Raw genomic sequence first — 144,179 nt, forward strand, 5'->3', positions numbered from 1 at the left:
TATTTTTCGAATCGGCATTAAGACGGAAATCGATTTTATTGTACGAACATCATATTTCAGTTTGCGCTTACATTCTGATTTCCATCATAACTGCAAACTGCCTTTATATCTTTGCTTTAACTGCATCTCGCTTGATAACAAGTTAAAGTGATTTATGAATCGGCTTTCATACCGAAATCGCTTTTATCGTACGAACGTCATATTCCAGTTTGCTATTACATTCTGTAGTCTATCTTAACTGCAAACTGCCTCTATATATTTGCTTTAACTGTATCTCGCTTGATCAAAAGTTAAAGTGATTTATGAATCGGCTTTCTTACCAAAATTACTTTTATCGTACGAATGCAGTTTTAATCATCGAAAGTTTTTCGTTGCACTAATTCACACCCCCCCCCCTCTTAGTGCTCTTGATCCTAACAATTGGTATCAAAGCGGGGTTAACTCTCAAACAGATTAAAACCCAAGAGAGATGGCATACGTCGGAATCTAAGAGGGCCACTCTATTATACGTCCACCCATGTTCAATGGGACGTACTACACCTATTGGAAGACCCGAATGAGGATCTTCCTTATTTCAATGGATTTTAAACTTTGGAATCTTGTCAAAAATGGATTTTCGAAGTCTTCTCTTCCAATGATCGATTGGAATGAATTGGAGAAGAAGACTTTCGCTCTTAATGCAAAGGTTATGAATGCCTTATTTTGTGCGCTTGATAAAAATGAGTTCAATCGTGTTTTAGTTTATGAAACTGCGTTTGATATTTGGCATATACTCGAAGTGACTCATGAAGGCACAAGTAGAGTGAAAGAGTCAAAAATCAATCTTTTGATATATTATTTTAAACTTTTCCGAATGAAAGTGAGTGAGACTATTGGTGACATGTACACCTGTTTCACGGATGTCGTCAATGGTCTAAAAGGACTCGGCAAAAGTTTTTTGGATTTTGAGCTCGTAAATAAGATTATAAGATCCCTTCCTAAGAGTTGGGACCCTAAAGTCACTGCTATTCAAGAAGCTAAAGATTTAAACAACTTCCCTCTTGAAGAACTAATCGGATCATTAATGACCTATGAAATGACTTGCAAGGCTCATGAAGAGCAAGAAGACATCCTTCCAAAGAATAGGAAGGATATAGCACTTAGAACTTTAGATGACCACTTGAGAGAAAACTCAAGTGATGAGGATTGTGACAATGACTTGCACTTCTAACAAGGAAATTCAAAAAATTTATTAAGAGAAACAAGTTTAAAAGTGACACAAAAAATAAACTTGAATCCAAAAAGGATCATGTTATTTGCTACGAGTGCAAAAAGTCGGGACACTACAAATGTGATTGTCCCCAAGCCAAGAAGAGAACATCAAAGAAGAAGGTACTGAAAGCAACGTCGGATGACTCGAGCGTATCCGAAGAAGAGGAGTCCAACACTGAGCAAGTTGTTCATTACACCTTAATGGCCATCGGAGAAGAGGTAACAAATTTAATTGATGCAGATTTATCCTTTGATGAATTATTAAATGCCTTCCATGACTTATTTGATGAATGCAAAACAATTAGTAGAAAATATAAATTACTGAAAAATAAGCATGATAGTCTTATTAGCAATTTTGATAAATTAAAAACTGAATATCATGATAGTTTAGCTCAATGTGAAAAATGCCATGATTTAGAAACTCTCCAAAAGGAAAACTTGCTACTTAAGGACACCTTGAAGAAATTCAATGTTGGTAGCAAGTCTTTGAACATGATCCTTGCAAACAAGGGTCATGTTCCCAAAAGAAGTGGAATCGGATTTGTGAGAAGTCCTCACCAAAATCCAACCACCTTCATAAAATGCCCTATCTTACATGTTCGACACCAAGGCAAATGCAACTTTTGTTGCAAACATGGACACAAAACGCATCAGTGTCCATTCAAGAAAATTAGTCCGAACAAATTAATTTGGGTTCCTAAAGGAACCATGATAAACTCTATGCACTATGATAAACAATGTAGATCAATTTTTGAGGCACCCAAAAGCTAATGGGTACCTAAAAATTATCCTGTCTTGTAGAGATGTAAACCATCACAAGTTGGAAGCAAGAAATAATATCCTACTCTTTGGATACTCGATATTCATGACCCGAGATCCAAAAAGAACACGCGATGCTTCCTAGCCTAAATAACAAAAAGAGGATTAGAAAATTAAAATTATAAGAGCGATACAGATATAATCTTATTTGATCCCTCAAAATTGGAAACCCATTATTCTCCCTTTACATATCCTCTGGATTTCTGAACCCATCAAATTGATTTGTTCGTTACTTTTGAATCCAACTATATCATGAACTTATGTCTTGTAAGCAAAGTTTGTCATGAACTTGCAAAGCTTACCAACTTGGATAATCTATCATAAACATGTGTACAACATTTGAAGTAGAGTATGCGCGTCATAAGATCTATCTTGATCGTGCAAAATTTCTCATCTTAAAATGAAAATTCTTACGTAATTACATAAGTAAAGTTGATTGCTCCACAAATAAAAACTCTTCTCAAGTCAAAAACATTCAAATCAAACCACACAGCCGTCAGAACAAGTGCTCACCGACTGCAAGCGGTGGCACCGCCCAGTTGGTGGTAGCACCGCCGGCTGTCACGTGTTGCAAGCAGTTGCACCGCCTAGCCAGCGGTGCAATGGCCCATAATCTTGCCCCCTTTTAAACCGAACTAGGGCCGGTAGTGGAACCGACCCCAACTTACTCCCTTCCCCTCTTTACACCTCTAAAGCTTCTCCACCTCTATTTCTCCCCTCTTAGCATCCCAAATACTCCTCATTTCGAAGCAAAAGATCAACAATCTCTCCTTCTCTTGAAGATCTCATTTAAGGTATTCTCTAAGAAGCCTTTAAATTCTATTTTTGAGTCATTTACTCTTGCTTATTACTATCTTCTTAAATAGCAGTAGTTATGGGCTCTAGAAGATCCTCTAGGGACAAAGGGAAGAGGAGATTAGAAGAAGACTTTGATCTTGCCCTTTTCGATTCAAAATATCATGCTGAAAATTTTTCTTCCTTCGAATTTAGAAGTGTCAATAAGGGAAAATATGTAAATCTAGATGAACTAAGAGACTTAGAGACAATCCAATGGTTTGCAAACTTAGATCTACTCCCAATTTTATAAATTAGTGAACTCATCTATCCAAGACTTGTTAGATTGTTTTATAACAATCTACAAGTAGATAAAGAAGAAAGAGTGTCTACCTATCTCTTAGGACAACACATCTCCATTACGGATAGATTCATTTGCGACATGATAGGTATTCCCGTAAAAAATAGAGGTCTTTATTTTAGAGAATCGTGGGATAATGAAACAGTTGGGATAATATATGTTGAAGCTTTAGGAATAATTTTCGGTAATCCCAACTTAGTGATAGTTCCTAAAAGCTGTGAACACCTACTACTACTAAACATTAAGGTACTTCATCATATCCTAACTAGCATCATTCTCCCTAAACAATACCATCATGATGAAGTAAGTCAAATGGAATTAGGAACCATGTATTGGATCATGAAAGAACATAACATCTGTTTTGGTTACCTTATCCAACAAAACATGATAGAACTATCTAAGAAAGACATGATGCTTTCATATGGTAGTATAATCACTAGAATACTTAAAGCCTATGATATTCCAATACCACCCGATGAAGAAGTGATGAAAGTAGATAGGTTTAGCATAATAAACAAAAATCTTCTTCACCGATTGAGATGTTTTTATAGAAACGGTAATTGGGTTAGAATGCCTAGAAGAACCGATCCCCCTCAACCTGAACTAGAACCCGAAACACCAGTCTTTAGGGGTACTTAATCTCCTATGATCTGTCCCTTTGAGGAAACACATCCATTTGAGCAAGCTCCTGCCTCATCTATCGAAGACATTGAGATTCGGATGGACCGATTTGAACAAAGACGAGATCGGCTTGAACATCGACAAGATCAAATCCTATCCGAGCTGCAGCAAATTCATCAACAATTTGACTCCTTGTTTAGGCATTTTAATTTTTCACCTCCTGAATAAGCTTGTATATGTATATGTGGACACAATCATCTCTTGTTGTAACAATTACGTTGTTGTAAACTCTTTATGTTACTCACCTTGATCACAATGCCTTGATGACTACTAATATTTGATATGGTTACTTGATGTATTAATTGGTGAGCATATGCAAGGTTACGTTATTTAATCTCGTTACTCATTGTCGGATTTCACGTTGAAATTAAATATTTCTATAATGCCTACTTTGAAAACCTTGTATCTTGGTTTCCATGATAAATATGATTTGAGAAAGTAATATAGCCATGAAATTGATGTGTAATTACCATGATGTTAATATGTCATGATATTACCATGATGTTGATGTATTGCCATGATGTTAATTGCCATAATACTAAACATCAACTAACTGATATTTTTACAAAACCTGAAAGTGAAGAACAATTTGATTTCATAAGAAGAGAATTAGGAATGTTGATGTGTCCGAATGCATAAACTTGTTAAAATTATTTTTCGGACTTTATTGATTGAATGATCAAATCACTTAATTACCATTACATGCCTAAAATAACATTTTGGAAATTAATACAAAAATTTCCATAATAATGAGCATGTTTTGTTTTCATGATTGTATTCGAAAATCTATAGTATAGTCTTGTCCGAATGTATGAAAGTGTTAATTTCATTTTCGGATTCTCTTAACTAGTGGTATCCTAACAATCGGATTCTCTCGATACATTATCCTCTTCCGAACTTAATAAGCATATCGAGTTTGATTCTCATCATTGATTTTTGACATATGGAATCAACTGGCAAATACATCTCTCATACATTTATCATGTGAAAAATATTTTTTTTAAGAAATAGATTTGATGAAATGATTCCTGCTTGTAAATTCCTTCTTGAAATATGGATGATAGTATTTTTACTTGCAAGGATTTATTTCACATACATATCTTGATCCTTGTAAAAATGAAATATGATTTAATCTCTCATCGATTTTAACTTCATTCAAAGTAAACTCACAAATAGCTGGTATCACAAATAGTCTTCCTCCTTTATGCAAAAAGATAATAACAAATAAAAAAGGAAGAAGTATTCAAAGCTATCTCCATGTCATGTTTTCCTTGAGATGTTTGTATAATTGGTATCCTATCACTCATTATTGAAAAATGACATAAACCTAGTAAAAATTTGCTAATATCGTTCTCCTTTTTGTTGATGACAAAGGGGGAGAGATATATGAATTGAGGCTATGAGTATTGATGCTATGATTATGCCATGCTTGTATTATCGAAAATATATGAATTGATGATAGCTATGATTGTCATATTTGCACTATGTTATTGCCATATCATGATAAGATATCAAGAACTTGTATAGCAACTTTACTTGTTGATATCTTGCCATGTGATGCTACGATTGCTAAACACTTGAAATGTTTGATTTACGTTAAGATATCAAAAGCTTAAATTATAAATTTACATGTTGATATCTTACGTTGAACTACTACCATCATTCATATTTGAAATGTAAAACTTGAGAATGGATGTCAAGTCTTGACATCATTTTCAGTAAGATACATCGTGATAGGAATCATGATGGGAGTAATTGATAAGGTTAAGAGTTCTTAACTTATCAATAAGTCAATTGAATTCAAAGGCCTTGAATTCAAGAACGACTTATCTCAAGTATGACATATAAATAGGGGGAGTTAAGGTTAACTCTGTTATCAATTGATTGTCATCATCAAAAAGGGGGAGATTGTTGAATCTCGGATTTTAATGATGAAATCAATTGTCATTTGTTATCTAATCCATATGTTGAGATAAGTGTGTAGGATTAACTATGATGGAAGAAAGACATGCAGCAGGAGTTGCGCCGGAGACTATGATCACGTTGGGAGTTCGAGAGTTCGACGGAAGTCCGGACGGTCATCGGAAGTTCTGCGGGAATAGATCCAAGAAGTCCAGGAGCTTGCCAAAGAAGCTCGTCGGAACTCACCAAGTGGATCGTTGCAAGTCCAGGAGTTTGTCGGAAGTTCGCCGGAGCATCGTCGAAGGTTCGTCGGATGTTCGCCGGAAGCTCGCTGGAAGAAGTGATTGACACACCAGAGCAAGTTGCAGTAAAAGTCTTAAGAAATATCGTAGTTAGCATGTAAATTAAGTTAGGAATGGGAGGTAATCTCATTAACTTAATCTGGGGGCAATTGGGCCCTTGATAGACCCAAATTGGGCCAAATGGATCAACCCATTCGGACCAGAATTCCTGCCAAGCGGTGGCACCGCCAGGGTCGGTGGTGGCACCGCCCAGAAGTTGGTCACCCAGGAAAGCTGGGCGGTGGCACCGCCTGGGCTCAGTCTCCGAGCGAGACTGGGCGGTGCAACTACCCCAATCAGGCGGTGGCACCACTTGGGCTCAATCTCCGAGCGAGACTGGGCGGTGCAACCACCCTAGTCAGGCAGTGGCACCGCCTGGGCTTAGTCTCCGAGTGAGATTGGGCGGTGCAACCATCCCTGTCAGGTAGTGGCACCGCCAAAGCTCGGTCTCCGAGCTCTGTCAAGCGGTTGTACCGCCCCAGTCAGGAGGTAGTACCGCCAGGACCCCAGAAATCTAGGAAAAGATATTTTTGAGCTCCAAATTCAAACCAGTTTGGGGCCTATATATACCCCACCCTTTCTTGCATGAAAGGGCACCGAAAATCCAATCTTACTCTGTGATTTTTAGAGCTCAAAAGTATTGTAAAGGCTAGAAGTTCTCCTCCCTCTTTTCTTCCAAGTTTTGATCTTTCAAGAGAGGAGAGAAAAGTTTGTAAGGGTTGTCTCCTAAACCCGTCAAAAGGAGTGAAACTGTAAAAGGGTGGTTGGCCTTCGCCTATTGAAGGAAGGCCTCTAGTGGATGTCGGTGACCTCGTCGGTGGAGGAAGCCAAAAGTGGATATAGGTCAAGATTGACTGAACCACTCTAAATCTTGGTTTGTATTTACTTTGAGCATCTTATCTTTACTGCAAACCTCCTAAGTAGCTTACTGCCTTCTGCTCATTTACGAATGTGTTTCATAGTTAAGTATTTTTCGAATCGGCATTAAGACATAAATCGATTTTATCGTACGAACATCATATTTCAGTTTGCGCTTACAGTCTAATTTTCATCATAACTGCAAACTGCCTTTATATCTTTGCTTTAACTGCATCTCGCTTGATCACAAGTTAAAGTGATTTACGAATCGACTTTCATATCGAAATCGCTTTTATCGTACGAACGTCGTATTCCAGTTTGCTATTACATTATGTTGTCTATCTTAACTGCAAATTGCCTCTATATATTTGCTTTAACTGCATCTCGCTTGATCACAAGTTAAAGTGATTTACAAATTGGCTTTCTTACCAAAATTGCTTTTATTGTACGAATGCAGTTTTAATCGTCGAAAGTTTTTCGCTGCACTAATTCACCCCCCCCCCCCCCCCCCCCCTTTTAGTGCTCTTGATCCTAACAATCATTACTAGGTAGATTGGGCTCTAAGTGTCAAACTACAATCGGTTGGAAATAATAATCATAGCATTTGCTCCCCCATTATGTTTCAAGATAAGGGCTTTTCGTTTCGGAGTATAATATTCGTTTTGGAGTATCCAACCTATAAAAAGATGATTAGGAGCTGTAGCAATGCTTTCTCTTGGGTGATTGCATCAAGCACAAATAAGATACCTTAATCATGTTGAATGCTTGGTATGCTTCTTTGTCTTGGACAAATGTATTATACATAGGGAATGTTTTAGTCATGCTAGGCACTTCATATACATTTTTATTCTCATGAGTATATCATGTATAAAAGGGACACTTTGCTCATGTTAAGTGCTTTAAATAATTTTTATTTTGTCTTAAGCGAACCTATCATATACAAAGGGAATATATTGGTCATATTATTGAATCTCGTATTTTGATGATGAAATAAATTGATAAGTGTTTATGATTTGATCTGCGTTTTGAGTGACGTAGAATACTTCAATCAAGGAGAGACATTTAAAGTATAAAAAATCATGTTGGGCTGGAGAAATATGTCAGAAGATTGGACGTCGTGTTGAAAGAACGATCGACGTATCGACAGAAGGCTTCAGGCCATGGTTTTGGACATCGGGCCAAGAAGAGTGAATATTGTGCCAAGGATATCGGAGTTGTGGAGGTCAATTGGCCGATTGGACAATAGGCCACAAGAAAGGACGATGCGCCAAAGAATTGGATGATGCATCGATGGACCAATGATATGCCGGACAACATGATTCATGCTTAGTAATAATTGTCTAGATCGAAGTATGTTTTACGTGTGCAGGATTAACTATGATAGCAAGATATAAAGAAAAATGAAGTCCTAGAGTCAAGAACATGATTTTGTTGGGAGTTCGAGAGTTCGTTGGAAGTCCAGACGTTCATCGGAAGTTCTGTCGGAATTGACCAAGAAGTCCAGGAGCTTGTCGGAAGTCCACATGAACATTGCCGAGAGATCATCGGAAGTTTGTCGAAAGATTGCCGGAAAAAACTAGACTTATGGATTTGTTTAGCTTAGTAAATATCTTAGAATTCGTAGTTAGCATATAATTGAGATTGGAATTGGGCTAACCCAATTAGGGGCCAGTTGAGCCCATGTATGAACTGTGTTGGGCCCAATGAAAATGCCCAAACAATGACCCAAGAGGTGACACCATCGTGGCATAGTTTCTGAGATTGTGTCAGGCGGTGGTACCGCCTAGACACAGTATCTGAGAGGCTGCAGGCGATGGTACCGCCTAGTGGCAGGGTGCCAAGTGGCGGCACCACCCCTATCAGGTGATGGTACCACCTAGTGTCAGACTGACACTGGTGGTGGTACCACTCAGCACAAGGGAAACCCAGTTTGAGATCTTTTTAGGCTCTAAGTTTGAATTAACTTGAAGCCTATAAATATCCCTCTCATCGTTGGTTAAAAAACACACAACTAAGAGCAAGAAAAAAAGAAAACTTTGTTGTAATTGTGTGAAACTCCTCTAAAAGTTCTAAGTGTTAGAATAATTTGAGAGATGAGTAAGTACGGGTTTAAGGGTTATCTCCTAAACCCGATAAAAGAAGAATCCAGTTGTAAAAGGTGGTTGGTCTTCGCCTATTGAAGGAAGATCGATAGTGGATACCGGTGGCCTCGACGGAAGAGGAATCGGCGGAGTGGATGTAGGTCACGATGATCGAACCACTATAAAAATCCGGTTTGTGTTTCCTTCTTGTAATTTACTTTTATAGCAAACTGTCTTTCCTCCTTACTGTACTTTTACTATGCCTAGCTTACGAATAAGCATTGAATTTTAAGTTATCTTCTGAGTTTAGAATATTTTTAGAACCGACATTTTTATCGCTATACTAATTTACCCCCCTTCTTAGTACCAACTCGTTCCTAACACATATCAAGTATTTTTAATGCCTTTTTATCCAAGGTAGATGCATCATATGCAATAGGGACATGATGGTTAAGTCAAGTGCTTCAGAGATATATATATATATATATATATTCTCATGTGGATGTCTTTGTAGCATCAGGGTGCTTAGAATGTCATTTTATCATTGGCGAACACATTAAGTGCAAAAGATGTTTAAAGATTGGTTGTTCATGTTGGGCTGACAGCCCAAAGTGGGTTCAGCCCATGGTTGGCTTTATCAGCCCACAACCCACACCCCTTTAACCTAATCCTAGATCAATATAAGGGGGGTGTGGGGGCTGCGTTTTAGACACAGAAAAGAGGCAGAAAAGAGGCAGAAAAAGGCAGCAACGTGGGCAGCAACGTTGACATCCTCGTAGCAACAAAGAGAGAAGAACAAGGTAGAAAAACAAGAGAAAGAAAGGGAAGAAGACAAGGAACGCAGAGAGACTGTTCTCAATCATCTAACAGTGTTCTTATCTCAGGTTAGATCAAATCTACAGTAGACTCTTGCTGTGATTACTTGGGGAGGTTTTAGATATTGTGGGTAGTGACGTGATCCTTGTATCCCAGTTATTCTCTTGTGGTTGTTGCTAGGGTTTTGGGCAAGAGATTGAGATTTGTATATTCATTATTCTCATAGTGGATTATCTCTAGTTTGCCCCGTGGTTTTTACCCTTCACATTGAAGGGGTTTTCCATGTATATCTTGGTGTTCTGTTTGATTGTGTTTCCATTTTATTCCGCTGCGTATTATGGTCCTCTAGTATTTGTTCATATACAAAGGTTATTCCTCTTTATATCCCCATCAACTAGTATCAGAGCGGGATTTTGGTGATTTAATTTTTGTATTTGAACATGGAGGCCAGTAATATTTCTCGCATGATTAGTTTGAATGGAAACAATTGGATGATATGGAAACCAAGAATGGAAGATCTCTTGTATTGCAAATATTTGTATGGACCTTTGCAAGGGGATAGTGCAAAACCTACAACTATGACAGATGATGAGTGGAAGAGGTTAGATCGAAAAACAATTGGGTTTATTAAACAGTGGCTTGATGATAGTGTCTTTCAACATGTTTCTACTAAAATTTCTGCATATTCTCTTTCGAAAAAATTGGAAAGCCTCTATGAAAGAAAAACAGCTGGCAACAAAGCTTTTTTTATCAGAAAACTTGTGAACCTAAAATATAGAGAGGGTGCTTTTATTGCTGAACATTTGAATGAAATGCAAAGTATTACTAACCAGTTATCCTTTATGAAAATGTCTCTTGATGATGAGTTGCAGGCATTGTTACTTCTCAGTTCATTACCAGAAAGTTGAGAGACACTGGTGGTTTCCCTTAGTAATTCTGTGCCAGATGGTATTGTCACTATGAGTCAAGTAACAAGCAGTTTGTTGAATGAGGAGTTGAGAAGAAAGAGTTCGGCAACATCTCAGAATGATTCACAGGCATTTATCTCAGAGAACAAAGGAAGGTCAAAGTCTAGAAGCAGTTCACGTATGGGTAGGAGCAAGTCAAGATCAAGAAAAGATATTGTTTCCTATAACTGTGGTGAGAAAGGACATTACAAGAACCAATGTAAGCAACCTAAGAAGAACAAGAAAAAGGGAAAAGAAGTGGAGTCTACAGAGTCAAAGGATAATACTATAGCTACAGTGCAGGGTGGTGATTATTTGATTTTGTCTCCTTCTGATGATATTTTTTCTTGTGTGTGTCAGGATCTTGAGTGGGTGATTGACACAGGTGCTTCTTATCATGCTACATCACGGAGGGAGTTTTTTGCTACATACAGGCCTGGAAACTTTGGTGTTGTCAAGATGGGCAACTATGGCACAACAGACATCATTGGCATGGGTGATATCCATTTAAAGACCAACCTTGGCTGCAAGTTGGTACTTAAGGATGTGAGGCATGTGGTTGACTTGAGGCTGAATTTAATTTTAGTTGGAAGACTAGATGATGAAGAGTATGAAAGCAGATTTCACAAAGGGCAATGGAAGCTCAGTAAGGGTTCTCTTGTTATAGCTAGTGGAAAGAAATGTCATACTTTGTACAGGTTACAGGCTAAAGCTTATGGTGAGCAGTTAAATGCTACAGAGAAAGACTTTAGTATGGAGTTGTGGCATAGGCGATTGGGACACATGAGCAAGAAGGGGCTGCAAGCTCTTTCCAAGAGAGAGCTATTGCCAGATCTCAGAGGTATACATCTGAACCCTTGTATTGATTGTTTGGCTGGTAAACAACATAGAGTTTCATTTGCTAGTGCTGCTTTGTCTAGAAAAATGCATGCCTTAGACCATGTTTATACAGATGTATGTGGTCCTTTGAGGACAAAAACTCCTGGTGGATCTGTTGATGTTCTTAGTATAAGTGGTGCACTTTATTTTGTCACTTTTATAGATGATTTTTCCAGGAAAGTTTGGGCTTATGCTTTGAAGACCAAAGATCAGGTTATTAATGTCTTCAAAGAGTTTCATGCCAGGGTTGAAAGGGAGACAGAAAGGAAATTGAAATGCATAAGATCAGATAATGGTGGTGAGTATACAGGATTATTTAATGACTATTGCAGGTCACATGGGATCCAACATGAGATGACAGTTCCTGGTACACCTCAGCATAATGCAATTGCAGAGAGGATGAACCACAACATCATGGAAAAGATCAGATGTATGCTTTCATAGGCCAAGCTACCCAAAAGGTTTTAGGATGAGGCTTTGAGGACTGCAGTTGATGTGATCAACTTATCACCATGTACAACCCTAGATGGTGATGTTGCAGAGCATGTATGGTCAGGGAAAGATGTTTCATACAGGCATTTGAGAATGTTTGGTTATCGTGCATTTGCACATGTTCCAGATAATGAGAGGTCCAAGCTGGATGGTAAGTCTAAAGAATGTATTTTTCTTGGTTACTCACATTATCAGTTTGGTTACAGGCTTTGGGTTCCAAAAAAGCAGAAGGTGTTCAGGAGCAGAGATTTGGTCTTCTTTGAGGATCAAACCTTTGAGGATTTGAAGAAGAAGGCACCAGCCAAGACTTCTACAGAAGGATTAGCAGATTGTGACCCAGTTATTCCTCCAGTATATCAGGGTGATGGGGGAGATGTGTAGGAAAATAGTGTAGAGCCTGATGTTGATCTACCTGCAGGACATGTTGAGCAAGAAGAAGTAGGAGAGCAAGTTCCAACAGAACCTCAATTGAGAAGATCTTCTAGACAACGTCAACCTTCCAGAAGATACTCTACAGATGAGTATGTGATGCTTACTAATGCAGGTGAACTAGAGAGTTACCAGGAAGTAGTTGAGAGTGAGCAGAAAGAGAAGTGGTTAGTTGCTGTGCAGGAAGAGATGGATGCTCTTCAGAAGAACCACACTTATGATTTGGTGCTGCTACCAAATGGAATGAAGGCCTTGAAGAACAAGTGAGTTTTTAGGTTGAAGACTCAAGAATATTGTTCTCAACCAAAGTACAAGGGTAGATTGGTTGTGAAAGGCTTTGGTCAAAAGAAAGGTATTAACTTTGAAGAGATATTTTCTCCTATTGTTAAAATGTCTTCTATTCGTATTGCTCTTGGTATTGCTGCTAGCCAGGACTTGGAGGTTGAGCAGTTATATGTGAAGACAGCTTTCCTTCATGGTGATTTGGAGGAGGAAATTTATATGGAGCAACCAGAAGGCTTCAAAGTCAAAGGTAAAGATAATTTTGTCTGCAAGTTGAAGAAGAGCTTGTATGGGCTAAAGCAAGCTCCAAGACAGTGGTACAGAAAGTTTGATTCATTTATGACGGAAAATGGATACAAAAGAACGGCTTCAGATCATTGTGTGTACATCAAATGGTTTGGTGAGGATTTTATTATTCTCTTACTTTATGTTGATGACATGCTTATTCTTGGGAAAGATATGTCTAAAATTGACAGGTTGAAGAAGGAACTGAGTGAGTCTTTTGCAATGAAGGACATGGGGCCAGCAAAGCAAATACTAGGTATGCAGATTTCTCGTGATAGGAAAAACAAGAAGATTTGGTTGTCACAAAAGAAATACATCGAGAAGGTATTGGAAAGATTCAGTATGAGCTACGCAAAACCAGTTGGTTCTCCTCTTGCAGGTCACTTCAAGTTGTGCTCAGAACAGAGTCCGTCAAGTGATGAGGAGAAGGAGAAAATACAAAAGGTTCCTTATGCTTCAACAGTTGGAAGTTTAATGTATGCAATGATATGTACGAGGCCAGACATCGCATATGCAGTGGGTGTTACTAGCAGATTTCTTGCAAATCCAAGCAAAGAGCACTGGGCAGCAGTGAAGTGGATTTTTAGATATCTCAGAGGGAGCTCTAAGGTTTGTTTAAGCTTTGGAGGTGGACCACCTATGTTGACAGGTTACACAGATGCAGATATGGCAAGAGATATAGATACGAGGAAGTCCACTTCAGGTTATGTACTTACTTTTGTAGGGGGAGCTGTGTCATGGCAATCCAGGTTACAAAGGTGTATTGCTCTCTCCACCACAGAAGCAGAATATATTGCTGCTACAGAGGTATGCAAAGAAATGTTATGGATGAAAGAATTCTTACAAGAATTGGGGCTGAAATAGAAAAATTATGTGGTGCATTGTGACAGCCAAAGTGCCATCCATTTGTGTAAGAACCCAATGTTTCATTCCAAGTCAAAGCATATAGATGTCAGGTACCACTGGATTCGAAATGTATTTGAAGAGAAGCAATTGCAGCTTCAGAAAATTCATACAGATGACAACGGAGCAGACATGTTAACGAAGACCTTACCAAAAGAAAGACAGGAGATATGCCGGCAGTTGGTCGGCATGGCTTCACATTGAGGAGTCATGGGACAACCTCCCTTATGGGCTGAAGGGGGAGGTTGTTGGGCTGATAGCCCAAAGTGGGTTCAGCCCATGGTGGGCTTTATCAGCCCACAACCCACACCCCTTTGACCTAACCCTAGATCAATATAAGGGGGGTGTGGGGGCTATGTTTTAGACACAGAAAAGAGGCAGAAAAGAGGCAGAAAAAGGCAGCAATGTGGGTAGCAACGTTGATATCCTCGTAGCAACAAAGAGAGAAGAACAAGGCAGAAAAACAAGAGAAAGAAAGGGAAGAAGACAAGGAACGCAGAGATACTGTTCTCAATCATCTAGCAGTGTTCTCATCTCAGGTTAGATCAAATCTACAGTAGACTCTTGCTGTGATTACTTGGGGAGGTTTTAGATATTATGGGCAGTGACGTGATCCTTGTATCCCAGTTATTCTCTTGTGGTTGTTGCTAGGGTTTTGGGCAAGAGATTGAGATTTGTATATTCATTATTCTCATAGTGGATTATCTTTAGTTTGCCCTGTGGTTTTTACCCTTCACATTGAAGGGGTTTTCCATGTATATCTTGGTGTTCTGTTTGATTGTGTTTCCATTTTATTCCGCTGCGTATTATGGTCTTCTAGTATTTGTTCATATACAAAGGTTATTCCTTTTTATATCCCCATCAGTTCATGTTGGATGCTTCAGATACTTTTATGCTCTCAGTTGACACATTCCATAGTTTTTTTGTGAACTTTTTAGTCTTTTTGGTCTTAGATGGAGGCATTAGATATACAATGGACATATTGGTTATGTTAAGATACTTCAAATTTTTTTGTCTTGGATAAATGCATCACACACAAATAGGAGACTATGGAATGTGTTGGGTACTTTGAATTTTTTATTTTGTACTGGGTGGAAGTATCATCTATAAATTAAAAATTCACACATACACACAGTGTAGTTTGGTGGTAATGACTTTCACATATCAACGATAGATGCCAAAAAAAATCACTTATGATTTCTAAGGAATGGGGGAAGACAGGCTTGGGCCTAGGTTTAGGCTTAAGCATAGCTTAGGCTTAGCTTACTCGAGCGGATTTGATTCACGTATAGTGTAAAATGATGATTTTTTTGCATCATAAAACGACTAGGAGGAGACATGTTGAATGATACTCCTGCTAGCTAACTCACTGAAGTTGGGATTGAGGATCCAAACTTGGGCCCTACTTGGCATAAGAGGATCCTTTTGAATCTCAATTTAGGAACTATCCCTATAATTTGCTAAGTGATATGGGTACACTTAAACTAAGGATGTGAATTTTTAAAAAATTGAATATTATGCTAAAGTATCAAAAGTCATATTGTTCGAACATTATAATGGAAGATCGAATGTCATATTCAACGATTGAATATCATGCCTAAGGATCCAATGTTGTATTACTAGATGATAAATTGATATGTTAGAAGATAGGATGATATACCTGAAGATTGGATGATGTGTTGGCAGAAGGAGGACTTGCTACCTGGTGATATATCGGAAGAGCAATTGATGCCTTGGTCAAGTCATTGATACTTTGGTTGAGTCCTTCGGGTTTTTGTTGAGTCATTGGGCACACGTTTTATTGGGTTGCATAAGATGCTTTTGGGCTTAAAATGGGCTTTTATAGAGCTAAGTTTCTTGAATTAGTTTCTAGGCTATTTTGGATCCTTACTACTAGTGTTGGCCACCTAGCCTAAGTGATGGTACCACTTGACATATTTGGGATGGTCCAAGGCAACATTGCTTCGATGGTTTAATGGTAGTACCGCATGGAGTGATAGTATTACCATGAGTATCCCTATTTTAAGATATTTGTCCTTAATTTGCTCTATATTTTGGAGTTTATGGGGCTTTTATTAATTATTAGGATCTTAATAATACTAAGAGAAGGAATAAATTAGTACTTGTGCAAATATGTAACCAATTTTGGATTTTAATTAGGAGAAACAAGTATCAAAATTGATAATAAGCAAGCTATATAATTTAAACCAAAAATAAAAATATATATAATTTATAGTTGTTTGATCTTATTAATCTACGTCCACTCTAGATTCGTATATTCTCAAGATTACTAACTTTTGCTAATAATCCTCCTTCCAATGAGTGAAGATCAATTACCATTTTACAACATTATTCTTTTTAAGACTCACACGAAAGAATCCTATACTTAATCTATCGTAGAGAACAATTACCTTCTATTACTTAGAATGATATCTTAATTCTAGTGTGAGGAGACTCAAACGAGGCTCAAAGAGAGAGTTATAATACTTTACAAACTCAAAGATAAATTCTCACCAGCTAAGCCCAAATGAGATATTTATAGTCCTAAAAGACCTCAAAAGTTAAGCCAAAACAATCAAGTTCATATGATTTTAAGATACAGATAGATATTACTTTTTCAAATTCACCAATTGATATCATTATCAAGATCTAACATAGATACCTCACCAGTAAATTGAGGTAAGTGTTCCTAAGATATATTGAGCTTAAAGTGTGAAACTCACATTGTGAAAAGTACTCTCTTGTAATGTAAAGGTTGTTTTTTATGGGGAGAGGAGTATTTCAAGTGCAAGATTTACTCGTAAGGTTTGAAAAAGAGGAAGTTGTGAAGGATAATTGATATTTAATCATTATAATTAAGATTGATAATGAAAGTCAATGACCTCAGGAGAAGAGGAATCAGGTGTGGATATAGGTTGATCTTTACTCATCCGGGTTTCTGGGGTACTAACAATACCATCGTCTACCAGATTGAAACTGACACTAGATAGTGCCACCGCTCATTCTAACGGTACCACCACCTGACATAGTCTGGGAGACTATGTTTGGGTGGTACCATCGATTGACATAATCTGGGAGAGTATGTCTAGGCAATACCACCGCCCAATCTAACGATGCCCCGCATGACCCTTCTATGAGTAACCGAATGTGCTTTCTACTTGGCTTAAAACAATCACAACTCAGGCTCAATGGACTCTTAATTGAGTTGGTATGGTTACACCTCAAAACTGACTCAATTAGACTCTAAACTTTGACCAATACTTAATTACAATCATAAAGCCTACGTTGTCTGACATGTTATTGGTACATTTAGCACTTTGATCGATCCTTCGGCACATCATCCTCTCATTCGACGTATTATCCAATTGGTATGTTGACTTCCAACAACACCCGATTATCTTTGCACAATGCCCGATTCTTCTAGCCCAATGCTCGAACTCATAGCATGAAGTATATCCTCCAATACGTCGACCAATCATTAAACATGATGCTTTCTAGCCCAACATTAGATTCTGTGTCCATGATTCAAGTCCACAATCAAAATTTTTCTTGCATCACTTATCTTAAATGCATATTAGTTTATAACTTCATCAATTGATTTCAACATCAAAATCCAAGATTCAATAATCTCTCTATTTTTTATGATGGCAACTAATTGATGGTGAATTTTAAACTAAACTCCCCCTATCAATATGCCATATTGAAATAAAGTATCATTCAAATAAATAATAACCTTCTAATCCAAGTTTAAATGATTTTAATCATGAATCACATCATATGCAATGCATCATATCCATCATCGTAATAAAATCATGAGTATTATATATATAATCATAATTTCAAAACATCAAAGTGCATCATACCATGCATGACTCAAATTTCAAATCATCATAACTTCTTCCCCTTTGTCATCAACAAAAAGGAGAAATGTGCAACAATCAAGTTTTGTAAGATAGTAAATTAGCAAGTTTTACATCATTTTAGAACATGCAAGCTAGCAAGTTTTAGAGATGTGCAAGTTTAGAAATTTTATTTCTCTTGAGAAGTGCAACCTAGCAGTTCTTTCTTCTCTTTTGAGATGTGCAAGCTAATAATTTTTTGCTTCTCTTGAGATGTACAAGCTTAGCAATTTTGTTTTTCTTTGCAATGTGCAAGCTAGCAAGTTTTTCTCCTTGAAATGTGTAAGCTAGTAATACTTTTTCTCACTTTGTTATTATCAAAAAGAAGGGAAGAATACAATATTGTAATTTTTTTCCCTTTACATCAATTTTCAAATCATAACAAAGATAAATTTATACCAATATTTCAATCATAAAAAATGAAAGATCAAGTTATGAATAATAAAAGACCATGTGTCATTTTTGACAAATCTCTTCTTTTGTAAATAGAAGGAATGATAGAAAACGATCTTGATTCAAAAATAAAACTCAACTTATAAAAATCGAGAAATCAAGATCATGATCCAAAAAATGTATAAGAAGAATTTATGCATTTGGGAGATTTAACATGTCTAAGTTTAACATTCAAGTTAGTACTTTTTGCTTCTCTTTTGTAATGTGCAAGCTAACAATTTTTCTCTCCCTCTTTTAATGTTCAAATCATAAATACAAATGAGTCATATGAAAATCATGATATAAAAGATGTTAATATGAAAGATCAAGTCATGAATACCAAAAGATATGATTTATTTTGACAAATCTCCTCTTAAATAAAAAGAAATCTTAGGAGATCAAATAGTGAAAGATCTTCAAAAGAAATTTTAAGTCATGAATTTTGAGAAATCAAGAGAAAAATCATGATTCATTTGGATAAATAATTTTTTTAATAAAATATAAGAATCATATGAGAATAAAAAGTAAGGGATCTTGATTTATATAAAGAGAATCTCAAGTTATAATTTCGAGAATTCAAGATCATGATTTCGATAAAACTCATTCAATTTCAAATCATCAAATCATCAAAATAACTTTTAAGAGTTTCAAAATGACATAAATAGATTTATCAATCTTTTATTAAAAAATCGATAAGATAGAGATAGAGAAAATTTCAAGAAAAATGCATCCCATTTTTATATGTTTCAATGTATGTGATTTATTTCATACAAGCATGTCTTTATCTTTATGGCAAATGAAAACATGCATCGTCATTTAAAACGAAAAAGCAAATTACATCTAGATCAATAGTATAACACATTAAAAAATAAAACATCTTCAATCAAAAGATTTATTAATAATTCTAATTATAATGATCTTTTCTTTATTATTTCGATAGTGAGTTTTGAAATGTGTGTTGTATCTCCAATCATAAGTCTTGAGCATCCACTATCAAGATATCATTTTTGCTCATAGCTTTCGATTGTAGATATTTCTATAAGAAGGGTGGGTTTGTTCTATGTATCCATTTAGCTTTGGGTCCTCATGGTTAGATATATCTATCTTGATTTTTGGCATAAGGTCATTTATGGTTCCTTTAGAAACCCAAACCAAATTATGTGAGTCATACTTTTTAAATAAATATTTAAAAGCAAAATGACTACATCTACTATAAAAATTATACTTAACCTTAGGGGTAACATGTAATATGGGTCCTTTAATAAAAGTAGTTAGCTTTTGTTGAGTGTAGTTACTCATAAAGTCGATTCTTTCCTTTCTACGAACATGACCTTTATTGGCAAGAATCATGTTTAATGATTTGCTACCAATTTTAAAATTTTCTAATATTTATTATATTAATATTTTTTTCTTTTTGCATGAATCTAATTCTTCACACTGAGTGCAAAAGGTTAACATGCAATTATCATACTCATTTTTTAATTTTTTAAATTCACTAGAAAGAGAAGCATGATTTTTTTTTAATAATTTATAATTTTTACTAACTAATTTAAATTCATCAAATAAATCATGAAAAGTATCAAGCAATTCATTGTAAGGTAAAGAAGTTCCGTTTGAGTCATTAAGGCGTAGTTCGCCACCTCGCCTTTGTTGGCTTGCTCCTCGTCTTCGGATGTACTTGATTCATCCTAAGTTACCTTAAGTACTTTTTTCTTCTTTAGCAGCTTCTTCTTTTTAAGTTTGTTTTTGTTTTTAGTTATAAATTTTTTAAATTTTCTTGTGAGGAGTTCAAGGTCATCATCACTTGAGTTTTCGCTCGAGTGGAATTCTTTTGTTCTAAGTGTCAAATCCTTTCTGTTCTTTGGAATATTGTTCTCATATTCATCATGTGTCATACATGTCATTTCATAGGTCATTAAAGACCCGATAAATTCTTTACTTCTTGTATTGACGTTACTTTTGGATCCCAATTTTTTGGAAGGGATCTTAGAATCTTATTTACAAGTTCAAGATTAGAAATATATTTGCCAAGAGCTTTCAAACTATTAATGACATCTGTAAAATCGGTGTACATGTCAATAATAATTTTGCTTGATGTCATTCGAAACAATTTAAAACTATACATCAAAAGGGGTGAATTTATACTTTCGTAAAAACATCGGTTTGAAAATCTCATTTAATGAAATCATATCAGAAAGCATTTAAACTTAAAGAGCATGTTCGTGAGCATAATGAGAGTAGTAATCAAGTAAATCAAATAGCAATATAAATGAAAAGCATGAAAGAAATGTAAATTGATTTTATAGTAATTCGGTCGTCGTGACCTACATCTACTCTCGATTCATCTGCACTCGAGGTCACCGGCTTCCACTACCGATCTTCTTTTCAATGAGCGAAGATTAACTACCCTTACAACTCTTTCTCCTTTTCACAAGCTCAGGAGAGAACCTTTATACCTTTTTGTTTTATACCTCACTTCTCCCTTAGGAACCTTCTAACTCTAGAAGGAAGAGACTTACTCACTTTAGAGATACTACAATACTTTTTCACAAGGATTCTTTCTCCCTTTCTACTATCTTTCTTACTGGTTCAAGGAGGAATAGCTGGGGTATTTATAGACTCCAAGTGGCTTCAAAAATGGAGCCAAAAAGTCTCATCCTGGATTTTCGGGATACTGACGATACCATCGTCTAACAGATTGACAACTGGTGGTACCATTACTTATCAATCTGACACTAAGTGGTACCATCGCCCAGTCTGACATTGACACTGGGTGGTACGACCACTCAGTCTAGTGGTACCATCACCCAATCTAGTGGTGTCATCGCCTGACCCTTTTATGGGTAACCGAATGGGCCTTCCACATGGCCCAAAATAGCCTTAACTCAAGCCTAATGGGCCCCTAATTAAGTTTGCATAGTTACACTCTAAAACTAACTCAATTAGACTCTAAACTTCAACCAAGACTTAATTACAATCATGAAGCCTACGTTGTCCAGCATGTCATTGGTATATTCGTCACTTCGTCTGATCCTTTGGCACATCGTCCTCTCATTCGGTGTATTGCCCAATCAATATATTGACTTCCCACAACACCCGATCATCTTAGCACAATGCTTGATTCTTCTAGCCCGATGCTCGAACTCATGGCACAAAGTCTATCCTCTGGTACATCGACCAATCATCCGATATGATGCTCTTTGGCCTAATGTTAGATTCTACTTCCATGATTCAAGTCCACAATCAAAGTTTTTCTTACGTCACTTATCTTAAATGCATATTAGTTTATAACTTTATTAATTGATTTTATTATCAAAATCTGAAATTCAACAATCTCCCCATTTTTTATGATGACAACCAATTGACGATAGAGTTTAAACTAAACTCCCCCTATCAATATATCATATTGAAATAAAGTATCATTCAAATAAATAATAACCTTCTAATCAAAGTTTAAATGATTTTAATCATAAATCACATCATATGCAATATACATCATAGACATCATTATAATAAAATCATGAGTATTGCATACATAATCATAATTGCAAAATATCAATGTGCATCATATCATACATTATTCAAATTTTAAATTATCATAACTTCTCCTCCTTTGTCATCAACAAAAAGGAGAAAAATACAACTAGCAAGTTTTGCAAGATAGTAAATTATCAAGTTTTACTTCATTTTAGAACATACAAGTTAGCAAGTTTTAGAGATGTGCAAGTTTAACAGTTTTGCTTCTCTTGAGATTGCAACCTACCCGTTCTTGCTTCTCTTTTGAGATATGTAAGCAAGTAATTTTTTGCTTCTCTTGAGATATATAAGCTTGGCAATTTTGCTTTTCTTTACAATGTGCAAGCTAGCAAGTTTTTCTTCTTGAAATGTGCAAGCTAACAATACTTTCTTCCCATTTGTTATTTTCTTTACATCAATTTTCAAATCATAACAAAGATAAATAATAAAGATAAATTTACATCAATATTTCAATCATAAAAAATAAAAGATCAAGTCATAAATAACAAAAAATTATGTGTCATTTTTGACAAATCTCTTCTTTTGTAAATAGAAGGAATGATAAGAAATGATCTTGATTCAAAAGGAAAACTCAAGTTATAAAAATTGAGAAATCAAGATCATTATCCGAAAAATGTATAAGAAGATTTTTTTGCATTTAGGAGATTTAACATGTCTAAGTTTAACATTCAAGCTAGCACTTTTTGCTTCTCTTTTGCAATGTGCAAGCTAACAATTTTTCTCTCCCCCTTTGGTTATAAAAAAGAAGGATAGAATACAATAATATAATTTTTTGTTTTACATCAATGCTCAAATCATAACATAAGATATACAAACATAAATACAAATGAGTCATATTAAAATTATAACATAAAAGATATTAATATGAAAGATCATGAAAGAGCAAGCTGTGAATACCAAAAGACATGATTTATTTTGATAAATCTCCTCTTAAATAAAAAGAAATCTTAGGAAATTAAATAGTAAAAGATCTTTAAAACAAATTTTAAGTCATGAATTTGGAGAAATCAAGAGAAAAGTCATAATTTATTTGGATAAATATTCTCTTTAATAAAATACAAGAATTATATGAGAATAAAGAGTAAGGGATCTTAATTCATATAAAAAGAATCTCAACTGGATTATGTGCTATATTATGGGAGAAGTGAATGATGGTACATGTTATCACAATTAGTGCTTGAACCTATTGGGTAAGGACTGTTAGGAACGAGTCGACGCTAAGACGGGGGAGCTGAATTAGTGCAGTAGATAAAATCACCAATTTGAAAAATTCTTCATTCGATAAAACCAGTTTTGGAATGATAACTTCAAATCTCATTCGAAAGCATAGTGCTTGGTAAGGTAGTTTGTAGTAAAGATAAATTGCAAGAATGAAAATGTAAACCGAGTTTTATAGTGGTTCGATCATTATATCCACTCCGCCGATTCATTTTACATCGAGGCCACTGGCAACTGGCATCCACTAACGATCTTCCTTCAATGGGCGAAGACCAACTACTCTTATAACTCGATTCTCCTTTTGACAGGTTCAGGAGAGAACATTTACAACCCCCTTCACTCATCTCTTAAACAAGCCTAGTACTTAGAGTTTGAGAGGAGTTCACACAAGATTACAATAGCGTTTTCTTTTCTTTTTACTCTCAATTATGTGTATGTTAACCAATGATGAGAGAGATATTTATAGGTTTCAAGTGTATTCAAACTTAGAGCCTAAAAGTGTCTCATCTTGGGTTTCCCGGGTCTTGGTGGTACCACAACCTGTGCTGGGCGATACCACCGCCTGCAGCACTAACACTGGGTGGTACCATCACCTGACACCCTGCCATTAGGCGGTACCACCTCCTGACAGTTGTTTGGAATGAGTCGGCACTAAGGTGTGAGGGTTGAATTAGTGTAGCGGTAAAAACATTGATTTTGAAAGCCTTTATACGATTAAAATCGATCTCGGAAAGATGCTTAACTTTAAAACATTTGTAAGAATGTTATGAGCAAATAAAGTAAGTAAATCATTTTGCAATAAAAGAATTAAAAGTAGAACAAAGATGCAAACCAATGTATAGTAGTTCAGTCATCGTGACCTACATCCACTCCATTGATTTCCCTTCCCTTGAGGCCACCGGCATCCACTAACGATCTTCTTTCAATGGGCAAAGATTAACTACCCTTTTACAACCCTCTTCTCCTTTACACAAGTTTAGGAGATAATCTTTACACCCCCTTCACTCTTCTCTAAGACTATACTAACACTTAGAGCATTTAGAGAGGTTCTCACAAGATTATAATAGAGTTTTTCTACATTTTTTTTTACTCTTTCTTGTGTATGTTAACCAGGGATGAGAGGAGTATTTATAGGCCTCAAGTTGATTCAAACTTAGAGCCTAAAAAGATCTCATCCCGGGTTTCTCGGGTCCTAGTGATACCACCGCCTAAAGCATTGACACTAGGCGATACCACCGCTTGGGAGATTGTGTCTGGGTGGTACCACCGCCTGACAATCTCAGCGACTGAGTCTGGGCGGTACCATTGCCTGACATAGTCTCGGAGACTGTGTCACGATGGTGCCACCTGTTGGGTCATTATTTGGGCCTTCCACTTGGCCCAACACAACCTAATCTTGGGCTCAATTGACCTCTAATTGAGTTGGTCTAATTCCAACCTAATTATGTGTTAACTATAAAATTTAAGACATATACTAAGCTAAACAAGTCCAATAAGTCTAGGTTTCTTCCAGCGAGCTTCCAACGATCTTCTAGTGAACTTCCTACGATCTCTCGGTAATGTTCTAGTGGACTCCTAGCAAGCTCCTTGTAATCACCGATAATTTCTCCCTTAACATAAATTAATTACTATAAATGATGTATTGCTTTATTACTAACTTCTATATCTGTGTACTATAGTTAAGGAAATAATTAAATTTAGTTTCCTTAATCACATGGATAACTTAGAAATTATACTAATTAATTAAATTATTAATTGATTTATTTCCTAATGAGTGATTTGATATTCAGGAAGCACATAGTTTACATTCTATTTTTGTGAGTGAACAATAAGAAATGAATATTATATTACTTTCTTTGTGTGCGAAAGCAAACAAAAAATAAATTAAAAATAAAAATTAAATTATTACTTACCTTTTTGGGAGATCTCATCTTCTCCTATATAAAGAAGCTACTTCTCCCTCATTCTCCACTAAACCTAACATTGGGAGGATTGAGGAGATGACTTTCCGGGGAGATGATATCGAGAAAAGGATAATCAAAGAGAGGTAGGATCCTTTCTTTTTCAATTAGCTTTAATTTATATTTTAAAATCTTAATATTAAGATTATTATTATTTTATGATTATAATGATGTTTTACATTCGAAATTTCATGAGTAGTAAATAATGGTAATTGATTTGAGATGTTATAATGATTATTTGATTTATCTCGATCTCTTGAGCTTAAGTGAATTTTAATATTGATTTAATTATTAAATTTTTATTTTTAGATTAACATAGTAGTTGTAATTTATTTAATTAGATATATCTATGTTTCAATAATTATGTATGAATTTCTATAATGTAATTAGTTTTAAATTTAAGATCATGAATTTAAAGTTTTAATTAATGAATTTGAGTCATTCTAAATGTTGAAATCTAATTTGATAAAAGGAGTCTAATTAGGGTCTGACTTGAGTCAAGTTAATCGATCAGATTGAATCGACTCAACTCATGTGGTCATGTACGACCTAGCTCATGTGACCAAGTATAACCTAGCCCATGTGACTTGGCATGACCCAACCTATGTGGTCAAGTAGAAGCCAACCCATATAGCAAGGTACGATTTAACCCATGTGACAAGGCATGACCCAACCCATGTGGCTAAGTACGATATAGTCTATGTGGTCATGTATGACCCAACCTATATGGTAATGTACGACCCAACCATGTGGCTAGGCATGGGCCAGCTCATGTGGCTAGGTACGATTAAGTCCATGCGGTCATGTATGACCTAACTCATATGGTAAGGTATGACCCAACTATGTGGCTAGGCATCGGCCAGCTCATGCGGTAGGTATGACTCAATCCATGTGGTTAGATACGACCCCAACTCATGTTTTTATGACCAACTCGTGAGCCAAGCAAGGACTAGTTTAATGACAAGGCTCAGCCCAAGCCATAAGTGAGGCTTAGCCTAGTTCATGAAGTTAAGTCTGCCCAGTTACACGATAGACATTAGACATATAGTCACTCCTCTTATATAACATATCGTACTTCAACTCAACTTAGTACTTAGAACATGTATATGTAGCGTATGTGAAATATATATATGCAGTGTATGTGACCCGTCCACGACTCAGGTGGGGTAATTCGATTTGGGTTAGCACTATAAGACATAGTCCAATTTCCTCCCTATCTATTGATTCGAGCTCATTAATTGACTAAATCAAACAGGTTTGATCAGTTAAAGTCAGTTTAGGGTGATTCCATACTAACTTGACTAGTTCAAACCTATTTGACCTAATCGAGATCAATCAAATCTAAATTAGACCAGTCTAGGGTGATTCCAGATCGGTTCTATAAGGATTTGATGTTGATTCTATTAGATCATAATCAAATTGAGTTTGGTTTAAGTCAATTGAGCTATTTCAATTAGAGTTTTGGTTGATTGAGGACTATTGAGATATTGATATTTCTGATAATTTGATGAATTTAAAGGTTTTATCTGAAGATGTCATTTGAAAATAATTATTGGTTTTCTATTTTCTTATGTTTATGATATTGATATGATGAGTATCATGTAGTAGATGTGACTAGACTAGTAGTTCACATTGGAAGTGCAACCTGTGAAAGGAGCTACGGGCCTATCACAGTGCGGAGCCACCAATGAACATAGTCTAACAAATTTACATCTGTCTCTCATAATATTTAATCATATTGATTTCTTGATGTATGCATGAGTGATTGGATGAGTGTAAATGAATGATCATGGATGTTTATGTATCCCTGTCGAGGGCAGGTATGGCGATTCCCTTCAAGGATTAGTGGGCCGTCAGACGTGATGGTTAGACGGTTCCTCCAGTCGTTGTTGGGAGGAATGTGTCCCCACTTGAGTGAGTGAGTGAGGGATATCACTCGATCCGCTGTTGGGAATGTGATATGGATTATCTTCATCCACTGTTGAGAGGAATCCATCCCATGGATGTCTCTCCATCCGCTATTGGGAGAGTGCACCATCGGGTGATGTACGCCTTTGTTATTATGTATATGTTGCATATGGCTGATGTATGATTTTATTTATTATGTAAGAAATTATCAACATTTTTCTTATGCATAAGTTTTATGATGAACAGATATATTTTCTTATTGAATTATTGATACTTGTTTATATTTCATGAAAATTGAAGATTAACTTTATGATTTTTCTGAGGTTCCTACCAGCATGTGTAGTTACTGATATGTTTTTATTTTATATTTATTTTTGAAATAATTTACTACCGTGTAATAGATTTGAAGCTTGGGTGGAAAACACTTATGACCATATTAAGAAGATGTTGTAATTTGTTTTTGTTAATAGAATATTTAGTATTGTAAAGATAAAAATTTGAATTCAAAGATGAATGAAAAGAAAAGGAGGGAGTTTATTATATAAATTATGGATAATAAAATACTGATTTATTATTTTTTTATAAATTTAGATGTGACAAATTTAATGGTATCAGAACAATGATTTTGAGGGCCTGTTGGAATTTGGGATCTTATGGTTAGAATATTAGATTACCTAATTATTTTTTAGATTTAGATTTTGAGAATTAGATTATAATGTTATTAAAATATGAATTTAAGATATTATGATCATTTTTGAGTCAAATATGATTTTTTTATATAAAAAATAATTAATTAAATATGTTGGTCAAATAGAATCTTGTTAAATGACTTGAAATGAGATTGTTGAGTAAAAGGTTAAAATTTTAATTTTTCTCTAAATTAAAATAAGTGTCATATTAGTTTATCTTATAAACTCCCATAAGATTTTAAATTTTGAATATGATTTTTTTTATGATCCTCTTGTCCCTTTTTGAAAAGTAGATTAGGGTTGTTAATTTAATTATAAAAAGTTTATTTTATTTTTGAGATATATATGATAAATAAATAATATCAATTGACTTAGTTATTCATGAAGATTATAGTAAGTTTCAGTTATTCTCTCCAAATGTAAAAGTTTTGATAATTTTAAGTGTAAAAATTTTAAAGGATCTTTTATAAATATAAAGTATTTACCTTTTTAATTTTTGTTATCATATATTATTCTTAAAATTGAGATTAGATTTGATATATGCTATGATGGTTTGTAGAAGTTATTATTGGCATTAATAAAATATGTGCCTTTAAAGTTGAATAAATTTGATTGTGTATTGATATTTAAACTTAATTGTATCAGTAATTAATTTAAATATAGTTTTGATTTAATGTCAAATTAATTATCAAATATTATTTGTTTAATGCAATGGCGAGTCTAATGAGAATTAAATATAATGTTATTTCTTTGACACATGTAATATATAAATCATTTGAAATTACAAAAGAATATATGCTGAATAGTTGCATAAATTTTCATCATTTCAATTGCTTTTGTTTGTTGAGTTATACCTCAACTTATATTTTATGTCAACAATCAATTAATTTTTAAAACTTAAAAATTTTATTGATTTATTAGATATAAAATTTTATATACTTGGGTAATCTAAAACCAAATTTGTTCAATATGTTTTATTAATATATCATATATTTTTTACTTAAAAGTTTTCGAGTAGTACCTTTAATCAAAATATTTTTCAAGCTAATTTAGTTTTATTCTTTGACTTAGTATTTCAAAAGCTAACTATGTTGATTAATGTTATGTTTAATTAAATTTGGGGACCAAATTCCTATTAAGTGGGGTAGAAATGTAATCACCGATAATTTCTCTCTTAACATAAATTAATTACTATATATGATGTATTGCTTTATTACTAACTTCTATATCTGTGTACTATAGTTAAGGAAATAATTAAATTTAGTTTCCTTAATCACATGGATAAGTTAAGAATTCTACTAATCAATTAAATTATTAATTAATTTATTTCCTAATAAATGATTTGATATTCAGGAAGTAAATAGTTTATATTCCATTTTTGTGTGTGAACAATAAGAGATGAATATTATATTATTTTCTTTGTGTGTGAAAGTAAATTAAAAATAAATTTAAAAATAAAATTAAATTATTACTTACCTTTTGAGGAGATCTAATCTTCTCTCTCATTCTCCACTAAGCCTAACAATAGGAGGATTGAGAAGATGATTTCCTAAGGAGATGATATCAAGGAAGGGATAATCGAAGAGAGGTAGGATCCTTTCTTTTTCAATTAGTTTTGATTTATATTTTTAAATCTTGATATTGAGATTATTATTATTTTATGATGCATAATGATGTTTTACTTTCGAAATTTTATGAGTAGTAAATAATAATAATTGATTTGAGATGTTATAATGATTATTTGATTTATCTCGATCTCTTGAGCTTAAGTGATGATTTATGATGCATAATGTTTTTTAATTAGCTTTAATTTATGTTTTGAAATCTTGATATAGAGATTATTATTATTTTATGATGTATAATGATGTTTTACTTTCAAAATTTCATGAGTTGTAAATAATGATAATTGATTTGAGATGATATAATGATTATTTGATTTCTCTCGATCTCTTAAGCTTAAGTGAATTTCAATATTGATTTAATTATTAAAATTCTTATTTTTGGATTAATATAGTAGTTCTAATTTATTTAATTAGATATATCTATGTTTCAAGAATTATGTATAAATTTATATAATGTAATTAGTTTTAAATTTAAGATCATGAATTTAAAGTTTTAATTAATAAATTTGAGTCATTCTAAATGTTGAAATCTAATTTGATAAGAGGAGTCTAATTAGGGTCTAACTTGAGTCAAGTTGATCAATCAAATCGAATCGACTCAACCGATGTGGTCATGTATGACTTAGCTCATGTGACCAAGTACAACCTCACCCATGTGACTTGGCATGACCCAACCTATGTGGCAAGGTAGAAGCCAGCCTATATAGCAAGGTACGACCTAACCCATATGGCCAGGCATGACCCAACCCATGTGACTAAGTACGATATAGTCCATGTGATTATGTATAACCCAACCCATATGGTAAGATACGACCCAACTATATGGCTAGGCATGAGCCAACTCATGTGGCTAGGTACGATCCAATCTATGCGGCCATGTATGACCCAACTCATATGGTAAAATATGACCCAACCATGTAGCTAGGTATGGGCCAGCTCATGCGATAGGTATGACCCAATCCATGTAGTTAGATACGACCCCAACTCATGTGTCTAGGATCAACTCGCGAGCCAAGTAAGGCCTAGTTTAATGGCAAGGCTCAGCCCAACTTATAAGTAAGGCTTAGCCTAGTTCACGAAGTTAAGCCTGCCCAGCTACACGATTGGCATTAGACATATAATCGCTCCTCTTATATAACCCGTCGTATTTCAACTCAACTTAGTACTTGGAACAAGTATATGCAATGCATATAGAATATGTATATGCAGTGTATGTGACCCGTCCAAGACTCAGGTGGGTTGGTTCGGTTTGGGTTAACACTATACGATATAGTCCAATTTCCTCTCTTTATATTGGTTCGAGCTCATTAATTGACTAAATCAAACATGTTTCATCAATTACAGCTGGTTTAGGGTGATTCCACACTAACTTGACTAGTTTAAATCTATTTGATCTAATCGAGATCAATTAAATCTAAATTAGACCAGTTTAGGGTGATTATAGACCGGTTCTATAAGTATTTTATATTGGTTTTATTAGATTATAATCGAATTGAGTTTCGTTTAAGTCAATTGAGCTATTTCAATTAGAGTTTTGGTTGATTGATGGCTATTGAGATATTGATATTTTATGCTTTGATGATTTGATGAATTTAAAGATTTTATCTGAAGATGTCATTTGAAAATAATTATTATTTATGATATTGATATGATGGGTATCATATAGTAGATGTGACTAGACTAGTAGTTTACATTGAAAGTGTAACCTGTGAAAGGAGCTACAGGCCCATCATAGTGCGGAGCCACCAATGAACATAGTCTAGTAGATTTACATCAAGTATGGTCTCTCATAATATTTAATTATATTGATTTCTTGATGTATGCATGAGTGATTGGATGAGTGTAAATGAATGATCATGGATGTTTATGTATCCCTACCGAGGGCAGGTATGATGATTCCCTTCGAGGATTAGCGGGCCATCAGACGTGATGGTTAGATGGTTCCTCTATCCGCTGTTGGGAGGAACGTTTTCCCACTTGGGCCGTTGAGGGATGCCACTCCATCCGCTGTTGGGAGTGCAATATAGATTATCTTTATCCACTATTAGGAGGAATCCATCCCATGAAATATGCTTCTTCATCCGCTGTTGGGAGAGTGCACCATCGGGCAATGTACACCTTTGTTATTATGTATGTGTTGCATGTGGCTGATCTATGATTTTATTTATTATATAAGAAATTATCATCATTTTTCTGATGCATAAGTTTTATGATGAATAGATATATTTTCTTATTGAATTATTGATACTTATTTATATTTCATGAATATTGAAGATTACCTTTATGATTTTTTTGAGGTTCCTACCAGCATGTGTGGTTGCTGATATATTTTTATTTTATATTTATTTTCAGAGTAATTTACTACTGTGTAATAGATCTGAAGCTTGGATGGAAGAGACTTGTGACCCTATTAAGAAGATATTGTCATTTTCTCTGGTTAATAGAATATTTAGTACTATAAAGACAAGGATTTAAATTCAAAGATGAATGAAAAGAAAATGAGGGAGTTTATTATAAAAATTATGGATAATAAAATACTGATTTACTATTCTCTTTATAAATTTATAAATTTAGGATGTCACACTCCTGGACTTTACGACGATCTTCTTGGTGAGTTCTGACGAGCTTCTTTGGCTAGCTCTTGGACTTCTAGGTTAGTTTCGACAGAACTTCCGATGAATGTTCGGACTTCCGACGAACTCTCGAACTCCCAACGAAGTCTCGTTCTTGACTCCGGGACTTCATTTTGCTTTATGCTTTGATCACTATCGTCGTTAATTCTACACAAATAAAATCTACTTCAATCTAGACAATTATTACAAAGCTTGAATCATGTTGTCCGGTATGTCATTGGTTCATTAACTCTTCGTTCGATTCTTCAGCGCATTGTCCTCTCTTGCGGTCGATTGCCCAATCGGGCTAATTGACCTTTACAACTCCGATTTTCTTGGCACAATTTCTGCTCTTCTTGGCACGATGCTTAAACTCATGGCCCTGAGCCGTTTGCCAATACATCGATCGATCCATCGATTTGACGTCCAATCTTCTGACATGTTCCACTCCGGCCCAACATGATTCTTCTTGCTTTTAATTGTCTCTCCCTGATCGAAGCTTCCTGCATCACTTAAAATACAGATTAAATCATAAACACTATCAATTGGTTTTATCATCAAAATCGGAGATTCAACAACAGTCTCTCGGAGACTATGTTTGGGCGGTACCATCACCTAGACCGATGGTACCGCTGCCTGACATAGTCTCAGAGACTGTGCCATGACGGTTCTACCGCCTGACATAGTCTCAAAGACTGTGCCATGACATAGACTCCCGGCAAGCTCCTAGACTTCACGATGATCTTCTTGAGGGGTTTCGACGAGCTTCTTTGGTAAACTCCTGGACTTCTCGGTCAATTCCAACAGAACTTCAGATGAACTTCTGGACTTTTGATGAACTCTCGAACTCCTAACAAAATCTCGTTCTTGACTCTGAGACTTCATTTTACTTTATGCCTTGATCACTATCATAGTTAATCCTATACACTTAAAACCTACTTCGATCTAGATAATTATTGCAAGGCGTAAATCAAATGTTGTTCGGCATGTCATTGGTTCATCGACGCTTCGTCCGATTCATCGACGCTTCGTCCGATTCTTCGACGCATCGTCCTCTCTTATAGCCTATTGCCCAATCGGCCAGTTGACCTCTGTAACTCTGATTTCCTTAGTGCAATTTTCGCTCTTCTTGGCCCGATACCCAAACTCATGGCCCGAAGCCTTTTGTCGATACATCAACCGATCTTCCGACTCGACATCCAATCTTCTAACATTTTCCATTCTGGCCCAACATGATTCTTCCTACCTTAATTATCTCTCCTTGATCGAAGCTTCATATATCACTCAAAATTTAGATCAAATTATAAACACTATCAATTGGTTTTATCATCAAAATATGAGATTCAATAATCTCCCCCTTTTTGATGATGACAACAACCAATTAATGATATAGTTAACTAACTCCCCCTATCAACATGCCATATTGATATAACTTTGAATTCAAGTTGAATTCAAGTCAAAGCAATATTTTATCATGAAATCATTATGAGTCCACGCAATATAAAATCATGCATAATAAAATTTTTAATATATTATTCCATGCATGATTGTCGTCATAAATTCTCCTCCTTTGTCATTAACAAAAAGGAGAAGTACATCTAGCCAATTTTTTTGAGATAAAATTTCAAATACTTACAACATAATCTCAAGTTTTATCATCATGCAAGCTAGTAATTTTCTTTGCAAAATTTTTACACCTTTTGATATATGCAAGATTGTAAGTTTTTTGCATCTACTTGAAACGTGCAAGCTAGCATTTTTATGTTTCTAGCAATTCTTTCTCCATGCAATTTGCAAGCTAGCAAATTTAGTAAGTTTTATATAATTTTGGAACATACAAGCTATCAAATTTTACACATATGAAAGTTGGCAAAATTTTTGCATCTTTTGAGATGAGCAAGCTTTTTGCTTCTCTTTATGATGTGGAAACTAGCAACTTTTTCCTTCTTCATGAAGTATGCAAGCTGGCTAGCAAGCTAGCAAACTCCCATTAAATGTGCAAGATATAATGTTTTTCTCTTTTGAGAAGTATAATTTTTGCTTCCTTTGCAAAGTGCAATCCAGCAAAATTTTACATCATTTTACAACATACAAGCTAGCAATTTGGCAAGTGTTACTTCTCTTTGAAGTACGAAGGCTAGCAAATCTTTCTCTTTTGATATGTGCATAGTAGCAATTCTTTCTCCCCCTTTGTCATTGGCAAAAAGAAGGGAAGAATATAATTTTATAATTCTTTTCCCTTTACATCAATTTCCAAATCATGACAAAGGTGAAGTGTCAATCTTATTTCAATATATTTGTGCATCATTATAGTTTCAAATTAAAACATGCATAATTCCAAAACCTTACATTTCATTCTTACTTCATACTAAAAATAAATCAATCATCACTATAGGCATATCATGCATGATAGTCAAGCATTCATGATATATTATTTTGGGCATAACATTCATGATTCTAAGATATTAAAATTTTTAAGCATTTATCTCTTCATGCATTAAATCAACAATTTTATTATGATATCAAACATTCATCATTTATTTTCTCATGCCTGATACTAAAGCATTCATGATACCAAACATTAAATCAATATTTTTAAGCATTTATCACTTCATAATTGTTGGTACCAAACATTTATCATTTATTTTCTCTCCTTTTGTCATAAAAAAGGATAATCATTCAACAATGAAAGTGTTTGAAAGCATGTCAAGTAAGTTTTACACCAATTTATCCAAGCTAGCAAAAATGAGAAGTTAAGCAAGAACTTTGCATGAAAAATGAGAAGCTAGCATTTCTGCTTAAGAGCTTTTTTGTTCTTCTTAGCAAGTTTCTTTCTTCCTTTATCATAAAAAGATAAGAAGAAGAGGAAGAAGAGTCGGAGAGAAATTCATTCTAAAAAAAAAATCAAGAACCAAATTCATAAAAAGATTTGAACCAAGTTAAATCCATAATAAATGAGTTTCATTGAATCAAGCTTCTATTTTCGCAAAGAGAAATGATTTATTAAAATGATCAAGATGTCCATACAAAATCAAATCCCTATTCTTACAAATAGAAGGAAAAAAGATTCAAAAGAATTAATTAAGTCATTAATCCAAAAATCCATGAATTAAGGCTTTTCTTTTGCAAATAGAAAGATGATCTCGATTTAAAAATAAAATCTAAGTTATGAAGAATCGAGAAATCATACATTTGGAAGATTTAGCCTACCTAATTATCTTCTAATTAAATCAAACTATTCCTCATTCAATTCAAATCGTCAAATCATCAAAACCACTTTTCAAGAGATTCATTAATCTCTTTTTGAAAAATCGATAAAGTAGAGAAAAAAAAATTTCTAGGAGAAAGCTTTCCTCTTTTTTTTTGTTTCAATTCATATGATTGATTTCATATAAGCGTGCTCAAGTTTTTTTCGTATAAAAATGATTCATTATGTTTAAAACCAAAAAAGTAACTTTTATTGTGACAAAGATTAATAAGTCATAAATCACAAAAAAAATTCATCATGTATAACTTTAAAATCTCATGCATAATATAAAATCATTAAGCATGGTACTAAAACTTTTAATATTTTCATTATGCATCATTAAATCATTAAAATTGATTTCATCAAGTATAAAATATTTTCAATCAAAATCATTTTGTCTGTTATAGTTATGTATTTTTCTATTTAGGTGAATCTAACTTTTCATGCTTAGTCTTCCATACAAAAGCCATGCATCATCATTTATAATCGTAAGGCAATATGGAAATCAACATGATATACACTATTACTTCTTAAAAACATACATAAGATTAATCTTATTAGATATATAAGCATTAGATCTAACATTTTGTTTCATTTTCATAAAACATGCAATTGTCATTATCATTTTCAAAATTAGCTAGAAAAAGAAAAGCATGATCCCCTTTTATTTATTTATTTAATAATTTTTTTACTAACTAATTTAAAAATAATATATGAAATATATCAAGTAATTTTAAAATAAACTAAGGGGGTTTCGTTTAAGTTTTTTACCTCATTGTCGAGAGTCATCAAAGCGAAGTTTGTCATTTTATCTTCATCGGTTTGCTCCTCTTCTTCGAATGCACTCATTTCATCTCAAGTCACTTTGAGTGCTTTCTTCTTCTTTGATAACTTCTTTTTAAATTTATTTTTATTCTTTAATTTTTGTTTAATAAACTTTTTAAGTTTTATAGTGAGAAGTTCAAGTTCATAATCACTTGAGCTTTCGTTCGAGTGGTCTTTATTTGTTCTAAGTATCAAATCCTTTCTGTTCTTTGGAAAGTTGTTCTCATGTTCGTTTTGTGTCATACAACTCTTTCATAGGTTATTAAAGACATGTAAGTTCTTCGAGAGAGAAAGTATTCAAATCCTTGGCCTCTTGAATGGCTGTTACTTTAGGATCCCAAGTTTTAGAAAGAGATCGTAAAACTTTATTAACAAGTTTAATATTCGAAAAACATTTGCCAAGAGCTTTTAAACCATTGATGACATCCATAAAATGGGTGTACATGTCAACAATGGTTTCGCTTGGCTTCAATCGAAATAGTTCAAAATCATGCATTGAAAGATTGACTTTGGAATCTTTTACCCTACTTGTGCCTTCATATATGATTTTGAGTGTATGTCAAATATCAAAAGTCATTTCGCAAGTAGAAACCTGACTGTATTCATTTTTGTCTAAGGCATAAAATAAAGCATTCATAGCTCTAGCATTTAAAGAAAAGGTTTTTTTCTCCAAATCATTACATTCATTCATTGGAGTCAAAGATTTTTGAAAACCACTTTCGATAATATTTCATAAATTTAAATCCATTGAAAGTTAGAGAACTCTCATTCGAGTTTTTCAATAAGTGTAATTCGTCCCATTAAATATGGGAGGATGAACAATAGAAAAGCCCTCTTGAAAGCTGAAAAGAGCTATTTCTCTTGGGTGTTAAACCAAGCAAGAAATAACATGACTCTGATACCAACTATTAGGAATGAGTCAGCACTAATTAGGGGGGGGGGGGAGGGGGGGGTGAATTAGTGTAGCAGATAAAATTACCGATTTGAAAAATTCTTCATTCGATAAAACCAATTTCGGAAAGATAACTTCAAATCTCATTCGTAAGCATAGTGAAAGCAGTAAGCAGTTAAGGCAGTTTGTAGTAAAGATAAATTGCAAGAATGAAAATGCAAACCGAATTTTATAGTGGTTCGATTGTCGTGACCTACATCCACTCCGTCGATTTATATTCCATCGAGGCCACTGGCATCCACTAACGATCTTCCTTCAATGGGCGAAGATCAACTACCCTTACAACTCAATTCTCATTTTGACAAGTTCAGGATAGAACCTTTACAACCTCCCTTCACTCCTCTCTTAAACAAGCCTAGCAATTAGTGTTTGAGAGGAGTTCACACAAGAATACAATAGTGTTCTCTTTTCTTTTTGCTCTCAGTTGTGTGTATGTTAACCAGGGATGAGAGGGGTATTTATAAGCTTCAAGTAGATTCAAACTTGGAGCCTAAAAATGTCTCATCTCGGGTTTCTTGGGTCTCAGAAGTACCAGCGCCTATAGCACTAACACTTGGTGGTACCACTGCCTCATACCCTACCATTGGGCGGTACCACCACTTGACAGACTCTCAAATATTGTGTTTGGGCAGCACCACTGTCTAACACAGTCTCGGAGATTGTGCCACAATGGTTCCACTTGTTATGTCATTATTTATGCCTTCCACTTGGCCCAACACAGCCCAAAGTTTGGCCCAACACAGCCCTTAATTGAGTTGGCCCAATTCTAACTCAATTATATGCTAACTACAAATTTGAAGGCATAAACTGAGCTAAATATGTCCGGTAAGTCTAGGTTTCTTCCATCGAGCTTTTGGCGAATTTTCGACGATCTCTCGGCAATGTTCCAACGGACTCCCGGCAAGCTCCTGGACTTCACGACAATCTTCTTGGCGAGTTCTGATAAGTTTTTTTGGCAAGCTCCTAGACTTCTTGGCCAATTCTGGCAGAACTTCTGATAAACATCTGGACTTTCGATAAACTCTCGAACTCCCAACGAAATCTCGTTCTTGACTCTGGGACTTCATTTTGCTTTATACATTGATCGCTATCATAGTTAATCCTGCATACTTAAAACCTACTTCGATCTAGATAATTATTATAAGGCTTAAATCAAATGTTGTCTGGCATGTCATTGGTTCATCGACACTTTGTCCAATTATTCGGCGCATCGTCCTCTCTTATGGCCTATTGTCCAATCGGCCAGTTGACCTCCACAACTCTGTTTTCCTTGGCATAATTTTCACTCTTCTTGGCCCGAAGCCTTCTACCAATATGTCGACCGATTCTTCGGGTCGACATCCAATTTTTTGACATATTCCATTCCAGCCCAACATGATTCTTTCTGCTTTAATTGTCTCTCCCTAATCGAAGCTTCCTACATCACTCAAAATGTAGATCAAATCATAAACACTATCAATTGATTTCATTATCAAAATCTAAGATTTAACAAGGACAAGATTATATTAAATACAATAACTTGAATTATATTTTATACTAGGAGAAGAAACTCTTTGTTTTGAAACCTCGTGGGGATCCAAAATCGACTTGGATGCTATTGTAGAAGAGATTGTAGAGGCCCACATTTCAAAGCCAATTGTTATTGTAAAAATTAAGAGAGGAATACATTCTTCTAAGAAATATCTTAGCACTAATCCGAGGGTCCACCTTCCAACACTAATATAATGTGGTCAATTTTGATTATTAATTTGACTCGGTGAAATTGACTTAACTTAACATATATTTTTGTACTATTTGTAACATCCCCCATTTTTAAAAATTTAGTAAAAGGTTTGTTTGTAAAAATAAGGATTATTTAATAATTATTTTATATTAAATGATATTATATTAAAGGTTTATGGCTAGGGACCTAAGAGTAAATATTAGAAGTTTGATATAATTTATGAAAGATTCAGATTTAAGTTAAAATATATATATATATATATATATATATATAGTGGACATGTGTCACTAACTAACATAAGGTTGGTGCCACTTATCTTTGCTCTAAAGATGACACCTAGCCCCTTTCATGCATGTATGACACCTTGCAACTTTTGTATTAGCCAAAACCTAAATAATTAGATGAAAGGTTAAAGAAAACAAACCTGAAGAGTTGCAGCCAACGTGAGTTTGAGAGAAGAAGAAGAAGAAGAAGAAGAGCTTGAGGTTTTTCATCAATTTTCTCACATTTGGGATTCAAATAATTTGAAGGCAAGTGTTCTAACCCAATCCCACAGTAACCTTAATCTCTGTTTCCATTTTTATTCTGCAAAATTTGAAATATTTCAACTGAGAACCAGACCTTCTTTCGTTTTGATATAAAGCTATGAATCTGTAATTTTTCGGTAATCTGACCTCTATGCAATGTTTTGATCATAACATTTTGTAATAAACTCTGATTTAGACAAAACCTATTCCATTTGAAAGTAGACAAGAAAATCTTTATTTTGATATAAAGATCGAATGATTTGGAGTTTAAATTCCTACTAAAACGTCTGTTTAAATTAACCCTACAGATTCTGCAAAACAGGGACTAAAATTTCTGACCTCTTGTTGCTTAACTACTTATAACTTTCTGTTGTGAACTAAGATTCATACAAAGTATATTTTATTCGAAGCTAGACTCAAAATGCTTTCTGTATATACCTGATTTGAAATTTTTGGAGTACAATTGCTAACTAAAACATCTGCTTTCATCGACCCTTTGGATTCAGTAAAATAGAGCTAATATTTTCAGACCTTTGGCTACGAAATTATCTGTAACTCCCTGTTGTAAATTCCAAATCTTGTAAAGCTTAATTTACCTAAAACTAGATTGACAAAGCTTTCTAATGACACCTATTTTGTATAAATTGGAGTATAATTGGTTATCCAAATAGTTCATACAATGTTCATATCAAATTCTGCCAGAATCGAGCTTTGGTCGATTTTGGCTTTCCTTGTTTATTCTCTTTGGAAATCGATTTTGGCAAAAACTCTTACTTCAGTTAAGCTTTACATTATTACCTTAAATTCTTGTATACTTTTGTCCTCTATTTATTTGTACATCTGCAGCTATCATCTAAAGATCATGTTTGCATCGTAATGATTCGGCACATGCATCCCATTGTTCCACATTTGCTTTCGATATGTGCCTCTTCCAATTTCATTTCTTTGGACATTGAATTTATCTAACTTTCTTATTTCAATTGAGCTATATATGGTTTCTTGAAATCCTTGTATGCTCTTGCTTTTGTTTCCTTTCAAATCTGAATACATTGTGAAAGATTATGTTTGTATCGTATTGACTCGAAAGGCATATGTACATTTTGTTGTTCCGCATGTGCTTCCGATATATGCTAATTTCATCATTCATACTGTCCCTTTGTACTCCAGTGTTTGTGGGATAAATGTGAACCTTTGCCAGAAATGGTAAAGGGAGTTATGCTTAGAGCCCGCGATGCTCTGCCGGCCCCCTATGACTTCACTCAGACGTGGGTGGATGGAGCTCCCAGACGTGGGAGACTTATGTTTGTTGGTCATTCAGAAATGGATGGACCATATTATGTTATGATCCCACTTCACCTTCTATGTGTTTGATATGATATCCAAAGCTTTGGCTATGTTTCTATGTATGCTTTGGATAAGAATGAAATGAATGCATCGTTATGTGACATTTGAGCTTCTATTCATGTTTTGTTCTTTGATATATTTTCGAAATGTTATAAGTCCTTGTTATACCTTGAAAGCTACCATATGTCATCGATATGCTCCTTATGCCAATGATATGCTCCAATTACCTTTTCTCGATTGTATGAATAAAACGTGCTTCGAACGATATGATATTGTAATTCTGCATTCAAACAAAACATGCTACTGTTTCATCTTGTATCTTTGCTTTGTATTTTGATACCTCATTTGTTTGAAAACTGTCCTCTTTGCTATGGATATGTTAGTCATTTGCTGAGCTTTATATGCTCACCCCGTTGCTATATAAATTTTTCAGGATAGCTTATCGCTCACTAAAATGTATAAATTGGGTTGAGGCAGTGGAAGACTAGAAGATTTTGGGGCAAATATTTTGTACTTGATAGGTTGATGTTGTATAAGTTCTTTTTGGGTGTAATGAAATATCAATGACAAATCTAAATTGATGTATCTTGTAAATATTTGAAATGTATCTCTTACGTTAGGATTTTGGAAATGTTAAGTCTAAACTGTGTACTGATATAAACATGTAGTACATGTTGGTTTTGTGATTGCATTAATTACTGCGCTTATGGATTTATGATATAGTTATGGTTTAGTTAAGTTGAGTTTTGGATTTTAAGAATCATCTAGTGACATGATGTATGATTATAAACTGCACAGGTTTTGTGAATTGTGGATTGTAGAGGTGAATGACTTGAATGTTTTTCTTAGTGACCTCAAATGTGTGATTAGATCCTAGATTGTTTGTTGAATTAAATATTATTAATCTTGAATTAGGTTCACACCTCCTAAATGAGAATTATATTCGAGGGGGGGGCGTGGTTGAGTGGTATCAGAGCATGGTTTGAGGTTCACTAAAATATTTGATATGTTTACGTGCAAAATATATTGAGGTCTAGTGAACTATAATGATTGGTGAAAATTTTCTTTGATGCATTTTTGGAATCTAGGATGACGAGGACATTTAGTCCTCCTACTTAATCTGCTTTTAATTAATGAAGTACGATAAAAGTGTTGATCGAGGATATTAAATCAGAGTAGCGCAGTAGAAGCGTGGTGAACCTAATACATTGGTAGCAGAAAAATAGATGATGTGATTGGAGAAGATATTTGATGCACGAAATTATTCTGATGATCAAAAGAATTTCTGGAGATCAAGGACAGGAATAGAAAGGACAAGTTTACCCAAAAAAAAAAGAAAAATTAGAAATGAATCTGAATGTGATAATAAGAGGGTCAAGACATCATCGATTTGAAAAGGGAAGTTACCACAAAAGATTCAATCCTATGTATGATGCAAGTTAAATTATGAAATAAGTTTGTATTTGTAGGTGACTGGAGCCTATTTTGCTTATAAAAATTTGGATCATAAAATGAAAGACTGCCCTTTGGACAGGAAGAAAGAATCATTGCCGCATAAATCATCAGCCCATGTCAGAGTGTATGTTATCACGGAATATGATTCTAAAGCTTATGAATTAGTGGTCGAAGGTACTATTCATGATTCTGAAAGAATGTAAATATTTGTTTGACCATGTGTCTCATCTATGATTTGATTTGCAATATTTTGCTTATCACATGGGCATTCAACCTAAATCACTGTATTATATGCTATATGTAAATACGGCTATTGGGGATTGTTTGATAACAAACTCGATCTGGTTATCTTGTTTGATTTCTATTGGAGAACACGAACTTCTTGCTGATTTGGTTCTCCTAGATATTTGGAGTTTTGATATTATACTAAGTATGAATTGACTATCTTCCAATCATACCAGTATAGATTGTTATACAAAATGATCACTTTTTGCATACTAGATCATCCCATCTTTTATTTTGAGAGTATTGGGCATGATTTACCTCCTTTCCTGATGTATTTCCAAATGACTTGCTAGTTTACCTCCAGATAGAGAGGGTGAATTACTATTGATTTGGTCCCCGGGATAACCCCAATATCTAAGCCTCCTTACGGAATGATACCACTTGAGCTAGAGGAATTAAAAAAGGAACTACAAGAACTATTAGATAAGGATTTCATTCGACTCAGTGTTTCACCGTGGGGTGCTCCGGTGCTATTAGTTAAGAAGAAGGATGGAACATTAAGGCTTTGTATTGATTATAGATAATTGAATCAGGTGACTATAAAAAAAAACAAGTATTCCCTACCTAGAATTGATGATTTGTTTGATCAATTGTAGGGTACACAATTATTCTCCAAGATTGATTTAAGGTCAGGTTACTATCAGTTGAAGATCATGAAGGAGGATATTCCAAAAACAGCTTTTAGAACTCGATATGGTCACTATGAATTCTTAGTGATGCCTTTTGGTTTAACTAATGCCCCTGCAGCTTTTATGGAACTGATGAATAGGATATTTCAGCCATTCTTGGATGATTGCGTAATTGTATTCATCGATGACATATTAGTATATTTAAGGACTAATCAAGAGCATGAGGAACACTTGAGAAATATATTGTCTATACTAGGAGAAAAGAAGTTGTATGCAAAGTTAAGCAAATGTGAATTTTGGTTGAATGAAATTGCTTTCTTAGGCCATGTGATTTCAGGGAAGGGTATATATGTTGATCCAAAGAAAGTGGAAGCTGTTGTTAAGTGGGAAGTCCCAACAAACGTGACAGAAGTTAGAAGCTTCTTGGGCATGACGGGTTATTATAGGAGATTTGTGGAGGGATTTTCTTGAATCACTCAACCTCTCGCCAAAGTCACTCAAAAGAATGTGAAATTTGTATGGGGTAATGATTGTGAGCAAAGTTTTCAAGAGTTAAAAAGGAGATTGACTAGTGCCCCTATTCTCACTATTCCAAGTGGTGATGAGGGATTTATGGTTTACACTGATGCCTCAAGAAAGGGCCCTGGATGTGTTTTGATGCAAGAAAGGAAAGTGATTGCTTATGCTTCTAGACAACTAAAGAGTTATGAACTGAATTATCCAACTCATGATTTGGAATTGGTAGCAATTGTTTTTGCTCTAAAGATTTGGAGGCATTACTTGTATGGACGAACATTTGAAATCTTTACTGATCATAAGAGTTTAAAGTATATTTTTACTCAAAAAGAGTTAAACATGAGACAACGGAGATGGATAGAACTTCTAAAGGATTATGATTGTACCATTCGTTATCACCCGGGTAAAGCTAATGTTGTAGCAGATGCCCTTAGTAGAAAATCTACAAGTTTTATGGCGACTTTGGTTGTGAAGCAATTGAAGTTATTAGAAGAGAATTATGATTCAAATGTTATGAGAAAAAGGCAAGACTCAATGATATTAATGGCCTCCATCCAAGTGCAATCTGATCTCATTCAACAAATTAAAGGAGGACAACTACAAGATCGACGCTTGATTTGCTTAAGGAATGAAGTAAAAAAAAAGGGGTTGAAAGTGAATTTTCGAGTTTCAGAGGATGGCCTATTGAGATTTAAGGATAGAATATGTGTTCCAAATGACTCAGATATCAAAGATCAAATCCTGAGGGATGGTCATAATTCAAAGTACACCATTCATCCTGGTAGCACTAAGATGTATAGAGATCTCTAAAGTCATTATTGGTGGGAAGGCATGAAGAAGGATATTGCAATATATGTTTCAAAGTGTTTGACTTGTTAGCAAATCAAAGCAGAACACCAAAGACCTGGAGGTTTGTTGCAACCTTTAGATATTCCTGAATGGAAATGGGAATGTATTACCATGGACTTTATTTCAGGACTACCCCGAACTTCTAGAAAGCATGATGCTATTTGGGTTATCATTGATAGGTTAACGAAATCTGCACATTTTCTACCGATCAATATGACTTATTCTCTTGATAGGCTTGCAGATTTATATATAAATGAAATAGTAAGACTTCATGGTGTTCCAAAGGAGATAATCTCTGACAGAGACTCCAGATTTCTATCTAGATTTTGGAGAAGGTTACAGGAATCTATTGGCACTAAAGTCAAGTTTAGCACTGCTTATCACCCTCAAACTGATGGTCAATCAGAAAGAACCATTCAAACACTTGAGGATTTGCTTCGAGCCTATGTTATGGATTGGAAAGGTGAATGGGATAAAGATATCTCTCTTATTGAGTTCACTTACAATAATAGTTATCATTCAAGTATTCAGATGGCTCCTTATGAAGCTTTATATAGGCGAAAGTGCAGGACGCCTATATGTTGGGAAGAAATTAGCGACAGAAAGTTATTAGCACCAGAAAAAGTACAAGAGACTACTGAGAAAATTCAACTTATAAGAAAAAGGTTAAAACTGCTCATAGTCGTCAAAAGAGTTATGCTGATAACAGAAGACGAAATATTGAGTTTCAAATCAGGGATTTTGAATTCCTGAAGGTCTCCCCTTCTAAAGGCATTGTAAGATTTGGGAAGAAAGGAAAGTTAAGCCCAAGATTTATTGGACCTTTTGAGATTCTTGAGAGGGTTGGTTCTGTCGCTTACAGGATTGCTTTGCCACCATCATTGTGCCATATCCATGATATATTTCATGTTTCAATGATCAGAAAACATATACCTGATCCCTCTCATATCATTAAGTATGAGTCGATGGTGATTGATAAAGACTTGTCTTATGTGGAAGAGCCCACTCAGATTGTTGATAAAAAAGAAAAGATCTTGAGGAATCGGGTTATCCCTCTAGTTAAAGTGATCTGGAGATATCATTCTGGAGAGGAAACAACTTGGGAGCTTGAGGAAGAAATGATGAAAGCTTATCCTCATCTTTTCGTCGAATGAGGTATGATAAATTTAGAGGACTAAATTTTTTTTAAGGAGGGGAGAGTGTAACATCCCCCATTTTTAAAAATTTAGTAAAAGGTTTGTTTGTAAAAATAAGGATTATTTAATAATTATTTTATATTAAATGATATTATATTAAAGGTTTATGGCTAGGGACCTAAGAGTAAATATTAGAAGTTTGATATAATTTATGAAAGATTCAGATTTAAGTTAAAATATATATATATATATATATAGTGGACATGTGTCACTAACTAACATAAGGTTGGTGCCACTTATCTTTGCTCTAAAGATGACACCTAGCCCCTTTCATGCATGCATGACACCTTGCAACTTTTGTATTAGCCAAAACCTAAATAATTAGATGAAAGGTTAAAGAAAACAAACCTGAAGAGTTGCAGCCAACGTGAGTTTGAGAGAAGAAGAAGAAGAAGAAGAAAAAGAAGAGCTTGAGGTTTTTCATCAATTTTCTCACATTTGGGATTCAAATAATTTGAAGGCAAGTGTTCTAACCCAATCCCACAGTAACCTTAATCTCTGTTTCCATTTTTATTCTACAAAATTTGAAAGATTTCAACTGAGAACCAGACCTTCTTTCGTTTTGATATAAAGCTATGAATCTATAATTTTTCGGTAATCTGACCTCTATGCAATGTTTTGATCATAACATTTTGTAATAAACTCTGATTTAGACAAAACCTATTCCATTTGAAAGTAGACAAGAAAATCTTTATTTTGATATAAAGATCGAATGATTTGGAGTTTAAATTCCTACTAAGACATCTATTTAAATTAACCCTACAGATTCTACAAAACAGGGACTGAAATTTCTGACCTCTTATTGCTTAACTACTTATAACTTTCTGTTGTGAACTCAGATTCATACAAAGTATATTTTATTCGAAGCTAGACTCAAATTCTTTCTGTATATACCTGATTTGAAATTTTTGGAGTACAATTGCTAACTGAAACATCTGCTTTCATTGACCCTATGGATTCAGTAAAACAGAGCTAATATTTTCAGACCTTTTGCTACGAAATTATCTGTAACTCCCTGTTGTAAATTCCAAATCTTGTAAAGCTTAATTTACCTAAAACTAGATTGACAAAGCTTTCTAATGACACCTATTTTGTATAAATTGGAGTATAATTGGTTATCCAAATAGTTCATACAATGTTCCTATCAAATTCTGCCAGAATCGAGCTTTGGTCGATTTTGGCTTTCCTTGTTTATTCTCTTTGGAAATCGATTTTGGCAAAAACTCTTACTTTAGTTAAGCTTTACATTATTACCTTAAATTCTTGTATACTTTTGTCCTCTATTTATTTGTACATCTGCAGCTATCATCTAAAGATCATGTTTGCATCGTAATGATTCGGCACATGCATCCCATTGTTCCACATTTGCTTTCGATATGTGCCTCTTCCAATTTCATTTCTTTGGACATTGAATTTATCTAACTTTCTTATTTCAATTGAGCTATATATGGTTTCTTGAAATCCTTGTATGCTCTTGCTTTTATTTCCTTTCAAATCTGAATACATTGTGAAAGATTATGTTTGTATCGTATTGACTCGAAAGGCATATGTACATTTTGTTGTTCCGCATGTGCTTCCGATATATGCTAATTTCATCATTCATACTGTCCCTTTGTACTCCGGTGTTTGTGGGATAAATGTGAACCTTTGCCAGAAATGGTAAAGGGAGTTATGCTTAGAGCCCGCGATGCTCTACCGGCCCCCTATGACTTCACTCAGACGTGGGTGGATGGAGCTCCCAGACGTGGGAGACTTATGTTTGTTGGTCATTCAGAAATGGATGGACCATATTATGTTATGATCTCACTTCACCTTCTATGTGTTTGATATGATATCCAAAGCTTTGGCTATGTTTCTATGCATGCTTTGGATAAGAATGAAATGAATGCATCGTTATGTGACATTTGAGCTTCTATTCATGTTTTGTTCTTTGATATATTTCCGAAATGTTATAAGTCCTTGTTATACCTTGAAAGCTACCATATGTCATCGATATGCTCCTTATGCCAATGATATGCTCCAATTACCTTTCCTCGATTGTATGAATAAAACGTGCTTCGAACGATATGATATTGTAATTCTGCATTCAAACAAAACATGCTACTGTTTCATCTTGTATCTCTGCTTTGTATTTTGATACCTCATTTGTTTGAAAACTGTCCTCTTTGCTATGGATATGTTAGTCATTTGCTGAGCTTTATATGCTCACCCCGTTGCTATATAAATTTTTCAGGATAGCTTATCGCTCACTAAAATGTATAAATTGGGTTGAGGCAGTGGAAGACTAGAAGATTTTGGGGCAAATATTTTGTACTTGATAGGTTGATGTTGTATAAGTTCTTTTTGGGTGTAATGAAATATCAATGACAAATCTAGATTGATGTATCTTGTAAATATTTGAAATGTATCTCTTACGTTAGGATTTTGGAAATGTTAAGTCTAAACTGTGTACTGATATAAATATGTAGTACATGTTGGTTTTGTGATTGCATTAATTACTGCGCTTATGGATTTATGATATAGTTATGGTTTAGTTAAGTTGAGTTTTGGATTTTAAGAATCATCTAGTGACATGATGTATGATTATAAACTGCATAGGTTTTGTGGATTGTAGAGGTGAATGACTTGAATGTTTTTCTTAGTGACCTCAAATGTGTGATTAGATCCTGGATTGTTTGTTGAATTAAATATTATTAATCTTGAATTAGGTTCACACCTCCTAAATGAGAATTATATTCGAGGGGGGGGGCGTGACACTATTGTACTAGGAAGAGGAAAGATTACTGAGTATTTAAAGGCTGAGGGGAAAATAAAATATTTTTGATAGTGAAAAATCATTTATCCCATTCCTTTTTGTTTTATTTTAGTTCCGTTGAATTTTAGATTTTGATGATGAAATAAATTGATGAAGTTAAGATCTAATATATATTTGAGTGATGAAGGACTAACCTTTATTAAGGAAAGATAATTCAATTAAAGTAGAAAGAATCAGAAGTTGGGTCAGAGTAGAACATATCAAAAGATTGGACGTCGAGCCAGAGGAATGGTCAACGTGCTGAAAGGACTTCATGCCATGAGTTTAGGTATTGGACTAAAGGATCGGATATTATGTCAAGGAGATCGAAAGTTGTGGGAGTCAACATACCGATTAGGCAATACGCTGAATGAGATGATTGTTAGGATCAAGAGCGACACTAAGAGAGGGAGGGGGGGAGGGGGGAGGGGGTAAATTAATGCAATGGAAAAATCATCGATTTTGTAAGATATTCATGCATTGAAAATCAATTTCGAAAAGTGCTTAACTTTAGAGTAAATGAATTAGCAATTAACTTAGAAAGTAATAGCAGTAATAAAAAGCAGAATGGAGATGAGCACACCGGAATTTATAGTGGTTCGGTCGTTGTGACTTACATCCAGTTCTGATTCCTCCTCCGTCGAAGTCATCAGCGTCCACTAATTGTCTTCCTTCAATGGGCAAAGAGAAATCACCCTTTTACAACTCTCTTCTACTTTTCATGGGTTTAGGAGACAACCCTTACAAGCTTCACACCTCTCTTGAATGATCACAAAACTAGAAAGGGAGGAGGACTTTTTACACTTTTATAATATTTTCATACCCCAAGACTTCAATATTTTATTCACACTTTCATGCCCTTTTATGCAGAAAAGGGTAGGGTATTTATAGGCCCAAATGACCTCAAAATTGGAGCAAAAAATTATCACATCCTCAGATTTCAGGGTACTAGTGGTACCATCATTATTATTGGGCGGTACCACCACCTGACACTTTGACATTGGGCGGTACCACCGCTTGACAGAGTCTCGAATACTGAGCTCTAGCAATACCATCGCTTGATAGGGTAGTACCACCACCTGGTAGATAATAACTGTTGGTGGTACCACCGACCAGTCTGGGCTGTACCACCACCTAGACCACTTGGGAGATTAAGTTTGTAGGCGGTGCCACTGTCAACCGTGACTTTAGGTGTTGAATGTGCTGTTCAACCAACCCAATTCAGCCTTGTTAATGGCCCAATTGGCCCCTAACTGAGTTAGTGGGATTACCTCCCAATCCTAACTCGGCTTAAAGTCTAATTATGATAATTAAGATATTTAAACAAGCAATCTCTATCCATATGTCGATTGTTCTCTCGGCGTTCTTCCGGCGAACTTCTCGGTGAACTTTTGGCAAACTTTCGACGAACTCCCAATGAACTCTCAGCGAACTCTAGACAAACTCTTGGCGAACTTCCGATGAACTCTCGGCAAGCTCCCGATGAACTCTCGGTGAGCTTTCAGTAAACTTCCGACACATTGTCCAAATCTTCAATGTATCATCCGATCGTTGACTCCGACCCAACATCTGCTTTGTGCCTTACCGCTATTGTAGTTAATCCTACACACTTATCTCAACATATAGATTAGATCAAATAATTTACCAATTGATTTCATCATCAAAATCTGAGATTCAACTATCTCTCTCTTTTTTATAATGACAATCAATTGATGACGGAGTTTTCCAGAAGTCTGCAGGAGCATCACCGAGGGTTCATCGGATGATCGACGGAAGTTTGCCGGAAGCTTGCCGGAAGAAGCGATTGACGCACTGGAGCAAGTTGCAGTAAATGTCTTAGGAAATATCGTAGTTAGCATAATGATTAAGTTGGAAATGGGAGGTGATCCCATTAACTTAATCTTGGGGCAATTGGGCCCCTGAAAAACCCAAATTGGGTCGAATGGATCAACCCATTTGGACCCTGATTTCTGCTAGGCGGTTGAACCGCCCAAGCTAGGAGGTGGCATCGCCTGGGCTAAGTCTCCGAGTGAGACTGGGCAGTGCAACCGCCCCAGCCAGGAGGTGGCACCGCCTGGGCTCAGTCTCCGAGCGAGATTGGGCGGTGCAACCTCCCCTGACAAGAGGTGGCACCACTTGAGCTCGGTCTTCGAGCTCTAGCAGGAGGTGCAACCGCCTCAGTCAGGAGGTGGCACCGCCTGAGCTCGGTCTTCGAGCTTTGACAGGAGGTGCAACCGCCCCTGACAAGAGGTGGCACCGCCTAGAGGCTTAGTCTTCGAGCTCTGCCAGGCGGTGCAACCGCTCCAGTCAGGAGGTGCAACCGCCAGATCCCGGAATTCCGAGAATTGATAGTTTTGAGCTTCAAATTTGAACTAGGTTGGGGCCTATAAATACCCCACCCATTCAGCACTGAAAGAGCACTGAACATACACCAAAATCTTGATCTTGTTCTATGATTTTTAGAGCTCAAAATTGTTGTAAAGGCCAAAAGTTCTTCTCCCTCTTTTCTTCCAAGTTCTGAGTTTTAAAGAGAGGAGAGAAAAGTCTGTAAGGGTTGTCTCCTAAGCCCGTCAAAAGGAGTGAAACTGTAAAAGGGTGGTTGGCCTTTACCTATTGAAGGAAGGCCTCTAGTTGACGTCGGTGACCTCGTCGGTGGAGGAAGCCAAAAGTGGAGTAGGTCAAGATTGACCGAACCACTCTAAATCTCAGTTTGCATTTACTTTTAGCATCTTATCTTTACTGCAAACCTCCTCAATAGCTTACTACCTTCTGTGCTTTTACGAACGTGTTTCAAAGTTCAGTGCTTTCCGAATCGGCGTTTAGACGTAAATCAGTTTTATCATACGAACGTCGTATTTCAGTTTACGCTTATTTTATGATTTCCATCATAACTGCAAACTACCTTCATAGATTTACTTTAATGTCATCTCGCTTGATCTTAAGTTAAAGTAATCTTAGAATCGACTTTCATACCGAAATCGCTTTTATCGTACGAACGCAGTTTTAATCGTAGAAAGATTTCCGCTGCACTAATTCACCCCCCCCTCTTAGTGCTCTTGATCCTAACAATTAGAACTTGGAAGAAAAGAGGAAGAAGAACTTTCAACTCATACAACACTTTTGAGCTCTAAAAATCACAAAGTAAAATCAGAATTTCGGTGGTTTCTGGGTTACCTTTCAGTGCTGAATGGGTGGGGTATTTATAGGCCCCAACCTAGTTTGAATTTGGAGCTCAAAATTGTCAATTCCCGAAAATCAAAATCTTGGGAAATCTTGGGGGTGACATCATATGCGCAGCGGAAGAACAAGAAAACAAAATCCCCGATTCCCAAAGGTGATCCACACAGCAAGGTTGCGACGACGCTCCTTAAAACACTAGGCCTGCTCTGAGGTGGAGAGGGAGAGGAGAATAGGAAAGGCAAGCAAAGGCTCTAGCCTATGAGGCTATGAATCCCTCCTCTTTATAGAGGTCCCCTATCAAACCCTAATGGGTCCTCCCTTAGTGGGTATTGGATCTGCATCCAATAAGACAAGGGCTCCGTCGGATATCTCATATCCGAACCTCTACTCATCGCAATGCCTACCATATGTGTGTGACCCTCTAAGCCCAATATCGAGCTAGCCGTGAGTCATACCCGTCAGAACTCCTTCTAACTCAGTGAATTATTATCTTTGTAATAATTCACTCGACTCATCGACTACGGACGTACTAGGCCACTACGCCATAGTCCCCAGACGATACAGGGGAATCCAATTCATTGGACCTATCTATACTCAGTTACCGTGTACCTATAGTCCCCCATCCATCTAATATCCCAGAGACCGTATATCGAGCATGGTGCTGTCAGACCCATACGGTTTCTACTCGAGTCTCGCTCTAATCGGATTCTCCCGGAGAACTCTTTCTCTCTCAACCTGAATGACCCTGGCCAAGGATTTGTCTGAGCAAGAACACATGGGATATTCCTCTCATGACGCCGAGAGTGGATGATCCTCTATCGACACTTAATAGCCCTCGTAAGGTCGATTACCACTCCCAATGACCAGCTGTACTAGATCTGGGATAGCCAAACCTATAAGTTTAGTATCAAAGAGTGGAGCACTCATACAGGACATCCTTGGTGTCTCAAATCTAAGGACCAGATATACCACTAGGACTACAAAATCACTGTCTGACAATAAGGCATCATCAACTATCCAGCATTCCGTAAGCGGATCAATCAGTGAACTAATTCTCCAATGAGCACCTATACTATATCCCTAGTATCTCTACACGAGCAGCTATGAGACCAGCTGCATCCATCATATGGATGGGTATATAGCACACCAGTCTGTCTGGTTATCACGATGTCCCTCTCGAGTAACCTATGACCGGGATTATTTAGGATATGTGTTTAAAGGTGAATCGATCTCATTATCGTGATCTCATCACGATCCGATTCCCATTGTACAAATCCAAGGACATCACAATATATATATGCACATATGCAATAGTTATAAAGTGATATACGCCAAAATATAATAAGCAAAAAGATTCTGTATCAAGTCACACGTGCCATCACTCATGTGATTGGCTTGTTGGGTACCTATCACTAGCACTTGGAAGAAAAGAGGAAGAAGAACTTTCAACTCATACAACACTTTTGAGCTCTAAAAATCATAAAGTAAAATCAGAATTTCGGTGGTTTCTGGGTTACCTTTCAGTGCTGAATGGGTGGGGTATTTATAGGCCCCAACCTAGTTTGAATTTGGAGCTCAAAACTGTCAATTCCCGAAATTCCGGGATCTGGCGGTTGCACCGCCTGGCAGAGCTCGAAGACTGAGCCTTTGGGTGGTGCCACCTCTGTTAGGGGCGGTTGCACCTCTTGCCAGAGCTCGAAGACCGAGCTCAGGCGGTGCCACCGCCTGACTAAGGCGGTTGCACCGCTCAGCCAGAGCTCGGAGACCGAGCCCAAGCGGTGCCACCTCTTGGCTGGGGCGGTTGCACCGCCCATCTTGCTCGGAGACTGAGCCCAAGCGGTGCCACCGCCTGGCTTGGGCGGTTCAACCGCCTAGCAGAAATCAGGGTCCGAATGGGTTGATCCATTCGGCCCAATTTGGGTTTTTCAGGGGCCCAATTGCCCCAAGATTAAGTTAATGGGATCACCTCCCATTTCCAACTTAATCATTGTGCTAACTATGATATTTCCTAAAACATTTACTGCAACTTGCTCCGGTGCGTCAATCGCTTCTTTCGGTAAGCTTCCGGCGAACTTCCGTCGATCATCCGATGAACCCTCGGTGATGCTCCTGCGGACTTCCAGCAAACTCCTGGACTTGCGACGATTCACTTGGCGAGTTCCGACGAGCTTCTTTGGCAAGCTCATGGACTTCTCGGATTTGTTCCCGCAGAACCTCCGACGACTGTCCGAACTTCCGTCTAACTCTCGAACTCCCAACGTGATTATTGTCTTGATTCCGGCGCAACTCCTGCTGCATGTCTTTCTTCCATTGTAGTTAATCCTGCACACTTAAAACAAAACTTCAATCGAGACAATTAATCCTAAGTAATTAACCAAGTTGTTTGGCATGTCATTGGTCCCTCGACACTTCGTCCGATTCTTCGGCGCATCGTCCTCTCCTACAGCCTATTGCCCAATCGGCCAGTTGACTCCGCAACTCTGATATCCTTGGCACAATACCCGCTCTTCTTGGCCCGATGCCTGAGTTCACAGCCCGAAGCCTTCTGTCGATACGTCGACCGATCCACCGGCCCGACGTCCAATCTTCTAACATGTTCCTCCGGCATAACATGATTTTCCTGCTTTAATTGTCTCATCCTAATCGAAGCATCCTGCGTCACTCAAAACGTAGATTAAATCATAAATATATATCAAGTAGTTTCATCATCAAAATACGAGATTCAGCAATCTCCCCCTTTTTGATGATGGCAACCACTTGATGACGGAGTTAAACTTAACTCCCGGAGTTTAAACAAACTCCCCCTATCAATATGCCATATTGATAGAACCTTAAATTCAAACTGAATTCAAGTCATTGCAATATTCATCATGAATACTTGCAACACGTCATCATGAACTTATGCATAAACTTATGCATAACATCATACTTCTCCCCCTTTGTCATCAACAAAAAGGAGAAGTCCAACTATTCTTGTGTTTGGAATATTAGTTTAACTTATTGCATGAAAAACATAATATCAAGTTTTATCATCATGCAGTTTTGAAGCCAGAAAATTTAGCAAATGTTACATCATGCTTAGAACATTCAAGCTATCAAGTTTTAGATATGCAAGTTTTACAACATACAAGATAGCACTTTTAGAACATGCAAGCTAGTACTGTTACAACATTTTAGAACTTGCAAGCTAGCAATTTAGAGATGTTCAAGAAGGCAACTCTTGTTTCTTGAAATATGCAAGTTGCAAGCTAGCAAATTTTTGCTTCCTTTGCAATGTTTGAGCTCGCAATTTTGCTTCCATTGCAAGGTGTAAGTTTAGCATGTTTAATTTTCTTGAGATAGCAACTATTTGCTTTTCTTTATACTACAAGCTAGCAATTTTTACGATATGCAAGTTTTACTACATACAAGCTAGCAAAAATTTCGAAAGCAAATGCAAGATAGCTTTCTTGTGTAAGCTTATGATTTTTTGCTTCCTATTGCAATGTGCAAGTTGCAAGTTTTGCTTCTTGAGATAGGAAAGATAGCACTTTTGCAATTTTTGTTTGGCAAGCTTGTGATGTTCAAGATAACAAGCTCTTTCTTTTCTTTTGAAAAGTGTCATTTTTGCTTTCTTTGGAAAGTGCAAGCTAGCAAAATGACAAACTAGCAAGAGATAATGTTTTACATGAGGCAAGCAAACAATTTGGCAAGTGTTACATTTGCATCTTCTCTTTAGAGGAGTGTAATTTTTATTTTCATCTTGAATTGTGTAAGCTAGCTAGTTTACCTCTTTTCATGATGTCCACGCTAGAAATTCTTGCTCCCCCTTTGTCATTGTCAAAAAGAAGGGAAGACCCTTTTTTTAATTTTTAGATTATGACAAAGGTAAGTATCAATTTTATTTGTGCATCATTATATATTCAAATTAAAACATACACAATTTCAAAAACCTTATTTTTCATGCACGATACCGAAAAATAAATCAATCATCATTAATGGGTATATCATACATGATACTCAAACATTAAAATTTTTAAGCATTTATCAACATGTTGATCATGATACCAAACATTCATCATTTAAAGCATTCATGATACATATCATATGCAATACATCATGTACATCATTGTCATAAGTATTGCATGCATCATTTCAAATTCATGAATATTTCATCATTGCATGCATCATGCCAAATCATAAAATATACAATTATCATTAATGCATGATTCCTAATCATCATTTATTTTGCAACATGATGGTACTAAATTTGTCAAATTACATTCTACGATCGAAACTTCTTATTTGTATACATCAAAACAAATTAATGAATCTTTCATGTATTCTTATCATCACATAAGGAATATCAAGAAGAATTATTAGGTGATGAGATATACATTTCATGAATACAAGGAATTGCATAAAAATCATATCATGAAAGATTAGAACATGTGAATACCAAAAGACATGATTTCTTTTTGAAAAACCTACTTCGTAATTAATCAAAAGAAAATCTTAGGAGAACGATTAATGAAAAAAACTTGATTCATAATAAATCTTAATTTGTAAATATCACGGAACCAAGATCATGATTTTGGATAAAACTCATTCAGATTCAAATTACCAAAAATAATTTTTATGGTTCACAAAATTCGTAACATAAGTAGATTCATGATTTCATTGATAATATATTTTCTCTTGTTTTAAGTATTTCATTTTAAGTGATTGATTTCATGTTAGCATGCTTTTTCATTTATGTTAAACATGCATCAACATTTAGGATCAAAAAATGAATTTCATCATAAAACCATCAAGATCAATAGATTCTCAAAAATGAATTATTATGATCAAGAAAATCCGAAAATGAAATTTAACACTTTCATGCATTCGCACAACGCTATAGATTTTCAAGTTCAATCATGAAGATAAAACATGCTCATGATCATAAAAATTTTTGTATCCAAAACATATAATTTCCAATATGTTATTAAGGCATGTAATAGTGTAAAATTATCATGGCAATTAAATGATTTGAACATTGAATCAAGAAAGTCCGAAAAATAATCTTAACAAGTTCATGCATTCGAGCACATTTTTGTCATAGTTTTTCGAATACACTCATGAAAATAACACATGATTATCATCATGTATAGCTTAAAATATCATGCATAAAATTATTAATCAAAATATTTAATATTACATCATTATGCATTTCTTCAAATCAAACATGATTTTTTTTAATCAAAATCGAGAAATAACAATGGAAATCAACGTAATACACATTATTACTTCTTAACCATAATTTCATATTTTCAATCAAAATTATTTTATTTGTTTATCATAAAATATGTAATATTATCATTTTCGAAATTACTTAGCATGACCATAATTTTTTTTTAAACATGTAATTTTTAAGAAAATTAATTCTAAACTAAAAAAGAAAATACATCATGAGAGCATTAAGTAATTTCAAAATAAATTAGGGGGATTTCGATTACCTCATCATTGAAAGTGGTTAAGGCGTAGTTTGCCACCTCGCCTTTCTTGATTTTCTCCTCGTCTTCGGAGGAGCTCGATTCATCCCACTTTGTGTTCTTCTTCTTTGGCCTTTTCCTTCGTTCAAGTTTATTGTTTATTTTAGATTTTTATTTAATAAACTTATTAAGATTTAGTGTTCGAAGTTCAAGTTCATCATTATCCTCATCACTTAAGTCATCGCTCAAGTGGTATTCATTTGTCCGGAGTTTCAAATCCTTCTTGTTCTTTGGAAGGTGATTTTGTTCATCATGTTCATCATGTGCATTGTGCACCATTTCATATGTCATCAACGAACCAATTAGTTCTTCAAGTGGTAAGTTGTTTAGGTTTTTAGCTTCTTGTATTGCAGTTACTTTTGAATCCCACTTCTTAGAAAGAGAACGTAAAATCTTGTTTACGAGTTCAAAATCCGAAAAATAATTTTCAAGAACTCTTAAACTATTGACGACATCCGTGAAACGGGTGTACATGTCGCCTATAGTCTCGCTTGGTTACATTCGAAAAAGCTCAAAATCATGCAATAAAATGTTAACTTTCGAGTCTTTGACTCTACTAGTTCCCTCGTGCATGATTTCAAGTGTTCGCTAAATATCAAAAGTCGTTTCGCACGTAGAAATCCGATTGAACTCATTTTTGTCCAAAGCGCAAAATAAGGCATTCATAGCCTTTGCGTTTAAAGAAAAATACTTCTTCTCCAAATCCAACCATTCGTTCATCGGTTTAGAGGGAAGTTGAAAACCATTTTCAATGATATTCCATAAATCCAAATTCATAGAAATCAAGAAAACTATCATTCGAGTTTTCCAATAAGTGTAGTCCAATCCGTTAAACAACGGTGGACGAAAGACCGATAAGCCCTCTTGAAAGCCATGAAGAGCCATTTCTCTCGGGTGTAAATCCGAAATGAGAAATACCGGGCTATGATACCAATTGTTAGGATTAAGAGCACTAAGAGGGGGGGGTGAATTAGTGCAGCAGAAAACTTTCGACGATTAAAATCGCGTTCGTACGATAAGAGCGATTTCGGTAGAAAATCCGATTCGTAAATCACTTTAACTTGTAACCAAGCAAGATGCAGTTAAAGCAAAGATATAAAGGCAGTTTGCAGTTATGATATAAATCAAAATGTAAACGCAAACTGAAATATGATGTTCGTACGATAAAAACGATTTACGTCTAAACGCCGATTCGGAAAATACAGAGCTTGAAACACGATCGTATATGCGCAGAAGGCAGTAAGCTTTTGAGGAGGTTTGTAGTAAAAATAAGATACTCAAAGTAAATGCAAACCGAGATTTAGAGTGGTTCGGTCAATCTTGACCTACTCCACTTTTGGCTTCCTCCATCGACGAGGTCACCGACGTCAACTAGAGGCCTTCCTTCAATAGGCGAAAGCCAACCACCCTTTTATAGTTTCACTCCTTTTGACGGGCTTAGGAGACAACCCTTACAGAATTTTCTTTCCTCTCTTATCAGATTAGAACTTGGAAGAAAAGAGGAAGAAGAACTTTCAACTCATACAACACTTTTGAGCTCTAAAAATCATAAAGTAAAATCAGAATTTCGGTGGTTTCTGAGTTACCTTTCATTGCTGAATGGGTAGGGTATTTATAGGCCCAACCCAATTTGAATTTGGAGCTCAAAACTGTCAATTCTCGGAATTCCGGGATCTGGCGGTTGCACCGCCTGGCAGAGCTCGAGGACTGAGCCTTTGGGCGGTGCCACCTCTGTCAGGGGCGGTTGCACCTCCTGCCAGAGCTCGAAGACCAAGCTCAGGCAGTGCCACCGCTTGACTGAGGCGGTTGCACCACTCAGCCAGAGCTCGGAGACCGAGCCCAGGCGGTGCCACCTCTTGGCTAGGGCGGTTGCACCGCCCAGTCTCGCTCGGAGACTAAGCCCAGGTGGTGCCACCGCCTGGCAGAAATCAAGGTCCGAATGGGTTGATCCATTCGGCCCAATTTGGGTTTTTCAAGGGCCCAGTTGCCCCAAGATTAAGTTAATGGGATCACCTCCCATTTCCAACTTAATCATTGTGCTAACTACGATATTTCCTAAGACATTTACTGTAACTTGCTCCGGTGCGTCAATCGCTTCTTTCGGCGAGCTTTCGGTGAACTTCCGTCGATCATCCGATGAACCCTCGGTGATGCTCCTGTGGACTTCCGACAAACTCCTGAACTTGTGACGATCCACTTGGCGAGTTCCAATGAGCTTCTTTGGCAAGCTCATGGACTTCTCGGATTTATTCCCGCAGAACCTCCGACGACTGTCCGAACTTCCGTCGAACTCTCGAACTCCCAACGTGATTATTGTCTTGATTCCGATGCAACTTCTGCTGCATATCTTTCTTCCATCGTAGTTAATCCTGTACACTTAAAACAAAACTTCGATCCAGACAATTAATCCTAAGCAATTAACCAAGTTGTCCGGCATGTCATTGGTCCCTCGACGCTTCGTCCGATTCTTCAGCGCATCATCCTCTCCTGCAGCCTGTTGCCCAATCAGCCAGTTGACTCCGCAACTCCGATATCCTTGGCACAATACCCACTCTTCTTGGCCCGATGCCCAAGTCCACGGCCCGAAGCCTTCTGTCGATACGTCGACCGATCCACCGGCCCGACGTCCAATCTTCTGACATGTTCCTCCAGCACAACATTATTTTCCTAGTTTAATTGTCTCATCCTGATCGAAGCATCCTGCGTCACTCAAAACGCAGATTAAATCATAAACATATATCAAGTAGTTTCATCATCAAAATACGAGAGTCAACATAATTTAGAATAAATATAAAGTAAAGTGAACAGCTAAGTAAGCAATAAAATTAAGTAGTAAAGGAAAAGAGCACACTGGATTTATAATGGTTCGGTCGTCGTGACTTACATCCACTCCCGATTCCTCTTTACTTGAGGTCACCGGTTTCCACTATCAATTTTCTTTCCAACGGGCAAAGATCAACTACCCTTATAACTATTTTTTCTTTTCACAAGCTCAATAGAGAACCTTTACATACCTTTCTTTGCAAGTGTTCCCTTACACACGTCCTTAGAACTATCATTATGCTCTAGGAGGAGGGACTCTACACATTAAGAGATTACAACCTTAGAATCACAAAGTTTTTATTCTACTTTCATTTGTTTTTTAAGCAAAATTTTGTGGGGTATTTATAGACTCCAAATTACTTAAAAAATTGGAGCTAAAATTCAAATCGTCGGATTTTTTGGGTACTAGAGGTACCACTACCTGTTAGTCTGACACTAGGTAGTACTACCACCTGATACAATCTGAAAGACTGTGTTTGGGCGGTACCACTACTTGATACAGTCGGGGAGACTATGTTTGGGCGGTACCACCGCTTGACATAATTTGGAAGATTATATCTGGGCGATACCACCACCGAACCCTACTACAAGTCACTAAATGGGCTAAACAACAAGCCCAATTGGCTCCTAATTCAGTTAGCATTGTTTCATCCCAAAATTAACTTAATTAGTCCTAAATTAACTTGATCTAGATACACGATTATAATCATGAAACCTATATTATCTGACATATCATTAGTTCATTCAGCATTTCGTTTAATCCTTCAATGCATCGTCCTCTCCTTCGGTGTATTGCCCAATCGGTATATTGACTCCCGCAACTTCCGATATCCCTAGCGCAATGTCCGATCCTTTAGCCTAATACCCGAACTCATAGCATAAAGTCATTCTACCGGTGCGTCGACTAATCTTTCGACTCAACGTTCAATCTCCTAATATATTTCACTTCGGCCCAATGTCCGATTCCTCCTGCTTTAATCGATTTACCTTTTTTGATCGAAGTTAGTCCTGTGTCACTCAAAACACATATTAGATCATAAACTTATTAATTGATTTCATAATCAAAATTCAAGATTCAATAATCTCCTCCTTTTTTATGATGACAACCAATTGATGATGGAATTTAAACTAAACTTCCCCTATCATATTGAAATAAGATTTAATTTTAGAAAATGATAACCGTTGACTTTCACATCATTACATGCATCATAAAATCATGAGTATTGCATGCATAATTTTATATCATCATCATAACTTCTCCCCTTTTGTCATCAACAAAAAAGAGAAGTGTAACTAGCAAGTTTTTGAAAAAGAATGCAAGCTCGTAAATTAACAAGTTTTACATCATTTTAGAACATGCAAGCTAGCAAGTTTTAAAGATGTGCAAGTTTAGCAATTTTGCTTCTCTTGAGATGTGCAAGTTAACAATTCTTGCTTCTCTTTTGATATGTGTAAGCTAGCAAATTTTTCTCCTTGAAATGTGCAAGCTAGTAAGATTTCTTCTCTTTGAAATGTACAAGCTAGCAATACTTTCTCATTGAAATGTGGAAGCTAGCAATGCTTTCTCCCCCTTCTCCCCCTTTGTTATTGTCAAAAAGAAGGGAAGAATACAATGTTATAATTATTTTCTCTTTACATCAATTTTCAAATCATGATAAAGATAAATAACAAAGATAAATTTACATCAATATTTCAATCATAAAAAAATGAAAAATCAAATCATGAATATCAAAAGACCATATATAATTTTTGACAAATCTCTTCTTTTGTAAATAGAAGTAATGATAGAAAACAATCTTGATTCGAAAAGAAAACTCAAGTCATAAAAATCGAGAAATCAAGATTATGATCTAAAAAATGTATAAGTGTTTATATATTGAGATTTAACAATTTGAGAGATTTAACAATCCAGAAATCTTCTTTTGGGAGATTTAACAATTTGCCTAAATTAAACATTCAAGCTAGTACTTTTGGTTCTCTTGATATGCTAATAATTTTCTTTCTCCCCTTTGTTATTGTAAGAAAGAAGAAGAAGGGAATAATATAGTAGTGTAATTCATTTCCTTCTTACATCAATGCTCTAAGCATCACATAAGATATACAACCATAAATACAAAGGAATGATATAAAAATTTACATCAATGATCATGAAAGATATTAAAGATTATAAAAGATCAATATAAAAGATCATCAGTCTTTTGTATTTATCAAGAAAAACTTCAAAACATAAGAGATCAGTTTGATTATCAATACAAAGGAGTCATAATAAATCTCAAGTTGAGAAATTAAGATTATAATTTGTATAAATCTCTTGATTCATAAAAGATTTCAAGCTATAATTCCGAGGAATCAAGAGAAAAATTATTATTCATTTAGATAATATTTATTTATTAAATAATAAAAATAAATCTTGGAAGATTAAATATCTTGATTTAAAAAGTCTCAAGTATCAAATTCATGACTCAGATAAAACTCATTCAAATTTAATTTGTTAAATCATCAAAATCACTTTCTTAAGAGATTCATAAAAAATATAACATAAATAGATTCATTAATCTCTTTTTGAAATATTCGATAAGCTTTTAGGGATACAGACATTCTCAAGACTAATGCATTCCCCCTTTTTTATTTTAATTTAAACGATTGATTTCATACAAGCATGTTCAATTTTCTTTTATACCAAATCCATGCATTATCGTTTAAAATCAAAAAACAAAAAATTATTACAAAAATCATCACAAATACAAGCATGCCCTTATATAACACATTAAACAATAAAGCATCTTCAATTAAAGGATTTGTTACCAATAATTCTAATTCTAATTGTCTTTCCTTTATTGTTTCGGCTAGTGAGTTTTATGAAGTATTTTGAATCTCTAGTCATGAGCATCCACAATCAAAATTTTATTTTTACTCCTAGCTTTTGATTATAAAGATGTCTACAAGAAGGGTAGCTTTGTTCTAGGTACCCATTTAGCTTTGGATCCCTCATGATTGGATCTACTTATTTTAATTTTTGGTATTAAGACATTCATGGTTCCTTTAAGAACCCAAACCAATTTATGTGAGTCATACATTTTAAATAAATATTTAAAAATAAAATAATCACATCTACTATAAAAATTACACTTAACCTTATGGATAACATGCAATGTGGATCCTTTAATAAAAGTAGTTGGCTTTTGTTGAGTGTAATTACTCACAAAGCCAATTCATTCTTTTCTACGAACATGACTCTTATTGACAAGAATCATGTTTAAAGATTTGCTACCAATTTCAAATTTTTATAACTTTTGTTACAATACTACATTTTCTTTCTTAAGTGAATCTAATTATTCATACTTAATGCAAGGGGTTAACAAGCATTTATCATACTTATTTTTAAAAATTTTAAATTCATTAGAAAGAGAAGTATGGACTTTTTTTAATAATTTATATTTTTTGCCAACTAAATTATATTCATCAAAAAAATCATGAAAGGGATTGAGTAATTTATTGTAAGGTAAATAAGATTCATTTGAGTCACTTATCTCGTCGTTGTGAGCCATTAAGGCATCGTTCGCCATCTTACCTTTGTTGGTTTACTCCTCATATTTGAATATACTCTATTCATTCCATGCCACCTTGAATACTTTCTTCTTCTTTGATTGCTTCTTCAATTTATAGTAAGTTATTATGTCATTTTTAAGTTTATTTTTAGAATTAATCTTTTTTATGAGCTTTTTAAACTTTTTTGTCAAAAGTTTTATGTCATAATCACTTGAGCTTTCGCTCGAGTAATCTTCTATTATTCAAAGTGCTAAATCCTTCTTGTTCTTTGGAAGGTAGTTCTCATATTCATCAGATTCAATATAAGTCATTTTATAGGTCATTAAAGACTTGATAAGTTCTTCAAGTGAAAAATTATTTAGGTCCTTTGTTTCTTGTATTCCCGTTACTTTTGGATCCTAACTTTTTGGAAGAGATCTTAGAATCTTATTTATAAGGTTAAGATTTGAAAAATATTTACTAAGAGCTTTCAAACTATTGATGACATCTGTAAAACGAGTGTACATGTTAATAATAGTTTCACTTGACTTCATTCAAAATAATTCAAAATTTTGCATCAAAAGATTTACTTTAGACTCTTTAACTTTACTTGTGCCTTCATATGTGATTTCGAGTGTACGCCAAATATCATACGCAGTTTCGCATATAGAAACTTGATTAAATTTATTTTTATCTAGAGTACAAAACAAAGCATTCATCGCTTTATCATTCAAAGAAAAAAAAAATTTCTCCAAATCATTTCATTCGTTCATCAGATTAGAAGACTTTTGAAAACCACTTTCGATAATATTCCATAAATTCAAATCTATAGAAAGCAAGAAAACTCTTATTCGAGTTTTTCAATAAGTATAGTCCATTCCATTGAACATAAAAGGATGAATGATCGAGTGACCCTTTAGATTATCGGAAAAAGTCATCTCTCTATGTGTTAAATTAGAGAGAAATGTGGCTCTAATACCAATTGTTAGGATTGAAATCGGTACTTGGGCGGGGGGGTTGAATTAGTACTTACATAAAAATTACGTCGATTTGAAAACTCATTCAAAGTAGAAACATTGTTTCGATAAAGCCCGTATTGAAAAGTATTTAAGATTGACTTAAGAGTAAATATAATCTTCGAGACTATGTCAAGTGGTAGTACAACCCAAGCTGTCGATTTATGAGCCTAAGATGTATCACCCTCCCACCCCCCCCTCCCCCACCCACCCAATTTGTGAGCCTAGGATGTATCATCCTCCAATTTAACTATATGGTTTGCAATGAAATCTCCCATGGGTGACAATTTGTCGATAGCCCCCATGTCGGCATAAGGGAGCCCTTTGTGAGCTTAGACTAATGATTCCAAATATCACACATGAACCTCTCCCAATTGATAAGAGAGAGTTCATATATAAACAAATGAGCTAGGGCACTTTCTTAAACCGAGCAGGGTGTTTGGTATCACTCTGATGGCCCAAGGGTTTTAGGTCATCTTGTTATTACTCCCCTCAAGGACATGAGGAGAGTCTATTTCACCTCACCTTAGGAGCTAGGGTATTTATTATTATCCTCCCTTGCTCTTTTGGGAGAACTTTTAATCAACTAGTCGCTTGTCAAGGGCCAATGTCAAGATGTATCAATTCTTTTTTATGATGAGTGGTGGACAACCTAAGTGCTTGATAATAATACCCTTAGTTGTTTTCACTATTGCTTTTGCTCCCATTATGTTGCTGCTTCTCCACCATTGGAGAGGAGTCTCTTGACTTCTTTTTACCCTTTTAATCAGAGGCATGATAAAGCCTTCTATTAAGATCCATGTCTATCTATAAAATAAAAAAAAAAAAAAAAATCAAGGTTAAAAAATGAATCTGAGGAGCCTCAATTATCGACCTTGAGCATGAGTTTGATATTTATGACACACCATGCACTCATCTTAATGATAGCTCAAGATATTCAAGTGAATTATTCTTTCTCAATCTCGACTAACTTCAAGGGGGAGATATGCGAACTTTCGGGTGGTTCAAGCAAGACTAAATGATTACCCCTTCAAAGAAATATAAAAAAATAATTTCTTTTCGACCATTATTTGTGCTCAAGATGCTCAAGCCATACAACCACTTCAAATTGAAAGGAAATAAGTCATATAGTATATATTATGGCATGTATGAAATATAGCATTAGATAAAGTTGAGATTGTGACACTCCCTAACAAATGTTGTAAGATAGTGTCATGTATTTGATACTATTTGAGAGGGCAATATCCACATTCCGGAAGACCTTACTAAAGAAAGAATAAGGGAAAAACCAAAGTCCTACTCTAACTATATCTATGTAAGTGCAAAAATAGTGATTTGATGTATAAGATTGATCACTTGGTTATGCAACTATAAGCTCAAACTTGAGTGAAATGAGACACTCATACTAAACATGGTTTGAGTCCTCATCAATACCAGAGTCAAAGTCAAAAGAGTCAATTGTAAACTATTGGGCTCAACTATTTGAGGGATTAGTCCCTAAGAGGACAACCTCCCTAGGCATAGCAACTCTGACGATTTTCATCAAAGGAGAAAGAGAGGTTGATGGGTATTGAAGGAGGGGAGAGAACTAGTCCCTAAGTGATTGGCTTGAACCTAAAAAGAATAAAGAGGAAGAACAAGACATCCTATACCTCAAAGAAAGAGGATTCGAAAGTTCATTGAGACATTCTAATGCTCAAAAGTGAAGGCATGAAATGAAGGTTGGGTGCCCCACTTATAAAGGGGTTGAGTAACCCTTGTGTTTTGATATCAATTCCTTCATTTGACTAATGATTTAATCGGAGAATGGAGTGATGATAATATATTGATTATTGAAGATCAACCACTAGGATCGTGATCTCCGTGGATCATCGACGGTTTGGTTGAGTATCATGTGGAGCCCTCCAATTAGCCCATGAAAAACCAACCATTAAAAATTGATTATGAATCGCTAGAAACAAAATCAAATTAGATCAAATACTATCATCAATGCAACCCATGATAGTTACACTTGTAAAGATATAAAATGATGGTGATAGATGAGCAAATCTAGACTATCTTAGTGCCTATTACATAAATAGGAACTCAACAATAAAGGACAATGACATATGTGGCTCACATGAGGTCTGACCATGATATAACCTATTAGGGTTGGTAAATATTTTTAGGAGTCATAATAATATTTAAATTAGTTAAGAAAGCCTAATTAAATTAAAACTCCTTAGTAAGTTAGGATTTATTTCTTTAAATACATCTTGTGTCTCAAGATTTTAGTGAGAGAGAGTTAAGACACTTTGAGTGCTTCTTCTAAGGATGATCTTTAAGGTTTTTAGAGATGATTGAGAGAAAAATTCTTTATGTTTATGTTAGAGGTATACAAAGAGAGTTGTACCTAAGTCGGGATAACTCAAGGGCATTATATTGATATTATATATTAAAAAATTTGATTTTCTTCATAAAGGTAAGCAGAATTTATCAAAACACGTTAATTCTTGCATCAATTTTTAGTATAATTTTTTGATTGTTAATCTCTAGTAGATTTCTCTTTTGGTTTTTAGTTTTTCTCCTCTCCTTAGGAGGGTAAATGATCTTCTTATTCAATAGGGCTTAATAAGAATATTAAAGAGATGAATACGATTCTCTTTGAAATCAAGTATTGATTTGGTTCTAACTATACAAGATTCATTGGCTAACTTCTTTTTTGGAATCAAAATTTTTTTTTATTATGAACTAATTCGATTTGTATAGTTGTAAAAATTCTTTAAGCCAATAGTTCAATTTCTACAAGAGACATAAAGTGAGAAAATATTCATCAAGATGAATGTTTTTAGGATTAAAAAGTATTTTTATAAGTCCTAATTATATTTAAATTAGTTAAGAGAGTCTTAGTTAAATTAAAACTTTTTAGTAAATTAAGGTTTGCTCCTATAAATATATTTTAATTCTCAGGGTTCTAGTGAGAGAGAGAGAGAGTCCTTGAGGGTGATTTCTAGGGTTTTCATAGAGGGCTAAGAGAAAAATATTTTTGTAAGAGGTGTACTATAGGAGTTGTACCTGAGTAAAACTTAAGGGCCATATAATTAATATCATATATTGAAGAATTTAATTTTTTCTATGAAGATACACAGACTTTGTCAGACCACGTTAAGTCTTGCATCAATTTCTGATATGTTATTTTGATTGTTGATATTTAGTGGATTTCCTTTTTCGTTTTTGATTTTTCTCTTCTCTCTTCCTAATACAAATGAACTCATCAATAAAGCATTGTTCAACTATGATGTAATCGAACTTATCATTAAGCATTTATCAACTATGATATACTAAACCGAATATGAATCATCGTTCAATGACAATGCAATTAAATACGAATATGATGATGAGATGGAACCTAGCCATGGGGTATATCAACCACAATGTAACTAAACCCGTCCACCAAGCAATGTATTGCTTGATGACGATATCGAACTTGGTCACAAAGTATTCCCTAACCATAATGCAACTTAACCTGACAATAAATATGGCAATGTCAAATGCATCGTAACCATCACATGATGATCACAACGTTTCATAATCTTTACTACTAATAATTACCAACAATTTTGCATAAACATCCCATGAATTGATGTCTGCTTATTTCAATTTAATGATTCTTTCGTCGCACTATGAAAACCTTAAGTGTATCTTTGACTCAACATGAGAAGAATTCTCTCATACTTTTTAGGAATACACTAAATTGCTACTAGTCCAAGAATCAAAGAGATCTTTGTCTCTTGTGTAGTTTTTGAAGTATTATCCGTGAAATGCCTTGTCTCCCAAACATCAAATATGTAACAAACTTAGAAAGTTGCATCTATGTTAGATCCAAGTCTTTAAAGTGTGGCACAATCGAAATGAAAGTAATAATAATATATCTAGAAATATCCTTAGCGAAAGATCATGAGCGGCCATAGCAATATTTATTGAATTAAAAATATTCTTCGGATATTTTTCCTTTGATTTCATGTAATGCTTATAATATGGAAAATAAGACATGAAATTTCAGTAAATTAAACCAAAAATCAGACAAACGGATTGATTATACCAGGAAAATGTTAAAAATTGGTGGGCGGATTCTCAACAAATAAACGGATATCACGCCACTCATGCTTCATGACACGGACATAAGTAACACCCTTGCGATGTCCATGTCGATGACACATAGGCGTGACAGGAGCATCAAGTGTATGGTGAAAACCACATGACAAATAGACACTTGGTCAACCGTGAAGATCGATAGGCCCATTACATTCATGTCAAGCATCGCGCTCCTCACAACCGGGCCGGGCCGGGCCGGGCCGGATCGGACCGATGTCAAAATTCTGGGTCAAAAGTGGAACGCCACACATCCGACGACCGTCGAGGGGCGTATCCGATTCCAAAAGCACAGTGCCCCAGACACCCACCGTAGCGATCACCGTCACCCGCCGTCAGCTCTCGTCCAAATATCTCCTTCTTTTCTCCTTCCAAAACCCTAAACCTCCGGACCACCGATGGCCAACCATCAAGGAGGAGGAGGAGGAGGAGGAGGAGGAGCCGGAGGACTCATCGGCCACGCATCGCTGCCTCCTCCAATCCCCGCTGGCGACCAGACCGTCTGGGCTGATGCCGGTCCCCTCATCGTGGCCGCCTGCAGTGGTAATCTTCCTCCTCTCTGTTTTCTGCGCCCTCTAATCTTGTATTCTCATCTGTTTTTCTCTTGATCTGACATTCTTCACGATTGTTATTTTGCTAGTTTTTTGCATGATGGTGTTCGATGCGTGTGTGATCTTTGATCATCATCTGTTGCTTGTTCTTATGGTATTCTCTTGATATATGTACTCTTCGAGTAAATCTGTTTTCTTGAATGATGATGTTTGCGCCTACATCATGCGCGAGGATATGACGGTCAGTTGTGGAGGCTGACGATGTGGTCGGTCAATGCATTGGAGAGGGCATGGTCCCAGTAATGAGTTCCCTGCTCTTTTACTTGGTTTTATGGTTCCTTGAGAAATGACATATTAAGATGCTGAAAAGTAAATGTTAATAAAACATGGCGAAAGCTAGCTGATTTGTGAAGGAACCTGCCATTCTCGTAATCTGATGAACCATATTTGTGGTCATGGTTGAAGTGACTGAATTACTGCATGAATTTACTCTTAAATTCTAAACATAACCAGGTAGTTTTAGTTGGCATGCGATATCATCACTGTCACCCAGCATAAATTAACTGGCCGTATGGACTCTTTTGCCCATACCCTTACTGTGTCACATATGTGTGCATGTATCCATGAATTAGGCATTTATTGTGATTTTAATTATTCTATTCCAATATCAGATAAGATGCTAATATAAGAAGTGTCCTGATATTTAAGATTTTCAGAACATTATGTTCAGAAAACATAAGGATTTTATTTCTGAAAAGTAGAAGTTACAAAGATTAGTCTTGATAGGGTTTTTGGTCTCATAGTCTCCCTCATTTATAATATATTACGACTTGATCCTGTTTAATTGATTATTATTAAAATGCGTGTGATTGATACTCTTGTTTGTTCTTTTTCTCCTTATCACTCATTCTCATAAGGACTTTTAGATGCTTAAGTATCCTCGAGTTTGACATGCCACTGGGAAGGAGTCTTTGAGTCCTTCAGACATCAGATAAGAAGTTAGTTAGACTCTTCTTTGTCCTTGAAGTTGGGCTACTGTGTCCTGCGGACAACAAATTGCTATAATAGGCAATTGCCTTGTTGGGGGCTTCATATTAAATAAAAATTTAGATGCATGCTAGGATGTGCAAATTGCACGAATTGCATGGGGTAGATTCATGAGCAAAGTGGAACATGAGATTGCACAAACAATACCTAATACGTGGAAGGGGTGGAGTTATTGTGGCTTTGTAGCTAATTTCTTCCACAGATTCACCTTGTCTAGAAAGAACTCCATCGTATAACCATAAACCATGGTTTAAATGCTAGTCCAATATAGGTTTCAATTCATTCTAGGATCTTATATACCAATTTGTACCATCTGGTGTCATTTAAAGAATAACAAAGAAAAAGAAGGATAATGATTAGTACCAAACCAGATGGTCTTATATCAGTCCTTGGTTAGACCAATAAATAAATATCGATCAAGGACATATCAGATAAGTGTCGGAACATGCCGTAAGTAGCTGCAGTTATTATCAAAGGGGTTGAGAAAGTACTCATAATGGTAGTCTCATTGTCTTCGACCTTGTGCTTGACTTGCTTTCCTTTGTGCTTGTAGTTTATCATGCTTTATTAGGAATTATGGAAGTCTCAATGTCTTTAGCCTAAAAAATGACTTGCTTTCCTTTGTGCTTGAAGTTTTTCATGCTTTACAGGAAAATCCAAATGACAGCTTTAATTTGATCAACAAGCCACAACATGCCCAAGATGATGTCAATGTCCTTAAGTGGATGAAATATTTACATGGAACTATTAACTTAAATTTTCTAGTGGGATTTGCTTGCATCATTTCTAACATGCAATTTGCCATCTGTCAACCAAGACACCAAATGATATAATTGATTGCATCTTAATTTTCACTCTCTGAAGGAGTTCAGAGCTGTGGGTTAAACTAATGTCAACTAGTGTAGTGATTGGATATATGTGCAAAACCTTTGGTATATTTCTTTGGTAGTGGAACTAATTGCAAGTGAGATGCTTTTCTACTTCAGCTTTTTTGTCATCTTCGTCAGCATCATGGTTGAAGCATAGGCCCTTCCTTTTGAGTTCCATCTAACTCGACTATCATAAAAAACATGATGGATATTGGCTTTTAATTTTTTAAATAAAAAGGTAGATACTTGGAATATACTTCCATATATATTTTGTGTAGATGAAGTTGACTTTTACTAAAAAATGTTGATCCTGAATTAATATTAATTGTCCATGTTGTAACGTCTAGATCATACATAGGGTTATAAGCGATTGGCTTAATGATGCATTTGCCTATTTTAAGCTACTTATACAAACTCAATCTTTGAAGGCATTATTGGTCTAAGGGGATAAGGTTGCTCAAGGTGGCACTAATCAGATCAGTGAAAGTTTATTTCATTGTGATTAATTTCTATGGCTTAAGAAAATTTCAGCAATTTAATTTATTGGTAGGATCAACATCGATATAGACTAACCTTATCTGTGTTAGCTTGGGTTGCATGTGATTTGTTGATAGGATCAAGATAAGCTGGATCAGTGTGGATTTAACCTAGACTTGTGTGTTTTTGGTTACATCTGCACAAATCTAGTATATATTTGCTTGCCTTTGCCCAAGATCCACAAACAACCAGGTTAGATCCACGTGGGTTGGTTTGGATCCACGCATGGTAGATAGTCAAGTTCGTCGTACTGACCTATATCGCTTGATATGGGTGGAATGTACCGGTTTGACAGGGGACTAATATGCAGACCGTCCTCTACTGGGTGGTACCCGTTACATGACCTCGTATCGGGTAATATGGGGTTTGTACTGGTCGTTAACGAGTTTTTAAACCCTTTGCTTCACCTTGCTTGTCCTCTCAGCATGTAATGGCAAAGGTTGTAAAGAATCAAGTCAAGCGATGAAACATCTTATCAATCACATTCAACAACCCGCTTGGTTCAGAGACATGGCAACGATGTGGACGACAATGCCTCAACCAATGATGACGACGATGTTGGAGAGTCGATGGTCCTGTCTACACAATTAAAGAGTGGTGCATGGATCGAGGAGTAGTATTTTATATATGCCACGCCACCCAAAATTTAGATAATGGAGCTTGACGAGGTACTGGTCAAGTTTATACATGGAAGGGGAAGGGGAAAGAGAAGGTAGTGGATTTTTTTGGGTAGATGTGATAGAGCCTGTACGATGTAGACACAAAGCGAAGCTCATCGTATTCGCAGTCGTCGTATTATGGAGAATCTTACAGCCAACAGTAATATAGTGATAGTTGGTCATACTTCTCCGAGCAGTAGTACGATAATCAATCTTATGATATGGAGTAGCACATCAGTGACAAAAGTAAAAGTTCTAACATTCTTCATGCTTCGCACCAATACATACTACAATTATCCTTGACTTAGGAGCTGTCTCGAACACATGTGGTTCACAACGATCAAACTACGATCATCACCACATTGATGTACCAATGGTATATGATGTATCAGTATATAATGTCGTGTGATCATTTTTAGGATTGGGTCTGACAAACATATCAAATTGATATAAAGATACATAAGATCGAGGACCCCAATCCAACGCCCATGGAGTCCTATCATTCTTTTTTGTGGTAGCATCAAGTATATCCATCGATTGATTACTTGATTCATTTGAATCTTAAAATTTAAGTTGCTTAAAAAAGAATTTAACAATTCAAATAATTTCTTTGTAAATAATTCAATATTAACAAAAGGAAGGTCTGTAGCGTATCATAAAGTTCTTTCGTAAAGTTTGAAAAAGATATCGGTCACTGTTCTTTTTTAATTTAGATTATTTTTGCTAAAATTATACTAAAATTATATTTATTTCCAACTTAAAAACCCTAATCCTATTTTTTTATAGAAATTTTTAGAGCTATTTTTGGTAATTTTATCGTATCGTTGGTACTCCTAGATGTACCGACATATGGTACATCAGTATACCTTGGTACGGACTGGTAAGATGAGCCTTGGCTTGATAACACACTAATTTGATCTAGATTGATACATAAAGCCGACCTGCTATGTAAGTTTGACCTCAATTAACACGACTAAAATGTTGTCTAAATGCAACAGAATAACAATGAAGCTAGAAAATATTGCATGAAAAAGAAAATAATGACTAGAACAAGAAATTTAGTTTTGAACTTAATTTGGTAAGGATGTTTTCCTTGCTTGAGATTTAGACCAAATAGCTTTAAAATGGAAGAGGTAGGCTTGAAATAGGGAGTGAAAGAGGGCTCTTGAGCTTTAACAAATGTTGGTAGAATTTGAAATGTTTTGGCTGAGTTTTTGATCAGTTGGGAGGTTTATTGCTTGGTGTGGCTATTATATCATCCAAATATTGGGTTGTAAGTCTTAGCATTATCAATAAGCACTTTGACACTAGCTTAGGCCACACCTGAGCACCTCAAATTAACCAGGTGACGCGATTTGGCTTGGGCGATACCTAGATGTTGGTTGTCCTAGGCACATTGGGCTCTGATCCATTCAACTAGACTAGACCCAAGCCAGATCTGACGAACCATATCCAAGTCCCCCCTCTACCCGCATGTTTACCTCTCCTTGTGCTTCATTTGTTTCCAAGCCATAACCCGATGGTAGTCTCTTATTCTATGTTGGTGTCGTTGCTCTGCCTCTTGGACTCCTTCGTCGGTCTCTTCTACGCTTGCTAGTCTAAATTTAAGTATCTCCTTTGGGCTCCTCTCTACACTCTGAGTTCTTCCTCAGTCTCCTCTCAACTCTTCATAGTCGATCTCTCCTCCTTAGTCTCTCTTCTGCTTGGTGGTCTCTCCGTCTCTTCTCTCAATTATCCATTTCCTTCTCAATCCCCTCTTAGTTTCCTCTCAGCACTCCATCACGAGTCTTCGCCACTTTCTCTTCACCATTGGGTGTTCATCACCCTCCCAATCTCTTCTCTGCTCTTCTCCAGCCCCTTGCTCTTCATCGTCGGAAATCCACTATCCTCTCATCCACGCTATCTGTTACTAAAGGCATTGCACTATACCTCTCCCCATTTCATTTTATATGGTTGGTCTAAAATCAATAGTCGGTCTCCCTTTCCTCTTATATTTATTCTTAATTATATTTTTTTCATAATTTTTTACATTAGTGAGGGCCTTGCTTCGACCGGGGAGGTGCGTAGGTCAGCGCCTAGCGCTTCGGGTGTTTTGGAATCTTGGTGCCTTTTAATGATCGATGCATTTGACAATACTTGTAAACATACTATTTTAAGCTTCCAGCAAGACCAGTATCGGTAGGTATAGTTATGTATACCCTAGTATACATGCTGTCTCATAGTTGGACTTGATATGCTCAATGGTGTGTGCCACTCATGTTGTTATTTGATTCCTTGCCTTTGATACTTAATATCTACTCCTATCTTCTTTGCTCTACTTATTCTTGGTTTATAGATAATATTTTGTCATCAATGTAACTTTAAAGTAAAATATTTAAACAAGTTTTAACGAAACTGCTTCATCCAACTATATGATAGGTATATAGTACTATGGATTTGCATGTTATGTGATGTGTTAGTTCTCAATTGTCTTTTAGATGACAGGCTTTTTGTTTGGTACGACCTAATATAATGCAAAAATTGGGCAATAAGCTCCGTATTTTAGGTTTATACATTGGTAAGATCAGTATAAATAGTACATCAGGTATACCTTGGTCGAGACACCGTTCTTGGTCCAATGATAAATACCAAATGGTAAGTGCAGTCGGATTGGTACTTGATTCCTTGCCTCTGATTTTTATTATCTACTCGTGTTTTCTCTCTTCTTTATATTCTTGCTTTATAGAAAATTTGCCATTAACATAACTCAAAAGCAAGCTTTTTAGACAAGTCTCACCTGCTTTGTTCAATTATACGATAGATTTAAAGTACTATGAATCTCAATATTACATATATAACATGTTAGTTCACAACTGTCTCATCTGCACACTATTCCTCCACTATTGATGTAGAACAAAGGTGTGATAAGACAAACCTATACTCTAGAGCAGCTAATATGTTAGTTTGCAATTGTCTCATTTGCATGCTATTCCCCCTCAGTTGATGTAGAACAAACGTGTGGTAACCAAAACCAATGTTCTAGGGCAGCAAATAAGGTAACAAATAACTAAGATAAGTGAGATTATAGGAGTCAAGTCATAGAAGCTGCAGAAACATAGTAAAAGAATTGAATTTTGGAAGAAGAATCCATTATAGAAATGTGGAAGACAACTAAGGACAATCTGCCTCAAGAACCACTAATTTTTTCATCAAAATCTTATCATGTCATGATGCACATATTTCAGTCTTCAAGGCTTTGTTTATGGACTAGGTAAGACAATCGACTTCTACTAAGGATAGGGATTTTATCTTATCGTGCCTAATTTGAACTCATTGTATCTCCCTAAAGATAAGATGGAGTCTTTTTCCTTTTCTTCATATTAATTGATCAAAAGGTACAACCCAAGTGATATTAAAGGCTTATACATTAGAAGAAAAAAATTGAATATGAATGCAATAGAAACTTAGAAAATCCATGAAAAGTTAAAAGAAATCTAATTTAGATTCATTCAAACTAAAATAAACGTAGAACCTCTTGTCTTGGATTGGGATGCATCAATTTGCTTTAAGTGCTTGTTCTTGAGATCACGTGGAGTAGCATAGTTCTTGATCTTCAGTTTTGTCTTGGCTTGATGCTCAGTGTGGATCTTGTTGCACATTATTTTCCCAATTGCAATCATTTGAAAGTTGAGTACATATCTGGATTACCAGGGAAGAATATTTTTGTAATCTAAGTGAAGAACATATCTGGATTACAAGGGAAAAGCTGTAAGGATGATGAAAGGTCGAAGATCAAGAGTAAATATCAAAGTAGAAAGAAATAGGCAGAAGATAATAGTCTTTTTTCCAAGGATTTCCAAACTTACTCTGCGACCAAATCATACAAAACAAAGAGGTGTGGCAGGCCAAAACTACGCTCTAATTTGAAGTTGCATTCCTCAAAAGCTAGGGTTCAAACTGATGCAATGAATCATGGACTGTGGTACTGTGCCAAATGGTGGTATTGGTAAAATTCACAAAAAACCATGTTTTGGGTTTTTATCGTAATTTATTAGTAATTTTATTATATTTAAATAAGAATAGAGTGTATATGAGGCATAAATGAACATGGATTTATCTTTTATCCAAATCAATAGCTTGAATATCACTAATTGCCCATTAGGAATTATAATCACAAGAGTGTGAGAAAGAGTGAGAATGAGAGTCAGTGAGAGTGGATAAAAGAGGGGATTTAAAGCCCCAGAAGAGGTACAAATTTGACTCAATTTGGGTTGGCATCAATCAAATTCCGATTGGTACCAATCCATATTGTTCGATATAATATGAGTTTCCACTGTATTGGCTGATACATCACTTGACTGGGAGATACCTAACATCCTTCCTACATACCACTTGAAATGGGTTGATCCGTGTACCAGTCAGCTAGTGCACTGGATGTATCCCCGTCATACCGTTTCGTGTGGTACATCAAGCAATGCAATGGATTATTGAATATAACTAAATTTATAGGAGCTGAAAAGGTGAGGGAATTAAAGCTAAGGAAGAAGAGGATTTGAAGATAGAAGATAACTTATTAGAGAGGGGAGGAAGATAACTAAGGCCACTTGGCCTAAAGAAGCTTCTGTTATTTTATTAAAGGTTCATCATGTCTTTGCCAGCCATATCTGAGTGATGCAAGAATTTATTTGTAGAAAAAAGGGACTAAAACACACACTGCAGATAAGGATACAATCCTATCTTTTCTGGTATTAAAATCTTTTAAACTCCCTAAAGAAAAAGAGAAATTTTATCTTGCATATTTTCAAATAAATAAATGATAAAACTCAAAATGGTGCATATGCTAACTTGATGTAAGAGTAACATCTGCAGTGGTTGAGGCCTTTGTTCAGATTCAGGTGCACAGAATTGTGAGAGGTATTATTGCTGTTGAGCCATTGTTTGGTGTAAATAAAGGCAAACTATCACAGTCGGTTTTTTCTTGTTAATCATTTTTGGCTATCTTTCTACTCTTATATCTACTATATTGGCAAAATTTTGTAAACTTATGTTTCTCTTGTACTTGGTTCAGAGCTTCAAGATGGTGAACTTATCCATGCGGAGAATTTCAGTCTTTTTGCTGCTATGTCTGCTTTGGAGGTCTGATTCATATATTCCATTCTGTTTTCTTTTGTTAGTCATAATCGGGATATCTGACAGATGATGTGTCAGTAATGCAAAAGACAGTTTTATGTACAACAATTTTATATCATTTGTATCACAAATAACTAAGCCGCAAAAACTTATTTCAGATGAATTTCAGATTTGAACTTCTAATAGATGGATTCAAATCTTGGATAAGAATTGTGTCAGGTGCAACAAACGAGTGATGTTTTACTCTTAGGGCAGAATTGAAGCTTGCAGCAAAAGAGTATACAAAAAGCTACCATTTTGAGTGGCTATAGGCAAATTTGAGGTCTAAAGGAGTATATAGGTATATATGGAACCTGAGAATAGCACAAACACCAAAATTTCAGTGTCTGTTTCTTTCATCACCTTCTGCACCAAAAGTCACTTACAACTTGCAATATTTTGTTGTCAATAAACAAGTGGTAAGTTCTTAGAGACAGGGCACTTTCTTAGATATCTATCATCTATAGATCTATACTATTATGTATGCAGAGATTTGATCATTAAGTTGATTCTCGATCGAACACTCCATCTATTCATTTTGGTAAAATTGATCTTGGCTTACCTGGCATGAGCTTGTTAGCATTTGTCACTGTTCAGTAAAAAATAATAAATAAATCTTTGGTTGCTTGATTAATGAAACAATTTTTTCAAAGGCATGGTTATCATTTGATTTGATAAAATTTTCTGTCATGCTTCTTAGACGTATAAACTCATTTTAATCTTCTAGAATGTACCTAAATCTCTTGAATACTCATTTCTACAATCATCAGTCCTTCATGCAGGATCTAAAGTTCCATCCATGATTGACATACTACTTCCATGACCTTGGCAGAAAAGTTTTTTCATTAGTAATATTTAATTGTTTATTTTTTTACATGAGGGGCTCTTGTTTTTGAAAAATTATTTAAGGCCAAGATTGCTTGAGGCTTGTTAATATACTGTTATTGGTTTGTGTATTGCTGCTTTATGATCAATTTCTTAAATTTTGTTGGTCATTAGGCATATATTTCTACATTTAATATACATAACATCACATAATTTATTTATGACATACAAACTGGCACTGGCCTTTCTGGAAATCAAAATGGAGAGAAGCTGGTAGAATTGGGTATCTAATGTTTTATGCCTGTATGTTCTGATGCATTTGCAATATTCTTTTTAAGGCTTCTTCTTGAGTTGTGAAAACTGTTTCATTGTTACAGATAATGGACCCAAAGATGGATTCTGGAATTGAAAATAGTGGCTATCACTCTATAGAGGAAGCTATAGAAAACAATATTGCTCCAGTTCCTCTCAGTTTGGATTCTACCCTTGATGTTCAATGCATTTTGGATGTCATTGATCATCTTTTTTCTTGTGAGGTGCAATAAGTTGTACATCCCTGCATATTTATTTTGAGTATCCCATGTTTTTTTACATTTAACATAGTTCATTTTGACAGGCCACTTGGCACAAAGGTCATTCATTGGCACAGACAGTATTTTCATGCATATATCTCTTGAGGATAGAACGAACATCTCCACATTCTTTACTGCATTCCTATTGCAGAATCATGCGGGCTATTTGTAATGCTCTTGTCTCTGTTGTTTCTGATGCACGCACCAATGAGGTATATCCACATCTACTGACCTTTTATTGCGTTGGCATTCATTTGGATCAAAGTGGAGATAATTTTTTAATACAATCATTCACGTTTTGTTAAGGATGACAAGTATTTCGTTTTGTCTTATCAAGTTCATGTGTCATGAAAATTGTGGATATGCCATTGCCATCTGTCAGTGGTTTTAAGTGGAGGGTAGGACATGTATGCTATAAAAAATGTTCATTATCTCAAACCTCGGCGCGAACTTGTTTTCATGCCCTTTCTCGATCCTGATATAGCGTCGCCCTCCCTCGACGACTCCGATCCAGGAGGTAACGACGAGGAGAGTCGTAAAGACGAAGATCTAGAGGCGCGGGGATCATGGGAGGCGGCGGCTAGAGCAGCGGAAGAGGTGGTCTCCTTCATTGCCTCGTCTGTGATTCTGTGGCCTTTTTTTTCGTCGCGTTCTTTGTCGAAAGCCGGAGATGTCTACGGCCTTCGTCACGCTCTTCGCCAAAGGTCGGAGATGTCTGCAACCTTCGACGTCTTTGTCAAGGTTCGTAATTTTGTATCGTACCGAAGTTTCGAGCATTGCTCGATATGGTATGGTATGGGCGTACCGAGCGGTATGCTAGGGTGTACTGCTACCTTGGCGACGTTGCCTCCTTTTTCTTCTCCTCGTCGCATTAGATAAGAAGAAGATTGTGTCTTCTCCTCATCAGTGACGTTCGGCGAAGACGTCGAAGGCCGCAGACGTCTTTGGCCTTCGCCGCGTTCTCGCGGTCTTCTCCTCATCTGTGGTGTTTGGCGAAGACGTCGAAGGCCGCATATGTCTCTGGTCTCCGACGAAGAACGTGGTGAAGGTCGCAGGCGTCTTCGACCTTCGACGAAGAAGAAGCCGAATCGTCGCCTCTTCGTTACCTCCTAGATCGGGATCGTTGAGGGAGGGCGGTGTCGGATCAGGAAGCGTTGAGGTTCTCCCGATTCTTCCTCTTCTTTGAGCACGTTCTCCCTCTTCTCCCTCGATGTTTCTTGTTCCTTTGTCGCAGCCAGGTCGTATCGGGCGGTATCATTCGAAATTAAAATCCTTGGTCTTCATCGCCTTCTTCATCGAATGCCATAAACGAGGCGACGAGGAGAAGAGGAGGTGACGTCGCCGAGGCTACGTATGCCTTTTATAAAATTATATATATATATATATATATATATATATATATATATATATATATATATATATATATAAGGCATACCGCTCGGTACAATGTACCGTACCGACCAAAGCTCGATACACTGGTATGGTACAAAATTTCAAACTTTGGTTCCATGTACTAAAAAATTTCTAAGAATCCTCTGGTCTTATTGTATGAATCAGGAAGGAAATGAGCCTTCATTGGCGCATAATTAGGCTGAACATTTTGTTTTGTCTTGATATGTTAAAACCATTATCATAATTTTATTGAGGTGAAGTATGTACATTTTCCTTCAACAACAAGAAGACTTAAAGAATTTCTCATTCACTCTAGGATTTTGCATGCCAGATGCTAGAATATCAATTCCAGGCACAAACATAATATGAATAAATGAAGGTCCATATTGCCCATGTTTTTTCTATAGAATAAAAACCATCGCCAAGGCTATTTGTATCAGAGAGGGAGGAGGAAGCGTATGGGGAGGTAGGAAATGGCAGACAACATTTGCGGCAAATGGAAGTGACAACGGTGGTGGCATTGGTTCCATGCTTCTCATGAGAAGAGGGCTCACATTCATGGGCCCTAATTGATGTTTTAAGGCTTTTTTTTGTTTTTATATTTGGTTGGACCAGACCGTCTGAAATGGGATGCAATCTGTATACCGATCAATGCTCGGATAGGTATACCATCAATTTCATACTGGTTCAAGCAAAATGGACTTCCTTGAGTAAAATGACTATCATATCCTTCATGTATGTTAAAGGAAGTTCTTGGGAATTTTGACTCTTCCTGTCATCTGAGAGCCCTATCAATTATGAATATAGTGGGTCATAAGATTTTTTATCTGAGCTTTTGTTTGAAAGGTAATATACTGGGTCTTCTAAAGGAGTATTGTTTTGAGAAGAATATTTTATTTCAGCTTTTACAGTACTTGTGTGACTAAAGTTGTGTTTGACTACCATGCTCTGCAAAGGATGTGCAAGGACAACTTTGCCCTTGACATATATATCTTCTAAATGGATTTTGACCATTGGACCAGTTATGTTGGTCAATTTTTCAGTGATAAATCTTGATGTAACCTCTCTAGTGCAATTGCTAAAGCTGAAATTCAATAAGCAGAGCAAAGTATGTACAAGCTCTTTGCAGTTTGTATTGCACCACTTCAGTCATCGAGTCTGATGAACTATGAACCTGTTCTACATCTTTTTGACAATGGAGTCTAAAAGATTATTGATCTCCATTTAGATAAAATAAAATATTTTGCTTAATATTTTTACTTTGTATTTTAAGAGCTGCAACAACAAAGGTGAGAGAATTTCTGTCAGGGAGGTAAATGGATCATCTGACCTAAGGGTAGAGACTTATAATGTTAGAACAACATAAACCACAGACAGTAATGGGTACCTTCAATGTATCTAGGAGAATGTTTTGGTAGTTTACCCTGAAAATTTCCTCTGTATGCACTAATTTGAGGCCCATTTGGACACAGAAAGGGAAGCACACCTATATTTATTTTTTATTGGCTGACACATTTTAAAGATGTCATGAAGTTCCAAATTAGTTTTTCATGTACTGGTGCTTAACCTCGTTCCTCATTTCTGATTTAGTTTGTCTTCCTTCTGGTTCCTTCTTTCTGGATTTAGAACTATAGATATGGACTTTATTCGACATCTAGATCAATTAATAATAAAAATTTGCTTTAATTTTATAAATTACTTGTTATATGAATCTATTTTTTCCTTTACAGGCATCAATGTTTTGAAAAAAAATTTATTTTAAATGCTTGATTGATAGGAAGAAGACCTTTTCGCAATGGCTTATGCATTGCCTATGAAAGGAGAAGGTGATGAAAAATGCTTATCAATTCTAAATTCAGTCGAAGAAACAATTTCTCGCCAGCTTCGAGCTTGCAGGGCCCAATCATCTAGAAAGAAATCATTAGAAGGTAGTCGAAAGACCCATTCATGTTTTATCTTCTTCTCATTGACATAGTGGTGTTTTACTTAAACTTTATTATCTTGTCTAATTTCTTGTCATGACATCTAGTTTTGTACTTGTGCTGTCTTTACCAAGCTACACTAACATTCGCAAAACTATGACATGGCTCCATGTCATGTCATTGCCATGTATGCATATGATGCCCACGATTGACATGTAGGCACAACTCACAAGCATGGCAAATAGTAGCACTTGATGTCAATATGCTGTTAGCCCACAAGATGGAATCGTTGGCATGCTTTATTGTCTATATCCTAGATGAACATATCAACTCTTGTAATCGTAATCATATAGTATCGGACTGTTTTAATCTTTTCACTCAAAACTGTAGACTACATATTCATTTCATTAATTTAGTGACATATTTGCAAGAGGATGAAAGTAAAAGAAAACACAAATAGCTAAAGCCAAGAGATGGCACTAATTTTGTGATGTCGAATGCACAGGCGTTGGTGGTATTTACTGATCTGACCTGCAGTTGGGACATGGATTAAGCCCAATTGGTGGGTTTAGGTCCGATACAGGGTAACCCTACCCACAAATTGGGCAGTTTACATCTGATACAGGGTAACCCCACCCACCCAGTTGTGGCCCCAGCCAAACAGGCCACCTTTATCTTCTCTCTTTCTTGTACCTGTCCAGATGGTACTCGTCAATCTGATTGGAGGTTGAGACATAGGTGTAGCCATTTAAGTGGTTTAGGTTTACTATAGGGCAGTAACCACACCTGGTGGTGACCTCAGCCAAAGAGACCACCTTTATCATGTTCCTTTCCTCTTCTTTATTCTCTCTTTCACACACCCTCTCTTACCCACTCTTATTCTCTCTTGAATTTCTCTTAGATCTCTCAACTTGCTTCTAAAATCATACATGAACATCTAAGATAATTTTATACACCGTTTTAGGATTTATGCTTTCTCTTCCAAGCTTAGCCTAGATCTCTTCTATTTAGACCTCATGTAGGGTTTGATTTACAAATATAATCCTTGATTCTTTTATATTTAAGCTAGATCCATGAGGATCATGGCTTGATACTCGAATCTAGATTCTTGGTCAGATCTAGCCTATATATGAGTGGATCTAGCTTTGATCCTTGATCTATTCTGGATCTAGATCTATTCTAAATTTATATGGATTCAGACTGGATTTAAATGGATCTAGCATGCGGGTGGTTCATGATGATGAGATTACTACTACCATATTATTGCCTTCTAACACTGTTTATGGGTATCACATGCACCCTGGGAGCAGTTTCATGCATTGGTCCTGGTGGACTTACCATATTGATCCACAGTATGAGGGCCCCGGTCCAACTGCCATGGACTCACATTGACAATTTTGGTGGTAGAAGTAGGTTTATGTTTTAGTCTTGCATCTCGTCTTGCTCTTTTCTATGTACGTATATTCTTTATATACGGGTTATGGTCCTTATCTGAGATATGTTTTGATTTAGTATTTATTTTTATCTACATTGAAATCATTTTATTATTATCAATATTGATTGTATTTGCCAAGAAAAATGACAGAATCCTTAATAGTTCTTTTTGTTCTTTGGCCTTTTTCTGTACTATGATGCGTACCAGCATTCCAATGTATTGCACCTGTTTGTACCAAACCTGTAATAGTCTGAGCCTGGACTGGTATAAAATTGAATTCCTTGGTCTGTAGAATGGTGCAATACAAGTTCGAACATTTTAGGCATAGGGTCTAACTTGTAATTTGTTTAGTGGATAAATTAATCTGTTTATGATAGTAAATGAGAAAATTAAAAGATATTAACTACAAATATGTGAACTGGGGAGAAAATGCTAAAATTAGTACATGAAAAAAGAGTAAAAGGTAAGGCATTATGCATATGTTTGTGCATATTAGTTCTGGTGAACTTGCAAAATGTGAAGTAAATTTCTCAATTTGCTAAATTCATCTGTTTAGTTCTTTGGTAACAGTTACAACGGTAGATGCACTGAACTTGCATGGCCTAATGCTGATTTTGTTTATTGTAGATATTGAGCCTCTACAGAGAAATCCTGATTTGGAAGAGGGTTATTGCAGAGCTCTTTTATGCCGCTTACGTTTTCGTAAGGTCTTAGCCCATGTTTCCTGAATTGTAATTGAGTTAATTACTTGATTGGATTAAGTATTTAAATGCTTTAGTCTTTCTTGTTTAATCTATGTGAAAATCAACTTTGATTTAAGTTGCTTTTGAATTTATTATATCTGTTGGTGATAGTATGTGTCATCCAGCTATCATGATTAGGTGAAAAAAGCAGCTTATAACTGTTCTATCCAGTTGAGATTCCCTGTTTAATTTGCTACATGTCTTTATTACCATATATATGGAGTTCATTTAATTAACCTATTTTAAGCACATTTTCTATTTTAGCTTGTAGAAGTAATTCAAAAGAAACTAACACAATCTGATAATTAAGTATCTGTTCCATAGGTATGGGCTGATATTTTAGCCATTGTGTATTGTCAGATATATGGGTTACAGATGATAGTTTTGATATGGATATCATGATCCAGAAGTTCGAGTCTGGAATATATCTAGCATAACATGGATCATAGAAGCATATATATGACCATGAATACACACCTTTAGTTGCAAGTCTAAGGTCTGTCTCTCCTTTATATAGGTAAGAAGTCCAAGGTTTGTGTCACTCAATCTAGTTAAGAAATCCAAGGTTATTTATTGTGAGACGTAATGGTGACCTTGTTGTCTTATGTGATAGTATATTATTCCCCTATGTTGCTAAACGGAATAGCCTTTCATGTAGTTATTTCTCGTGGGTAACAAGTTTTCTTTTGCTGTAGTGTTTTCTTAATTATCCCCTTGAATCCGATTTGTAAATTAGAACATTGTCCTAATCTGTTGAACCAAACATTTTGCTACCATGTTATATTTCACCCTCTGGACTTGAATAGGGTAATCATATGTGTTTTGTGGTGTTTCTTGCAGCATATCACAAAAGCCGTAAATATAGGGTAAAATTTTACTAAAGGAAAAAATGGTAACAGAGCAAAAAAATTCCACAAAAGCCATGAATTATGCTAGAATTGTTTTCACTGGTTTCTGATCTTGAAGAGGTCAGTAGGGTCCCTATCATGTGGGGAGGAGATTAGTTTGGTCTGAAGTTATAGTAATTTGTGGTGTTTTGAACTCTTGGTATGCTATGTTTCTCTTTGTTTGTGGAGAGCATTTTCTTTGTACATGATGTAATCTTTGATCAACTCATTATTTCTAGCATAGTTCGCCTTGCCGGTCCGTACCGATATATCAATCGACTATCGATATTGTATGTATCAAATCGTACCATTGTTCCAACACATGATATGATGGAGTATATCGACAAATTAGCATATACCACCCATACAGGTCTCCTATCAGACCAGTACATACCGCCTATGCCGGGCAATATGTCATGGTATGGCAAACCTTGATTTCTAGTGCTATTAATTTATATTTTTATGCATTTCTAATTTGCTGCAATGTTATACATTCTTTATCTACCTGTTGGACTCTGTTACTAATTTACATAACCTTTTTCAGCACTATTTCCATGTTTTCATGTGCATGAGGAAACCCCATGGAAAAGGATTGGAGTTGGCTCGGAAACATGTGGCATTATGCTTGTCTGAGTTATCTTACATGTCTAAGTCACTTGAATTCCTCAGATCCTTGCCATATGGATCTTTCCAAGATGACATTGAAAGTAGCACCACTGCCTCGGGTTGCAAGCCCATTGGCTTTGATGCTAGCTTAAATAGCACACTCTCTGCTCCAGGTCCACCACGTGCAACTCATATTCTGAGCTGGAAAAAAGTGCGAATTCTAACACCCTATGAAAGTTCATGTTTCTGTCATTCCATTCAAGTCCAAAAACCTGTTTATTAAGACTTAAAGGTATATTTGAAGTTATTGTTTTTTGTATTTTTACAAGTTTAATCCTTCAATCTGATTTTCCAGGCTGTGGGATATTTTCAAAAGCTTTTACATGATTTGGATTTTGTATGTTCATTCAACATGGAGCCAGTGCTTGAAGATGTGCTACACTATGTTGTCCAGTTCCAAAAACTGCAACCTGATCTGGTTGCTAGGACTCATCTGCAGGTGTTTCTTGGATTTTAATATAATGTGATGATTGTTATCAGTTTGTTTTGATGCAGCTCATCTATGTATGCGTTGATGTAATATATGACCTTTGGGAAAGATCAAGGCTTAAGGTGATGCATTAGGCTTATATTATGGCAAGAGCTGAGCCATAAGTTCAGTGGCTTGCCCCTTGAAGTCTTCTTATAAATTATGTAGATCATATTAAATTGAAACAATTATTAGACTCGATATTTGTGACAAGCTCATTTAGTGGTCCAACATGTGACAAAAGATACATTAGGCTTTTTTAAAGAAGCTCTGAATCTCTGATCAAGCTTGAGTATGTTTAACCCTAAATATGAGTGTCATCATAACAGTAACTTCAGAGAAAAATCCATTTCATTTCCTTTTGATGGCTATAGAAATTAATGTACCAATTGCTGATGCTACCTGGGTTATTATCTTTTAGGAGAACCCTTTATCTTTCTCTTTGATGCAACAGTTACTTAAATCTGTGGTCTTTTTTCCCTTTAGCCAATGCAAATGATTTCTCTCAAACTTCAGTCCCTAACTTGCTGGTAAAACTGCTGTCTTATACTCATTAATAAGCCTGTGAAAATCGTGTGTGTGTGTGTGGATAATTTTCTCTATAAAACAGTATCTTCACATTGCCTTACATGATGTAACAGAAGGGTTCAACAGCATAGATAATCTGCTTGCTATCAGTCCTTTGCTTTGCCTGTTTATTGTTACTTTAATTTTTGAGAAATAATTTAGTATTGTGCTTCATTTTCTTGTTTATACTTATTTGCTTTGTTGTAAGTCGATTTACTTTTACCTTGGTAATAAAGTAATACTGTCTTCCTTTTTTCCTTGTGATTTATCTTTTCCTTCTCGTTCTGAACTTCTTCCAGATTTTATTGGTCCAAGATGGGAAGCTTTGCGGAAAGGATTCCTTTCATGATGTAATATCAAGGGCCTTAGCACTACCAGAACTTACAGCGGACAAAGAATTTCAGAAAAATGAATTCATAGTGCAACTTGGTCAGGTGAGAATTGAATTTACCTCAAGTCATGTTCGTGTTGTGAATTATCTATTAAAAAGCCCTTACAAATCTATGGTTATTTAATTTGATTGCTATTCTTTGCAAACATACAGTTGATTGTCAGTTTGCTTAAAATACTTTGCACAAACATTGCATGGCAACGTCGCAAGCTTGGAAAGATCTTACAGGACTGGGGTGTTCTTTCGTTACAGGTTTGTCTGAGTATAAAGAACATAGTTTATTCTCTTTAACTACAGATTCCTTTTGCTAAATACCCAGAACCAACCTCAACCATGCTGCATCTTAGGCTCCTATATTTCATGGAAATATTTATGTTGCGAATAATTTGAATATCTTCTATTGCCAATGAGAATCTGACTTGTTTATTTATTTGACCATGAACATCCTACTTCACTGATTGAGGTTCTGGTAATACATATATTATGATCAACACTACTAGTACCTTCTAAATTTGTTGAGCCAGTCTGTTTAGAAAAGATATCTTTTCTGTATTAGACAATTTATTTTTCAGTTCATTGCAATTAATTATTGTGTTTCTTGTTTCCATTTATGTGAACTACATGATTATCTGATCTATTTGGAATATTGGCATTTCTTGCAGATGTCTTTTGGGAAAGAAAGATTTGTTAAGATAGTATCACTCTGTTAGTTGTAGTTTGAATTAACACTTCATCATGATATTAATTCAAAGTGAAAATTTGAAAAGTAATATGAGGCTGGAGATGATATTTATAGTAAAAAAAAGAAATTAGGAAAAAGAAGGTTGATATCACACCTAGGTCGAAAGAGATACTATGAAGTACGAAGTACGAAAAAAAAGAGGAACTAGGTTTATACAGGAGAGATCAGTTTATTGTTACTTGTTAATGATGATTCATCTACAGGGATAATGTGGTAACGGCAAGCAATAGGTGTCAGCAGGAGCAATTGCCTGCTAACATCATCATCAGCAAACTATAAATAATTGCATGAGTACAAGAGGTGGTGCAATCTAGAGGAAGACTGGCTTTTGAGACATGCCTAATTTTAGGAGGTGAAGGTGATAAGTGGAAAGATGCTTGATGGATATTCGTAAATTGAGAACACCTATCTATTGTCATGTAATGTGATTCTAGGTCATATAATTCTTAAGGTCTTGTTTGTTGGTAATCGAGGGAGAAAAATGGTACTTGTCAAGGTTTTGCCGAATCAATCATTATCTACCCATCCGACTAACCTGGATCAAGATGGGCCATATAGAGATTGACAATAATTGCAATTCTAGCTGAATTGTTGGCTCAATCATATAATTTCCTACAAAATGAGTTAAAAATCAGAATCAAAATTTCATCTTGCTAATGATCTTCAATTAATGGAAAGGGGTTAAGAGAGAATTAAGTAAATTTTGAGAGAGATTACAGAGAAATTGGGAATGTGAAAGAGAGGGAGTGAGAGAGTGAGACTGAAGGCAGGTTTGGGGGGTTTTGGGGCCATTTTATAGCTTCCTGAAAGCCTGCCAACGGTTACCCATGTCTAGTTGGGTAGCGTCACCTCCGAGTATGGTTAGCCTGGCATCAGCCGATGCCATGTATACTGTCCCTGTACCAGCCAGTATCCCATGCTTCGTATACCAGTTCTCTGTTGGAATGGTGAATACTTCTCGTACCATACCGTACTGTATTAGATTGTGTTGCATACCATGCAACCAAGGTCTGAAGTCTAGTTTGTACTCGTATGCCAGTACATGCTGTAGTACCAAGAAGCGTGGAGGAGGAAAAGGAGAAGCCCAGGAAGCAGAGGAGTATCGGGTTGGTGGATAAACCGGAGACTGGGAGTCATGAGGGAAGTGAGGAATGAGAGAGAGAGAGTGAGCTGATGATGACAATACTGCATGGTTCCAATTCCCAAGGCCTTAATGTTCTAATAGCAAAGGTTTTCATGTAAAAAACTTACCTCATGTTACCTCATTAGTTGCTTCAAGGTTCTTATACTATTGATCAGTTTAGTAGCATACTCTTTCTCATGTAGATATCTTTCATTTCAAGTAAGTATTTATTAGACAAAGATGCATTTTGTATTTATGTATGTTTTTGTTTAATTCACATGCATAGGGGAAAAATCATTGACTTGATGGATTTTGTTCCACAGTTGGAGATGGCCTTCAAAAGAGAGTTTGGAGACAGGTTGAATGTCATGGTTGATGAGGTAGATTGTGTTTATAGTATTTCTTGAATTTTCTTTTATTTGATCATACTGTCTTATCCACATTTCAGTAGATTTCAAATTGTTGTACAGAATATGTGCATGAAAGTCTCAAGACGTCTCCTTATATGGACGGATGAGCATACTTACTGGATTGCTTCTCGGTTTCTTACGTTGGGTTTTGAATTGGAGCTATATTCTCCTAATGAATACTGCATGGTCTATTGGTATATGTATGTTGTTCTAATGAGGCTTATGGAGAAGATGCAGATGCGGATAGCCATCAATAGTGAAACATGTAAGTCTTATCTAACTTTTGAATGACATTCTTGTGATAGCTGGCCTGAATCTTTATCAAAATGGCACTTATTTTCTTACCTCGAATGTAAATTGTTTGATCTTTTAATTTTATAAATTATATCTTTTTGGATGTTCCTCCATTTTATCCAAATTGGAGCTCATTGCATCTGGAATACGTTGTATTGCATGGGCAAGAAGATCAAATAATCTATCCTATATTCCGATTAGGTCAATATATTATGTCAAATAACCAGCAGAAATTCCTTGACGTGATATGCTGTACTTGGATGGGAATGGATGGGAACATGGCTTACATGCTTTTGTCTTAGTGTTTTCTTTATCTTTTAGGTCTTAGGTGGACTTATTTAAATTTTAAACCATCTTTTATTTCTCTATAACTTTGATGGTGTTCTCAAGTACATTAGTTATTGCTTTGATTTGCATGGTATCAGTAAATATGGATGGTTCCATGAACAAATACGTTAGTAGATTTTGCTAGGTTTGTCTCCCTAGCAAAGTTTAGCTTTTTAAAGAAGTGTGTACTTTGATCATATAATCAAAGTTCTGTACAGTGATCATATGATCAAAGTGCCAAACAGTGATCAAGAAATCTAAGTGGCCCCAATAGTAAGAAGGCATGGTATGCTCAAAATTCTTAGGTTACTTTTGAAAGGTATTTTGGTACCTCATGTATCTAAATTCTAGTCACCAAAGACTAATAATTATGCAGAATCTCTAGCTTCTTCAGCTTAAGCAATCTCTCCAGCTCTTGTCTCTTTTTGTTGTTGGCCTGAGTTTATTGGATGGCAAGTTGACAAAACAATCTTTCCTTCTAGAATCCTTATCAAGTTGGTAATTTCATTGTGATTTCTTAGGTTCTCCTAGACTCCTATCATTACAACCCCATCCATGATAAATTGCAAACAACATGAGTTTTGATTCTACTCACAAAATATTGATTTCTTTGTTATTATGGAGTTCTCAGTAATTATTCCATTTTCTAGATCATTGTCACTTCATGTATTAGATGCATAATTTAAGGTATCAGTCAATTTCCAATACATGATTTCAACTAGAGTTAGTTGGTTTTGGTCAATTTTGGTTGAATTCATAGCCTTACAAGAAAAAGAAGTAGGAGGTGAAGGAGAAGGAAAGAGAAGCCAAATGAAGCAATAATTGAGAGAAAGGTTATTGAGAGACAACTATTATCACTGACATTGTTGCAATCAAGGTATGCAATACCGTACCGTACCGGTGTTTCGAGGTTGGCTCGGTATGGTACGGTATCGTGTACCGAGCGACACGCTAGGGCATACCAAGCGGTACACCTAATTTAGGTGTAAAACCTTCCGAAAATACTTGAAATTAAAAAAAAGTTAGGATAGGATTTTTAAGTTAGAAATAAATATAGTAATTGCATAAGTTTAGCAAAATCAATGTAAATTAGGTAAGAATAGTATCACATATCTTTTTCGGGTTTTGAAGAATATCTTGTGCAAGGTTCATATTTCAGTCCATTACGGATTGTCTTTATATAAATATTGAAATATCTACCGAAAAATCATTTGAATTGTCAGACTATTTTGTTACAATATGAGCTCTAAAATTCAAATGAATTAAATAATCACATATGTAGATATACTTGATTGTTAATTCTACTACCAAAACGAATGACGGGCCTCCACGGGTGGTGGATCGAGGTCCTCGATCCTATACATCTGCATATTAATATGATATGTTTGTTAGACCCAATCATGAAATTGATCCCATGATATAGTGTATTGATACACCGTATGCCATTGATGCATCAATGTGGTGCTGATCGTAGGCTGATTGTCATGAATCATATTTGTCCGAGACAACTCTTGAGGCATATATTGGTGAATGTCAAAGTTTCTACTTTTGCTACTGATCTGCTGCTCTGTATCATACTGTTGCTTAGAGAAGGAGACCAACTATCACAATACTGTTGTTGCCCATATGATTCTCTATAATACGATGGTTGTGAATATGATGAGCTTTTTTCTGTGTCTATATCATGTAGGCTTTGTCGCATCTACTCAAATTCATCCACTACCTTCCCCTTCCCCTTCCCCTTTCCATGCATAAACTTGAGCAGTACCTTGTCGAGTTCCATGATCTGAATCTTGGGTGGCATGTGTAAAATATTGCTCCTTAGTCCATGCACCACCCTCAAGTTGTGTAGACGAGACCAACGACTGCCCAGCATCACCACCATCATCCGTCAAGGCACTACTGTCTGTGTTGCTGTCATATCTTTGGACCAAGCGAGTTGCTGAATGTGATTGTGAAGGTGTCTCATCGCCCGACTCGATTCTTTCCAACGATGCAATTGATGCTATTGCCTTCCCCTTTGCCTTTGCATGCTGGGTGGACGACTATGACCGTTAGGTGTCTGTAGTTCCTCGAGTAGTTTGACTCGATGTTGTTTGACTCTTGCCACGATCGAGGGGGATTTTTCATCTGTTGGGGTTGTGCTTCTTCTTCTTCTATTGTCTCAGTGATAAAACGTGAAGGACGTTGAGGATCTCCCTCCTCATCAAGTAGAGGATCCTCTTGGTTCTCTGCTACTTCAACCCAATCTAACATTGGCTTTGAATCTTCGTTGTAGAATTGGAGGTCAATGGGATCAATATCTGGTTCCTTTGGCTCTTTCTCCAACTTAGCATATCGTAATCTTAGTCGCATATTATAATGGACATATACTAGTTTCTCTAATCGTCTGTAGGAGAGTTTATTATGGACCTTTATGTGAATCAATACAAACGATGACCAATTACGTTCGCAACCACTAGATGTTGTTTATAAAAGTACACGAACGATAACCTTCCTTAAATGTGGTGCATTCCTTCCAAATTGTAGCCACTACTCGACTGCAAAAAAGATATAAATAAGATTTTATTAGCATAACAAATAATTAACATTAAATATAATTGATAATCAATATGTGTAACTTTTCCTCATCAGGATCCATAGTGTAACGACACGATACAGCTACAACGTCGGAGAATGAACCAACTGTTTCTCGAAATAATCGACCCTCTATAAGAGCATCGGCTACATCAGTAGTGTTTGGCAAGAGCCGATATATAACATTTCATAGTATCGTTAGTAAATCATTTTGCGTTCCGAGAGCATATCGATATTGAATTGTCGGGTTTAGATAATACGCTGCAAGACATAATTTTGTTAGTATGTTTTTTTATTATCTAAAAAATAATAAATTAAATTATTTTGAATATGAATTTACCTGCATTATGGATATCTTGATCCATATGAACTTCGGTCTAACGATCAATGATCCGTACGTATTGGTCGGCCTTAAAATCATCTTTGAATGCTTTCCTGACCTTCTCTCTTACTGAAATCAGTATATATTTAAGATACGACATCTGAGGATGCTTGTTCATATCGACCTTACGGAGGACAATATAAAGTGGTTCCACACCTTTTATAATTTCTGTCGTAGTCTCCCAAAATCTAGAGGAAAGAATGGACTTTTCTATCTTCTTTCCATCGCTTAATCTCGAATATCTGGATTCAGACCACTCTTGTGAGGTGACCATTGCCTTCAAGCCATGCCTTTTTTGCTGTAATGACTTTAATGCAATAAAATTGGTAGCAAACCGAGTAATTCCAGGTTGGAGTATCTCACCGTTTACATACTTTTGTATTAAAGCGTGGACCCAATGATGATTAAATATAAACTTTGTAATTAATTATGTTCGAGCTACACAATTCTTGACCGGATCCAACTCACCAATATCCTTCAGCATTAGATTTATGCAATGAGCTGCACATGGAGTCCAAAACAAAGTTTTTCTTTATTCCATCAATTGCAAATCGGCCTTTCTGAAATTCGCTCCATTGTCGGTTATTATTTGGACAACATATTATGGTCCAATCTCCTCTACTATAGTGTCAATCAAGCTCTCAATGTAGTTTGCATCTTGGATCTTTTCAGAAGCATTAACGGACTTATGAAACACCACTCTTTTGTTGCAATAAACAAGAAAGTTGATGATACTCATTCTTGTTGGTCCTATCCAGCTGTCACACATCAGTGTCACCCCATATTCGTCCCATTGTCTTTTGAAAGATTTGATCAAATCCTTTAGTTCTGCCACCTCTTCATCTAAGTACACGTCGTAAATCTCCTTCGGTGTTGGAGGTTAGATCTCTGTGCTAGACTTTTGAATAGAAGAGACCATGCTCTGATAATACGGATCTTGGGCTGTGTTGGTTGGGATCCTGTGGAAGTTGAACCATTTTGAGATTATCTTCCTAATATCCCGTTTTTTTTCTTTTGTGTATGCATCGTCAATCCGTGTCTGTTTTGTTGTTTGTGGGGGATAGGCTTGCGGATCAATATCAACAATATATGGTGCAGACCACCTGCCAAGACCTCTCATAAAACCGCGGAGTCCACCATACCTCATGCTACTAGTTCGGCCTAACTGAGAAGGAGTAGTTGGCTGCCTCATGCTGGTCGACCTTTGGATTCCACTACCACTGTCATGCTCCAACTGTGAGTCAGGTCGTCGATGCCTCATTGCTTCATCGATCGTATACTGATGCTCCAATGATGCACGAATCTCAGGTGTGAGATCCGGGTTGACTTGATCGCCGCAACCCTCATACTGATCATAAACCGGTTCCTGTGTAGCTCTATAATATTCTTCCTCAACTCTTGCCTTTGTTTTAATGTATCTTCCTTTGCTTGTTGTAGCTTGCTTTGAAATAATTTACGTATCTCCGTCGGAACCTTCTTGCATTTTGCAACATCAGGATATCCGTCAGCCAAATGCATTTTCACCCGTGTTATTCCTCCACCCTTGCCAATGTATCCACAATAAATACATTGCCAATGATGACGGTTCCTATCTATCTTTCGGGCATGAACCTATGCATCATCATGTGGTTGTTCTTTTGGTGTCATAATCCTATCAAATTTAAATCAAATAAATTATAAAGTATAAACATATTGAATTGACCAAATATTGATAAAAAATCAATAATCACAGCATTAAATAATTTTATTAAAACATAACTAATCATATTTTATTATCATAAATATGTTACATATATAAAAGAAGCATTAAATACATAATTTTGATCCAATATTGTTCAAATTATGATAAAATCATCATTAGATACACATATCACCTGATTAACATAGTTAATTTTCCACTAATTACTTCTCTTTCAACATTATAAATATGACAAACACCTTAAGTATCAAACACATTAAATTGACATAAAATCGATCAAATTTCGATTAAATCATCATTAAAATGACTAATTACAGCATTAAATAACTTTAATAAAATTTAATTAAACTTATTTTACCATCATATATATGTCAAACACATAAAAAAAAATTAGATATGTAATTTTGATCCAATATGATTCAAATTATGATAAAATCATCATTAGATACACTAATTACATGATTAACATAGTTAATTTCTCACTAATTACTTCTCTTTCAACACTATAAACCTGGCAAATACTCTAATAGGTATTAAACACATTGAATTGACATAAAATCGAATAAATTTTGATTAAATCATCATTAAAATGACTAATCGCAGTATTCAATAACTTTAATAAAACCTAATTAAACTTATTTTACTATCATAAATATTTTTTAATATTTAATATGCATGAAATATAAATATTTGACCTATTAAGTATCTAATTTCGAATTAATCATATTAAACACACTAATCATAATATTAAAGATTTTAATTATTATCTAATTAAAGAAAGGGAATACATACCTCTTGATTAGAAAGTTCTTCCTCTTAATCTTCCCAAATTATCCTCGATTAAATTCACAAATCGTTGTTTTGTAGAATGTAGGAAAGCACAAATGTGAGAAAAAAAGAGTTTGAGATAGTTTAAAAGAGTATGAAAATGTAATGGAGTGAAATAGGGGAGAAGAAGGGTTTAAATACTATGAGAAAGGGCTTCGACGGTCAATTTGACCGTTAGAGCATTGTAGCACTATTACAGTGCGGTAACGGTCGATTTCGATCGTTACCGAGTTGTGCCGGGCGGTAACGGTCGAAATTTCGATCGTTGCCGCCCGATATTACCCCGTATCGTCCGATACGGGGCGCTTTTAAACGTTCCGCCCGGTAGCGGGCGGTCCGCGTACCGGTATGCCGTCGGACTGGTATATACCGCTTGTACCAGGCGGTACCATTCGAAATTGCATACCTTAGTTGCAATAATTGTCATCTACTGTCACATAAAATAATAGAGAGAACGGAGTGAGAAAAGTGAACAACAGAGAATAGACCTCAACCTTTCAAGAAAATAGGGATACTACAAGGACAATGAAGATGCGGTAGGCTTACAATTTAGTCCTGAACTTTTTCTTTGTTTATCTGCTTCTGCATTAAATAGGGATAATACAAGGACAATGAAGATGCGATAGGCTTACGATTTAGTCCTGAACTTTTTTTTTTCTTTATCTGCTTTTGCATTAATCTACACTTGCATAATGTTTAGAGCAACACAAGGCTGAATTGTGATCTTCAATTATCTTCAGTTCTGTAAATTGAAACTTTTAAAATCTTTTGTATGATATATAATACTTATTTATTATGATATTTTTTATTTTTAGTGTTATTATTAATTTTCTAATAAACTTTTATTATTTACGATAATGATTCACTTATACTTTTCATGTTATTCTTATACAATATTTTTATTTTTTATATTGCGGTTTCATTGTTTTTCTTGAGAAGATAAATATTTTATGAAATATGAAGATGAAAAAATCTTTTAGCATATAATATTTTGATTTTCACTAATTTTAATTTGTAGTTTTCATGTTTTACTAACTTTTATAACTTCTAAACTTTTTGTTTACTTCTAAAACATTTTATTGACCGATTTTGATTCTCTATGATTTCGTACACGTTATCCTTGGACAATCATATCCCAGCAACGATCTTGGAAGTTGGAACTGTGATCAGATGGCCAAGGAGTTGGGCCAACTTCCTGGATATGCTGCTAAAGCTAGTGGAGTTGTTGGACTTAGTTCTACAATTACATTGGATAATAATTGGTGTATGCCTCTTAATGGGCTCAAAGGATCTTTGCTTTCTGGATACTCTTTTTTCGTGTGAACTTTGGTGTCTTGATAGTGGTTTTAAATAGGCATTGACCTCTTAAGCTATCTCTAATTTTAGTGGAAAATTTTCCAGAGACGAGCGTTAAGGGTTTCTTTATTATTAAGAGCAACATCATCTATAAGAACCAAAGATGGTTTCTTCTATCTCCCATCTACTTGATTTTTTTGCTAAGAATACAAGCACGATGACTTAAAGAAACTGCATGCACCTCTCTCTCGTGCACCATTCTCCTTGCATCATCTGCCCACTCTCATGCCGCCCCAAGCCTTACTGAATCTATATTCATCCTTCTTTGTCACCCTTGCCATGTCTTCTTCTCCATCATTCACTGCCTCCTTGTCCTCTACATCTTCGCTGCCTACTTTCCTCTTCCTTTTGTTGCATCCTCCCATTCTCTTCTTCACCTCCTCCTCTTCTATTTCTCCTCTTTGTCCTCCTGTTCTACTTCTATTTCTCTTCCACGTCATCCTCCCCTCCCTCCTCTTCCCCTTATTTGTACCACTTGATGTTCCAGCATGCCTTGTATAGATACGTCGAACGGGTCTTACCCATACAGACCAACACAAGTTCGATACTCAAAATTGAGAACCTTGCTTAGAACATAACCTACTTTGTATAAACAATTTGTTTTTGTTATCCTGGATTGGGGATTTGATTAACTTATTGGAGGTCATCATATTTTAGAACTTCAATACAATATATGTAGGCCTCTTTATTCTTCCACCAAGTGTGGATTGGACTACACTACTCCAAGCCTAATTCTTTTTCTTGATCATTTACAACAAGGATTATATCTCAGTTACGTATGTATACTAGTACTCAAACGGTTTGGTACAATATGAATGTCTACCCATATCATGTGTCAGAATGGGCCGATACTGACCAATATGATCAGTTTGGCAGAGAACTAGACCGATGAATGAACATATGATTCATGTATTATGAACATATGACCAAAAATGAAATGTCATACATTGTAAATAATCCATGACCACCAAACGGATGATTCAAAGGAAGGTAGTTCTAAGTCAATATTATACATTCAAGAATCCATGCCAGAGAATGCTGCCACTGCATCTGGTCTGATATTAATTGACAGTATGCATCTGATGTAGTAGTGGTATTGTCATCACAAAGCTATTGTAGTAGCTTGTTGAGTCAAAGTATGACTATGGTAAGTACAGTTGCTCCAACTATAGACTCTTGACTGTTATCACTGTATTAACATTTTCAGCCATATGATGTATCAGATTTTGAGGAAAAGAACCAACACATTCCATGATATACTAGTCATGAGAATTGTGTTGGTAGAAACCATAAATACTTGGAATTCCTTATCTCAACTCCCCGATATCACTGTCTTCCTTTTGTCCTGGTCTTTCTGTCCATAAACCAATGGGGTGAATCCATGTGTTTCATGATCATGTTGATTGGTAGTGAAATACTGTTCCTCAGTCCACACGTCACCTCTATGCCTACTTACTGAGAATGTAAGATCCCTGGTCCTAGCCGCTGTCATTGGTATAAACACATTTTCTTCTCATTATCATATGTTTGATGGAGATGTTTCTTCATCCGAACAGACTTATTGCTCATTGATGTTATCTACATTCTCATTGTTTCTCTCCTGTGTGTACTTATTTATCTTCATATTGAATCATGCAAAACTCTTAGAGTAAATGTATCTGTTTTGTGCTCTGTTTGTTTATCTAGCTCATGGCTTCATAATCGTAGATGCATATTAAAGTGAATCTACACCAACTTCTCATGGTGTTTCAACGATAATCATATGCAAACTTTGGTGTGTAACAATGAGAAACAATGAGAATGTGGACTGTTACATTTAATCATTGGATAATGTGGTCTATGATGCAATTTACTCTTTTCTTCAAGTGAGATGGTGATCCTCCATATCATAGTTGCTAATCAGCTGTAAATTAGGTTACTTTATAGTTCTGATTAGAGCCGAATGAAGCACAAACTGTACTTGTTAATTGTGTTACTAAGATCGATGCTATTTCGGTAGTCAATGTCAGTGTTCTTGCTAAAGATGCCATAAGCCCCTTGAAGTAAATGTCCCTAAAGTAACTTAAGTCAACTGTTCACACCTACTGTGTTAGATTACTTGGTATAATGATTCATTAATTTCATTTAGCTCACGAGTGATCTCACTCACATTTGAGGTGCTTGATTCTAGTCAAGTGATGACAATCCAAAGTGTCAGTAAGAGGTTCTCATCAGTGGTAAGATTATACCGAATTGATATACAGATCCAAGGCATAACCTATATCAAGCCAATATATATTAAAAATTGCGGACTATAATTATAAAAACTTTGAATAATAACATTATATTTCTTCTTATCAGCCATGTGAAAGTCTCTGGACATTTCAGTGTCCTATCTATAATAAATGATGTAAATATAAGGTTCAACTTCCTTTTCTCCTCCCTACCATTAGAATTGGAAGTTGTCTCTAACTTCCTAGGAAATTTTAGCTTTTCTTTTTTCCTTTATTCTCTGGAAAGTGAAATGGTTTTCCAAACCATACTTTGCATTATTTTATTAACTCATCTTTCCAAAAATCAATAAATTTAAGTTTCTTTTACTCCCAAAAACAAGAGAAGACTAGAACTACTTCTCTTTTCTTTCCTGCAAACCATTTACTTGTATTTACTTTTAATGGAAGAAACCTTTCAGGAGTATGTTTTTCCAAGTTCTTTCAACAAGACATTCCCACTTTTATTTAACACCATAGGTAATGGGTAACTTGCATCGGATGGTTAAATATGATTATAGATACTACCTTTTTGGAAGTGACAACTCCACAACTCACCCACTTCAAACCTTTGGATCACTTTGATTACAGAGTTGGTTATATTAGAGTTCTTGTTGAGCTTTTTAGATTATTTCAGTTTTTTAAAGATACATATTGATGTTATTTTGTATAACATACCACATTTAAATGGGCCTAACAACTGCTCAAAGTGTGCAAATGTTTGTGTACAAATGAGTCTAATGTGAATTTTGTCAATTAACCAAAATTGATTACTCGGGTATCTTTATATTGGATTTCAACGTGATGTTTGTGTTTTGACCAATCAGCCCAAAGAAGAGGGAAAAAAAAAAAGGATCATGCCAAGGATCCAGCAAGAGATGGCCCTTTGTCATCCTCTAGTTTATTAATCCACTGCTACATTTGCCTCTGCGAAGGGTTGGCCATGGTGAGCTTTTCTCTCAAATATTTAGAAGATATGAAATGGATTCTGAAAACTGTTTATTATTCTCTGCTATCATAGATGCTGGCAGCTCTGCATAATGAATCTAAGGCCTTCCAGATGCGGAGTCCTTTCAATGGTGAAGAGGAGGTACCCATTTATGCTATATTCTACAGAATAATTTTGTGAAATCGGAAACTAATCATTGTTACACATCCTCTAATCAGAGATTCAGTCAGCACTTTGATCTCCTACAGAAGGCTCATGTTCCCGACCATGTTTCCTACTACCTTTTCAAAGAGTCGACAGTTCATGCACGCATATCTGTGAGTGTTTAAAGCTTGTGAGGATGTTTATTTTAATTAATTTTCTCTTGGTCGCTGTAATGGGTGCATATTTATGCATTCCAGGGTGTTGTGAAACACAACTACTTTCGAGAAGCCCAGAGGATCACATCATCACTAAAGGGAAGTTTTGCTGGTGATCCCAACAGGATGCTAGAGCTGCAGCAACTTGAGCAAGTCGCAGAGCACAACCGGATAGCTTTAAATGTCATAAACCAAGTCGGTGCTGATGACCCATCCCTCAGGGTCTCATTTGAGTTCACTCACCACCCACATTTTGCCATGGCAGTGGTCAAGAGGTCATAGTTAATTCGGCCATTTGTTTTCATTGCTCGCTGATGTTCAGAAATGTTGAAATTAAGAGCAATTAAATCTGACATTTCTCAACTTCAGTTATAGGGTTATTCAGGCTTGACGTCTGATGGAGTATCAGCGGAATGCAGGATGGTATCTTTTAATTTTTTTTGTCAAGACCTTTGTTTCATTCATTTCACTATTGATTTGCGTTGTATTGTCAGTCTTGACAGTACCATATGTCAAAATATTCACACGATTTAATTGTACATCGATGTAGCTTACTCGACAATCTAGTCATACCAAGTGTTACCATTCAATTTTAGTATTCATGTGAAGTCGGAAGGAATGTGTTTTTACCATATGACTAGGAAAATTCTTGCAGTGGCAAATTAGGGTTGATGTGTTGAAATTTGATGTTGCTGTGTGCGTGCATGCACTGATGTGTGCGTGTTGTCTGTGCATGTGTGTACGCATGTATTTTTACCATATGACGAGGAAAGTTCTTAGGTAGTTGTTTTGAAATCTGATGTTGTTGTGTGTTTGATAATATGTATTGTTACCATCTGACGGGGAAAATTCTTACGGTTGAATTTTTTGAAATTTGGTGTTGCTGTGCGCGCGTGCGAGCGTGTGGGCGCACGTACACGTGTGCGCGTGCTTGTGCATGCACGAACGAGAGCATCACTCACAAATTTAAAAAGCTTTTCCAAATAAGGATAAATAATGATCTATTTGTGCATGCTTTGCTAGTTAGTATTTTCTTTTAAGAAATAAGAATGAATAATTTGCGCATGCTTTGCTTGCTAGTTAGTAATTTTTTTTAAGAAAAAAGAATTAGTTAGTTATTTTTTTTAAGAAAAAAAATGAATAATTTGTGCATGCTTTCCGAAATGAACTGCTCGCTTTAGTTAGCAGATCAGTAGCAACCGACGAATGCAACTCAATAAACAATTGATTTCGATTAATAAACAACTGATCCTTTCACTTGTGAAAAACAATTCACAGCTCATGCAACGATGCGCCATTCACAATCAAACCAAAGCATATTGGCCGATCCGATGCTTTCTGAAATTTGACCACCGATGAGAGGCAAATAAATCACTCGTGTCATAACCGATCAACTCAGTAAATAAATTGCCCATCACCTTACCGATGATAGGCACAGGAGCTCTAGTTGGTAGAGGGTTGAGAATCATGTCCGATGATATATCAACTTACTTGACAAGTAATTAAAATCAACTTACACCAGCTGTTTCAGCCCTAATGATCCACAAGTACACAAAGATTGCATGGCATCATGCAAAGTTACAGATGGCACCACGGACAGGCGAGTCTTAATTGCAGCTCATGCTCCATCCTCCACTAATGCCAAATTACACTGTTCCTCGCTATCTACATAGTTTCTTGGGGAAGAAGCATCGAGCTCCAAAATACCTTTAACTTCCGAAGCCCGAATTGAGTTGCATCTTCCAAAATCGGCTTCTTCATTGTGTCCTCGTATGAATTGCTGCACATCCCATTGTAGGTACCAGTCAGGTGAATCAACAAAATAATGCAGAAGATTGTCTTCAACAGAAAAGAGAACTTGAAAGCTGGAAAAGAAAATTAAGAAACTTTTGTATAAATAAGGATTTCACTCCAAGCATTTTCATCGGCGGCATTCAGTTTTTTTTTTTCTCTTTCAGCAGTAACATGTTTAATGATCATCGATCAGTGGAAGCTCCAACTTGAACAAGGTAATGAACTGCTACGGATAGTAGACAAATTTAGAGAAGTACAAACACTCTGAATCTAGCTCTTGCAGTAAATAGTTTACAAAAATGACTAACTATGGGAGACCACATATTCCAGATGCCAATGGCACCGAGTCAGAAGCTCTAAATACTGCCTTCTGAATCTAAAATCCTACATTTGACAAAGTGGAGAAAACTTGGTAAGCTTTAGGAGTTTTGATAGTTGAATTACCCTAATTGTAGAGCGTTAGAAATACCAAAAAAATACCCCGAGAGGTGCTCGCTAATATAAAAATTTTCAATTTACCAATCCAATACCACAACTTTTATACAAAAAATAGATCTTTGGCTGTGTTCATTCAGATTTCAGATATGTTTCATCAGCTGCAGCTTATACAAATCCAAAGAAGGAAAAAAAACGATCAAAGAGTCATTAGTTACCACAACAATTCTGACAACAAAATATCCAAGTTATAGTTGCTGAAAGGAGAAGATGTAGGCAGAGAGGGAGAGCGTGATGGAGAGTGCTGTCAAGTGGAGTGGGGAGCATGGCAGAGGAGAGCGATGCAAAGGAGGTGGCCAAGTCACTGGTGGTGGAGAAGGGGCAGCTGGAGAAGCAAATAAGGGGATTAGGGAAGAGAAACCGTTCTGCTTGGGTGCGCACACGGCAGGAGGCGAGATGGGGCACACTGTTATGCAGCCAAATCAAGGCCTAGTTTGGCTCGGCTCTAGGTCAGGAGATGGGGGATATTAACAAAACTCAATGTACTTGATTAGTTCCACTTGGATCTGGCTAATGTCTGAGTTAAGTTTGGCTCATCAATCCATCTTAAATCAGGCTCACTTTGTAGAAGACTAAGCTCTGGTCTGGCTTAGGTTCGAGTTGGGTTTGGCTCGTCAATCTATCTTAAATTGAATTGCAGAAGGAGCCAAGCTCAGGTTTGAGTCGGGCTTGGCTCATCAAATCAGCTTGCACAACAGGTTGGCTTGTTGCACTTAGGATGAACTCCTCAGACACCCAACACCTAGCTTTTGCGCTCTCCTAGGTGGTGCCCAAGCAAAAGCACCTTGCTTGACATACTTTAAGGTGCTCGGTGCTCACCTCGCTTAGCCCAAGTGCCAACTAGGTGAGAAGAAAAGATGAAGTTACTTAAATTAATATCACATTTGTTAATCACAGCCAGAAAGAGATCATCCAACTATATGAATCTTAATTTGTCTGAATAAGTGTTATACCAGTAGTTATTTTCCCATCCATGCTGGCACATGCTTCCTCCCTCAGAGATGTTTTGGTACAAGATTTTGTGAACAATACTTTTGAGGCCAAATAACAAGAGAGAAATGACATCTAGCATCAATGTTCTCATGCAGGAACATCAGGATGTAGTCGTCAGCTAGCACGATGTAGCTGGTCAAAGTGAAGAAATAGCAAAGAATTACAATTCCTAGAACTCACCATCCAATATCTCCATAAGGCAGGTATTGGAGACTAAAAAATGGGTGCAAAGAATTTTGCTGAATGGGAAATCTGCTCGAAAGAGTAATGTAGTTATGGAAGAGGAAGACGCTAGGCACAAGGTGCCAAAACACCCAAGGTGTTAGCTGCTCACCCCAACGAAGCGAGACACTCACAAATATTAAAAGTTAAAAAGATATAATTATTGAGAAATACGATCACTAAAATAAAAATGATCCATCAAATTGTATTCATTTAAGATACCAAATTACATTGTCCAAATTTAATAACAAATATGACAACCAAAACAATATTAACATTAATGATGATCAAAATCCACTTCATCCTCCTCTTCAACTGATTTGTATCCCTGAACTTCATATTCATCTTCATTAAAATAAGTTTCCTCTTCGACATTTGCAGGCCGTGAAATTAAGGCTTTTGCATTGAAATTTGTTCTCGCGAGTTGTCTTATGTATGTTCTCATTTCTCCAACATTTAAAACTCTTGCTATATCTCCCCATGTCAAATTATCATCATCTAAAACAAAATCATTATTGGGATTTGCAAGTTACCACCACTCATTTCTTTCATTCGTTTATCAATATCATTAACGTAATGGGACCAATGCTATCTCGCAAATAACAAGCCTAAGTGCTTGATTATACTTTATGTAAACAAGATTATGTAGTCGTTGATGCTCTAACTAATTTCTTTTCTTTCTATGAATCTGTTGTCATACAAATTAAAAATATAATTAAATGCATCAATATCTAAAATATTCTTTATTCTTATATACTTACCTTCTCAAAGACACTTAAATTTCAGTCATAACCTATGACACTACAAGTCAAACTCAAAATTTTTATAGCTAATTACTAGAAGTTTGGTGCGGAATTCAGAATCTTTAAACCTAATTAATACAAGTTTGGTGTGGAATTTCTAAATAAACTCTACCATTCAACTGCAGATTTATACATAACTATTAACAATAATAGTTTAAAATTTTATATGATAAAACTTGTGCATCAAGCTCAATAGACTTATAAAAGAATTTTGGATTTAAATAATACCCACAACATGTAGTGAATGATGAAGACAACATTCTCATCTTTTATTTAGATGTACATATACTTTTTCCTCGCTCCTACCAGAAGATTTTTAGAGTGTTTCCTTGGCTCTACATATATATACATATATATATATATATATATATATATATATATATCTATATATCCCATTGTCAGTTTTTTCTCATTATCTACAAGTCGAAAAACTCTAACAAGAGAGCCTATAATTTTTAATAAACCATATGATTCCAAAAGGATGATACCAAGATGATATCACTTGTTCCTTACTGTTTACATCTTTTATCCATTTACTTGTCACCCATTTCTCACCGAGATAAACATATTTCTAAGGTTGTGCTTTTGTCTATGCACACTTTACAATGTCAAAAATGAAGTGGCAAATCGTATGACATCATATCTTACCAATTTTTTATTACTTATAAATTATCTCTTCATGTTTAGTGCTCTAGTGAGATCATACATAAACCCAGCAACAAAATCACCTTCCTCAAAGTCCTTTTAATGCCTATAATTTTTTCAATATCCTCTAACATTAGATAATTTAATGTATTGCACATAGAGTCCAACATAAATACGACCGTTATGCTTCAGTAATTTATGTAAAAAACAACAACAACGCTATGAGTCGCAGCTATGTGGGATCAATTACATAGATCTTTTGCTGCAACTAAGATCTGTAAAAAGTCATATGTTTAGTTAAATTCAGAATACTTAAATCTTTATTTATAGTTTCTATTAAAATCTTTTTAGGTTTTCCTTTATCTCTCCTTATACCACTAATTTGATAAAACATAATTGCTTTAATTTAAATTGGAGAAATTAAAAAATTTAAAACATTTAAAGGAAAAATCTTACTAGCTAAGACATGATTGCTTCCATTATCTATAATTACATGTTCCATATTTTGCTCTCCAATTTCTTTTATAAACTTGTCAAGTAACTCAAATATATTTTTTTTAGATTTCATGAAGGAAGATAAATCCATCGATTTCACATACATGGTTTTTAAAGAACTAATCATAAAATTGATTATGCTCCTTTCTCTCCAACTGGTTCATGTATCTAACATAATAGAGCAACCATGTTCTACTCATACATCCTTATGACTCTTCAACAAATCATTTATATAATCCAACTTTTTTTTCAATAATGAGACTCTCAACTTCTTTTTAGTGATGGAACTCTCAACTCATGATAGCTTGAAGGTTTAAATTTAAGATCATATCTTCCAATAGCTTCAATCATTTGTTTAAAACTGTCTAAACAACAAACATTGAAGGGATGGAAATCTAGTTGGCCTCTGAATGAAGCTATAGTGGTGCATAGGGCAAAGGTAGGCTAAAGTCGCCGACGTATGGAGGAAGAGAGCAGTCAATAGTGTACGATGAACAGTGGCAGCATAGGGTTTCTCTTTCACACACACAAAGGTGTGGGTGAAGTGGGAGACCTTAGTTGGTGCGACTGAACCAAGTAATTCAAATTTATTAAACCCAGGTGAGCCAAACCCGAACCTAGGCTTTGATTGTTATTAACATATTTCTTGATCTTAGGATTTTTTACATATTGGACCAAAGGGAGAGACCATAAATGTCCACTAGTTACACAAGCCAATGGAGATCAAACAAACTTATTTTTCTTGTGTGTTTTTGACCCATTCTCTTGTTAATTAAGCCAAGTTAGAGCATACATATATATATATATATATATATATATATATATATATATATATATATATATATATATATATATATATATATATATATATATATATATATATACACATGTATATATATATGTATGTATATACATATACATACATATATATACATATACATGTAAATATATACATATATATATAGTCATAGTGCTCAAGCAAGCTTATTTGGCAAAAATGGCTCTACAGAATGACAACCTCTGTCAAGTATAAAATTCCCAAGGGCCACGCACTGAATTCATAAGAATGATTGAACAAAAATGTTGGGAGGAAAAAAGAAACAATCGTCCATAACTTAAATCAAACTAAACTCTTAACTTTTTCCTACATAAACAAAGGTATGGATTTGAAGTCCATAACACAATGAACTAGCACCAAATTAGATGACAACCACATAAATTGTGCAGAACATGATGATAGGTACCCACAAATGCTAGGACCCAATATAAGATAAAAGATCATAAAAGGAGTAACATCAGAAATGAGTTCAGCATATGCACTTTTGATAGTCAGGCATGCAAGGGACAAGAAATATTGATGCCATGGTCTGCCATACCGAAGCGTACCGCCCATACCGGGCGGTACATACCGGTCCGATGGGTTTTCGGTACGCGGACCACCCGCTACCGGGCGGTACGCCCCAAAAACCCCCGTATCGGGCGATACGGGGCAAAATCGAGCGGTAACGGTCGAAATTTCGACCGTTACCGTCCGGCACCACTCGGTAACGGTCGAAATCGACCGTTACCACACTGTAGCAGTGCTACAGTGTTCCAACGGTCAATTTGACCGTTGGAGCTTTTTCTCCTCCTATGTAAACCATTCTTCTCTCCCCTATTTCATTATACTCTCTTAAACTCTCTCTCAAACTTTCTTTTTCTCTCCTAAACTCTATAAAACAACGATTTGTGAATTCAATAGAGGCTAATTTGGGAAGATTAAGAGGAAGAACTTTCTAATCAAGAGGTATGTATTCGTTTTCTTTAATTAGAGATTAATTAAGATATTTAAGATTATGATTAGTGTGTTTCATCATGAATAATATTTATGAATAATATTTATGATAGTAAAATAAGTTTAATTAAGTTTTATTAAAGTTATTTAATGCTACGATTAGTCATTTTAATGATGATTTAATCGAAATTTGTTCGATTTTATATCAATTCAATGTTTTTAATACCTATTAGGGTATTTGTCATGCTTATAGTAGTGTAAGAGAAGTAATTTATGAAAAATTAGCTATATTAATCGTATAATTAGTGTAGATAAATTATGATTTTATCATAATTTGAATCATATTGAATTAAAATTACATATATAATATTTTCTTTTATGTGTTTAACATATATATTATGATAAAATAAGTTTAATTATGTTTTATTAAAGTTATTAAATACTGCGAATAGTCATTTTAATGATGATTTAATCAAAATTTGTATAGTTGGTCATCCTTCTCTGAGCAACAACATTATACAAAACAGCACCAATATATGCCTCAAGAGCTGCCTCGGACAAATATGATTCATGACAATCAGTCTACGATCAGCACCACATTGATGCATCAATGGCACACGGTGTATCAATACACTATGTCATGGGATCAATTTCATGATTGGGTCCAACAAACGTATCATATTGATATGTATCGGATCGAGGACCCCGATCCACCACCCGTGGAAGCCCGTCGTTCGTTTTGGTGGTAAAACAACAATCAGGTATATCTAGATATGTGATAATTTATTTCATTTGAATTTTAGAGTTTATATTGTAACAAAATAGTCCAACAATTCAACTGATTTTTCTGTAGATATTTCAATCCATAACGGGCTGAAATACGAACCTCGAACAAGACTACCTCAAAGCCTGAAAAAGATATGTGATACTATTTTTACCTAATTTACATTGATTTTGCTAAACTTATACTATTACTATATTTATTTGTAACTTGAAAACCCTATCCTAACTTTTTTTTCTAATTTTCAAGTATTTTGGAGGGATAAATCGGTAAAATCGGGTGTACCGCTCGGTACACCCGTACCATACCGTACCGAGCCCGGGTCGAAACTCCGGTACGATACGGTATGGCGGACCTTGATTGATGCAGTTATTATCCATAAATAATGTAGGTTCATCCAACTCCAACCAAAAAACGAAAATCCATTATGCCTTTTAAAAAAGATGCAGTTTATATCAAGGATTGTCTTTCCGAGTACAGACCCGTTTCAACAATCTATCAGACCGGTACGTACTAGTCTATACCAATGTCTTAACACACGGTATGCCGGTGTGTATTGGTGTCTTAACGAGGATGAAGAGAAAGGGGCGACGGAGGAACAAAAGAATAAGGAAGAAGAGGAAGCGATGGAGGAAGAAGGAAGAAAAAGAAGAGAACTTGGGAAGCAACAACAATGACAAAGCGATAGTGGCGAAGCGGAAGCAACAACAGCAACGGAAGCGGCAACGATAATGGCGACGAAGGCAACAACATCGTACACGAGAAGAGGGCTCGTGTTTGCAAGCCCTAATTTGTTTTTTATTTTTTAATGCTGAGTTGGGCAGGGGTCCACTACTTTTCTATTTTGTAATATTTTAAATGGACCACCCAAAACAGGGGTGGTTTGCATATCGGCCCATGATTGAACCGATTCATACCGCCCATACTATACCATTTTAGGTGGTACAGCAGTCCATGGTTTATATACTGCTAACAATTTATTGCTACTTGATAAAAAGGGACCTAATACTTTTTTGAAAGCCTAACCAAACACAAGCACACGAGAAATATCAAAAGAAAGTTTTGCATCTCTTGGTAACAAGATTTGGTCTAATCTAGATTATTTTCAAACATTGGATGATGTTAACATAAACATTTAGGTACTTGTTAAATCAATAAAATACCCCAAAAACAAGTATGCAATTGCAATCCAAGTCATGATTGATCTGGTCAATCCTATCTTTTAACAGAGTGTTAACACTAAAACAAGCATGATTTTTTTTACTTCTTTTAGACATAAAATGTATTGACCGATTATACAAAGTGGTCTCACTATTCATCAGAAAACTGTATCTCAAACATCTTTCACATCTAATCATCAATCAGAAATAATTGAATAACCAGTTTTTCCCACTCAGTTTTATACTCAAGTAATTTTAAGTTTTTTTTTCTTTTCTTTGATAAATATCTCCTTAGTCTCATGATGAGAGGTTTTCTACACAGTCAAACCATGTAATTAATTTTATTATTACGACTTTTGGACTTTTCACACAAATAATAGGGATGATACTTTGTAAAAAAATCTAGAAATTTGTTGACATGCTATATCCTTGGGATCTGAAACCAAAAGAACTGTTATGTTTTTATATTCTTTCCTTTCCTTTCTCACATAATTTCTTCATCCTTCTTATCGTCGCCCTCAATTTAATCAATTTTCCTTAATTTCTCTTTTGTTGACAACTACATGAATTTTCCCAATGCTTCTATTCCATTTACAACATCATTTTTTAATACAATGATGCTTGAATCGATAAAAAAACATCTAAATATTTTTTTCATGAAATTTGCATTTTACACTATCATATAGGGAAAAAGTAACAGAAGAGAACAGTCATGAAGAGAGGAAGAATACTGGAGTATAAAGTAGAGATTGAACTGGAGGAAAGTGATCAGGCTTTTATGACATTTTGTGGCTACAAAGAAAGGGGAGAAAGGGAGAAAAAAGAAAGTCGAAAAGGGGGATAAGAGAAGGGAGGAAAGTAGTCGCAGAGAGAGGAGAGGAGATGGGTGAAAAGAGGACAAGATGAACGAATGTAGAGTGGATATTTGGGCCAACAACAGCTAACATGACACAACTCGAAAACAATAGCAACAAGGGCAAACAACCAGATATTTGGTGTGGGTGAAATGGTCACCTGACTGAGTTTCCTGAGTTGACTCACAAGTTCACCCTAGCCCGCTGTGGCATCTGATTTATCAATTGGTTAGTAATTTGGTCACTATATCCCATTTAATCTATGTGATACTATGGACTGAATTGTGATTTTAACAGCTAAATTCTAATGATCTCTCTTGGCCAACTATGATAAAAAAGACAGAAAAATATATTTGATGAATGTGCCACAGATGTCAATTTGCTTTACGCATTTATATACTTCATTAAGGATAGGATAGTGAGCATCTAAATTTAATCAAGGAAAATATGTGAACCTCTTCTTTTGCATGATCTCAGGAAGGCACTCTATTATTTACAAAGGATACAAATGGATAACTATCAAACAATTTCAATGGGAAACCATCAAACGAAAGGTATCACATAATTGTCTAAACAAACTTCAGACCTTCAGTAACCAGCTCCATCATCCAACATTGAAATCTCTAAGTAAACTATCTGGACAGTCAACAAATATGTTGAAATGTTGAACCCAACTCATTGAGACATTGCAGTGTATCGGATGAGAAATAATAAAAAATTTAATTTCAATTTAAAAAATAATTAGAAAAACTACCTATGGGTGAATACTCTTGCACACAAACATGAATGATTAGGACGAACTAAGATCAATTTGTCTATTCTTGGACATATATGTATACAAATTTGTCTCATGTCTTAGGGTTGACAGCAATTTACCTTCAAGTCATGTACTAATACATGTTTTTTCAAGACCATGTTCATAAAGTTAAAAAAGCATGTATTCTGGCTATTCCACTTCATTAGAGGGTTAAACAGTACAATAAAAAATTGCATCAACCCATTGCATTTGGGAGCAAATCAAAAGAAAGGAAAACACATCAAATACCAAAAGTACCTTTTATTTCTCCTGGACCATCTTTTTCCGTATTTCACGAGCAGTATTAAAGATGCCGAGTGTTGGTTTATTGCAAACAAAACACTTCTTGTTCTTTGCATGATGCTGTCAACATGAAAAGCACAGAAAACCTTACTAGATTGTAAATATGGCCAAAAGCTTAAGGTTTAAGCAATTATATGAAGAGATTGAAAAGAATCACTCACGAATCTTACCCAATTAATAACAGTAAAATATGGAAGGCATAAACACCAAGTGTCAGCTACCATGATTAGTCATCAAAATCCCCAAAAAAATACATTCAAAACATATTAAATCAGCAAAGATGATAATACATCATGTTATTATTCTTATACAGCCAAGGCCTGATCCACCAATATCCCAAGGAAATGAAAAGAAGTAAAATAATCCAGAAATGCAGAATTTTGTTATAGTAGAAATATTCCACCTCACCCATAGCTTTAGCTTGACGCAGAACAAAAAATTTCAAATAATTTGAAGAGTGTACTTAAATATTTCCTTTGGGAGAGCATGAAAATTTTTGAAGTCTTGCTTCAGTTATATACAATTAGCAAAATATAAGAGTTCAATTAACTCCTCAGGCACAGATTTCATCCCAAAGTATGTGCTTCTTCCAAATCCTTCACAATTCAAATGAAATAGCTCTGCCTGACATTTTAAGAGGTGTCAACTCTAACAAGTAAAATCTACAAAGTGAAAAAATCAAATCTTATCCACCCTAACATTCTTATGTCACCTTGTTTGAATTGTTTGAACTAATACAATGGATGATATCAAATCTTAAGAGTCCTTGAATTTTGATGTACGAATTCTACATTACACCACTCTAATGATTCGAGACTACAAATACTATGAGCAACTTGTGCATTATCTTTCAGTATCAAAGTACTTACTTTGAGATAAATAACCTTCACATCCTATTACTTGAATTTGTTGCAAAAAGATCTAGCAAAACAGTCTTTCTTGAACTAAGAGTTTTATCAAATGGCAAAAGAACTACATACTAATTAATAGACAATGTTGTCAAAAGAACTAAGAGCTACAAGGCACCATGGCCCCATACTACCTGAGGAGCTAGGTGCTTGCCCAAACAACACAAGGTGCTCACATCAAAAAATTTTATTAAAAAATATAATTAAGAATATAAATTGTCATTAAAATAAAAAATTTCAAATAAAACATGAGTTTTATGTCATACTCCAAAATAAGAACTTGGTGTTGTCTTGCCCAGAATATTCCACCTTTAGTGGTTTTGTCAAAGGAACATGCAAATGGTAGCAATAGATCTTATGAATCATTTAACTAAATGAACTTCCATCATAAATCTTTTTCAATGGTATTTGATAGGGAATAATCTGGCCCCACCCAATATTGACAGCTGGCATCCACCAAGGAGCCAATGTGGAACAGCCCAATGCATGATAGCATAGCCGACGTGGAGGAAGGCGTACAACCGACCCCGCGGCATCCAGAGCCGTACGGGTCGGCGTCGCATGGCAGGGAACCATACAAGCCGACCCGTGCCATCTGGACTGCATGAGTCGGTGCTGCATTGCCACGCCGAACGAAGGGTCGATGGCCATTAACGGCCAGCGTACGACCAACTCGCCTCCGCAAGTATAAATACCGACCCCACAATTTGGAAATGAAAAGAACCTTGGACACCACAAAATCCACTTACTGATTAAAACATCGGAGGGGTTGAGTCTTGAATCCCCCTCCCAACGTTGACCTGTTGTGCAGGATCACGACGTGAATGAAGCCGATTAAGCAGACCTCAGGTCGGCTACGATGGGGTAGCGGAAGCCTAGGACACAACCTGCCGATCCGATCTCACTCCGGCGTCCTCTCCACATGGACGACCTTACACTCTCAGCATAGGACCCAGCCACACCGACTCCCAAGCCACGGCATATAGTTCCACAATAGTTTTAAAAATATTTCCTCTAAAGCATCTACAGTTACTGATGTACTTGAGATGTAATATGAACTGTCATGTTAAATTGATTAATTAAGCTGTGAAGAGGAGGCAGAAGGAAGAAGAAGAAGACAGAGGGAAGCGCAATGGGAGAGAAGATGGAAAGGGAAGCAATGGGAGGGAAGAGGGAGGCAAAAAAAAAATCTTAGTTGCAAAGAAAGGAGAGAGAAGGGGAAAAAGAAGAGGGAGAAGAGGACAGAGGAAGCAACAATAGTCAGTATTGGCTGCAGAGCAAGAGAGAAGAGACTCAGTTTGAACCAATTTGAGGGGTTTGGGTTGCCAGGGTCAGTCCAGGCGAGTGCTGTGAGGCCTAGCGCCTGAACTGAGATGCTGCCCAAGGCCCATCAAAGCTCTTGAGTATCACCTTGCATCACTCAAGCGCCTCCTGTCATTACCGCCAACATATTCACTAGTTCTTCTAAATATAAAAGAAAGGGTCCTATCTGATTGCCATCTTCACACTACGTAACCCAAATAACAGCCAAATTTTGCAGGGTTGTCTTTTGGAAAGAGAGAAAATATAGCTTAAAACTACTAAGAGCATGAGAACCAGCACAACATCAAGATAAGTATAAAAGAATGTTGGAGAATGTATTTTTGGCGATATCACCAATTACAATGCAATGAATGAATTAACTTGGAGTAATTCAAATAAGAGCCAAGCAAGCTTGACGGATTCATGGACCACCAAAAAGCAAAATAAACAAAATAAACGGAAAAAAAGATATCTCATACCTTTAGGGCACAATGCTCACAAAAATAGTGCTTGCACTTGGTTACCACTGGATCCTCAAACGGTTGTCTGCATATATAGCACGCAAAGGGCAAAGAATCATCATCGTCATCATCATCCTCTTGATCACCATCATCCCCGTCTCCTCCACCACCCCCAGCCGCGAGTCCCCTCTTCCTCGCCTTCTCAGCCTCCTCCCACTCCTTCTCCAGCTGCCACCCCGGCTTGTAATCCCCCCTATCGTGCATAAATTTGCAGGAATCTCCGTACCCGCAGTACCCCGTCTCCTTATAGTCCTTACAGATGTCCGGCTGGTAATCGAACCTCGCCGACAGCCGGATGTGCGCAGAAGCCCGTAGCGGGCCGTGGGCGCCACCGGCCTTCTCGCCTGCCACCGTCTGCTCCCGCCGGAACCCGGCCTTGTAGTCGGTATACCCGTGGATCCCCTTGTATAATTTGTCGTCACCGCCGCCAGCTTTGGACTTCCCCTTGAGGACCTCCCCTGCCTGCTTCAGGACCCGCTCGCGGATGGCCCGGGCGTCCTTGGAGAATTCGGTCTCCGTCTCGAGGACCGCCGTGGCGCGACTGTCGTGCTGGACCTGGATCTCCTTCGAAGACTCGAACTGGAAGAGGGCGCCGGAGCCGCGCTCCCCCGCGTCCTCGTCGGGGTCTCCGGCACCGCCGCTGTCCGCGGAGGGCTTGGAGGAGGGTTTGGAAGATGAAGAGGAGAACATGAGCTTGTTGTCGGCAATCGATTTCCTGGATTTAACGATGGCGGGGCCGGTGGATGGAGCATCATCGGCGGCGCCGTCTTCGTCATCGGAACCGGTGGTTTTGCGCTTGCGAATGTTCTTGTTCTTGGTGGGCTTGCGGAAGAAGTTGCAGACCTCGCCAGGCTCCGCCATTCCTGGTAGTGTCTTGGTCGCTAGATTCAGATGGAAGAGAAGACGAAGAAGGCGAGGGTGGTTTCGAGGGTTTTCGTGAACACACAGGAAGCACAATTGGGGAGGGATCCCTTTCCGGTTCCTTACCCGATTTAAGAAAAGAGCAGGGACCCACTTATGACCAGGGCAAAGAGGCCCACGCGGGATGAATGTTTGTAATTTTTTTTCCTTTACAATAATTTTCAAAATTTTGACAAAGGTAATGAATTCATTCTTATTTCAAAATATCATAATTAAGATAAATCTTGAATTCAAATCAAAAAGTAATTTCAATCATCATATCTAATACATCACGTACATCATCGTAATAAAAAAATATAAGTATTTCATGTATCATTTTCAATCATAAATATTTCACATGATTATATCAACTTATCAAATTACATCCTAATGTGATCATAACTTTTCTCCCTTTTATCATTGTAAACAAGAAAGAATAAGGGAAGAACATAATAGTGTAAAATATTTCAATACATTCGTGTCATAAATAAAAGAAATCATGTCATAAAAAATAAGACCACTTAAATATCAAAAGACGTGATTCATATAGTTAATCTCTTCTTTAAATAAGATACCAAGAAGAATCGTAAGAGAACGATTAATGAAAAATCTTGATTCATAATAAATCTTAATTTATAAATATCAAGGAATCTAGATCATGATTTGGATAAAATTTTATTTAAATTTAAATCATCAAAATTATTTTCAAAATCCAAGAGATTCGTAAAAATGATACAAATAGATTCATCAAAATCAATAAGATAGAGAAAAATAATTTTCGAGAAAAATATTTTCCTTTTTTTAGTTGTTTCAATTCATACGATTTTATTTCATTTATGCCAAATAAAAATCTGTATCATTTTTAAAACCGAAAGTGCAAGATTTATTACGACATATATCAATAAGGCATAAATCACCCAAAAATCATCATTACTTAAAATCATCATGCATAATTTCAAAAGATAAATTTATTAAGCATGATCATTATGCATCATTATATTATTTCATCAAGCATGATTTCATAAAGTGTTTTCAATAATACGAAAATCATTAAGATACACATTATTATTAAAACATCTAGCATAATTTAAGTCTAACATTTTGTTCCTTTATCATAAGGCATGTAATTTTCATGACTATTTTTAAAATTGCTAGATAAGCATGATTCCTAATTTTTTGCATTTTCATTTATTAAACATGTAATTTTTTATATTTTTTTTCTAAATTAAAAATAACTCATGAAAAGCATCATGTAATTTCGAAATAAACTAAGGGCATTTTGATTACCTCATCGTCGAAAGCCGTTCAGGTGTAGTTTGTCACCTTGCCTTTATTGATTTTCTCATTATCTTCGAAGGAGCTCGTTTCGTCCCAAAGCACTTGTTCTTCAATTTATTTTTATTTTTTGATTCTTGCTTTAAGTACTTTTTAAGTTTTATTGTGAAAAGTTCAAGTTCATCATCACTTGAGTTTTCAGTCGAGTGGTCTTCTTTTATTCGATGTGTCAAATCCTTCATATTCTTTGGAAGGTGATTCTCAAGTTCATTATGTTCAACATGTGTCATAAAACTCATTTCATAGGTCTTTAAAGACCCTATTAGTTCTTCGAGTGGAAAACGATTCAAATCCTTGGCCTCTTGTATGGTCGTTACTTTAGAGTCCCAAGTTTTAGAAAGTGAGCGTAAAACTTTGTTGACAAATTCAAAATTCGAAAAACATTTACCAAGAGCTTTTAAACCATTGACGACATCCGTAAAACGGGTGTACATGTCAACAATGGTTTCGCTAGGCTTCATTCGAAAAAGTTCAAAATCATGCAATAAAAGATTGACTTTAGACTCTTTAACTCTATTCGTGCCTTCGCGTGTGATTTTGAGAATGTGCCAAATATCGAAAGTCGTTTTGCACAAAGAAACCTGATTGGATTCGTTTTTGTCTAAGGCACAAAATAGAGCATTCATAGCTCTTCTTCTCCAAATCATTCCAATGGTTCATTGGAAGAGAAGACATTCGAAAATCGTTTTCAATAATATTCCATAAATTTAAATCCAAGGAAAGCAAGAAAACTCTCATTCGAGTTTTCCAATATGTGTAGTCCATCCCATTGAACAAGGGAGGACGAATGAGAGAGTGACACTCTTGAAAGCTGAAAAGAGTTATTTCTATTTGGGTGTTAAACCAAATATGAAAAATAAGACTCTAATACCAACTGTTAGGATCAAGAGCGGCATGAAGAAGGGGGGGTGAATTAGTGCATTGGTAAAATACATCGGTTCCGAAAACTTTTCATACGATAAAAGCCGAACTCAAAAATGCTTAACTTGAAAGCGTGTTCGTAAATATATTGAAGGCAGTAAGCAAGTAAAATAGTTTGCAGTAAAGTAAATTGCTCAAGATGAAATGCCAACCAGATTTTAGAGTGGTTCGGTTGTCGTAACCTACATCCACTTTGCCGATTCCTCTTCCGTCGAGGCCACCGGCATCCACTATTGATCTTCCTTCAATAGGCAAAGACCAACCACCTTTTTACACCCTTCTTCTCCTTTTCACAGGTTTAGGAGATAACCTTTACAAGCACAAACACTCCTCCTAAACATAATTCTAGACTTAGACTAGAGGAGGGGATTTCTCAAGGGATTGCAATAGCGTTTCTTTACTTTTAAACTCTCTGTGCTTGTGTGTGTTAACTAGGGATGAGAGGGTATTTATAGGCCTCAAGTTGATTCAAACTTGGAGCCTAAAAATATCTCATCCCGAGTTTCTTGGGTTCGGGTGGTACCACCGCCAGTGTTAGTTTGACACTAACATTGCATTGGGTGGTACCACTGCCTGGCACTGGGCCATTAGGCGGTACCATTGCCTAACATAGTCTTAAAGACTGTGCCACGACGATGCCACTTCTTGGGTCATTGTTTGGGCATTTCATTAGGCTCAACACAATCCTTACATGGGCCTAACTAGCCCCTAATTGGGTTGGCCCAAATCTAATCTCAATTACGTGCTAACTATAAATTCTAAGATATTTCCTAAATTAAACAAGTCTGTAAGTCTAGTTTCTTCCGGTGATCTTCCGGCGAACTTCCAACGATCTCTCGACAATGTTCTAGCAGACTCCTGGCAAGCTCCTGGACTTCACGATGATCTTCTTGGTGAGTTCTGACGTGCTTCTCTAGCAAGCTCCGAGACTTCTCGGTTGGTTCCTGCAGAACTTTCGATGAACGTCTGGACTTCCGATGAACTCTCGAACTCCCAACGAAATCGTGTTCTTGACTCCAGGACTTCATTTTGCTTTTTTGCTTTGCTATCGTAGTTAATCCTGCAAATATAAAAACATACTTCAATCTAGATAATTATTACTAAGTTTGAATCATGTTGTCCGACATGTCATTGGTCCATCGACACTTCATCTGATTCTTCATCACATCGTCCTCTCTTGCAGCCTATTGCCCAATCGACCAGTTGACTCTGCAACTCCGATATCCTTAGTGCAATATCCGTTCTTCTTGGCCTGATGCCCGAATCCATGGCTCGAAGCCTTCTATCGATACATCGACCGATCCTCTGGCTCGACGTCTAATCTTCTGATATGTTTTCCTCCGGCCCAAGATGATTTTTCCTACTTTAATTATCTCATCCTGATCGAAATATCCTACGTCACTCAAAACGTAGATCAAATCATAAACACTATCAATTGGTTTCATCATCAAAATACGAGATTCAACAGGACATCCTTAGTATCTCAAGTCTAAGGATCAAATATACCACTAGGATAATAAAGTCACTATTTAACAATGAGGTATCATCAACCATCCAGCATTCCATGAGTGGATCAATCAGTGAACTCATTCTCCGATGAGCACTTGCACTGTATCCCTAGTATCCCCATATGAGCAACTATAAGATTAGCTACCTCCATCATATGAATGGATATACAACACAATAGTCTTTCCAGTTATCTTAATATATCTCTCGAGTAACCTGTGACCGGGATTATTTAGGGTTTATGTTTAAAGGCGAATCAGTCTTATTATCATGATCTCATTATGATCTGATTCCTATTGCACAGATCCATGGACATCACAAAATATATAATAGATAAAATAAAGTAAAAAAAATATCAAATAAATAATAAGAAAAAAGAGTGCATATTATGTCATACGTGTCATCACACATGTGATTGGCTTGCAGGGCACCTATGACTAGTAGAGAATGGTACAATCACCTCAAGCCCTTTTCAGTTTCTTCTTTTTCACAACTCGCCAAAGAGTTCAAGCTTCACTTCCTTGCTAATGTGTAACTAAAGCCCTTGGCCACTATCTTGCTTAGGTTTAGGCAAAGTGAGGATGAGCCCCTATCCGGCTTTGTCACCCAATTCGTCGGGGAGATTCGAGGGATTTAGGATGTCGACACCTCATTAATAATCCAAGCCTTCATGATAGGCTTGAGGCCTGCTCGCTTTTTCTAGTCATTGGTCAAGAGGCCTCCTACGACCATCCTAGAGATGCTCCAAAGGGCTAACCATTACATATCAATTGAAGCCATAATCTCGGGTTGCCGAGAGGAGGGCAATAGGAGGCTGTGCCATAAACCTTGCGTCCTAGCCCCGTAGTCGCCTCGGAGAAGACGTTCCCGAATAGACAATCGACGAGAGAGAATGGGGTTGCTCGCCTACAACATGACGAGGATGAAGATTTTTCTCCAAATAAAAGAGAAGGGCCTCCTAAAAGGAGCCCAGACTCATGAGAGGGTCTTTGAAGTAGAGGAACAAATCCAAGTACTGCATTTTCCACTAGGACTACAAACACAATACAAAAGAGTGCTGAGATCTAAGATACTAGATCGAAGAGCTCATCAGGAAGGGTCTGTTAGGATCGTGAGTCGACACTAGGAGAGCGGGTGAATTAGTGCTTACGATAAAAATGACGGTTTTAAAATTCTCATTCGATGAAAATCGATATCGAAAAGAGTTTAACTCGAAAGTGTGTTCGTCAGCATACTAAGAGTAGTAAGCAAGTAAATTAGTTTACAATATAAGAATAAAAAGTAGAATAGAAATGCAAATTGAGTACACCGGGTTTATAGTGGTTCAGTTGTCGTGATCTATGTCCACTTCCGATTCCTCATTCGTTGAGGCCACCGACGTCCACTAATGGTCTTCCTTCAATGGGTGAAGACCAACTACCCTCTTACAACTCTTTTCTCCATTTCATAGGTTTAGGAGATAACCTTTATAACCACTCAACCCTCCCTTAAACAGAAATTACACTCTTAAAGTAGAGGAGGGGAACTCTCAGGATACAATAGTGTTTTCCCCAATTTATGTTCTCAATTCATGTGTTTATTGAGCAGAGATGAGTGGGGTTTTTATAGGTTTCAAATGGATTTAAATTTAGAGTCAAATCCATCTTATCCTAGGTTTTCGAGGTACCGATAATACTATCGTCAGTACTAGGCGGTACCATCGCTTGATAGATTGACAACTAGAGGTACTACCATTAGTCAGTCTAACACTAGGCGGTACCATCACCTAATCTAATGGTACCACCAGCTAACACACTCTTGAAGACTATGTCTGGGTGGTACCACCGCCCAGACAACATGGGAGGTTGGTTCCAAGCGGTGCCACCGTTAGGATCAAGAGCACTAAGAGGGGGGGGTGAATTAGTGCAGCGAAAAACTTTCGACGTTTAAAACTGTGTTCGTACGATGAAATCGTTTCTGACGTAAAATCGTTTTCGGAAACTTAACTTGAAAGCGAGTTCGTAAAGGAGTGCAGCAAAAGTAAAGAGGAAGTAAAGCACATATGGAGGTTTGTAGTAAGGTAAGCAGCAAGAATAAATGCAAACCAAAGAGCACCGCAATTTTAGAGTGGTTCGATCAATCTTGACCTACATCCACTTTTGGCTTCCTCTTCCGACGAGGTCACCGACGTCCACTAGAGGCCTTCCTTCAATAGGCAAAGGCCAACCATCCTTTTACAGTTTCACTCCTTTTGACGGGCTTAGGAGACAACCCTTATAGAATTTTCTTTCCTCTCTTGATAGATCAAAACTTGGAAGAAAAGTAGAAGGAGAACTTTTAACTCATACAACACTTTTGAGCTCTAAAAATCACAGAGTAAGATTGGATTTTTGGTGCCCTCTCATGTAGGAAAGGGTGGGGTATATATAGGCCCCAAACTGGTTTGAATTTGGAGCTCAAAAATATCATTTCTTAGATTTTCGGGGTCCTGGCGGTACTACCTCATGACTGGGGCGGTATAACCGCTTGGTAGCTCAGAGACTGAGCCTTTGGGCGGTGCCACCGCCTGACAGGGGTGGTTGCACCGCCCAGTCTCACTCGGAGACTGAGCCCAAGCGGTGCCACCGCCTGACTAGGGTGGTTGCACCGCTTGGCAGAGCTCGGAGACCGAGCTCAGGCGGTTCCACCGCCTATCAGGGGCGGTTGTACTGCCCAGCCTAGCTTGGAGACTAAGCCCCAGGCGGTGCCACCGCTAGCTAAGAAATCTGGGTCCGAATGGGCTGATCCATTCGGCCCAATTTGGGTCTGTCAAGGGCCCAATTGCCCCAAGATTAAGTTAACGGGATCACCTCCCATTTCTAACTTAATCATCATGCTAACTATGATATTTCTTAAGACATTTACTGCAACTTGCTCTTGTGCGTCAATCGCTTCTTCCGGCGAACTTCCGTCGATCATCCGATGAACCTTCGGTGATGCTCCTGCGGACTTCCGGCAAACTCCTAGACTTGTGACGATCCACTTGGCGAGTTCCAACGAGCTTCTTTTGGCAAGCTCCTGGACTTCTCGGATTTGTTCCCGCAGAACCTCCGACGACCGTCCGGACTTCCGTCGAACTCTCGATCTCCCAACGTGATCATAGTCTTGACTCCGACACACCTCTTGCTGCATGTCTTACTTTCATCGTAGTTAATCCTGCACACTTATCTCAATATATGGATTAGATAACAAATGACAATTGACTTCATCATCAAAATCTGAGATTCAACAATCTCCCCCTTTTTTATTATGATAATCAATTGATAACGGAGTTAACTTTAACTCCCCCTATCTATATGCTATACTTGAGATAAGTCATTCTTGAATTCAAGGCCTTTGAATTCAATAGACTTATTGATAAGTTAAGAACTCTTAACCTTATCAATTACTCCCATCATGATTCCTATCACGATGTATTTTACTGAAAATGATGTCAAGACTTGACATCCATTCTCAAGTTTTATATTTTAAATATGAATGATGGTAGCAGTTCAACATAAGATATCAACATGTAAATTTACAATTTAAGCTTTTGATATCTTAACGTAAAGCAAACATTTCAAGTGTTTAGCAATCGTAGCATCACATGGCAAGATATCAATAAGTAAAGATGCTATGCAAGTTCTTGATATTTTATCATGATATGGCAATAATATAGTGCAAATATGGCAATAACATAATGCAAATATGACACTCATAGCATCAATTCATATATTTCTCATTCAAATATGACACTCATAGCATTAATTCATATATTTCTCCCCCTTTATCATCAACAAAAAGGAGAAGGATATAAGTAAATTTTAAGCATAAATGCGGTAATTATGCCATAACTAGGTTCATGTCATTTTCCAACAGTGAGTGATAGGATACCAATTATGCAAACTCTCAAGGAAAACATAACATGGAGATAGCTTTAAATACTTCTTTCTTTTTATTTGTTATTATCTTTTTGCATGAAGGAGGAAGGTTACCAGCTATTTGTGAGTTTACTTTGAATGAAGTTAAAATCGATGAGAGATTAAATCATACTTCATTTTTACAAGGATCAAGATATGTATGTGAAACAAATCCTTGCAAGTAAAAACACTATCATCCATATTTCAAGAAGGAATTTACAAGCAAGAATCATTTCATCAAATCCATTTCTAAAAAAATATTTTTCACATGATGAGTGTACGAGAGATGTATTTTCTAGTTGATTTCATATGTCAAAAATCAATGATGAGAATCAAACTCGATATGACATATGCTTATTAAGTTCGGAAGAGAATAATGTATCGAGAAAATCCGATTGTTAGGATACCACTAGTTAAGAGAATCCGAAAATGAAATTAACACTTTCATGCATTCGGACAAGACTATACTATAGATTTTCAAATACAATCATGAAGATAAAACATGCTCATTGTTATGGAAATTTTTGTATCCAAAACACATAATTTCCAACATGTAAGTTTAGGCATGTAATGGTAATCAAGTGATTTGATCATTCAATCAATAACGTCCAAAAAATAAGTTTATGCATTCGAACACATGAACATTCCTAATTCTCTTCTTATGAAATCAAATTGTTCTTCACTTAGAGGTTTTGTAAAAATATCAGCTAGTTGATGCTTAGTATCAATGAACTCTATGATTACATCATGATTAGTGACATAATCTCGTATAAAGTGATGTCTAATATCAATATGTTTTGTTCTTGAGTGTTGCATAAGATTCTTTGTTAAACATATTGCACTTGTGTTATCACATTTAATAGGAATGTTTTTAAGATGGACTTTATAATCTTCTAAGGTGTTTTTCATCCACACAACTTGTGCACAGTATACACTAGCTGCAATATACTCAGCTTCGGTTGTTGATAGTGCAACCGAGTTTTGTTTCTTAGATAACCAGAAAACAAGGGAATATCCCAAAAATTGACATGTTCCTAATGTGCTTTTTCTATCTAGTCTACACCCAGCAAAATCCGCATCAGCATAAGCAATTAACTCAAAATTCTCGGATTTTGGATACCATAATCTTAGATTTGTGGACCTTTAAGATATCTAAATATTCTTTTAACCTCTTTGAGATGAGATATCTTAGGGTTCAATTGAAACCTAGCACAAAGTCCTACACTGAATATGATGTCTGGTCTAGTTGCAGTGAGGTAAAGTAAACTTCCTATCATACCCCTATAAGTTTTTTGATCGAAGCTTTCTCCACTTTCATCAACTTCTAACTTAGTGGAGGTGCTCATAGGAGTGTTAATAGCTTTTGAGCTATCCATATTAAATCTTTTCAACAGATCTAAAGCATATTTAGTTTGACTAATAAAGATGTCATTGCTTAGTTACTTAATTTGTAAGCCTAAGAAAAAGGTTAATTCTCCCATCAAACTCATTTCAAATTCAAGACTTATGGTTTTAGCAAAAGATTCACAAAGAGATTCATTCGTAGAATCAAAAATAATATCATTAACATAAATTTGAATAATGAGAAAATTATTTTTAAAATTCTTGATAAACAATATAGTATCAACCTTGCCTTTTGTGAAATTATTTTCAATAAAAAAAGTACTTAGTCTATCATACCAAGCCCTTGGGGCTTGTTTTAAACCATAGAGAGCTTTGGTTAATTTAAATACATGATTAGGGAGGCTATTATTTTCAAATCCGGGAGGTTGTTCAACATAAACTTCTTCAGAAATAAAACCATTAAGAAAAGTACTTTTAACATCCATTTGAAACAACTTAAAATTATTATTACTAGCATAGGCAAGGAGCATCCTTATGGCTTCTAATCTAGCCATAGGAGTGAAGGTTTTTTCGTAATCGATACCTTCTTCTTGGTTGAAACCTTTGGCCACTAATCTAGCCTTGTTTCTAACCACGATACCATATTCATCTTGCTTGTTTCTAAAGACCCATTTAGTACCAATAACTAAATAGTCATTTGGCCTAGGAACAAGCTTCCACACCTCATTTCTCTCAAATTGATTTAACTCATCTTGCATTGCGATAATCCATGAATTATCTTTCATGGCTTCGTCAATACATTTAGGTTCAATTTGGGAGAGAAAAGCGGCGTTAGCACAAAAATTTTTAAAAGAAGAACGTGTTTGAACCCCTTAGATGTGTCTCATAGGATTAGCTCCTTAGGATGAGCATCTACATACTTCCAATCCTTGGGTAAGGATGTTTCGGAAGTGGATGCATCCAAGTTGCTAGTTGGAAAAGGGGTTTCATTTAATTTCAAAGAATCGAAGTTAACATCATCATCAAAATCATTTTTCTTGATTTCGAAAATCTCACTGAAAACAACATGAATGGATTCTTCTATAATTAAAGTTCTTTTATTGAAGATACGAAAAGCTTTAGAAACCGAAGAATAACCAAGAAAAATCCCTTCATCAAATTTAGCATCAAATTTTCCTAAAGCATCTTTTTCATTCAAGATAAAACACTTACACCCAAAAACTTTAAAATATGAAACATTGGGTTTTTTATTATTCCATAACTCATAGGGAGTTTTGGTGAGTAAGGGTCTTACTAGAACTCTATTCAAAATATACCATGTAGTGTTTATGGCTTTGGCCCAAAAATATTTGGGTAGGCTATGTTCATTCAACATGGTTCTTGCCATTTCTTATAAATTTCTATTCTTTCTTTCTACTACTCCATTTTGTTGAGGATTTCTTAGAGTAGAGAAGTTGTGGTTATATCCATTAGATTCATAAAATTCTTGGAAATCACAGTTTTGAAATTCACTACCGTGATCACTTCGAATAGATGAAATCATAAAACCCTTTTCATTTTGAACAAGTTTACAAAACTTAGTGAAATATCTAAAGCATTCATTTTTGTGTTTCAAGAAATAAGTCCATGTGTATCTACTATAGTCATCTACAATCACAAAGGCGTATTTGCTACCTCCTAGGCTTGATGTAGAGATTGGTCCGAATAAGTCCATATGGATCAATTGTAAGGGCCTAGAGGTGCTTATTTGACTCTTAGATTTGAACTACTCTTAATTTGTTTTCCTAATTGACAAGCATCACACACATTATCTTTGATGAACTTGATATGAGGAATTCCTCGTACAAGTTCTTTGGATGATATTTGAGTGATTAGTTTCATGCTAGCATGACCTAATCTCCTATGCCAAAGCCAAGCATCCTCATTCAAAACCGAGAAACACATTTCATTGCAAAGATCATTGATGTCAATGGTGTATACGTTATTCTGTTTTAATTCAATCATAGATATATTTTTGTGTGGTTTTTCAATGATGCAAGCATTAGATTCGAATTTGACGATATATCATTTATCACATAATTGACTAATGCTTAAGAGGTTATGTTTTAAACTATCAACTAATAAAACATCTTCAATAAAGAAGTTGGATTTGTTACCTATAGTTCCTTTGCCAATGATTTTACCCTTGTTGTTGTCTCCGAAGGTGACATAGCCTTCGTCTATGCTAGTGAGCATAGAGAATTGAGATGGATCTCCGGTCATATGCCTTGAGCATCCACTATCAAGGTACCATCTCTTGCTCCTAGCTTGTGATGGTGAATGTCTCTACAAGAAAGGATAATTTTTAGGTACCCATTTGCTTTTGGGTGCCTCAAAAACTGATCTACATTATTTATCATGTTGCATAGAGTTTATCATGGTTCCTTTAGGAACCCAAATTAATTTGTTTGGACTAATTTTCTTGAATGGACACTGATGTGTTTTGTGTCTATGTTTGTAACAAAAGTTGCATTTGTTTTGGTGTCGAACATGTAAGATGGGGCCTTTTATGAAGGTGGTTGGATTTTGGTGAGGACTTCTTACAAATCCGATTCCACTTCTTTTGGGAACGTGACCCTTTTTTGCAAGGATCATGTTCAAAGACTTGCTACCAACCTCAAATTTCTTCAAGGTGTCCTTAAGTAGCAAGTTTTCCTTTTGGAGAGTTTCTAGATCATGATATTTTTCACATTGAGCTAAACTATCATGATATTCAATTTTTAATTTATCAAAATTGCTAACAAGACTATCATGCTTATTTTTCAGCAATTTATATTTTCTACTAATTGTTTTGCATTCATCAAATAAGTCATGGAAGGCATTTAATAATTCATCAAATGATAAATCTGCATCAATTAAATTTTTTACCTCTTCTCCGATGGCCATTAAGGCGTAATGAGCAACTTGTTCAGTGTTGGACTCCTCTTCTTCGGATGTGCTCGAGTCATCCCACGTTGCTTTGAGCGCCTTCTTATTTGATGTTCTCTTCTTGGATTGTGGACAATCACTTTTATAGTGTCCCAGCTTTTTGCACTCGTAGCAAATAACTTGGTCCTTTTTTAGTTCAAGTTTATTTTTTATGTCACTTTTAAACTAGTTTCTCTTAATGAATTTTTTAAATTTCCTTGTTAGAAGTGCCAAGTCATCGTCACAGTCCTCATCACTTGAGTTTTCTTTCAAGTGGCTATCTAAAGTTCTAAGTGTCATATCCTTCCTGTTCTTTGGAAGGATGTCTTCTTGCACTTCATAAGCCTTGCAAGTCATTTCATAGGTCATTAATGACCCGATTAGTTCTTCAAGAGGGAAGTTGTTTAAATCTTTAGCCTTTTGAATAATAGTGACTTTAGGGTCCCAACTCTTATGAAGGGATCCTAGAATCTTATTTACGAGCTCAAAATCTAAAAAACTTTTGCCGAGTCCTTTTAGACCATTAACGACATCCGTGAAACGAGTGTACATGTCGCCAATAGTCTCGCTCGGTTTCATTCGAAAAAGTTCAAAAGAATATATCAAAAGATTGATTTTTAACTCCTTCACTCTTCTTGTGCCTTCATGAGTCACTTCGAGTGTATGCAAAGTATCAAACGTGATTTTACAAACCGAAACACGATTGAACTCATTTTTATCAAGCGCACAAAATAAGACATTCATAGCCTTTGCATTAAGAGCAAAAGTTTTCTTCTCCAATTCATTCCAATCAATCATTGGAAGAGAAGACTTCGAAAATCCATTTTCGACAAGATTCCAAAGTTCAAAATCCATTGAAATAAGGAAGATCCTCATTCGGGTCTTCCAATAGGTGTAGTCCGTCTCATTGAACATGGGTGGACGTGTAATAGAGTGGTCCTCTTGGTTTCTGACGTATGCCATCTTTCTTAGGTTTTAATCCGTTTAAGAGTTAACCCCTCTCTGATACAAATTGTTAGGATCAAGAGCACTAAGAGGGGGGGATGAATTAGTGTAGCGGAAAACTTTTGACGTTTAAAACTGCGTTCGTACGATGAAATCGTTTCCAATGTAAAATCATTTTCGGAAACTTAACTTGAAAGCGAGTTCATAAAGGAGTGCAGCAAAAGTAAAGAGGAAGTAAAGCACATATGGAGGTTTGCAGTAAGGTAAGCAGCAAGAATAAATGCAAACTAGAGAGCACCATAATTTTAGAGTGGTTCGGTCAATCTTGACTTACATCCACTTTTGGCTTCCTCCTCCGACAAGATCACTGACGTCCACTAGAGGCCTTCCTTCAATAGGCGAAGGCCAACCACCCTTTTACAGTTTCACTCCTTTTGACGAGCTTAGGAGACAACCCTTATAGAATTTTCTTTCCTCTCTTTACAGATCAAAACTTGGAAGAAAAGAGGAAGGAGAACTTTTAACTTGTACAACACTTTTGAGCTCTAAAAATCACAGAGTAAGATTGGATTTTCGATGCATTTGGTTGCCCTTTCATTGCTGAAAGGGTGGGGTATTTATAGGCCCCAAACCAGTTTGAATTCCGAGCTTAAAACTGTCATCTCCCGGAATTCCTGGGTCTGGCGGTTGCACCACCTAACTGGGGCGGTTGCACCGCCTGGTAGAGCTCAGAGACTGAGCCTCTAGGCAGTGCCACCTCCTGTCAGGGGCGGTTGCACCGCTTGGCAGATCTCGGAGATTGAGCATCTGGGCGGTGCCACCGCCTGACTGGGGCGGTTGCATCTCTTGGTAGAGCTTGGAGACTGAGCTCAGGTGGTTCCATTGCCTGTTAGGGGCGGTTGCACCGCCCAACCTAGCTCGGAGACTGAGCCTTGGGCGGTGCCACCTCTGGCCAAGAAATCTGGGTCCGAATGGGCTGATCCATTCGGCCCAATTTGGGTCTATCAAGGGCCCAATTGCCCCAAGATTAAGTTAATGGGATTACCTCCCATTTTTAACTTAATCATCGTGCTAACTACGATATTTCTTAAGACATTTACTGCAACTTGCTCCGGTGCGTCAATCGCTTCTTCCGACGAACTTCCGTCGATCATCCGATGAACCTTCGGTGATGCTCCTGCGGACTTCCGGCAAACTCCTAGACTTGCGACGATCCACTTGGCGAGTTCTAACGAGCTTCTTTTGGCAAGCTCCTGGACTTCTTGGATTTGTTCCCGCAGAACCTCCGACGATCGTCCGGACTTCCGTCGAACTCTTGAACTCCCAACGTGATCATAGTCTTGACTCCGGTGCAACTCCTGCTGCATGTCTTACTTTCATCGTTGTTAATCCTGCACACTTATCTCAACATATGGATTAGATAACAAATGACAATTGACTTCATCATCAAAATCTGAGATTCAACATCCTTTGGCCCGACATCCAATCTAGCAAGTTTTTGAGATATACAAGTTTTATAATATATAAGCTAGCAACAATTTTGAGTTGTGCAAGTTTGTAAATTCTGCTTCTTGAGATGTGCGTTTGCACCTTTGCTTCTTATGAGATGTGCAAGCTAGCAAATTCTTCTCCTTGAAATATATAAGCTAATAAGTTTTACATCATTTTAGAATATGCAAGTTAGCAATTTTATCTCTCCCCTTTATCGTTGTCAAAAAGAAGGGAAGAATATAACTTTATAATTCTTTTCCCTTTATATCAATTTTTACATCACAACAAAGATAAATTTAAATCAAATGTGATGAGGTATACACTTTATGAATATAAGAGAATATCATAAATAAATCATGACATAAAATATATAATAATAAAGATCATTTGAATACTAAAATGATTTATTTTGACATATCTCTTCTTTTGTAAATAACAAAAATAAATATAGGAGAATAGAATGGTAAAATATCTTGATTCATGCATAAGAAATTTTATGATTCATATAAAAAATCTCCTCTTAAATAAAATCCAAGAATCATATGAGAAAAAAAGTTAGAGATCTTGATTCATAAAAGAAAATCTAAAGTTATAATTCCAACAATTCAAGAATTTGATATAAATAAAACTCATTCAAATTCAAATTATCAAATCATCAAAATGACTTTCAAGAGATTCAAAATGACATAAATAAATTTATCAATTTTTTAAATTCAGTAGAAAGAGAAGCATGATCCTTTTTTAGTAATTTATAAATTTTACCAACTAATTTAAATTTATCATACAAATCATTGAATTCATCAAACAATTCATTATAAGATAAAGACATTTTGATTGAGTCATTTACCTCGTCGTCGAAAGCCATTAAGGCATAGTTCATCACTTTGTTTTTATTGTTTTGCTCCTCGTCTTCGGATACACTCATTTCGTCCTAAGTCATCTTGAGTGCTTTCTTTTTCTTTGGTAGCTTCTTCTTTTTAAGTTTGTTTTTATTCTTTGATTCTTGTTTCAAGAACTTTTTAGCTTTATTGTTAATAGTTCAAAGTTATCATCAATTGAGCTTTCACTCGAGTGGTCTTCATCTATTCTAAGTGTTAAATCTTTCCTGTTCTTTAGAATGTTATTCTCAAGTTCATTATGTATTATACATGTCATTTCATAGGTCATCAAAGACCCGATAAGTTTTTCAAGTGGAAACTTGTTTAAGTCCATTGCCTCTTGTATTGCAATTACTTTTGAATCCCAACTCTTTAGAATGGATCTTAGAATCTTGTTTACAAGTTCAAGATTAGAAAAATATTTGCAAAGAGCTTTTAAACCATTGGTGACATCCGTAAAACGGGTGTACATATCAACAATAGTTTCGCTTGGCTTCATTCAAAACAATTCAAAATCATGCATCAAAAGATTAATTTTAGAATCTTTTACTCTATTTGTGCCTTCATGAGTTACTTCTAGTGTGTGTCAAATCTCATATGCAGTTTTGCATAAAGAAATACGATTAAACTCATTTTTGTCTAAAGTGTAAAATAGAGCGCTCATAGCTCTAGCATTTAAAGAAAAAATTTTCTTCTCCAAATTATTCCATTCATTCATTATATTAGAAGACTTTTGAATCACTTTCGATAATATTCCATAAATTCAAATCCATAGAAAGCAAGAAAACTCTCATTTGAGTTTTTCAATAAGTGTAGTCTGTCCCATTGAACATAGGAGGACGAATGATAGTGTGACTTTCTAGATTACCAAAAAAAGCTTTCTCTCTTAGGTGTTAGACCAATGGAGAGAAACGTGACTTTGATACCAACTATTAGGATAGTGAATTGGCACTAAGAGGAGGGGTGAATTAGTGCTTACGATAAAAACGATGGTTTGAAAATTCTCATTCGATGAAAACCAATATCAGAAAGAGTTTGACTTGAAAGCGCATTAGTAAGTGTAGTGTGAGTAGTAAGCAAGTAAATCAATTTGCAATATGAGAATGAAAAGCAAAACAAAAATGCAAACTGAGTGCATCGGGTTTATAGTGGTTCGGTCGTCGTGACCTACGTCCACTTCTGATTCCTCCTCCGTTGAGGCCACTGACATCCACTAATGGTCTTCCTTCAATGGGTGAATATCAATAGGTGACATCACATGCATAGTGGAAGAACATAAAAATCAAAATCCCCAAATTCTCAAAGATGTGTTCGTCGTCGTGCGAAGATTAGTACACAAAATCCACGAAACAGAAAACTACGTATATTAAAGATTGTGTTACATAGAGAGATCGTATATCCCTGAATCCCTACAGATCTCTAGGAGATGGTGAAGGAGGTCAAGCGCCCTCCTCTCTAGCGGTGATCCACACAGTAAGGTTGCGTCGATGCTCCTCAAAACTCCAAGCCTGCTTTGAGGAGGAGAAGGGAGGAGAATAGGAGAGGTAAACCAAAAATGCTCTTACATATAAACCACTGATTCCCTCCTATTTATAGTGGTCCCCTATCAACTTAACCCTAATGGATCCTACCCTATTGGGTATTGGATCTCTATCCAACTACCCAAGCCTCTTAGATTAGTGGATCTTTATCCAATAATCTCTTATGGGTTCTTATTGGATCTCATCCATAGGATCCAATAATTTAGGGGTTTATTGGATATCCAATAAGATAAGGGCTCCGGCGGATATCTCATATCCGAACTTCTATTCATCGTAATGCCTACCATATATATGTGACCCTCTAGGCCTAATATAGAGATGGTCGTGAGTCATACCTGTCAAAACTCCTTTTGACTCAGTGAATTATTATCTCTATAGTAATTTACTCGACTCATCGACTACAGACGTACTAGGCCACTACGCCGTAGTCCCTAGACGATACAGGGGAATCCAATCCATTGGACCTATCTGTCCTCAATTACCATATACTTATAGTCTCTCATCCATTTAATATCCTAGAGACCATATACCAGGCATGGTGCTATCAGATTCATATGGTTTTTACTCGAGTCTCGCTCTAATCGAATTCTTCCAGAGAACTCTTTCTCTCTCAATTCAAATGACCCTGACTAGGGATTTGTCTGAGCAAGAACACATGAGATATTCCTCTCATGATACCAAGAGTGGATGATCCTCTATCGATAATCAATAGTCCTCGTAAGGTTGACTACCACTCCTGATGACCGGTTGTGCTAGATTTGGAACCTCTAGACCTATAAGTCCAGTATCAAAGAGTAGAGTACTCATATAGGACATCCTTGGTGTCTCAAGTCTAAGTACCAGATACACCACTAGGATTACATAATTGCTGTCTAATAATAAGGCTGTTGAATATCGAATTTTGATGATGAAGTCAATTGTCATTTGTTATCTAATCTATATGTTGAGATAAGTGTGCAGGATTAACTACGATGAAAGTGAGACATGCAGCAGGAGTTGCGCCGGAGTCAAGACAATGATCACGTTGGGAGTTCGAGAGTTCGACGGAAGTTCGGACAGTCGTCGGAAGTTCTGCGGGAACAAATCCGAGAAGTCCATAAGCTTGCCAAAGAAGCTCGTCGGAACTCACCAAGTGAATCATCGCAAGTCCAGGAGTTTGCCGGAAGTCCGCAGGAGCATCATCGAGGGTTCATCGGATGATCGACGGAAGTTCGCCGGAAGCTCGCCGGAAGAAGCGATTGACGCACCGGAGCAAGTTGCAGTAAATATCTTAGGAAAAATCGTAGTTAGCACATTGATTAAGTTGGAAATGGGAGGTGATCCCATTAACTTAATCTTGGGGCAATTGGGCCTCTGAAAAACCCAAATTGGGCCGAATGGATCAACCCATTCGGACCCTGATTTCTGCCAGGCGGTTGAACCGCCCAAGGCAGGAGGTTGCACCGCTTGGGCTTAGTCTCCAAGCGAGACTGGGAGGTGCAACTGCTCCAGCTAGGCGGTGGCACCGCCTGGGGCTCAGTCTCCTAACGAGACTGGGTGGTGCAACCTCCCCTAACAGGAGGTGGCACCGCTTGAGCTCGGTCTTCGAGCTCTGCCAGGCAGTGCAACCGCCTCAGTCAGGAGGTGCAACCGCCTGAGCTCGGTCTTCGAGCTCTATCAGGAGGTGCAACCGCCCCTGACAGGAGGTAGCACCGCCCAGAGGCTCAGTCTTCGAGCTCTGCCAGGCGGTGCAACCGCTCCAGTCAGGAGGTGCAACCGCCTGATCCCGGAATTCCGAGAATTGACAGTTTTGAGCTCCAAATTTGAACTGGGTTGGGGCCTATAAATACCCCACCCATTCAGCACTGAAAGGGTATGAACTTACACCGAAATCTTGATCTTTTTCTGTGATTCTTAGAGCTCAAAATTGTTGTAAAGGCCAAAAGTTCTTCTCCCTCTGTTCTTCCAAGTTCTGAGTTGTAAAGAGAGGAGAGAAAATTCTGTAAGGGTTGTCTCCTAAGCCCGTCAAAGGAGTGAAACTGTAAAAGGGTGGTTGGCCTTCGCCTATTGAAGGAAGGCCTCTAGTTGACGTCGGCGACCTCGTCGATGGAGGAAGCCAAAAGTGGAGTAGGTCAAGATTGACCAAACCACTCTAAATCTCGGTTTGCATTTACTTTGAGCATCTTATCTTTACTGCAAACCTCCTCAATAGCTTACTGCCTTCTGTGTTTTTACGAACGTGTTTCAAAGTTCAGTGCTTTCCGAATCGGGGTTTAAAACGTAAATCAGTTTTATCGTACGAACGTCGTATTTCAGTTTGCGCATATGTTCTAATTTCCATTATAACTGCAAACTGCCTTTATATCTTTGCTTTAATTGCATCTCGCCTTATCTCAAGTTAAAGTGGTTTACGAATCAGCTTTTATACCGAAATCGCTTTTATCGTACGAACGTCGTATTTCAGTTTGCGCTTATATTCTAATTTCCATCATAACTGCAAACTGCATTCATATCTTTGCTACATCTCTCCTAGTCAAAAGTTGAAGTGATTTACGAATCGACTTTCTTACCAAAATCACTTCTATCGAACGAAAGCAGTTTTCGATTTTAATCGCAGAAGGTTTTCCGCTGCACTAATTCACCCCCCCCCCCCCCTCTTAGTGCTCTTGATCCTAACAATTGGTATCAGAGCGGGGTTAACTCTCTAATGGATTAAAACCCAAGAGAGATGGCATACGCCGGAAACCAAGAGGGCCATTCTATTACACGTCCACCCATGTTCAGTGGGACGGACTACACCTATTGGAAGACCCGAATGAGGATCTTTCTTATTTCTATGGATTTTGAACTTTGGAATCTTATCGAAAACGGATTTTCGAAGCCTTCTCTTCTAGTGATCGATTGAAATGACAATTGACTTCATCATCAAAATCCGAGATTCAACAAAGGCATCATCAACCATCCAACATTTCGTAAGTAGATCAATCAATGAACTCATTCTCCAATGAGCACCTATACTGTATCCCTAGTATCCCCACACGAGCAGCTATGAGACTAGCTGCATCCATCATATGGACGGGTATACAACATACCAGTTTGTTCGATTATCTCGATGTCCCTCTCGAGTAATTTATGACTGAGATTATTTAGGATCTTGATAAGACCCTAAGGTTTTATCATAAAAGAAGGAAGAGCTATGATACTAAATGATAAGACCATAAAGTCTTATCGTCGCTCTGATACCAATTGATAAGTCCCTAAGGTCTTATCGTGGAAGAAAGGGGAGAAAAGGGAATGCTACCAATTGATAAGACCCTAAATCAATCAATGAAATGTTATTCCACTCTGTGGCCAAACCCTAGGAGGTCGATCCCCTCGAAATGATCGAGGGCCGATCCCCTTGAAGCGATCATTATCATTCCCTTTTCTCCCCTTTCTCCCACGATAAGACCTTAGGGTCTTATCATATTTGTGTTTAAAGGTGAATCGGTCTCATTATCATGGTCTCAACACAATCTGATTCTCATTACACAAATCTATGAACATCACAATATATTCAAGCAATAGTTAATATAAAGTGATAAAATATTAAATAATAATAATAAATAAAAAGACTACGTGTGAAGTCACACGTGCCATCACTCACGTGATTGGCTTGCAGAGCACCTATGACTAGCAATCTCCCACTTGACCTTAAGTCAATTACCTATGTGTCTGATCCCCATCAGACCCCTGCGACGCTCAAAGACAATATGAGACAACGACTTTGTCAATGGATTTGTAATATTATATTCGGATGGAACTCTTTCCACTGCTACATCTCCTCGGGTCACGATCTCTCTGATCATGTGAAATCTCCTCAAAACGTGCTGAGACTTCTGAGGAGACCTAGGTTCCTTCGCTTGAGTAATCATCCCGTTGTTGTCGCAATATAAGGGAATCAGCTCCTTGCTGCTTGGCACGACTCCTAGATTTGTGATGAACTTTTTCATCCAGACTCCCTCCTTTGCTACCTTTGTTGTAGCAATGTATTTCGCCTCTGTGGTCAAGTCAACAGTAGTATTTTACTTGGAACTCTTCCAACACACTGCTCCTCCATGCAGGGTGTATACATACCTTGAATTTGACTTGCTATCATCGACATCAGACTAAAAACTCGAGTCCATGTAGCCTTCAACCTTGAGGCTACTACCTCCATATACTAGTAAAAGATCCTTAGTCCTTCTCAAATACTTAAAGATATACTTTATTGCTTTCTAGTGCTCCAAGCCTAGATCTGCCTGATACCTGCTTGTGACACTCAGAGCATGCGCTATATCAGACCTGGTATATAGCATGACATACATGATAGACCCTATCGCTGAGGCATAGGGTATCATATCTATGTTCGCCCTTTCTTCAGGAGTCTTTGGGGACAAACTCCTAGAAAGTGATATCCCATGTCTCATCGGTATAAGACCTCTCTTAAAATTTTTCATGCCAAAACTTTTGACAATAGTATCTATGTACCTAGACTAGGACAAGTCAAATATCCTCTTGGATCTATCTCTATAGATCCGAGTCCCTAAGATATAGGATGCTTCCTCTAAGTCCTTCATGGAGAAGTATCTAGATAACCAAGCCTTTACTATGGATAACATTCCTACATCATTCCCAATGATCAGGATGTCATCCACATATAACACCAAGAAAGTGATAGCGCTCCCACTTACCTTCCTATATATACAAGGCTCATCTTCATTCTTAATGAAGTTGTAAGATCTTATTGCCTCATCAAATCTTATGTTCTAACTTCGGGAAGCTTGCTTTAGTCTATAAATAGATCTAAGCAACTTGCATACCTTATTTGGGCAGTCCTTGGACATGAATCCCTTAGGCTGTATCATATACACCTCTTCCTCGAGGTTGCCATTGAGAAATGTAGTTTTCACGTCTATATTCTAGATCTCATAATCATAGTGTACTGCAATAGCCAATAGAATTTAGATGGATTTTAGCATGACTATGGGTGAGAAGGTTTCGTCATAGTCAACACATTGCCTTTAATGATACCTCTTAGCCACTAGCCTTGCTTTATAGGTCTCTAATTTTTCATCTACTCCGATCTTCTTCTTAAAGATCCACTTGCAATTGATGTGTACAATACCCTCGGGTGCATCAACTAGGTTCCAAACCTTGTTGGAATACATGAAATCCATCTTAGAATTTATGGCTTCTTGCCACTTCCCGGAGTCTATACTCATAATAGCCTCCTCGTAGGTCTGAGGATCAATATCCTCAACATCCTCTCATCCAATATGTCCCACATATCTCTTAGGAGGATGAGATACTCTGCCAGACCTATGTAAAGTTGGAACTTGTTTGTTAGGTACCTGAACAAACTTGGGTTGTGGAGTGTTGCTTAAGCAAGGTTCTCCAACCTCGCTCAACTCTATCATGCTCCCACTATCTCTGCCAAGAATGTATTCTTTCTTAAGAAACACCGCTCTCTTGTCTACAAAGATATTTTGGTCCTCGGGATGATAGAAATAATACTCACAAGTTTCCTTGGGGTATCCCATGAACTTGCACCGCTCCGTCCTCGATTCTAACTTATTGGGGTTGTGTCTTTTAACGTGAGCAGGGTAACCCCAAATCTTAACAACCTTAAGATCGAGCTTCTTCCCTTTCCATATCTCATATAGTGTAGACACTACCGACTTAGTTGGAACTCTGTTCAGAAGGTAAGCTGCGGTCTCTAAAACATATCCCTAGAATGAGATGAGTAGGTCAATAAAACTCATTATGGACTGCACCATGTCTAACAGTGTATGATTCCTCCTTTTAGATACACCATTGAGCTGAGGTGCATAAGGAGGTGTCTATTGGGATAGAATCCTATGGTCCATGAGGAACTGGATAAACTCTATACTCAAGTACTTACCTCCTCGATCTGATTGAAGAGTTTTGATACTCTTTCCAGTCTAGTTTTTCACTTCATTCTTATACTCTCTGAATTTCTCAAAGGCCTCGGACTTGTACTTCATTAAGTACATATGTCCATACCTTGAGAAATCATCAGTAAAGATAATGAAATAGGAGTAACCACCAATGGCATGAGTTGACATGGGTCTACATACATTACAGTTCCAACCAACTTAGGCTCTCTCTCTCTAGTTCCACTAAATGGAGAGTTGGCCAGTTTTCCATGAAGGCAAGGCTTACAAGTTGCATATGACTCATAGTCGAATGGATCTAGATATCCATCATTGAGCAACTTTTGAATCCTTCCCCATTGGATGTGACCTAGCCTACAATGCCACAGGTATGCATTGTTCACATCATCTCGTTTCCTCTTAGACACACTTACATTCATGATACATTGAGTATTATCTAGCATAAACAAACTATTATGCAATATTCTTGTTGCCAATCTCCTCGGCTCTACTAGAATCTATAACAAATTACAGATGTGATAAGTGTTGAATCTCATATTTTGATGATGAAGTCAATTATAAATTATTTGATCTAATCTATATGTTGAGAAAAGTGTGCAAGATTAACTATGATAGCAGTAAGACATAGATCAAGTGTTGTGTCGGAGTCAAGATCGAGATCTCGTTGCGAGTTCAAGAGTTCGTCGGAAGTCCGGATGTTCATCGGAAGTTCTGCTAGAACCAACCGAGAAGTCTAGGAGCTTGCTAAAGAAGCTCATCGGAACTCGCCAAGAAGATCGTCGTAAAGTCTAGGAGCTTGCCGGGAGTCCACCGGAGCATTGCTGAGAGTTCATCGGACGTTTACCGGAAGTTTACTAGAAGCTCGTAGGAAGAGCAATTGATGTACCAGAACAAGAAGTGCTATGATTAAGTCTTAATTATCATAGTTAGATCATAAATTAAGTTAGGATTGAGAGGTAATTCTACTAACTTAATTAGGGGACAATTTGGCCCTTAACAGGACTGAATTGGGCCAAATTGAGTAGCCCATTCAGCCCCTGAATTCTTGGCCGACGGTGGCACCGCTTGGAAAGCAGTGCCCCAAGTTATCTGGGCGGTGATATCGCTGGCAGTTATTACCTTCCAATGGTGGTACCACCCCTGTCAGGCCTATCAAATGGTGGTACCGCTAGAGCTCAATCTCCGAGCTCTGTCAAGCGATAGTATCGGCCAGACTGAGTGATAGTACCGCCCAGTGTTAGATTGCAGGTGGTAGTACCACCCAGTAATGGCAGTGGTACCGCCAGTACCCCGAAAATCCGGGATGAGACACTTTTTGGCTCCATTTTTGAAGCTATTTGGGCCTATAAATACCCCACCATTTTCTACATGAAAGGGCACAAAAGATATTAGCATAATCTTTAGTTCTTGAGTCTTAAAGTGTTGTAAAAGTGAGAAGAGTTCTCATCCTTCATCTCTTAGCCTTGTAACCATCTAAGAAAGAGGAGTGAGACTTGTAAGGGTTATCTCCTAAACCCGGCAAAAGGAGAAAAAGCTGTAAAAGGTGGTTGGCCTTCACCTATTGAAGGAAGGCCTTTAGTGGACACTGCTAACCTTGTCTGAGGAGGAATCCGAAAGTGGATGTAGGTCACATTGACCGAACCACTCTAAATTCTGGTTTGCTTTTCATTTGTGCAACATACATTACTGCAAATCTCCTTAATCTTCTCTTGTACTTTTATGAAAGCTTTCAAGTTCAAATTCTCTCAGAAACTGATTGAATAGAAACCATTTTCATCGGAATCGGTTTTAATCAAAACAAAGACTTTTGAAATCAGAAAAGTTTTCCATTGCACTAATTCACCCCCCCCCCTCTTAGCGCTGCTCTTGATCCTAACAATTAGTATCAGAGCAAGGTTCACTCTCGTTTGGTTTAAAACCCAAGAGAGATGACATTTGCCGACAACCTAAAGGGTCATTCAATTACACATCCGCCCATGTTCAATGGGACGGATTACATATATTGGAAGACTAGAATGAGGATCTTCCTAATTTCAATGGATTTTGAATTATGAAATATTGTAGAAAATGGGTTTCAAAAGTCTTCTCTTCCAATGAACGATTGGAATGAGTTGGAGAAGAAGACTTTCGCTTTAAACGCAAATGCTATGAATGCCTTGTTTTGTGCCTTAGATAAAAACAAGCTTAATTGTGTGTCCATTTATGAAACTACTTTTGATATTTGGCACACACTCGAAGTGGCTCATGAAGACACTAGTAGAGTGAAGGAGTCAAAAATTAATCTTTTAGTGCATACTTATGAGTTGTTTCGAATGAAATCGAGTGAGACCATTGGAGACATGTATACCCGATTATGGATATCGTCAATGGTCTAAAAGGACTTGATAAAGGTTTCTCAAATTTTGAACTTGTTAATAAAATTTTAAGATCCCTTCCAAAGAGTTGGGACTCTAAAGTCACGGCCATTCAAGAGGCTAAAGACCTAAATAATTTTCCTCTCGAAGAACTAATTGGGTCACTAATGACCTATGAGATAACTTGTAAAGCTCATGAAGAGCTTGAGTTCCCAAGAACATGAAGGATATGGCACTAAAAACTCAAGAAGATCACTTAAAAGAAAACTCAAGTGATGATGACCTTGATGAAGACTTGACACTCTTAACAAGAAAATTCAAAAAATTCATAAAATAGAATAAATTTAAATATAACACTAAAAATAAATTTGACCCTAAGAAAGATCAAGTAATATGCTACAAATGTAAGAAGCCGGGATATTACAAGAGCGAATATCCTCTAGCTAAGAAGAGGCAACCAAAGAAGAAGGCTTTTAAAGCAACATGGGACGACTCAAGTGCATCTGAAGAAGATGAGCCTACCATCACCGAGCAAGTTGCTCACTGTGCACCAATGGCCATTGGAGATGAGGTGAGTAGTTCATTTGATGCAAATTTATCCTTTGATGAACTATTAAATACTTTTCATGATTTATTTGATGAATGTAAATTAATTAATAAAAATATAAATTATTAAAAAAGGAGCATACTTCTCTTGTTAGTGATTTCGATAGATTAAAAGTTGAGCACAATGATAGTTTAGTTCCATGTACGAAATGTGATGAACTAGAAACACTTAGAAAGGAAAACTTGCTATTAAAAAAAACCTTAGAAAAATTTGAGGTTGGTATCAAGTCCTTGAACATGATCCTTCCCAACAAGGGTAACAGTGCCATTGCTTAGGCTAGCTATGGGTCACTGAATGGGCCTTTCACTTGGCCCAAAATAGCCTCAATTCGGGTCCACTTGGTCCCTAATTGTGTTGACATTGTTTCACTCCAATATTGACTCAATTAGATCTAAACTAACTTGATCTAAATATAATTGATTACAAACGTAAATCCTATGTTATCTGGCATGTCATTGGTTCATCTGGCGCTTCAGTCGATCCTTCGGTGCATTGTCATCTCCTTCGACGTATTTCCTAATCGACATGTTGACTCCCGTAACTTCCGATCTCCTTGGCGTAATGTCTGATCCTTCGGCCTAATACCCGAACCCATGGCACGAAGTTCTTATGGCATATCGACCAGTCCTCTAGCCCGACATCTAATCTTCTAACATGTTCTACTCTGACCCAACGTCGGATTCTTCCTACGTCAATTGATTTGTCTTTCCTTGATCGAAGTTAGTCCTACGTCACTCAAACGCATATTTGATCATATTTTCATCAATTAATTTCATCATTGAAATCCGAGATTCAACAAAAGTTTCTTTCAATATGGTATATAGATAGGGGGAGTTTAGTTAAACTTCATCATTAATTGATTGTCATCATAAAAAAGGGAGAGATTATTGAATCCCGAATTTTAATTATTAAAATAATTCATGAGTTTGTGATCAAATTAGCGTTTAAGTGACGTAGGACTAATTTTGATCATGGAAAGGAAAATCAATTAAAGCAGGAGAATCAGACATTGGGCTAGAGTGGAACATGTCAAAAGATTGGACGTTGGGCCAAAGGATTAGTCGATGTGTTGGAAGATAGACTTCGTGCCATTAGCTCGGGCAATAGGCCAGAAGGATGGACATTATGCTAAGAAGATCAGATATTGTGGGAGGTCAACATGTCGATGGATCGAGCAATACACTGGAAAAGAGGATGATGCGCCGAAGGATCGGACGAAGCGTTGGATGAACCAATGACATGCCGAACAACATAGGATTCATGCTTGTAATCATGTATGTCTAAATCAAAGTAGTTTAGGTTTTAATTGAGTTAGTTTTAGAAGTAACCATGCTAACTCAATTAGGGGCCTATTAGGGTTGATTTGGGACCATTAGGAGGCTCATTTAGTGACCCACAATTGGGTCAGGTGGTGGCACCGCTAAACCAGGTGGTGGAACCGCCTATGAGCTGGAACATATGTAGTGTATGGTTATGGAAGACCCGACGGTGGTACTATCAATGTCAGGAGGTGGTACCGCCCAAACTAGTGGTGGGATCGCCCAAACATAGTCTCTTAGACTATCAGGTGATGGTATCACCCAGACTAGGTAGTGATACCACTAGTACACTGGGTGGCAGGCAATAGTATCGCTAGTACCTCGAAAACCCGGGGATTTAAATTTTTGGCTTCATTTTTGAAGTCATTTTGGGCCTATAAATACCCTAATTATTCTTGCTTGGGTTAAACAAGAAAAAGAGTAGAAAAGGAAAAAAGAATTCTTGTGAAAAAAGAGTTATAATCTCTCTTGAAGTGTAGAGTCTCTTCCTTCTAGTATTTAGATGTCTTTCTAAGAGAGGAGTAAGCTCTTAGTATAAAAGAGAGAGGCATAAAGGTTCTCTCCTGAGCTTGTGAAAAGAAGAAAGAGTAATAAAAATGATAGTTGATCATTACCTATTGAAAGAAGATCGTTAGTGAATGCTGGTGGCCTCGATTGAAAAGGAATCGGGAGTGGACGTAGGTCAGGACGACTGAACCACTATAAAATCAGTTTACATTTGCTTTATACTTTTCATTCATATTACAAACAGATTTACTTGCTTACTACCCTTATGAACATTTTTAAGTTAAATGTATTTCTAATACGGGTTTGATCGAGTGAAGTTTTGAAATCGTCATAATTTTTACGAAAGCACTAATTCACCCCCCATCTCTTAGTATCATTTTGGTCTTAATAGAGTACTCATATAGGACTTCCTTAGTATCTCAAATCTAAGGACCAAATATACTATTGGGATGATGAAATTGCTATCTCACAATGAGGTATTATCAATCATCTAGCATTTCATAAGCGGATCAATCAGTAAACTCATTTTCCAATTAGCACCTGCACTATATCCGTAGTGTCCCCACACGAGCACTATGAGACCAACTGCCTCTATCGTTTGGACGAGTATATAGTATACCAATCTGTCCAATTATCTGAATGTCCCTCTTAAGTAACCTATGACCGAGATTCTTTAGGGTCTATGTTTAAAGGTGAATCGGTCTCATTATCGTGATCTCATCACGATCCGATTTTCATTGCACAAATCCATGGACATCACAATATATATATATATATATATATATATATATATATATATATATATATATATATATATATATATATATATATATATATATATATATATATATATATATATATATATATATATATATATATATGTAATAAGCAATATAAAGTGAGAAAATATTATAATAATAAAATAAATAAAAAGAGTGCATGTCATATCATACGTGTCATCACTCACATGATTGGTTTGCAAGGCACCTATGACTAGTATCCCCATGCTATAGAAGGCCACCCATGCTTGTCATAGGTGCTCTGCAAGCCAATCACGTAAGTGATGGCATGTGTGACATGGTACGTAGTCTTTTTACTTATTATTATTATTAGTATTTTCACACTTTATTACATATTGTATATATTATAATATCCCTGGATCTATACAATGAGAGTCAGATTATAATGAGATCACGATAATGAGACTGATTTGTCTTTAAACATAGACCTACTCGTGTGGGGATATTATGGGTACAGTGCAAGTGCTCATTAGGGAATGAGTTCACTGATAGATCTGCTCATAAAATGTTGGATGATTGATGATCCCTTAATGTTAGACAGTGATTCCATCATCCTAGTTGTGTATTTGGTCCTTAGCCTTGAGATACCAAGAATGTCCTGTATGAGTACTCCACTCTTT

The 144,179-nt window shown here is 36.3% G+C and overlaps 2 protein-coding genes across 3 annotated transcripts; one reads left to right on the top strand and one right to left on the bottom strand.

The window, feature by feature from the left end:
* The first annotated feature begins 68,781 nt into the window (after positions 1-68,781).
* Positions 68,782-101,077, top strand: LOC135587730 (uncharacterized). Of its 2 annotated transcripts, XM_065079455.1 has the most exons (17): positions 68,782-69,055; positions 77,223-77,290; positions 78,526-78,684; positions 78,765-78,932; positions 81,890-82,040; positions 84,097-84,176; positions 85,644-85,916; positions 86,061-86,204; positions 87,101-87,235; positions 87,346-87,444; positions 89,381-89,437; positions 89,528-89,732; positions 100,007-100,125; positions 100,201-100,269; positions 100,347-100,445; positions 100,530-100,762; positions 100,857-101,077. In XM_065079455.1, the coding sequence occupies exons 1-17, from the start codon at positions 68,911-68,913 to the stop codon at positions 100,876-100,878; spliced, it is 2,226 nt and encodes a 741-aa protein (XP_064935527.1). In that variant the 5' UTR covers positions 68,782-68,910; the 3' UTR covers positions 100,879-101,077. The 2 variants fall into 2 exon arrangements, with proteins under 2 accessions (XP_064935527.1, XP_064935528.1); XM_065079456.1 differs by having other exon boundaries at positions 100,530-101,077.
* An 868-nt stretch (positions 101,078-101,945) lies between these two features.
* Positions 101,946-115,307, bottom strand: LOC135587731 (zinc finger CCCH domain-containing protein 15-like). The gene is made up of 3 exons (XM_065079457.1): positions 114,292-115,307; positions 111,558-111,662; positions 101,946-102,267 (listed from the first exon to the last, which is right to left on the bottom strand). The coding sequence occupies exons 1-2, from the start codon at positions 115,192-115,194 to the stop codon at positions 111,561-111,563; spliced, it is 1,005 nt and encodes a 334-aa protein (XP_064935529.1). The 5' UTR covers positions 115,195-115,307; the 3' UTR covers positions 101,946-102,267; positions 111,558-111,560.
* Positions 115,308-144,179: the final 28,872 nt, after the last annotated feature.

The sequence above is a fragment of the Musa acuminata genome, chromosome BXJ1-8 (assembly GCF_036884655.1).
Source record: "Musa acuminata AAA Group cultivar baxijiao chromosome BXJ1-8, Cavendish_Baxijiao_AAA, whole genome shotgun sequence".
Lineage (NCBI taxonomy): Eukaryota > Viridiplantae > Streptophyta > Magnoliopsida > Zingiberales > Musaceae > Musa > Musa acuminata.

Excerpts from the sequence above, each read along its gene's own strand:
- LOC135587730 (XM_065079455.1), top strand. The coding sequence starts at position 68,911 with ATGGCCAACCATCAAGGAGGAGGAGGAGGAGGAGGAGGAGGAGCCGGA. Across the intron at positions 86,205-87,100 it reads TTGCTAGGACTCATCTGCAG|ATTTTATTGGTCCAAGATGG; the intron begins GTGTTTCTTGGA and ends AACTTCTTCCAG. Across the intron at positions 100,270-100,346 it reads CTTTCAATGGTGAAGAGGAG|AGATTCAGTCAGCACTTTGA; the intron begins GTACCCATTTAT and ends TCCTCTAATCAG.
- LOC135587731 (XM_065079457.1), bottom strand. The coding sequence starts at position 115,194 with ATGGCGGAGCCTGGCGAGGTCTGCAACTTCTTCCGCAAGCCCACCAAG. Across the intron at positions 111,663-114,291 it reads GTGAGCATTGTGCCCTAAAG|CATCATGCAAAGAACAAGAA; the intron begins GTATGAGATATC and ends TCATGTTGACAG.